Source organism: Aulonocara stuartgranti (genome assembly GCF_965226115.1).
Source record: "Aulonocara stuartgranti genome assembly, chromosome: 2".
NCBI classification, from domain to species: Eukaryota; Metazoa; Chordata; class Actinopteri; order Cichliformes; family Cichlidae; genus Aulonocara; species Aulonocara stuartgranti.
In genome coordinates, this window is record NC_138940.1 from 297,095 (window position 1) to 441,273 (window position 144,179).

Consider the following 144,179-nt stretch of genomic DNA (forward strand, 5'->3'; position numbering starts at 1 on the left):
GTGGTCCAGCTTCAGCCTGTGCTTTGCCTGGTCCGGCTTCAGCCTCAGCTCCTGCTTCGCCGTCGCCTGGTCCGGCCTCAGCCTCGGCTCCTGCTTCGCTGTCGCCTGGTCCGGCCTCAGCCTCGGCTCCTGCTTCGCCGTCGCCTGGTCCGGCCTCTGCTTCTGCCTCGCCTGGTCCGGCCTCTGCTTCAGCCTCGCCTGGTCCGGCTCCTGCTTCGTTGTCACCTGGTCCAGCCTCGGCTTCAGCCTCGCCTGGTCCGGCTCCTGCTTCGTTGTCACCTGGTCCAGCCTCGGCTTCAGTCTGTGTTTCGCCTGGTCCGGCTTCGGCCTCGACTCCTGTTTCGCTGTCGTCAGTTCCAGCCTCGGCTTTTGTTCCTGCTTCGCCTCCGCCTGGTCCGGCTTCGGCCTCAATTTCTGTGTCGGCCTCGCCTGGTTCTGCGGTTGTGTTGCTGTCGCCCAAGCCTCGTGTTGCCCCTCGGGATCGCCGGCCGCTTTCCGGGCCGTTTGTTGGACATCATTGCCGTCCGGGTCGGCCCCCTGAACTTTTGATCTCTGGCCTGCTGTGCTCTCGACCTCCGGGTCGGCCCCCGGAACTCATGGATTTTGGACTGCTGGACCGTTGGCCTCCTGGTCGGCCTCCCGAACTTTTGTACTCTGTTTTGCTTTTCTGTCGACCTCCGGGGCGGCCGCCTGAATTGCTTCGCCATTTGCTCCTGCTCTGCCGGGTTCCTGGTCGCCCTCCTGAAGCTGGGTCTCGGACTCTTGTGCCCTTGTTGTGTTTGCTCTGTGTGTTTTCGCTGCTTTGTTTTTTGTGGTTTTGTTTCTGGCCCTCCTTCCTGGTCCCCCTCCGCCCGCCCTGGGGGGGTTGTTTTTGGCTTTGTGTTGTGTTTTCTTGTTGTTTTTTCTTTTTCGGGCATCTGGAATCCGCCCTTGGGGGGGGGGGGGGGCTCTGTCTGACCCAGCGCTCTGAGCCTCTCTTTTGTATTTGTTTCATTTTTGATATGTTATTAGTTTTTGTGTCAGTTCCTATCTGTCTTTAGTTTGGGTTGTTATTGTTTATTGTTCCTTGGTTTTCTATGTTTTGGGGTTTTGGTATTTATCATTATGAATTTAGGTCTGTTAAGTTTGTGTTGCCATACTTAGTTTTAGTGTTCCTGTTTTATTTTGACAGTGTCTTGTGTTCCTTGTTCATTATAGTTAGCTTTCCTTTCTTGGTCCTGTCATTAGGGCTATGTCTGTCAGCTGTTCCCTCATGTGTCTCCACTTCCACTGATCACCTCATGTGGGTATTTAAGCCTTCTGTTTTCTGCTTGTCATTGTCGGTTCGTCTGTTTATTTGACCTCAGTCACAGTCATGGTTTTTGTCAGTTATTCTACGGTAGTTTAAGTCATAGTCTTTGCCTGTTATTTTCCACCACAGTTATAGTTTTTTGGTCTCAGTCCCTCTTAGTGTTTTAGTTTCTTAGTGTTTTTGTCAGTTTGCTTTGGTTTCCTGTGCCGTCATTAATAAAGGATCACTTTTTTGTTACAACTTACAACTCCTCGTCCATCATCTGCTTTTGGGTCCTGCTTCCTCACACATCGGCGCACCCCGCCATGACAGGTAAGCAGCTAGTGAGGAACGGCAGCATGGAGGCCCTCCAAGCGCTAGCCGGGTCCCGTCAAAGGCTGAGCTGCGCTTCCTCAGTGAGTCTGCTGGATCCATACTGGTCGTGTCGTTCTGTCATGAATCGCTGTGTGGCAGGCAAGCAGGAGTGGTGGACCCAAAATGCAGAACTCAGACACGGAAGTGAAACTTAAAGCGCAGCTTTATTGCTGGGAAAAACCTCCTACAAACTAAACTCACCAAAAGAAAACCAAAAGTCAGAACAGAGGAACCAAGGACTGAAACACTGGAAAGAAACACTAAACTGGAGCAGGAGACCAAACACTAGGAACATAGAAGCAGAACACACAGCTAGTTGAGGGTACGACGCGACACTGACACAGAGAAACACAGGGCTTAAATACACAGATGGCAGTAATCAAGGGATTAGAGACAGGAGGGGAACACACCTGGGAGAAATCACAGCTGACGAGACAGGGGAAACGTAAACTGAGCACACTCACATACGACACAGACCTTCACAATAAAACAGGAAACTCAGACACATGGAACCAGACAAGACATTGAACTAAACAGACAGATTCACAAACAGATGGGGTGACACCATAGACAGACAGAGAAACAGACTCCAAGGCAGACCAAATATGCCAGGCATCCTCTGCACACGGCCATTAACAACCAGAAGAGTCTGTTCAGTGACAGGTTGCTTCTCCCAAAGACAAGAACTAACAGACTTAAAAACTCCTTTGTCCCACACGCCATCAGACTGTTTAACTCCTCTCTGGAGGGGAGAGGGAGGAGAAACAGGAGGACAAAGGAGGGGGGAACAACTAAGCTGTAGTGCCTCTTCACCTCACTGTGCAATACCTTTTGTGCAATACTTTTGTAAATAGTCAACGGTGCAATAGACTCAATACTTGAAATGTGCAATTCACTTGTATTTTTATTTTTATTCCTATTTATTCTATTTATCCCCTTCGTATATTTTATTTATATTGTCTCTGTATTTATATATATGTGTGTGTGTATAACTCTGTAACTTCTGTCGGTGCTGTGCTTTTTTGGAAATCGAATTTCCCAGAGGAACCCACCCGAGGGATTAATAAAGTTCTATCTTATCTTATCTTATCTTATATAACACATAGAACTCAAACAATAATAATCATCATCATAAACTAGAAAATGATAACTAAAAGCGCTGGGTCACCGACCCAGGACCATGACACTTTCCTTCTGACAATTCTGTCTGTGTTGAGCGCTCAGTGGATCTACGCTTGACAGTGCAGCCTAGGCGGAGTAGTCGAAAGCAGATTCACTGAGCGCAGGACAAGCTAGCGAGACAGAAGTTAAGCTCTCCTTGCAACATGGCAAATTGAACCTCCCCCACCCTCATTCAGATCTGGCGTTTGGAACTATTTTGGTCATATGACATATGACCCTGAAGGTAAGCGCGTCATGGACTAAAGTAAAACAGTATGTCGGATGTGCCACGCAATGCTCAATTACATTGGTGGGAACTAGTGTGTTAGCGCAGTTAGCTCGTTAACATGTTGGCGGTCCAGCCCCACGCACGGGGCGATCCGCGGTAGCTTGTTAACGGAGATTTGCCGTGTTGTGGCTTTAACGTCATTTCAACGAGATTAACGCTGACAGCAGTAGTGGGAACACAACGAATATGACTGCACATTTACTCTGACAGCATCCTAGTGCAAAGACAAGTGGAAGCAGACAAAAACAACAAGCACGCATGCTGCAAACTTTACCCAAGTCATTTAAACGGCCGTTAGCACATGATTCTCCTTATGGGGACCTGATATGTTTAATATGCTGCTGAGAATATAGCCCAGAAGAAGCGGATAGTATAGCTTTTATTTTGGAAAGAGCCATTTCTCTGTAATAAACTCTCTTTTCCAAAGATGAGTGATTTCTCGATCAGATATATTTATTTGTTTTTTATTATTTTGTTGTTTCAGCAACATTAAATTTAAAAACTGTACTTTTGAGTTAAAATATATATTTATAATTTTAATAAATGACAAATTAAAAAAGCATGAACTTTTTTTTGTATCGAAAAAATATCGAACTGTGACACCAAAGTATCGAATCGAACCGAACCGTGAATTTTGTGTATTGCTGCACCCCTAATATATATATATATTAAATGTTTCCATTTTAATCTGATTGTGTGACATGTTTGTGTAGACTGCTGAAGGTGAAGTTGCTTTAGATACTGTTAAAGTCTTAAGTGGTTACGTTATAAGTTTACTTCACATGTTCTTTTGAAGAGCACCTTTGAACTGGATAGTATGTCATTAATAACAACAGCTCAGTGGCAAACAAGACTGGAAAATGCAATTCTAAATGCTGCTGCCTGGAAGTTGTAATTAATGTAAAACATTGTACAGTATTGTATCTCTTCATCACCATAAATATTATCTCAGATCTTCCCCATTCCCCAGTATAAACAAAACATACGGACGGAAGAAGTAACCATGAGGGAGGTGAAACGTAGGTCTGCCCAATCAGAAGCTACGCTACAGGAGGCATTCAATGACGTAGACTGGGACATGTTCAGAGCATGCGCAGTCGACATCAACGAGTTTATGGAAGTCGCAGTATGCTTCATCAATATGCTAGCGGAGGAGATTATCCCCACTGCGAGAGTCACCACATTCCCGAACCAGAAACCATGGGTGGACAGATCGATCCGCGCTGCAGTGAATGCCAGGACCGCCACCTGCAACGTGTGTTTCGCCACTGGCGATATGAGCGCCTACAAAGCAGCCTCATACGGCGTACAGCGCGCAGTGAGAGATGCCAAACACCGGTACACGTGGAGTCTCGCTTCCACCAGGGTGGCACACGGAGTATGTGGCACGGACTACGCACCATTACCGACTACAAAGCCAGGGACACTGTGCCGATCAACGCCGACTCTGCATTCACCAACGAGCTGAACCAGTTCTATGCCCGTTTCGAGGTTAGCCACGCGGCTAATGCTAACTACCGCCTGACTACCGAGGACAGTGACGTCACCAGTGAGAGACCGGTGATCAACATCGCGGAGCACGACGTCTGAGCGACACTGAGGAGAGTGAACACAAGGAAAGCAGCGGGGCCAGACGGCATCACCGGCCGTCTCACTGCAAAAACTCAAAATCTTACCAAGTATATTTGTCTTATTTCTAGTCAAAATTATCTCATTACACTTAAAATAAGACACAATCAGCTACAGGGCAACATTTCAGTAAGCTAAAGGAACTTGTTTCAAGACAGTGAATCTTGAAACTAGAGAAAAACTAGAGATTTTTCACTTGTTCCACTGGCAGATTTTTTCACTTAATACAAGATATTTTAGCTTAAAATAAGTGAAAAAATCTGCCAGTGGAACAAGTGAAAAATCTCTAGTTTTTCTCTAGTTTCAAGATTCACTGTCTTGAAACAAGTTCCTTTAGCTTACTGAAATGTTGCCCTGTAGCTGATTGTGTCTTATTTTAAGTGTAATGAGATAATTTTGACTAGAAATAAGACAAATATACTTGGTAAGATTTTGAGTTTTTGCAGTGCTGCTGTGCTGCTGTGCTGACCAGCTAGCAGGTGTGTTCACTTCCATCTTCAACGAGTCCCTGGCGAAGTCTGTGGTCCCCACATGCTTCAAAAGATCCACCGTCATCCCTGTGCCCAAGAACAGCAAACACCCATCCATGAACGATTACCGGCCAGTTGCACTGACCTCGGTAGTAATGAAGGTGTTCGAGAGGCTGCTGAAGAACATCATCTCCTCCGCCATCCCAGACACCACAGATCCGCTCCAGTTTGCCTACCGAGCCAACAGATCCACAGAGGACGCCATCGCCCACTTCCTGCACACCACCCTCAGCCACGTGGACAAGAAACAGGGTAACTATGTGAGAATGCTGTGTGTTGATTACAGTTCAGCATTTAACACTATAGTGCCCAGTAGACTGTTCACAAAGCCGAGGGATCAACAGCCATCTGTGTGCATGGGTGTTGGACTTCCTCACTGGCAGAACTCAGGTGGTGAGGGTGGGTAGATGCGTCTCTAACAGCATCACCATCAACACAGGAGCACCACAGGATTTGTCCTCTCGCCCTCTACTGCCTCTACACTTTAGATTGTGTGGCCACCCACAGCTCCAACACCATTGTGAAGTTTGCTGACAACACAGGGGTGTTGGGCACCATCTCCAACAACGATGAGGCGGCCTACATGGATTAAGTGAAGAATCTGGCATCATGGTGCCAGGACAACCACCTCCAGCTGAACGTTGACAAGACCAAGGAGCTGGTGGTGGACTTCAGAAGGGGTCAGCACAGAGACTACAAGCCCATTATCATCAATGGAGCTCCAGTGGAGAGGGTGCAGTCCTTCAAGTATCTCGATGTCCACATTTCCTCAGACCTGACATGGTCTGCCCACATTCAGGTCCAGACCAAAAAGGCTAGGCAGCGCCTGTATCACCTACGACAACTGAGGAAGTTCCGGGTCTCTCCAGAGATGCTCAGGATTTTCTATACAGGTGCTGTGGAGAGCATCCTCACACAGAACATCACATCCTGGAATGGAAACAGCTGTGTTAAGGACCAAAGAGCTCTCTAGAGAGTGATCTGTACAGCAGAACGCTGCTGCAGGATTGCTCTCCCCCCTCTTCAGGACACCTACACCAGGAGATGCCGGACTAGAGCAGCGCAGATACTGAAGGACCCGTCCCATCCTGGCAACAAACTGTTCTAACTTCTGCAATCCGGCAGAAGGTTCCGCATCATCCGGGCAAGGACAGAGAGACTCAAGAGGAGCTTCTATCCCCAAGCCATCTGGGCCCTGTTAAAAGGGAGTTTTTCCTTCCCACTGTCGCCAAAGTGCTTGCTCATAGTGGGTCATATGATTGTTGGGTTTTTCTCTCTATCTATTATTGTACGATCTACTGTACAATATAAAGCACCTTGAGGCGGCTGTTGTTGTGATTTAGCACTATATAAATAAAATTGAATTGAAATTCCTTTAATTTTAAATGTTCATACTGTCTATTTTGTAAAATAGTCAGATTGTCTATTCTTATTTAATTCGCTTAATGTACAGAATTCACCTGCTTGCTGCTTACATGCTACTACTGCACATCCACCTAATGTATATATTATGTTATGTTCTTCCTTCCCCCCCCCCCTCTTTTTTTGCAAGTCGAGGAGCATGTCAGGTTACATTTCACTGTGTGTTATACCTGTATAACTATGCATGTGACGAATAAAGAACCTTGAACCTTTAACCTTGATTTCCTTGAAACACAGTGATATATTCCAAGGCTGTATCACCCAACCCTGCGCAGAAATAGCTGTGACAAACTGGCGACGAGTGACAGGAGAGCTGGTTCATAAATACACACAGGTCTGCTGAATAATGAAGGACAGGTGTATCGGTCCAATAAAGACAGTTCACAGAACAATTAGTTCACAGAACTCAAAAAAACTATTTAAATTCATTGCCTCGAAAAAATTGAGTAAAGTTTTACTTAAGATGATTAAGCTAGGGCAACTTACCCATTTTGAGTACACTGTACAGCCTCATTAGTTCACAGAACTCAAAAAAACTATTTAAATTCATTGCCTCGAAAAAATTGAGTAAAGTTTTACTTAAGATGATTAAGCTAGGGCAACTTACCCATTTTGAGTACACTGTACAGCCTCATTAGTTCACAGAACTCAAAAAAATGAGTAAAGTTTACATAAGATGACTAAGTTAAGGCAACTTATTCATTTTGAGTATAGAGTAAAAGCCTATGTAGCTTCCAGAATTAAAAAAAAAAATGCAAACTCGTTGCCTCAAAAAAACGAAGTAAAGCTTACTTAAGATGACTGTTAGGACAACTTCTTCATTGCAAGTCTGCAGTATTGAGAATAACTTGATATTTCTGACTGTACAATACTAATTGTTTACCTACTGACAAACATTTCAAGTTCAACTAAATGAAAAAAAAATTGTGGTAACCTGAATATGACTAAAAATAATTAACAACACTTTTTGTAATGATGTTAAAATCAGCCCAACTTTTATTTTCAAACACAACAAAGTATAACAGCCAACATACTGGACACTGTTCTGCTGAACAACAAACAATTATATTGCCATCACTGTTATAATCTTACTGTCACGATCCTAGGTCTTTTGACCCAGCGTTTTGAGTTTTAGTTTATGTTTAAACCCTTCAGGTTTTCTAAGTTCATTTTTATCATGCGAGGAGGTCTTGTGTTCCTGTGTTCATCATGGTTAGTTTTACTCTTCCACTGTGACGTCGTTATGTTCATGTGTGTCAGCTGTTCCCCCATAAAGCATATAGTTAGGGCTGGACCAGGTGACCCCGAATCCTCCCTTAGTTATGCTGCAATAGACGTAGGCTATTCCCATGATGCATTGAGTTTTTCCTTTCCAGTCACCTTCCTCACTAACTATGTGTTAATAGTCCTCTCTGCATTGAATCATATCTGTTATTAACCTCTGTCTCTCTTCCACACAGAGACAGTTCAGGAGGGCCTTCGCCTGAGTGGCCGCCGCCGCCTTCCGCACGGCCGGCCCCCGGACCCTCTTCGCCTGAGTGGCCGCCGTCGCCTTCCGCACGGTCGGCCCCCGGACCAGCGCTGTCATCGCCGCCGTTGCCGTCCGCACGGTCGGCCCCCTGAACTGTCTCGTCTCGACCGCCGCAGCCGCCCACCAGACCGGCTCAGTGGTCACTGCTGCCTTCCACGTGGCCGCCCTCCTGAACTGTCTCTGTGTGGACTCCGTCCCTCCGTCCTGGGCCCCCTCCGCCCGCCCTGTTCTGGTTTTTCGTTCTTTTGGCCGTCGGGTGCCGGCCTTGGCGGGGGGGGGGGGGGGGGTACTGTCAGGGTTTCTGGGTCTTTGACCCAGTATTCTTAGTTCATGTTCGCTGTTTATCTACTGCCTGTTCCACTTCCTGTTTTATTGTGTTAGCCTTGGTCTGTGTGCATTATGTTCAGTCCTTTTCCCATTATCATTAGTTCATTATGTTCAGCTGTGTACTCACCGGTCTCTCATTATCATCATTATCACCAGTCCGTGTATTTAAGCCCTCTGTTCTACCCATTCAATGTCGGGTCATTAATGATGTATGTCTGATGTCAATGTCGTCTGTATGTCCAGTCAGTCAGTCAGTCAGTCAGTCAGTCAGTCAGTCAGTCAGTCAGTCCTTTGTTCGTTCAGTCAGCCAGCCATTTCCTCCCTCTGTACTGTTTGCTCACTCCTTCGGCAATAAACATCCACCTTCACCTACCTGCCTGTGAGTCCAGCGTTTGGGTCCTCCTTCTCTCATCCACGACACTGCCCTTGACACTACTGTGTCTGAATGTGTAGTATTGGCACTGTCAGTTTAGGCCTAAAGAGACATGTGTTTAAAAAAAGACCACCTAATTTAAATATAATCATTACATGCTTGTTGAAAGTTAACTTCCAATATATAAAGTTTCTAATAAGCAAAATGACCAGATCTAACATATGGTTTCTTATGATTCAACTGTGTAATTTAACTTAATTCTTTAGAAACACAACCTATATTACTTTATTCTCAAGTATAAAGCCAACCTAGACTTTAACCATTTAACAGGCCACTAATCTGGATTATAGCTTTCACAACAAAACTTGTTTTTAAACACATTTTTAACAAAATAAATACTATTATTATTATTATTATTATTGTTGTTATTTAAAATGTAATAAAACAGAAAAGTCGGTTAAATATAAAAGCAGTTTCCTTATGTTGTTAAACAAAGGCTAGATTTGACATTAATAGATGCCACAGATGTTCAAAAGCTGACACAAAGCATGAAAAAAATAGACTTCTCCGAAAACATTGGAGCATTTTTGCAAATATGTGATGTCTTGATAAATCGAGCAGATATTTGAACTTTACACAGCTACATTCTCGCCTGAAAATATCTTAAAAGTTTATTTTGTGACCCAGAAAAAGTAATACGTTTTTTAGCTGCTCTCCTCCACCATTGCCACGCTTACAAGTACGCACAGGCTCCGACAACCGGCCGATAAATGCAATCCTCCTTTTCCCCAGACTACCCTTTCTGGGTCACAAAATAACCTTTTAAGATATTTTCAGGCAAGAATGTAGGTGTGTAATGCTCAAATAAATACTTAATTTATCAAAATATCACATATTTGCAAAAGTGCTTCCACGTTTTCGGAGAGCTCTGTTATCCACCAGGGTGATAGCTGACCGGGAGCTCAAGGCTCGATAGAGCCGGCGAGCACAGCTGACTCCTGGCGTATTGTTTTCAACCCCCTTGCGGTCTTTTGCTACTCAGGTTAAACATGATATTTATAGTTAGTTAGTTATGGCTATGGATTGAAAATACACCCCGCCCCTAACGGCTGCACCTCCCGAAGAATTTTGTCTGGGCTCTCATCTCACTTTTTTATTTGAAACAATCAACAGAACATTTCCCAGACATATTTTCATTTAAGGTTTTTAAGGCTGTGGTGTTAATTTTTAGGTAACATGAGCCCAGCGGCAGCAGCAACGCTAGGCTAACACTAACTAGCTAGCAAGAATATAAACCAGGTGCTAAAGTAGGAGAAGCCACAGAAACAGACCTAGCAGAAAACACACAAACAACAACAACAAAAAGCCCCATAGGATCCAACAGAGTCCTGACAGACTGGAAAAACCACGGTAAAGGATGAGGATTCAAAAACACAAAGACAGAGAGGTTCAAAAAGTCTTTGGATACATCATTGACCTCAAAGACTCCTGTAGCAGTGGTTAGTCAGTGGTTAGACAGTGGTGTACTTAATGCAGTTTTTCATTCACCTCTGGACGATAAGCGTTTCTCAGATCCAGCTCTGTGAATAGAGCGGCTGCCTGCAGAAGCTCAAAAGCAGAGTTAATGAGTCGAAGTATATACTTCTTTAAATACTTGGGTAGTTACATGTTTTGATTAAAGCATCCTATAATCAGTACAAGCATGCAGGGTTATATCTTTCTTCTCCATGGAGGGGAAGGTGGGCAGATTACGCCTACTGTTTTCAAAGCTTCCTATATGAAACCTCTATATGAAACCTCTATATAACCTCTGACGAAGAGGTTATATAGGTGGCTAGGAGGAAGCGGGACGCAGAGTAGAAGATCTTTGGGCAAGTCAAAAGGAAGCTGGAATAGCAGAGACGAGGCTTGAGTGTTGCTCAAGACGTCCCCCACGTCATGACAGATTCCTGCTACAGCGCACTGATCTGGGGGAGGAGGTGTAAATTTATCGGCACTCAAAGGAACAGCAGACTGTGAGCAAGTAGATAAAGAAAAATTACTCCAACTGATAACACAACCATCAGACAAATCAATAGCAGGACTGTGCATCAGTAACCAAGGATGACCTAAAACAACGGAACTGTGGAAAAGAATACAAACAGGAGAGACTCACAATAACTGCCAAACACTGTTAGTTGGAAAAGAAGCAGTCAACACCATGGCTGAGTGTTTCTGGCTTTGAACTGCTGTGTATCAATGAGAGTCTCAAAAACACAGATTCAGACAGCCAGACACAAGGCAACGCTAAGAAACCAATACTATCAGCTTATAGCATGACTTAATAAGTCATTATCAGCTGTTTAATATGTCCATGCAGCAGGAGAACTGACCCACCTTCACTACGGAGTCAGAGAGTTTTGGAAATGAGTGTAGGGGTGTGTCTACACTGTAAAAAAAACAAAACTGTAGATTTTACGGTAAAACGCTGGCAGCTGTGGTTGCCAGAAATCTACCGTAAAATTACGGGTGAAACATTTTCTTCTTTAACGGTAACAAGGTATTGTTATTGTTGATTTTACGGTTAAAAACAGTGCTAGGGTCAATATTTTACCGTAGAAGAAAATGTTTTAACTTGAAGAAAAAATGTTTTTCCCTAGAATTAACATGAAAATAACATATAAAATAAAGTTTGTGCCAGAAAACATTTTTTCCCTGTAAAATTAACTATCAAAAAATAAAAAAATACAATTTTATTCTGTAACCGTTTTTAGACTAGAGTGCTCTTAAGTGTTCTACTCTGTGCCTGGGGCCTGGGGCTCGCTCGGGCCCCTTTGGAGGTGGGGTGCCCCTGGCCTCTCGGCCTAGGGCTCGGTCACTCAGGCGCAGCTGGGGGCCGGCGGAGCTCACGGGCGCGTCACTGCAACTCCCCCTGACTTCTGCTCCGCGGCTGCTGGGCGAGCCCTCATCTGGGACTCTCCTCAGCTCTTACTGGGACAGTGGCGCGGCTGCCCCTCTGTTGGTCTTCCATGGTCTCTTGTGTTCTGGGGGCCTCTGGAGGTCTGGAGTTTTGATCTCCTCCATACCCGCTTCACACCCTGGAGGACGGGGCTGTGGCCCCCCCACACTCCCTAGCAGATCATTACATGGAGAAACCTTTGGAATGCAAGCATGCTGATCCACACAGGTATGCACACATGGGTATTCACAGACGCGGACTAAAGCTTTCTTGGCTGCTGCCTCAAAGCACACTGTGCGCTGTCTATCTTGCGTGCTGCACAATATCGTTTATTACTTAGTAAATACTGATATCTATGACTAGCTAGTTTATCGTGATGGTGCTTTGTTTTCTCTATTATTATGTTGCTCTTTGTTGTTTGCTGTCTCCTCTGTTTGTTTTTGTTTGTTTGTTTTTTTTTTTTTCTCCATACAGGTGACCCAGGAGTTTTTTTTTTTTGTTTTTTTTTTGTCTCTCTTCCCCCCCCTTCTCACCGTCTCTTCTCCCCTTTGGTTTTCTTTCTTTCTCTCCCCCTCTCTCTCTCATTCATTCCCCCTGTCCTATTTATTAAAAAAAAAAAAAAAAAAAAAAATGACAAAGGATGAACTGAAGCTCTGCCATCACGTAATGTCGCATACTGCTGTTTCTGATGTCATTTAGAAAAAAAAAAAGAAAAAAAAAAAAAGTGTTCTACTCTGTAAGCTTAATACACAAATCATGATTTTATTCAAATTACTAAATGTAACACAAAAATGTCCACCTTAAATTTCCAAAAAAAGTATTTTATTTAACATCTTTGATGTTTTGAACATCAAACATTTACATTTGTACTCAACAAATCACGAATAGTTACTAGTTATCTCCATGACAGTAACAGTGAGGAATCACAGAATTCTTACAAGTTCTGTTCAAACTGTGCAAAACCAGTGCTGTAAGTTGAGCACACATTATACTTCACATTACCTTTAGCAGACAATTCAGACACCTTTAAGTGTTTTGGTGCTGTTCTCACTACATAAATGTCAGTACATGTAAAATCTTGACTTTTCAAATTGCCCAAATACAAATATAGAGAATTAAACATTTTTTCTATAATTGAAAGAAAATCTGAATTGAAGAAATTACAGGAACAAGTTTACACCCACATATTTTGCACACAGAACTGAGCAGTAAACCTGAAAATGTACATCTTAAAACTGCATCAGGTACAAACAAAAACTTTACACTTGTTTTGAGAATTTCAACTGCAATTTTTTGGGTAACTACAAAATGCCAGCAATGTACATGCAGCATACTTTTACACTATTGGAATACAAATATCTTTAAAACTGGGAAAATTAAAATCCAAGAAACAAAATCGCAGGTTTACCACATTTTTACCAGATAAATTTTTCAGATATAAAACAGTGAATCAAAAGTAGACCATGTACTTTTACAAATTGTGTCTAGTAAAACTTCACATTGTTAAACTTCCCACTCACAATCAGAAATGTAACAATTGTTTCAAAAACAGAACACCTGTAGAGTATGTAACATAGTATACCTTTATCACTTTGTCTCAAACAAGAGGGGTAGGACTAGATCCACTCATGGTCAGCAATGTCTGAGATGAGAGTGAGGACTCTGGGATTGACTGAGAACACTTTTTTCTTCTTGGATTCAACCTTGGTGCCTCTCTCAGGATTTATGGAAAAGAGACACCTTCATGAAAAAAGGGCGAGAGAGATTGAGGAAATTAACAACCTGAGGTGGGATATCAAATGGCCAAGTTTGAAAAGCACAAAAATAAATCCATAATAAAATAAATTTTACCGTTGAAGGAATTCCAGTGTTGATCGTAGTTCTACAGGGTAGTGTATGTTAAAGCAGTAGTAACTGCCAAACATTAGGCAGATAGCAGAGGTGAAGGTTCAGAGCGTTCTCACTCCCGAGGCGTAACATGTCGACGTTTTGTCTCGTCCCACGGCGTTCCTGAGGAACGTGAAAGGAGACCTTCGGCGTTCTTAGGGTACGCGGCGGGTTATGGCTGGAATCCAGTGCAATGACGCTCCCGCGGTAATAGACGTTCCAGCCCTGTATTCCAGCCCTAAACCTAACCTTATCCCTAGCCCTGACCATAACCTTATTCCTGACCTTAACCAGGACTTTAATTTAGTAAGTAGTAGTAGTATTTATTTATTGTCATTGTCAAGAACAATGAAATTGCGTTTGGGGCTTCCATACAACCCCAAAAAAGAAGAAAATAATAAATACCCCTTAAAACCCAAGTGTACATATTTAACCCAGTGTGACTCCAATGCAATAAGACAATCCTTAGCAATAATGTTCGTAGAAATTCAGACAAAGACCTGAGAAACATGACAAAATACAACAATGCACCCATTCAATATTATTGTACTGTGAGATATGATATCAGATATGATAGTTATCTATTTAAGAAAGAGGGGGGGGGCAGGAGGGGGAAGAGAATAAAGATATGATGCACCAATGCAGACCAGTTCATTGCTATTAAGAAGTTGGATATGGTTATTGTCCGTGAGAGGGGGGCAGAGAGTTCAGGAGCCTCACAGCCTGTGGATACAGGCTGTTGGCCAGTCTGGATGTTCTGGCCTGTATAGACCTGTACCTTCTCCCTGAGGGCAGCATATGGAAAAGGTGGCGCGCAGGGTGATGTTGGTCCCGCAGGATACTGTGCACCCTCCTCAGACAGCGAGTGGGGAAGATATTACTGATCTCTGGCAGACTTGTTCCAATAATTCTGCCAGCTTCTTTCACCATCCGCTGGAGTGCTTGCTGATCGGCCTTGGTGCAGCTGGGGAACCACACTAGAAAGCCATACGTCAGAACGCTGCTGATGGCACAGTTGTAGAAGTTCAACATCAGAGATCTGGGAATGTGTGCGCTCCGCAGTCTCCTCAGGTAGTAGAGGCGCTGTTGGGCCTTCCGTACAACTGAGGTGATATGGTTGCCCCAGGACAGGTCCTCGGTCACAGTTACCCCCAAGAATTTTAAACTGCTCACCCTCTCCACCGCCTCACTACCAATGAAGAGAGGCAGATGGTTGTTATGGCCCCTCTTCTGGAAATCTACAATGATCTCCTTGGTCTTTTTGGTGTTTAAGACCAAGTTATTGTCGTGGCACCATGACTCTAGTTGTTGCACCTCTGTCCTATAGTTTGTCTCATCATTGTTGGATATATGTTAAATGATGTTAAATAGCGTGTTTCTAAGCGATTTGAAGAAAAAGAGCGAACATGTGTAGATTCAGTCCAGAGGGTTCTCATATTTCCTCTGTTTTCCGAGGTCGTCATTTAGGAACGTGGTGGGTAGCCGAAAACGTAATATGGTGACGATTTGTCACCTAGCGTAAAATGTTACGCTTTGGGAGTGAGAACGGGTTGGAAGGTTGTGATGCGGTCGTTGACAGTCTTCTTATCAATGCTCAACATGAATGTTTCAGCAGCGAAGCAGGAAGAACCTGAGAATTAACACAACAACAACAACAAATTAAAAACTTTAATAACAAGAGCTTTAATGTCAGTCATATATACAAATGCAGAGATACTTGTTACATGGATCATAGGATGAGTTTTGTTACTAGTTGAACTTATATGGTTGTGTTATCCAGTGTATTAGTGAGGAAGCAACAGAACATGAAACTAAACAAGCCAAGAGTACAAAGAACGTGGCAGTTACAACAGAAAAAAAAAAAAGTTGAATTTTGCTCTTTCAGCTTACCGCAAACAATGATGAAGGGTGTTAGTGGGATGTTGAGTAGAGAGAAGTACACAGCCAAAACCTTGTGCTTCTTTTTGGCAGAACCAAGTGGGTTCACTACTTCAAATGCATCCTGGTATAGAACCAGCTTGAGGCAATGTGGATTTTCCTGAAAAAATTTGTTTGACACAAACACGTTACCATCACAACAGTCCCTGAGAATATCTGGTCTTGAAACATTATTAGGATTCACTGATATGAGACCTTGCCAAAAACTTGATTCCAGCATACCCTTCAAAATATTTAGCGGAGGAACATAATAGGCAAATCTCTCCATCCTGTTCTCGTCCCTGCCCAAAAACACTTTTCTGGGTTCAACATACTTGAACACATCTTTAAAGCACTGAACTCTTGAATAAGCAGTTCTCATGGGCCCTGTGTGACAAGCTGAGAACAAGTCAGATTGTTTTACTGTGTCACAGATTTTTATGTCTTCATCTGAAACTGACATATCTTTTAGAAGATGCTGGCAGAAGATGCTGTCCCTGTAGTTTAATGTAAAACATACATACATTTCTGAGATACAGGTCACTGAAATTAGACCCATCCATACCAGGGTCTTCTATATCTGATACACTGGCACCTTCCTGTATGGTGGCACTTGTAGATGGACTCTCTGAGTATCTTTGTTTAAACCACAAATCACATTTTCCTAACGTTTGTGTTTTCTAGACATATGGGAGGTAAATGTAGATTTTACAGAGAACTCACTTTGGCATCCTCTCACTGGACAAGTTACATGCCGTCCCTCTTCTATGTGTTCCTGTAAGTGAGCAATCAAAGCTTTAGTTCCCTCACACTGGCATTCACAAAACGTGAGACAGTGCAATTCAAATCCATTAAGGTAGCATTCTGAGAAACAGTTGCGGTACCAGTGTGGTGGCGGTATAAGTGAGACTTTAAAGCAGCATATCCAGAAAACACCTGCTTACAACTTACTTCAACACATAAATACACCGGGGTTCATTACGATGCAGTCTGCAATGCAAAACATAAGCTTTCACGGACTGAACCGATTCTCCACATATGCTGCAAAAATACATAATCAATATGACACAGCTGCGAGGCTAGCTAACTTAAAGCTTCAGCCGGATGTCAAACAAGGCGGGAAAATCCAGGCCGCATTTAGACAAAGCATTCAAATGTAGCTATACTAATTAGACGGTTTCCATTAATATATCCGTCTCAAAACGCGCACTGCTGGTTTTGCAAGGCTCTTTTCAGCCTGATGTAGCTAATGCTAGAAACGAGCTAAAGCTAACGTAAATTTATCATTTGCGCCTTCACTGCCTGCAACACAATGCTGTCGATAAATAAACCAAGTTGGATTATTTTCTTACCGTAGTGACTGAAGACGAGCTGTGGCAGACGTTAAATTTTAAAAAATGAGAAACAAGTCCACGAAAATGAAGATAGCGTGCTGCCGTAGTCCAAAGCAAAACTTGTGTGGAGCTGTACAGACGTTATCTGCGGTGGAGCCTGATGCAGTGCGCTGATTGGCCCGTTTGAAATCAGGCGCCTTGATGTGAAACGGTGCTCTAAACGCCTAGTTTTGGGAGGAGGTGCTTTTAAAATCTTTTTTCTTCATATGATAATTAACTATGAATAAATAGAACAGACAACAGATTATTGTTTTAACACTTTTGGGATTATATGAATTCACTCAATAATATAGTATGTCTATCATTAGCTGTAGGTCTCTCAAGTTGTTGTTAGCTTTTACATTTTAAACTCATGGTTTATTGAGTTCAACAGAATGTAGATTTAACAGCTACATCCCATATTCTTTACAAAAACTACATCCAAAAATTGCCCTAATACATTTCTAGCATAAAGATCTTGGGACATATGTACCTGTTATATGAATATGCTGTATTAAATGTGCTATGAATCAAGAATGGATTTAATGTAAAGTGCTTTGGGCTTCGTGAAAACTGCTATCTAATCCATTATTATTATTATGTGAAATTAATGCAAAAATCACAAAGTCATATTACAGCATGTATCCATTACCAGCACAACCATGCTTACATTCAGCAATTAAAACCTGTATTTTTTTCAATAAATAAATGTAAAAAAAATTGTGTTTGCCTGTTCTAAACTTTATTGGAATCTTCCGTTAAAAAAACTATGCAAGAGTGATTTACAGTAGGTTTATGTATTTTTTTCAGAGAAAAAATGTACATATTACAGTTTTTCTACATTTCTTTATTTACGGCAATTTCACATCAAATCAACAGTTTTAAACTGTTTTATAGTTAACAGGTTTTTCCTGTCGTGTTTTTACTGTCTTTCACTGTTAAATATACGGATCTTTTTAAGATAAGATAAGATAAGATAGAACTTTATTAATCCCTCGGGTGGGTTCCTCTGGGAAATTCGACTTCCAAAAAGCACAGCAACGACCGAAGTTACAGTTACAGAATTGTTATATATATATATATACACACACACACACACACACACACACATATAAATACAGAGACAAATATAAATAAAATATACAAAGGGGATAAATAGAATAAATAGGAATAAAAAATAAAAATACAAGTGAATTGCACATTTCAAGTATTGAGTCTATTGCACTGTTGACTATTTACAAAAGTATTGCACAAGGTATTGTACAGTGAGGTGAAGAGGCACTACAGCTTAGTTGTTCCCCCCTCCTTTGTCCTCCTGTTTCCCCTCCCTCTCCCCTCCAGAGAGGAGTTAAACAGTTTGATGGCGTGTGGGACAAAGGTGTTTTTAAGTCTGTTAGTTCTTGTCTTGTCTTATCTTGTCTTTTTTACAGTGTACTAAAGATAACAAAGGTGTTGAGCTATAGCTGTCATGGTGAAATGTAAGTAAAGGACTCAGGTGCGAGACTTCTTGCAGAGTGACAGTGAATTTATTCACAGTGAAAAGGTGAGTCAATAGTTCGAGTCTGTAATCCAGAAAGAGCAGTGCAGTAATTATCCAAAACCGCTCCTATGACTTCTCCCCTCAGTGACAGTGCTGTAATAATCCAAAACCGCTCCTTGTGCCGGCTCCTCCTCCGATCTCTGAATCCTGGGGGCAGATGAGAAAAACACACGCACGGTAACTCAACCGTTCTCTCTTTCACAAGCTGAGTATACTAGCCACGATTACGCTACCCGGTTTAGTTCAACGTTCCAGCGTTGGTTGTGACTCGACTGCACCGTTAAATAGGGCTGCTTCAGATCAGTTGTAGCCGGCGAAATAATTACGTACAGGTGCGACGCTTCCAGCTCCGGACCCTCCCCTCCGGTCAGCTGCCGTGCCGTGCCACGGCTTCCAGAGGTACATGTCTCTGCAGCAAAACACATGCACAAGATGGAGAGGAGAACACGACGCAGTACACACAAACACCCCCAAAAAATGGCAAGGTAATCGGTGAGGACCACCTATCCGTGACAGTACCCCCCCACTAACGGGAGCCTCCCGGCGACCGACCAAACTTGTCAGGGTGCCGGCGGCGGAACTCTCTCACCATGGCGTCATCGAGAATCGCAGACCGCGGCACCCAGGAACGTTCTTCCGGACCATACCCGGCCCAATCCACCAAGAACTGAAAGCCCCTACCGCGGCGCCGGGCATCCATAATGCGGGTGATGGAATACGCCGGGGTGCCGTCGATAACCCGGGCGGGCGGCGGGGGCCCGGAGGGCGGGCACAAAGGGCTGGTCCGGACCGGTCTCACCTGGGAAACATGAAACACATTATGAATCCTCATGGCACGAGGAAGGGCCAAGCGAACAGTCACTGGGTTCAGAACAGCCTGGATCGAAAAGGGCCCAATGAAACGCGGGGCCAACTTCCTGGATTCAGTCCGCAAAGGAACATACCTGGAAGAGAGCCACACCTGCTGCCCAACACAATAGGCAGGGGCAGGGGTGCGGCGACGATCAGCCAGCCTCTTATTCTGTTCCGCCGTCCTCAACAGAGCCGCCCGGGTGGCGCGCCACGCTTGCCTGCAGCGTCTCATATGATGCTGAACGGAGGGGACGGCCAGCTCGCCTTCAGTGATGGTGAGTAGAGGCGGCTGGTACCCCAGTGACGCCTCAAACGGAGACACCCCAGTGGCCGCTGACGTGCTGGAATTGTGAGCGTACTCGACCCAAGCTAATTGGCCACTCCAGGTGGATTGATTCGAGGAAACCACACAGCGCAACATAGACTCCAACTCCTGATTCGCCCGCTCCGCCTGACCATTCGTCTGAGGATGAAAACCTGAAGACAAACTCACTCCGGCCCCCAGTTCCGAACAAAACGCCCTCCACACCCGAGAAGTAAACTGGGGACCCCAATCAGAAACAATGTCCCGTGGCAGTCCATGTAATCGAAAAACATGATCAGTGAGGAGCCGAGCAGTCTCCAAGGCCGTCGGGAGCTTAGGCAATGCCACAAAGTGCGCAGCCTTGGAAAAACGGTCTATCACAGTGAGTATGGTCGTGTTACCTGACGACGGCGGTAGACCGGTGACAAAATCCAAAGCGATGTGCGACCAGGGGCGCTTGGGGACGGGCAGAGGGTGCAAGAGACCGGCCTGGGGAGCACTGGGGGTCTTATTCCGAGCACAGGTGGGACGGCCGCCACATAGTCCCGAACATCCCTGAGGAGAGAGGGCCACCAAAACAAACGTCGCAAAAAACTAATGGTGCGGTTCTTACCAGGGTGGCAGGAGAACTTTGCGGTGTGGGCCCAGTGTATAACTCTGCCCCGGACCGTTGTGGGGACGAACAACCGTCCATCAGGGCCCGTCCCTGGGTCTGGCTCCTGCTGCTGGGCCTCTCTGACCGTCCTCTCAATCTCCCATGTGATGGCCCCCACGATGCATGAGGCGGGCAGAACGGGTCTCTGCCTCTCTTCGTCATCCATGTGGGGTGAAAATTGGCGTGACAGAGCATCGGGCTTCGTGTTGCGTGATCCCGGTCTGTAGGTTATAGAGATATTGAAACGTGTAAAGAACAGGGCCCACCTGGCTTGACGAGCGTTGAGACGCTTAGCTGCCTGGATATATGCCAAGTTCTTATGGTCTGTCCAAGTCACCACGGGGTGTTCTCCTCCCTCCAACCAGTGCCGCCATTCCTCCAGGGCCAGTTTGATGGCGAGGAGCTCCCGATCGCCCACGTCATAGTTCCGTTCCGCTGGTGTCAGCCGTCGAGAGAAAAAGGCACATGGGTGCAGCCTGCCCTCCACCCGCTGGGAGAGAACGGCCCCCACCCCTGAGTCCGATGCGTCCACCTCCACCACGAATGGTTGGGTGAGGTCAGCCTGGATCAAAATGGGAGCAGAGGAAAACAGACGTTTCAAATGGGCAAACGCCCGCTGTGCTGAACTAGACCAGAGAAAAGGCTGCTTGGGAGAGGTGAGCCGTGTGAGAGGAGAGACCACCGCACTAAAGTTTCTGATGAACTTAGTATTTTAGTATTTTTTTAGTATTTATTTATTTATTGTCATTGTCAAGAACAATTAAATTGCGTTTGGGGCTTCCATACAACCCAAAAAAAAGAAGAAAATAATAAATACCCCTTAAAACCCAAGTGTACATATTTAACCCAGTGTGACTCCAATGCAATAAGACAATCCTTAGCAATAATGTTCGTAGAAATTCAGACAAAGACCTGAGAAACATGACAAAATACAACAATGCAACCCATTCAATATTATTGTACTGTGAGATATGATATCAGATATGATAGTTATCTATTTAAGAAAGGGGGGGGGGTCAGGAGGGGGAAGAGAATAAAGATATGATGCACCAATGCAGACCAGTTCATTGCTATTAAGAAGTTGGATATGGTTATTGTCCGTGAGAGGGGGGCAGAGAGTTCAGGAGCCTCACAGCCTGTGGATACAGGCTGTTGGCCAGTCTGGATGTTCTGGCCTGTATAGACCTGTACCTTCTCCCTGAGGGCAGCAGATGGAAAAGGTGGCGCGCAGGGTGATGTTGGTCCCGCAGGATACTGTGCACCCTCCTCAGACAGCGAGTGGGGAAGATATTACTGATCTCTGGCAGACTTGTTCCAATAATTCTGCCAGCTTCTTTCACCACCCGCTGGAGTGCTTGCTGATCGGCCTTGGTGCAGCTGGGGAACCACACTAGAAATCCATACGTCAGAACGCTGCTGATGGCACAGTTGTAGAAGTTCAACATCAGAGATCTGGGAATGTGTGCGCTCCGCAGTCTCCTCAGGTAGTAGAGGCGCTGTTGGGCCTTCCGTACAACTGAGGTGATATGGTTGCCCCAGGACAGGTCCTCAGTCACAGTTACCCCCAAGAATTTTAAACTGCTCACCCTCTCCACCGCCTCACTACCAATGAAGAGAGGCAGATGGTTGTTATGACCCCTCTTCCGGAAATCTACAATGATCTCCTTGGTCTTTTTTGTGTTTAAGACCAAGTTATTGTCGTGGCACCATGACTCTAGTTGTTGCACCTCTGTCCTATAGTTTGTCTCATCATTGTTGGATATAAGTCCGAGCACTGTAGTGTCATCTGCAAACTTAACAATGAGATTGGACGCGCAGGAGGAAATACAGTCATGGGTGAAGAGAGTGTATAGCAGAGGGCTCAGAACACACCCCTGAGGGGCACCGGTGTTGACCACAAGGGTGGAAGAGGTGTTCTTACCCACTCTGACACTCTGTCTACGGTTAGTGAGGAAGTCCACAATCCAGTTGCACAGAGAGGAGTTAAGTCCCAGTTGGTGGAGTTTGGGACGGAGTTTGTATGGCCGGATGGTATTAAAAGCCGAGCTGTAGTCTACAAAGAGGAGCCGTGCATAGGTGTTCCTGTGTTCCAAGTGCTTCAGTAATGTGTGCAGCACTGTGGCGATCGCATCCTCGGTTGACCGGTTCTCCCTGTATGCAAACTGTGCGAGTCCAGGGATGGTGGAAAAGCAGCTCTGATGTGTTTAATGACCAGTCTCTCCAGGCATTTGGCGGGAATGGGGGTGAGTGCCACAGGTCTGAAATCGTTCAGACATGTGACATTTGACTGTTTTGGGATGGGAACGATGGTTGCTGCTTTGAAACAGGATGGTACCAGTGAACAGGACAACGAGGTGTTATATATAGAGGTGAAGACGTCTGCCAGGTCCGCAGCACAGTCTTTTAGCACCCGGCCCAGCACTCCATCCGGCCCGGCCGCCTTCCTGGTGTTAATGCTCCGGAACACACGCCTCAGCTCATGAGTGCTCAGGACCAGAGCAGGGTCGGTTGAGGGGAGAGGGGACAGGTCAGGGTCGGTGTTCTCCCTGTCAAAACGGGCATAAAAGAGATTTAGATCCTCAGCCAGAGTAGAACTGTCGGCTGAGGGTGATGGTGTTCTTCTTTTGTAGTCCGTGATAGCCCTGATGCCCTCCCAGACCTGCCTTGGGTTTGTGTTGTTCTCAAACCTGGCCTCGATACGCCTCCTGTGCTGCTGCTTGGCAGTCTTGATGCCTCTTCTCAGGTTGGCCCTGGCAGCACTGTATGCCTCCTGGTCCCCGGATTTGAAAGCGTTGTTCCTTGTTCGAATAAGTTGTTGAACTCCGTGTGTCATCCAGGGTGGATTATTAGGGAACACACGGAATCGTTTCCAAGTTGTTACATTGTCCACACAGAAACAGATGTAGTCCAAGACAGTGGAGGTGTAACTGTCCAATGCGACACGATTGTCAGTGTCCTGCACCTTGAATACATCCCAGTCTGTGCAGTGGAAACAGTCCTGAAGCATCGGAATAGCGTCCTGCGGCCATGTTCTCACGGTTTTGGTTGTAATCCCAGTGCTCTTGATCTTTTGTGTGTATATTGGGTGTAGCAGAAGGGAGAGATAGTCTGACAGACCCAGGTGGGGATAAGCCTGGGCTCTGTACGCATTTGCCATGTTGGTGTACACCTGGTCCAACGTTCTATCTCCTCTGGTAGCACACTTCACATTACGGTGGAAATTGTGAAGTACAGATTTCAGGTCCGCGTGGTTAAAATCCCCAGCCGCAATAAAGACACTGTCCGGGTGTGCTACCAGGCTGTTATTGATGCTGCTGCTCAATTGTGCTAATGCTAGCTTAGCATTAGCATCTGGTGGAATGTAAACAGCGCAGATGTAAACGGCAGAAAATTCCCGAGGGAGATAGAATGGACGGCACTTTAACACCAACAGTTCTACCTCTGTACTGCACAGTTTTTCCGTTACCGTGACGTTCGTGCACCAAAGGTTGTTAATATAGATGCACAGCCCCCCGCCAGTCTTCTTACCCGAGTCCGCAGACCTGTCGGCTCGATAGGCGGTGCGGCCTGCTAGATCGATAGCCGCATCGGGAATGGCGCTGTCCAGCCAGGTTTCAGTGAAAATCATGCACGAACAGTTATTAAAAGTCCGTCGAGTGGCGATCTGCAGTCGTATTTCATCCAGTTTGTAACGGATTGAACGGGCGTTGGAGAGGAATATGATCGGGAGTGGTGGTTTAAACGGACTAGTCTTTAGCCGTGCCCACAGGCCTCCCCGCTTGCCTCTCTTCTGCCTCCGCTCGCAACGTCTCCTCCTGCGGCTTGCTGTTGCGGGTAGCCCCGGGGGTTGCTTAACGATCTCCGGGGGGATGAGATACTCGGATGTTAGTTGAAGATCTCCATGGCTTAGTTGTAGTAGATCATCTCTGTTGTATTGAAGTAACCCCAGACTGTGTGAAATAATACACAGTACCACCAAAAGTGCAAAAGTGTAGGAGCTCCGGGCCGCTGCGTCTGTGCGCGCCGCCATCTTAAATCTTTGTAGATGACTTTTTACTTCCTGTAAAAGTTGGCGAACCCGAGAAACCTTTGCAGTTCCCGACGTGTCTTGGGCTCGGGCCACTCTACCACTGCCCTCACTTTGGCAGGGTCGGCTCGCAACTGCCCCTTCTCCACAATAAACCCCAAAAACGGCACAGACTGAACATGAAACTGGCACTTCTCACCCTTGACGAAAAGCCGATTCTCCAGCAAACGCTGCAGCACCAGTCTCACCTGTTTCACGTGTTCGGCTCGGGTCCTGGAGAAAATTAGGATGTCGTCTAAATAGACAAACACAAAGTGGTTAATAAAGTCACGCAGCACATCATTAACCATAGCTTGAAAAACAGCGGGGGCGTTGGTGAGTCCGAAAGGCATAACCAAATATTCGAAGTGCCCCAGATGGGTGTTAAACGCCGTCTTCCATTCATCCCCTTTGCGAACACGAACCAGATGGTATGCATTACGGAGGTCGAGTTTGGAAAAGATGGTCGCCCCCTGGAGTAGTTCGAACGCTGAGGCCAGAAGAGGGAGGGGATATCTGTTCTTGACTGTAATCTTATTCAGGCCCCGGAAATCTATACAGGGGCGGAGAGACTTGTCTTTTTTCTGTACAAAGAAGAATCCAGCCCCCAGCGGGGACGTGGATGGGCGAATTAGACCGGCAGCAAGGGAGTCTGTGATGTAACGCTCCATCGTCTCACGTTCGGGTTTTGAGATGCTGTAAAGCCGGCTGGTGGGTAATGGGGCGCCGGGGTGCAGATCTATCCCGCAATCGTAAGGGCGATGAGGCGGGAGGGACACTGCCAGGTCTTTGCTGAATACCTGAGCCAAATCGTGGTACTCCGGAGGGACGGCTGAAAGATCAGGTGCCTTCACTTGAGCCGCTGGAGTTAGGGGCAATAAACTGGGCACCGCTGCACGTAAACAATGTTCATGGCACCACTCGTTCCATCCTGTCACGCGTCCCTGAGCCCAGTCGATCCGCGGGTTGTGTTGTGTGAGCCATGGGAACCCCAAGACCAATGGTGTGCCGGGGGCTCTAAACAGAAACAGGGAAACTCTCTCGACATGGTTACCAGAAAGAACTAAGGTCAGATCGGCTGTGCGATGAGTTATTTCCGCTAACGGGCTGCCGTTAAGAGCCAACACTTGAAGGGGCTCCTGGAGAGGGACTGCAGGAAAACCCAACCTCCTAGCGAGCGATTCATCCAGAAAACTCTGTTCGGCCCCAGAATCCACTAACGCACTACACAGATGGGTGTGAGATTGAAAAACCAACTTAGCAGGAAAACTCAGATGGGAGGCAGTGTTCATGGTCGCACCCGTCAGTATTCCCACAGCTACTGACGGGCTTGGTCGTTTCCCCGAGAGGGGCATGCGTCAGCAAAATGTCCCTTCTTCCCACATGCAAAACACTCACCCGTCTGGCGTCTCCTCCTCCAATCTGTGGAGCTCAATCGTGTTCTGCCTAGCTGCATAGGCTCCTCCGCCTCCGTAGGTCCGTCCCTCTCCATTCCAGAGCCGGCAATTCCGCCCGCCACCTAGCGCCTCCCGGTGTCCGCCTGCCGAACTCCCGCAGGTGGTCGTCCAACCTAATACATAAATCAATCAACGCACTCAAAGTGTTAGGCAAGTCTTTTGTAGCCAACTCACGCTTCAGTCCCTCATTCAGACTGTTCAAGAAGGCGCCCCGGAGCGCCGTTTCCTCCCAACCAGTCTCCTCAGCGAGGATCCAGAAGTCCACCGAGAAGTCAGCGACGCTCCTCCGGCCCTGCTTCAAGGTAAACGTCCTATGCGCAGCACTGTCAGGGTTAGTTCCTTTATCAAAAACGCCACGAAATTTGTTCAAAAACTCAGTGTAAGAAATCTGAGGCTGGGAGTTCAGGACCGCTTGCGCCCACTGCAAGGCTCGGCCCGTCAACAGCTCCACCATCAAGGCTATTTTAGAACCATCAGTGGCGTAGGCCTGAGCCTGCTGCCTAAAGATGAGGGCACACTGCGTCAAAAATCCCCTACTCTTGTCTAATTCCCCAGAAAACTTTTCCGGGACAGGCAATGAATGTTCCCGTGGCGGTGGAGGAGGGGAGGGAGGCAGTGGGCAAGCAGCAGCGACGCTGATCGGGGGTGGCGCTGGTGAAGGGCCCCCCGCAGCTCCAGACGGAGATAGCAGCATACCTTTTAGCTCCGTCACAACCTGGATTAGCGCAGATTGCTCCCTGGAGACATGGTGTAACATTTTCTCGTGGCGTTCTAATTGCCCCGCCTGGAGCGACAGCTCGCGCCGCCAGGATGACGAGTCCGCTGAGTCCGCTTGACTGGAACGTTCTGTCATGGAGAAATGGAAGTAAAGGACTCAGGTGCGAGACTTCTTGCAGAGTGACAGTGAATTTATTCACAGTGAAAAGGTGAGTCAATAGTTCGAGTCTGTAATCCAGAAAGAGCAGTGCTGTAATAATCCAAAACCGCTCCTTGTGCCGGCTCCTCCTCCGATCTCTGAATCCTGGGGGCAGATGAGAAAAACACCCGCACGGTAACTCAACCGTTCTCTCTTTCACAAGCTGAGTATACTAGCCACGATTACGCTACCCGGTTTAGTTCAACGTTCCAGCGTTGGTTGTGACTCGACTGCACCGTTAAATAGGGCTGCTTCAGATCAGTTGTAGCCGGCGAAATAATTACGTACAGGTGCGACGCTTCCAGCTCCGGACCCTCCCCTCCGGTCAGCTGCCGTGCCGTGCCACGGCTTCCGGAGGTACATGTCTCCGCAGCAAAACACATGCACAAGATGGAGAGGAGAACACGACGCAGTACACACAAACACCCCCAAAAAATGGCAAGGTAATCGGTGAGGACCACCTAGCCATGACAATAGCTATGCCATTTTACATTACAAAGATATTTTCTGTGGTTTGGCAGAGGAGGTGGGCGGCTGTTGAATGTTGACTGCAACTAATGAGTTTCCAGCATAATGATTTTTCTGATTAGTTTCTTAATCATTTAATTTTTGTTGCTTTTTAAAGAACACGATGAAAAAATGCTTTCAAGCCAATATTCCAATAATTAAAGAATAAAGGAAAAGAGCCAAGTCATAACCATAGTATGTATATTATGTTGGATAGTTTCATTAATGAGAGTGCATATTATGTATGTTTTATAATTAAATCTGGATGCCTCTAAAGCAGCTCCGTAAAATTATAAAGAAATGTAAAACAGACATACTTCAGATTCACATCATGTGTGTGTGTGTGTGTACACAATACAAGAGCAACTGTCCTCACTTACATGTCATCAATTGTGTGGCATCACCAACAGGACTAGCTGGATCCTTTTCCTACACTAACCATCATGTGTCCACAGAGCTGTGTCATTGCTCTCGTGTTGGACATTAACATGCATCCAGCCTCTTTTCTTCTGTTGACTCCATGTACTCCACAGATTGTGATATCTGATCAAATAAAGGACGAGGGAACACAGTAAAGATAAGAAAAGCTGAATCAAAGTTCTGTCCTGTTTTGAAGTTGTGCCAGACTTGTGATGCAGATAGTTGAAAGCAGTGGGTGACAGATGAAACAGAAACATCACTCCATATTCAACGTGCCTCTGATCTCAATTTGTGTAGTGCTGATTAACTTATGTACGTTTCCTGTGTTTGTGTATCCTTTTAATTTTTACTTGTATATGAATTATTTATCACAATATCACATTTATAATAATGTTGCCTTGTTTTTGTCACCATCACCACAGAAAATAAATTGATGTTTCAAACATGGTTTCGCTGTAGAGTTCTCATATACGTGCAGCCACGTGAAAAAGAAAGTTCTTACATGAATAATCAAATTCATTTGATCTTCAGGAAGTGTCACCACCTCTGTAGAAGCAGAGGTTTTCACACTTTGCTGATCTGAAGCATGTAGACCTGTGCTGATAAAATGTCACAATCTTCACAGGAGTGAAAGTCCCAGGAAATTCACCCCTAGGTCAAACTGTGTAATGTCAACTGCAATAAAAGAGTCCTTACAAAGGATGTTAAATGTTAAGGTTAATGGCTTGTTTGGAACAGGGTTAAAATGAAGGTTAAAAGGGTTAGGGTTGGGTCCTGATTATTTAAGACCTTGTATGTGAGGAGCAGAATTCTGGATTTAACAGGAAGCCAATGAAGGGAAGCCAAAACAGGAGAAATATGCTCTCTCTTTCTAGTCCCTGTCAGGACTCTTGCTGCAGCATTTTGGATTAACTGAAGGCTTTTCAGTGAGTTTTTTGGACATCCTGATAATAATGAATTACAGTCGTCCAGCCTGGAAGTAATAAATGCATGAACTAGTTTTTCAGCCTCGCTCTGAGACAGGATATTTCTAACTTTAGAGATGTTGCGCAAATGGAAGAACGCAGTCTTACATATTTGTTTAATATGTGCATTGAAGGAAATGTCCTGGTCAAAAATGACTCCAAGGTTCCTCACAGTGTTACTGGAGGCCAAGGTAATGCCATCCAGAGTAAGAATCTGGTTAGATACCATATTTCTAGGCTTTTCAGGGCCGAGTACAATAACCTCAGTTTTATCTGAATTAAGAAGCAGAAAGTTAGCGGCCATCCAGGTCTTTATGTCTTTAAGACATTCCTGCAGTTTAACTCATTGGTGTGTGTTATCTGGCTTCATGGACAGATAGAGCTGGGTGTCATCTGCATAGCAGTGTAAATGTATGCTATGTCTTCTAATGATGCTGCCTAAGGGAAGCATATATAATGTAAACAGAATTGGTCCTAGCACTGAACCCTGTGGAACTCCATAATTAACCTCAGTGTGTGAAGAGGACTCTCCATTTACATGAACAAACTGGAGTCTATTAGATAGATATGATACAAACCACTGCAGTGCAGTACCTGTAATACCTACAGCATGTTCTAATCGCTCTAATAGGATATTATGGTCGACAGTATCGAATGCTGCACTAAGGTCTAGCAGGACAAGCACAGAGATGAGTCCACTGTCAGAGGCCATAAGAAGATCATTTGTAACCTCAACTAAAGCTGTTTCTGTGCTGTGATGAGCTCTGAAACCTGACTGAAACTCTTCAAATAAACCATTCCTCTGCAGATGATCTGTTAGCTGTTTGACAACTACTCTTTCAAGGATTTTTGATATGAAAGGAAGGTTGGAGATTGGCCTATAATTAGCTAAGACTGCTGGGTCTAGAGATGGCTTTTTGAGTAAAGGTTTAACTACAGCCAGCTTGAAGGCCTGTGGTACATAGCCGATCATTAGAGATAGGTTGATCATATTTAAGATCGAAGAATTAATTAATGGCAGGACTTCTTTGAGCAGTTTTGTAGGAATGGGGTCTAAAAGACACGTTGATGGTTTGGAGGAAGTAATTATTGAAGTTAACTCAGAAAGATCAATTAGAGAAAAAGAGTCTAACTTAACATCAATGGTACTAAGAGTAGCTGTAGATAATATTACATCTGTGGGATGATTACTGGTAATTTTTTCTCTAATGATAAAAATTTTATTTGTGAAGAAGTTCATGAAGTCATTACTAGTTAACATTAAAGGGATTGTTGGCTCAAAAGAGCTCTGACTTTTTGTCAGCCTGGCTACAGTGCTGAAGAGAAACCTGGGGTTGTTCTTATTTTCTTCAATCAGTGATGAATAGTAAGATGTTCTGGCTTTGTGGAGGGCTTTCTTATAAAGCAGCAAACTATTTCTCCAGGCTAAATGATGATCCTCTAAATTTGTGACACGCCATTTCCTCTCCAGATTACGAGTCATCTGCTTTAGGGTACGTGTTTGAGAATTATACCACGGAGTCAGGTACTTCTGATTAGAAACCTTAGTTTTCACGGGAGCTACAGTATCCAGAGTCGTATGTAGTGAGGAGGTGAAATTATTAACAAGATAATCGACTTCTGTTGGGGTAGCGTTCAGATAGCTGCTCTGCTCTATGTTGGTACAGGGCATTGAAGATGATAACAGTGGGTGGATTATATTCTTAAACTTAGTTACAGCGCTTTCAGAAAGACATCTACTGTGATAAAGTCTACTCTCCACCGCTGTGTAATCAATAATTGTAAATGTAAATGTTATCAGGAAATGATCAGACAGGAGAGGGTTTTCAGGAAACACTGTTAAATGTTCAGTTTCTATGCCATATGTTAAAACAGCCAAAACGGGTTTTTCATAATGGTGTATTTATTTCAGGTCATTTAACAACTGAATTTCTTAGTCAGGCAATCAGGGTCAGTGGGTGGGACCTGAACGCTCATTGGCTGCTGCTTAAAAAGCTGCTTAAAATTCAAGTGTCTCAAAATGTTTCTATTATTACAAAAAAAAAAAAATCGAAGTGAAAGAAATATTTAATCAAATATTATAATGTAAAACAAAAATTCAATGACACATTTTTAACATTTTGGTGTTCCATAGTCTAGTTCATATTAAAAAGTTAAATATTGTATTAGCACTAGGTTAGGTTCCTGTATTCCTCCGTACAAACACCAATCCCACATATCACACGAAAGTCTGGGCTACGGCTATGAATTGTATTAATATGACTCAAAAGAGATGTTCATGTTAAGGCAACAAAAACAAAACAAATCCCACACCACCAACACGCCATCTTGTTTGGGAAAAAAGACCTGAAAGAAGTTCTTGGCGGGCAGAGTAGTAGGGGTCAATACCAAGTTTGAAGGGGTGGTTTATACCAAGTCTGCATTTAACTTGTAATGTAATGTAATTGTAAAGACGACTACCACAGTCATAGTAATTGATGGGTTATTTGTTAAAATTTGTTTTTCTAATGCCAGTTCATTATGTACGGAGCCCCGCAAGGGACATGGGATAAAAAAAAAATTAAGACAAACTTTTGCGAGTAACTTGGGATCTCGCAAAACTTATATATGTTTTTCTGTCCTCAGGTTCTGACAAAAGCTACACCAGAAAATCATGGAGGGTTTGGATGATTGCAACTTTTCGGTTCTAAATGGTAGGCCAAGCATATGCATATTTATGCAAATTAATGTCTAAGTGAATTTTGTGTTGCACACACTGACAGTGATCCTACATAGAATCAGTTTTATGTTGTCAAATCAATAAAATATTTGAAATTACATTTAAATGTATTTGACAAAATGACCATTTGGAATTGTTTCCTTTCTTGAACAGTGAAATGTATACATTTAAAGAGATGTACAACCTTTACATTTCTGAAAGTTACTGACTTTTATTTAAAGCTGCCAACATAGATGAGGTCTTGCTCCACACCCTCAGTAGGGACGATTTAAGGGACCTGCTTCCAGGGCCTGAAAATTTTATGAGGAGGAAACAGTTCGGCTCATGTTCACAAAGAGGCAAGTTTTGCCGCTTTTGATCTAAAAACACCTAGCACGACACATTGTGTTTAGGACTCCTGTAATATAACTATTTTCGTTTACTTATTTAGGATGAAACTAAAGAAAAGGCGTCTCATGGATATCTCACCATGTCACCAGGGAGAAGATTATGATGCAGAATCAAGTAGTGGATCAAACATGCTTTTGCCACCAAGTAGCAGTTCTGGTGACAACAGTTGTAAGTGAAAGATTACAATTATAGCAATAATATTGAACTGAAAGTTGATTTAGTTCTTTCTTTCCTGTTCTGTTTAAACATAGCCCTGTTCAGTACACTACCAACTCTCTTCCCATCACGAACTGCACCACCCAAGAAGATGGGACATGCCAGTGAAGCACTGATTCTTTTCCTTCAGGTCTGGGTTTCTTCATATTTGTTATCAAATAATACCCCTAAAGCTGAAAATAAATTGGAAATAATTATATATTTAACTATCACAGGTGCAGTGTGTCATTTCCTAAAGTGTGTAAAGACATAATCCTAACGGTGATGAGGCAGAATTTATTACATTTTTCAATGGCATGGATATTTGGGATTTTCTATACAGTATTTGTCAATCTAAAGAAAAATAACATTAATATGGTCTGTAGCGCATCTGATCTATGGTTGTCATCATTCATGTATCACCCTAAGGATGCAACCCAAAGGGATCAATGAAGTTAAGTCTAAGTCTAATACATACTTGTTGTTAAGTATTTGAACTACCATGATAGCTTTGGAGTTTCTCCGTACATTGTACAGGGTGGGCCATTTATATGGATACACCGTAATAACATGGGAATGGTTGGTGATGTTAAAGTCCTGTTTGTGGCACATTAGTATATGTGAGGGGGCAAACTCCTCAAGATGGGTGGTGACCATGGTGGCCATTTAGAAGTCGGCCATCTTGGATACAACTTTTGTTTTTTCAATAGGAAGAGGGCCATGTGACACATCAGACTTATTGGTAATGTCACAAGAAAAACAATGGTGTGCTTGGTTTCAACGTAACTTTATTCTTTCATCAGTTATTGTTACATCCTGTGAGGCTGTGGGAGTGTGTGGGCGTGGTGTTGTCTTCTCCCTCTCCTCCTCTTGCCCCTCCCCTTGTCTCTCTCTGCCCCTGCCTTCTCCTTTAGGACACACCTGCTGCTCATCTGCCCTCGTTACCACCAATTACCCTCAGAGGTGATAAGCTGGAGAAGAGCAGTGTGGTGGTGTGGGAGAGGCTGCTGGTGGATTTCCTCTGTGTTGGTCAGTGTGTGATACTGGTTTAGGTATGGAAAAGGCCTGCTGTGTGTGACCAGCCCCACTGTGCGTGGCTCTTTGTGAGTAGTGCTTAACTGAGCGGTGGTTTCCCTTAAGTGACGGCGGCCTCCATTATTTTGTTTGGCCTGCCTGGTTATTGTTAATAGCAGCGTTGCTGTCTTTTTCTGTTGTTGCTGTTGTTGCCTTGTTGTTGTTTTCTTTTGTCGAAGTGGTCACTATCTCTTTGGGTTGACCTGTCTGATTTATCATTAAAGCAGCGGTGCTGTCTCTTTTTGTTGTTACTATTTATATGATTATTGAGGTATTTGATTATAATAAAGATTTATTTTGTGTTAAATACCTCTTCCTGGCGTTCTTTTCATTTCACCCAGCTCCAACTGTTACTGTCCCCCACCCTCATCGCCTAGCTTTTATGTGGGGACGTAACAGTTATTTACGAGTTTCTGAACACTTATAAAATGTGTTCAATGTGCTGCCCATTGTGTTGGATTGTCAATGCAACCCTCTTCTCCCTCTCTTCACACACTGATAGCAACACCGCAGGAGAAATGCCAGCACAGGCATCCAGTATCCGTAGTTTCAGGTGCTGCACATCTCGTATCTTCACACCATAGACAATTGCCTTCAGATGACCCCAAAGATAAAAGTCTAAGGGGGTCAGATTGGGAGACCATGGGGGCCATTCAACTGGCCCACGATGACCAATCCACTTTCCAGGAAACTGTTCATCTAGGAATGCTCGGACCTGGCACCCATAATGTGGTGGTGCACCATGTTGCTGTAAAAACTCAGGGAACGTGCCAGCTTCAGTGCACAAAGAGGGAAACACATCATCATGTAGCAATTTCAAATATCCAGTGGCCTTGAGGTTTCCATTGATGAAGAATGGACCCACTATCGTTGTACCCCATATGCCACACCAAACCATCACTTTTGTTGGTCCAGCAGTCTTGGAGGGATCCATCCAATGTGGGTTAGTGTCAGACCAATAGCGGTGGTTTTGTTTGTTAACACCACTCACATAAAAGTTTGCCTCATCACTGAACAAAATCTTCTGTGTGAACTGAGGGTCCTGTTCCAATTTTTGTTTTGCCCATTCTGCAAATTCTGTGCGCCGATCTGGGTCATCCTCGTTGAGATGCTGCAGTAGCTGGAGTTTGTAAGGGTGCCATTTGTGAGTAGCTAATAACCGCCGAAGGGATGTTCGACTAATGCCACTCTCCAGTGACATGCGGCGAGTGCTACGCTGTGGGCTCTTGCTGAATGAAACTAGGACAGCCACTGGTGTTTCTTCATTAGTGACAGTTTTCTTGCGTCCACATTTTGCCAAATCCAACACTGAACCAGTTTCACGAAACTTAGCAAGCAGTTTGCGAACTGTAGCATGGGAGATGGGTGGTCTCATAGGGTGTCTTGCATTGAAATCTGCTGCAATGACCAGGTTACTGCGTTCACCAGCTATCAACACAATTTCGATCCGCTCCTCAGGTGTTAACCTCTTCAACATGTCAATGGCTGTGAACAAAGAGAAACTTGTAAATAACTCATGAAAGAATAAAGTTACGTTGAAACCAAGCACACCACTGTTTTTCTTGTGACATTACCAATAAGTTTGATGTGTCACATGGCCCTCTTCCTATTGAAAAAACAAAAGTTGTATCCAAGATGGCCAACTTCTAAATGGCCCCCATGGTCACCACCCACCTTGAGGAGTTTGCCCCCTCACATATACTAATGTGCCACAAACAGGACTTTAATCTCACCAACCATTCCCATGTTATTACGGTGTATCCATATAAATGGCCCACCCTGTACAATTTTGTCTTTGTTTTTCTTTTTGCCAACAGAAGATCCAGCGTCAGCCCCTTTCTGCTCTTTGAAGGGTCATTGCATTGCATTATTGCAGTTTGAACCACTCCCATCACTACATTTGCCACAGATGACCTTGGAGAAGGTTTGCTGTATCTTATGGCATACTACTACTCACCTATCCTAAATGTGTGGCAGCGCTTCTGTCTGTCATTCAGATTTAAGTGTTAAAGGACAATATCCATGACCAAGACACCACAGGCTCATACAAAACAGTCTTGGCAGGCTGTAGAAATTTTTATTGAAACGTAGAGCTGTTTGAGCAAGATGTAACTGAGGTCTGTGTTGGAAGGTTTGGATCTGATAGCGTTGAAGTTGCAATTTACACTTGAATTCTTTTTTTTAAATTCTTATTAATGTAATACAAAGTACTTTTTCCTTTAAACACATCTGTTCTGCAAATTCTGTTTGAAATTGCAAATGCTCTTTTTATTATGTTTTATATGTTGCGTAGCTAACTGGTTTAGCAGTTCGAAAAGGAACACAAAATAACAAAGTTACACTTACAATGTGTCTTTAAATTTTTGTGTACTATGATAGACTGAAGTTACTGTTTGTTACTGTTTGGACAGTTCTTTTCCAATAAAGGTCATGTACACAGTATACTGTGCCAGACTTTTTTGACTTAACAGAGTTTTTGGAATAGCTAATTCACAACTTGTTTTAAGATATCTGTTAGGTATTTTAGTACCATGGGAGCATTTACTGGATATTGTTTTATAGTGACATTATACAGGAAAACTCTGTCATTCAACAAGGTTGAAATACCACAGAGATCACTCCCTCAGCTACATTAGTTTCTTAATCTTTTAGACGCCTGTTGAAGGCCAAATGGTTTGTTTCAGATTTCACTAATGAAAGAACTCTTCGTTTTGTGCCTTGAAAATATGTCGCTGAGATAATCACAATTGTAGCTGAACTAATAAACTACACAAAGGATGCTTCTTCACCCAAGGGCAGGAAGACGCTCCCTTATCTTGGTCTGTACTGGTTTAAACTGATAAATCTGCTGTCTCATGAATTTTACCCTCTATATAAACTGTTGTACTTGTGAATAAAGTTGAGTCACTTTGGGAAGACAATCTAAAGCAGTCTCTGTTTTCTTGTTCTCCCAAGCTGCTCCCGAGCTGCTCGTACTAACACGCTGAATGGCATGCTTGAATATTACTTGAGAATATATTTGACTGTGTTACAGACTAAGGGACATTCTCTGCTGATAGGTGAAGGTACATTCTCTGCTGATAGACGTCCACGCCTCGGAGGAAGCCGATCCACGGATTAGGCCCTGGAAACCGTTTCCTTCAATTTTGGTGTCAGAAGTGGGATCCTGACGAAGGTAGGCACTCGTCTTTTATTTTATAAGACTGTGTTATGCCTTTCTCAGTGATCCACATAGAAACGGGATACGCTGACGAGGCCTTCTTCAGTGGCCCACATAGTAACAAGTGGGATACACTGAGGAGCCTTCTTTAGTGGCCCACATAGAAACACAGGAAGTTGCCTGTTGTTTTGTAAATAAAAGCAGAAAGGACACAGGAAGTTGCCTGCTGTCATAAACTAAGAAGTTGCTCACCAGCAGAAAGGACACAAGAAGTTGCCTGGGGTCATAAAACGAGAAGTTGCTCGTTAAAAAGTGAGAAGTTGCTCACTAAAAAGATAAAATTGCTAGCAAAAAAATCAAGTAACCTCAGGTGTGCCACAGCAAAAATAAAAACTAACTTAAATCCTTCAAAGCGTCTAAACCCCTCTGGAAATCACTGACCATGGGTCAGAATAATTCAAAGACCTTAGACGGGTCCGATAAAAAATCAAAATTAACTGTAAAACCGAAAAAAATAAAATATAAAATCACAAATAGCGGCTCAGTACGACTCCCACTTCCGGTTACGTTTAACCCACGCTCGCGAATCAATGAAGACTTCCATGATTACGTATCCAGAACATGCGGAAGTGCTTACGTGACTGATTTCGTCTCGAACTTAAGAACTATAACTTTAATGCATCCTAATGTATTTCCGGAGCCCTATCCCGAACGATTATCGCCAGAAAACAGGTCAGTAGAAATGTTAAATACTATTTGTGATAAGGAAAGTAGGCTGATTAAAAAGTCCTGTAAAAAATATATGATAGAATGTCGTGATGTGACCAATCGCATGCTACCACTATGGAAAAAAGGACCCGAGCCAGACGTAAAAGCTTTAAATCAAGCCAGTGTAGGCTCTAGTAAATCCACTGCAGAAAAAACTAGCCTTATATGCCCATCCGTTCAACCTACGGCTCCGCCGCCTTATGATGAAAAAACAGAATTAATAGCTGCTGCGGCGGCTGCACGTCACCAGCGCGTATATCCTGATATAACAGCAGAATCCCAAAGGAGTGAGGAAGGCACTGAAATGACACCTAAATCAGAAGAAGATGACTGGTTTAACCTAGATCAAAGACAGGAACGAGAATACACTGAACGAGAAAGAGAGTTACAGGAACATAAAAAGCAAACAAAACAGTTAATGACAGAGTGTGAGGAAATCATGAAAGATCCTTTAACTGAACGTACGGAAGCTGAACTGCAGGAAGCCGTTTCCGTCATAGATAATCATGTTCAGCGCCACACTAGAGTAGCGAATGGTTTAACTGTGCCAAAAGCAATAACTAACACCAGAAATTTAATAAGGAACTACTTAAAGCAGAAAAAAGAGGAAAAAACTCAAGAGGGCCCCCACAAAAACACCCGTTATAAAGAAAAGCAGGGATCACAATTTAATGACGTCAGCACCTCCCTCCCGTTCATGATAATAGGGGACATGTGTTGCATTCAACCCCCTAAAATTTCAGAGTTAGCAGCAACCATTAAAGAACTTCCCGATCCTCTACAAAATCCTACAGCCTTTGTTTCTGCATTACAGAGAAGTACCAGATACCACCACTTGGGTGGGCCTGACTATAGATATATATTATGCCAACGAATCCCAGGTGTGACTGAATCTCAGCTTATTGAAGAAGTAGAGGAACTAGACCCTAAAAATGACCAAGCAGCCAACACCACCTCGTTTTTGTGGATAAACGATGACAAAATCACAGCCTTTTTTCAAAATCTAAAGAAATTTCTGCTCACAATGTCTAGAGATAAAATTGATTTAAATGCAGTAACCATGTGTAAGCAAAAGCCAGATGAATCCATTCTAGTGTTTATGAAACGTTTCACACACTGCTGGACTAATGAGGCATGCATGCCTGAAGGAGGAAATGATCAGATTTTCATAACAACATTCTTAAACAATATTCATCCAGAATGTTCACAACTATTGAAGCTGACTGCCACTGATAATCTCTATGACATGAAAATAAAGAACTTTATCACACTTGTCAAAACAAAAGCTGGTGCAGATCTTTTCCCCAACAGCACGAAGGCTAAAACTGTTAAGATGATGTTGAATTTTGATGTTGAAGGCTCAGAGGAAAGTGAAAAAATGATGTATGCAGGGGCCCCGTCCCCTCAACAAGCGCAGCAGGGAGATTTCAGAAGGAAAGATAGGAGTGGAGACGTATGTTTTTATTGTGGAAAAATAGGACACTGGAGGAGGGAATGCAAATCAGCAGCACATAGGTCTCAACCACAAAACACAGGACCAGCTCCTGCCACTAGGCGTCAGCAGAGGTCTTACAGACAAGGTAACTGGCAACGCAGACAGGAATCACATCAAAATAATGGCCCCTTTGCACTTAGGCAGCAACCTTATAATCCACATTTTAATCCCCACCCATATGATAACGAAAGACTGGACCAACCATAGGGAGGCCCAGGTGATGATGAGGGACAGTGTGAAGCACTACACACGATGCTGCATTTGCAATTGTCCCGTAACACAGAAAGCTTGCCCATGTTAGATATAGAGATAGGTGAAAAGACGTATTCCTTTTTAGTTGACAGTGGAGCCACTAAAAGTTCACTGTCTGGAAAATTCTATAGTGGGCCTGTTTCCTCTGTGTGCATCAACACCATGGGAATAAACGGAACTCTAGTGCAATGCCCCAAAACTCATTCTCTAAAAACACGCTGGGGCCCAAAACCAGATGAAATTACATATCATCCATTCATAATTATTCCAAACTCGCCTGTGAATCTATTAGGCAGAGATTTAATGGCAAAAATGAACTTGTGTATTTCATTTAACACAAAGGGTGAAATGTTTGCAGATACTGATAACAGCTATGTTTTCTCTGCCCTATGCACCGACACCATGGAGAAGGAACAGCCTCTGTGTCAGCTGGACGCCTCAGCGGAGAATGAACTCAATATCCATCTGACTGGTATCCCACGTCACACTCTGTGTCAAAAACATGTGCAAACACCGTTACCAGGTAGCCCCATGCCTGGAAGCCACATATTTGTTTCTCTCACACTGTTCAACAACATGATAACTGCTCACACCAGTGAAGGCCAAACAGTGGTTTTGTCACATAACTCAGACATAGGCTATGACATCACTGCACCATGTCGACACATAGATCTAACCTACCCCATACACTGTACTATCTCTGCTGTCACATTGCCAGCTGAATATCAAAACATGACATTATGGTCAAGAGGTGAGAATGATGTAGGATTTATTGACTGTACACCTTATCATGCTCAGCTAAAAAAACAACAAGCCGGTATATGTCAAGCAATATCCCATTTCCGCTGAAAAAGCCGCAGCCTTAGACATCATCATAGGAGATTTATTGACAGCTGGAGTAATAAAGCCCACAGTATCTCCATATAACACTCCTGTCAATCCTGTGCCAAAGCCTAACAAACCTGGCGTATGGCGTTTCACACAAGACTTAAGGCAAGTTAATGCAGTCATTATGCCTCTGCCACCTATTGTCCCAGATGTTCCCAGCATACTGACATCTATTCCAGCAACAGCTACACATTTTACTGTGGTGGATTTGTGCTCCGCCTTTTTCTCAGTACCTGTGCATGAAGACACACAGCCGATATTTGCTTTTACACATAGAGATAAGCAGTACACATGGACTCGCTTACCCCAAGGCATGGTAGACAGCCCTGCGGCTTTCTCAATGGTGGTACGTGCTACCCTGGACGGCTTCACTCCTCCAGAGGGCTGTACTCTGATCCAGTATGTAGATGATCTCCTCCTCTGTGCTGAAAGTGAAAAACTATGTCAAACTGCCACACACATGCTACTCCAGCACCTCCAACAGACTGGCCACAAAGCATCAGCAAAGAAAATGCAGTACTGTCAGACTTCTGTTCAATATTTGGGATTTACACTGTCTCACGGACAACGTTCTATGACTACAGACAGGGTCAAAGCTGTGACCTCTGTCCCTAAGCCCACTACACAGAAGGAAATGCTGTCCTTCCTAGGCATGGTGAACTATTGCAGACAGTGGATACCAGACTGTTCTTTTCATGACCACATTCTGCGTGAATGCTGCAAAAAAGACAAGCCTCCTCGAATACTGTGGTCCACAGAAATGACTGCCTCTTTCAATGCATTACAGGGAGCGCTGACCTCCGCCCCTTGTTTGGGTCTGCCTGACTACCACTTACCGTTCCACCTGTACGTCACAGAGAACGGCACAACCTGTGCAGGTGTATTGGCCCAAGAGCATGGCTGTGGCTACCGTCCAGTAGCCTTCTACTCAAAGGTGCTGCCAGCAGTAGTTCAGGGGATGCCGGCCTGCCTGAGAGCAGTAGCAGCTTGCTCTATCATGATAAGGGACTGCGAGAAGCTCACACTCTCACATGACACTATTCTACACACCAATCACCAGGTCACGACCATTCTAGCAAACATAACTACACAACACATGACCGCACAACGTCGCTCAGGTTATGAAGCTACACTGACTTCAACAGCAAATCTCACTATAAAAGCAAGCAGCACACCCAATTCGCCAGCACACTTACTCATTCGTATGCTGTGTTCCTCTGACCGACAGGATGGTTCAGACGACCCTGACGATCATGATTGTATGACACGTATACAGGAATCCACAGCACCACGCCCAGACTTAGAGCAGACACCAATCCCAGACTCAGTCATTGTTTATGTGGACGGGTCCTGTTCAAAACCAAATGACAACTTATTTCTTTGTGGCTATTCGGTGGTGACATTGCCTGACATCATACTAGAGGCTCACTCATTACCATTTCACTCAGCACAAAAAGCAGAGCTCATGGCTTTAATACGCGCCTGTGAGTTACATGTGGATAAGCGGGTAACAATTTACACTGATAGCCGTTATGCATTCGGTGTGGTGCATGACTTTGGCACATTGTGGAGACAAAGAGGATTTAGATCTGCTGATGGAAAATCGATCGCTAATTCTGACCTTGTTCAAAGACTTTTGCAGGCTATACAGCTGCCATCGGCAATTGCAGTTGTTAAAACGAAGGGGCACAGCACGGCTGACACAGACGAGGCAGTGGGAAATGCTCTTGCAGACGTAACCGCGAAAGCAGCTGCTGCCTCACAGCAACCACCCAGAAGGGAAGTATTATCTTTGCCTTTACAGCTGCCACTTGTCACGCTCCCAGACTATTTAGAAACAAATGTTGACCTAAAATTCATACAAGAGCAGGCCTCTGCCTTAGATTACACTTACTGGGAAAGTAATGATTGTACCTTAGATAACAGAGACGGCTTATACAAAAACCTTGAGGGTTTAATTGCCCTCCCATCTTCAATACTGCCAATCCTTGTCCGCCATTTTCACGGTGTGAGTCATGTCGGACAAAGAGGGGTAATAGGAGCAATAAAATCAAGATTTGTAATCGAGAAAACATCACACGCAGTAAAACGCATATTAGCAACCTGTCTAACATGTGCACGAACTAATGTAGGAAAACCAAAAGCAAAACATCAGCATTTACCACAACCAGATTTCCCATTTCATACATTACAAATTGATTTTACACACATGCCAGCACAAGGAAGCATCAAGTACTTACTGGTAATAGTGGACCAATTTAGTAAATGGGTAGAAGCTTACCCAACATCAAAAGAAACTGCAGAAGTAGTCTGTCAAAAGTTGTGCAATGAAATAATACCCAGATTTGGAATACCTCACCAAATTAACAGTGATAGAGGACCTTCATTTACATCAGAAGTAATTCAAAAGTGTGCTAAAACTCTAGCAATAGACTGGAAATATCATGTGCCATACCATCCTCAGAGCTCAGGAGTTGTAGAAAGAATGAATAGGACCATAAAAAATCGCCTGACTAAAGCAATGATAGAAACAGGAATGACCTGGATCAAACTACTTCCTCAAATCCTCTGCGAGATTAGAATGACTCCATCCGCAGCAACCAAATTATCTCCATTTGAAATAATCATGGGAAGACCGTTTCCAACACCATGGTCAGCCTCCAGAGGGGCACCGCTATTGGAAGGGGACATAGACACTGCATTGTCTGACTATGTTCATAACCTGGTAGAAACACTGAATAATAACTATCAGAAAGTTTGTCTCTCTCAGCCTCTCCCTTCCATAGATCCAACCCATCCGTGGAAACCAGGAGATGCGGTATTGGTAAAGTTGCTAAAACCAAGGGCACTCGGGGAGGCCGCGTGTTCCAGCCCCCAGACTGTACTTGCAGTGACGAGAACCAGCATCCTAACAGACGGACAACCTCAGTGGATTCATGCCAGCAGGGTTAAGACCAGCCCCACCAAACCACCTAAGGCGTCGGATCAAGTAGATGACGTCTCCGGCGAGCCAGCGCCCGGATTCAATACACCTATAGATGACGACTCAGGCGAGCCAGCGCCCGGATCCAATCCACCTACACACACACAATCACTGATTAACACACAACGCCTGAAAGAGCCAAGACTCAGAAAGCCCTTTGATCCCCCGCCTGAACAACAACAAGGTACTCGAACATCCAGCAGGAACAGAAAGCCTAGAGTACCACACAATGTCTAACCTGATAAAGATAGACTCGTTTCATCCTGATAATGGAGAAAATGAAATGCCCATTGTCATCACACGACGCTTATACGGTGTCTCTCGAACCTGGGACCAGGCCAGGAGACGACTAAAGAACTGTCTTTTTTATATATTTAGGTTATTAATCATATCTACTGCATTAACCTTAGGATTTTTATTTACTATTTCGTATTGTAAAGTGCAACCCTGTTCACGTTTCTGCAAGCCACATTTTGCTGACAATACCTCATGCTCCACTTGGCAAGACACCCACCTAGTACACTCGTCACGTTCTCTAAAATCAGTAGAAAGCAACACAGACACCACCAATAAACCATCTTATGCACCCCCTAGAACAGGAACTAACGCCTGGTATGACAATGCCAGAATAGCCGCTCGTGACTTAGGAAACAGTAACTGTTATGTCTGTTCAAAGGGTAATCCAGAACAGGTCATAGTGGGATATCCAATTTCAGGTTTTCCCTTAACAAAGATGCTATTCAAAAATGATAAAAAGGGGCCCTTAACAGTAACCCTGATTGAAGCGGTGCGAGTAGAACTAAGTCCTTTAGATTGTTTATTCATATACACAGGACAAGTCTCTAGTAAGGATGTTAGCATGATTAATGATTCTACCCACCCCTGCAACCAAATGAAGCGCCCCGAAGACCGCACCGAACCTCTTTCGCCCCCAACACAGGTGCGCCATCACCCAAATATCTTGATGACATGCATACACCGACCAAAACTTGAAAACATAAATTATGACACACAAAACTATACGTTCTTTTCTGACTCTCCAGGAGCACGCTGTAACGAAACATGGCTAGCAGCGAGTGTTGACAGGACACAATATAAACATATGTTTTCTTATATATATGCATATATAAGTACGCATTCAGATAACTCAACAATCCTGCATTCGCCCAACACACTAAACGACTCGTACTGGGGAGGCATATTAAAAGGCTTTACAGCTTCGCGCCTGACCAGACCAATCCCACATGCTTATTGGATGTGCAATAATACTCTTAGATTAGCCTTACCTGTTAATTGGACCGGTACCTGCGGTCTAGTAACTTTAGCTCAAGAACTACTGATACAACAAACCTCGGATCTGCCTGTATCCAGCAGACGGACGGAACGCTCCGCTTATTCACATAACGTTTACATAGATGCTATAGGAGTTCCACGCGGGATACCAAATGAATTAAAGGCACAAGGAGAAATATCAGCAGGGTTTGTCTCAATACTACCGTGGATACAGGTAAACGAAAATGTAGGCTGGAGCAATTATGTTTATTACAATCAGCAAAGACATACCAATCTGACCAATACGGCCCTTAAAGCCCTAGGAGAACAGATGTCTGCTGCCTCCTTAATGACCATGCAAAATAGAATGGCCTTAGATATGCTGTTAGCTGAGAAAGGAGGTGTTTGTGCTATGTTTGAAGATGTTTGTTGTACTTTTATTCCCAATAATACCGCCCCTGACGGTTCATTTACACAAGCTATGAATAAACTTGAAGCATTGCAGATAGAACTAAGAGCCAATACAGGTCACGGTCAGTGGCTAGACAAGTGGATGCAGGACACGTTTGGAAAATGGAAGGAACTCATTGTAGCCTTTGTAACAGTTGTAGCATGTATTATTTTGTTTTTGATGATTATTGCCTGTTGTGTGATACCCTGTGTACGCTCAATGATAACCCGTATAGCTACTAGTACAGCTACTTCAATGTATTTGCAATTAGCACAAATTGATCCTGAGGATGTGCCAGATGTTACCAATGATGTTCCTGATGTGTATATTGAACATTAGGTTGTGAACTATTACATTTTATGATTTGCTTTTTATATTATGTTATTACATTTGTGATTTTTCCTTTCTATTTGAGTTATTATTTTTTAAAAAAAATAATAATAAAAAAAGAGTGGAACTGTTAGGTATTTTAGTACCATGGGAGCATTTACTGGATATTGTTTTATAGTGACATTATACAGGAAAACTCTGTCATTCAACAAGGTTGAAATACCACAGAGATCACTCCCTCAGCTACATTAGTTTCTTAATCTTTTAGACGCCTGTTGAAGGCCAAATGGTTTGTTTCAGATTTCACTAATGAAAGAACTCTTCGTTTTGTGCCTTGAAAATATGTCGCTGAGATAATCACAATTGTAGCTGAACTAATAAACTACACAAAGGATGCTTCTTCACCCAAGGGCAGGAAGACGCTCCCTTATCTTGGTCTGTACTGGTTTAAACTGATAAATCTGCTGTCTCATGAATTTTACCCTCTATATAAACTGTTGTACTTGTGAATAAAGTTGAGTCACTTTGGGAAGACAATCTAAAGCAGTCTCTGTTTTCTTGTTCTCCCAAGCTGCTCCCGAGCTGCTCGTACTAACACGCTGAATGGCATGCTTGAATATTACTTGAGAATATATTTGACTGTGTTACAGACTAAGGGACATTCTCTGCTGATAGGTGAAGGTACATTCTCTGCTGATAGACGTCCACGCCTCGGAGGAAGCCGATCCACGGATTAGGCCCTGGAAACCGTTTCCTTCAATATCTCTTACTTGTCTAAAGCCTAGATATTTTTTCTTAGTTTGAGAATTCTTATCAAGTGCAACTCTCTTACTGCACTGGCAGATTATTTCACCAAATTTAAGAAGATTTAGACTACAATCTATTTTTTTTAAACTTATTTCAAGATGGGTAATTTTTGCAGTGTATCTTTAAAATTATTTAATGTACTAGTTTTTAGATTATTTGCCTTGATTTGTTCCTTAGAATAAGTGTTTTATGCCTGTTTTTAGATTTAATTTCTTCAACATTTTGCTTAGAACAAGTGGCTAAAGCTTATTTTAGGTTTCAATTGCCGTGACTGGTTGCCTGGAATACGTGTGTAAGGCTTATTTTTAGCTTTATTTAAATCTAGATATTGTTCTTATTTCAAGAAATCTTAGTAAGAAAAAAACACTTACCCCACTGGCAGATAATTTCACTTGTTTTAAGCAAATCTTCACAAAAATAAGTGTATTTATCTAGTATTAAGGAGGTGGGTTTTTGCAGTGTACCGTGACATCACAATGACGCTGACTTCCTATAATGAGTAGCTTGATATTACTATTAAGTTCTCCTTAAATAAATTGAGAGATCATTGAATCTTTACATTTTATACAAATCCTGTGTGTCTAAAAAAACAGCAAACAGACTGCAGACTGGCCAGTGCAGTTGACTGAGATAAGCGTAATCCTGCTCCATGTAATCAGCTGCTTCCCATGCCTGGCAGCAGCAGCATTGGCAGCTTGCTCAGTGTGGCCTGTCAGAGCCATCATGTGATAGAAAGAGAAAGAGAGGGAGACAGTGGAGCACTCTGGGGCCCTGAAAGGATTTTGGTGTCTCAAGAGCCCTCAGTGAAACTCAGTGTAGCACACACACACACACACACACACACACACACACACACACACACACACACACACACACACGCACTAGAAAACAAACATGCACTCACACTAAGAGCAATGCTGGAGCTCAATCAGTGGCTAGAAGAAGGTCTCTAAAGCTGGAAAGACTTTAAACTAAATAACATTTAATATTTCAAAGCTTTTCAAATCTCGGGGTTACCATTGAGGGTAAAAAGCACATTTGGTTCTTTTTCAAGGTTTTACATTCTCTTGACTTTCCAATACTTTAGATAAACACCAGGCAGGCAAATGATCACAAAAGGAAATAAGCTGAACGGAGACACAAACATCTTATAGGGGATTCTAGATATTTGCTTGGTGCTGAGCTTGTAGTTCAGTGTAGCATAGCTACTGTAGATCGTCAGCAATGAGTACAATGTGGGTGCAAACCATAAACTGTATATCAAAGATGGGCTTGTATCAAATAGTCAAATTTCCATAGAAAGATTCCTCAGTGAGTGAAATGACCACAAGTATGGAATTCTTTAAATACAATGTTTCTCTTATGATCTCTATCAGCACAAGATATACTGGACCATCCTTCATGAAAGGATGGGAAACAGCAAGCACATCAGACAAACATGTATGACTGCCTTCATTCATCTGTGCAACATCTCCAAAGTTAGAAATATCCTGTCTCAGAGTGACGCTGAAAAACTAGTTCATTCATTTATTAGATCTTAGCTGGACGACTGTAATTCATTATTATCAGAGGTCCTAAAATCCCCTTAAAAAATCTTCAAACAAGAATACTGACAATGGACTAGAAAGAGAGGCTATTTTACCCACATTAACTTCTCTTCATTGGCTCACTGTTATATCCAGAGTCAACTTTTAATTTAAATGTAAGTAGGTATTCGCCACTCAGTGTGGTGGTCGATCATTCCTCTGTTCCTTCGCTACATGCGAATGACAAAGCATATTGTGGCAAACGAAATTACACATTTAAATTGTTGGTTCACTTTTCATTAGTAGAAGCTGTTGAAAATGAATATTCAAGCGCGTCTTTACTCCTGGTCCAAGTAATTACACAAGCTACAGTATTTTGTGTCTGACTCACCTTATCTTCACTTCTTAGTAGCAGATTTTGAGAAGTGGAATCATCACAAAAATCGTCAAGGTAACAGTACAGCAGGGGTGTCCAAACTTTTTTTCACTGAGGGCCACATACATAAAAATATAGGAGGGGCTGGGCCACTTACTAGAAATTAGGTATATAACCTTAACTTTAGTGTATTAAAGTTAGAAAAATCACTTAAAAGTAGCCGAATATGTTATATTGTTGAATATAATTAAAGACAAAACTGCCTTCATCACAGCTTTCCATAAATGGATCTTTATTTATTTATTCAGACAAAGCTTTGGTAGCTCATTCTCAGAACAGCTGCCTCAGATTTCTTCTTAGACAGAAGATTTACAGCACAGAGAAAAAACAATAAAGGGGAAAATGGGACGGGTACATTTCAAGTTTGTTATTTAAGTTATTAGACTTAGCAACACACCTATTAACGTTCGTTTGAAACCGTTATCAACATTAACAGACTGAACTGGACTTAATAACAGGAGTCCATATAATTTTAGTAAATTATTCTGGTGAGTATCAGCTGCACTGGGTATGTAAATCGGGCTGTCCAGCTGCGGTGCTGATCACCACTCGTGCCAAAAATCCGGACAAATGTCACTTGATCAAGGAGCAAATCTGCGTCAGATAAGATCAGCTGACTTTGCGTGTGCGTGCGCTGTGCACAGCGGTGTGTACTCTGTGTCTTAACAAGAAAAACGCATATAAGAAAGTGGTGCACAAAAGCAGGGTGGTGACAGAATCGATGCGCATTATTGATATTTGAAGCATGTGTACCTGCACATTAACACACGGGTACTGTGGAATATATTTTTTACTCACCTAAAGCGCTCGTGCTCTCGTCCACTCCCCGCAAAAAATAGCAGCTGTGCGGTGTCTGTGGCGTTGGTGCTCTCATCGCCTGCGATGGAGTAAAAATCAAAAGCATAGCTTTATCAGACAGTTGCAGTTTAATGTTGGCCGACGAGTCTTCAATGCGTCGCACGACTGTATTTCTGGACATGCTGACGTTGTTGAAGTCCTGCAATTTTTCCGGGCACATTATTTCGGTGACTTTAACGAGGCCATGTTTTATGAGGTCTCCATCTGAAAAAGGCACGCCATGTCTTGTGATGAGTTGGGCGACCTCATAGTTGGCTATTGGAGCCTTTTCCTGGACCTTTTGAGCACGAAATAAATACTGTTGCTGACCCTGCAGGAGAGCTACCCTTTGCTTTAATTTCTGCCCGATGTTTGGTTTCTTAATGATGTCGTACATTATACTCTTTCATAACTGCCACAGTTTCAGTGCAGATCAAACAGACACACTTCTTGAATTCTTTGAAGAAATATTCACTCTCCCATCGTGTCTGAAATTTTCTGCACTCACTCTTTCGTTTCTTTGGTTCTGCCATGTTTAGTAACTTGGGGTAAATTTCTTCTGTGATTGTCCTTTTTGGTGGAGCAACTGCCTTGATCAACAGCAGCTCCACCTGGTGTTAAAACTAAGAAGTGCAATACACTCAAGCAAAAGTTGAAGTGCGGCCATATTCTATTCTATTTATAAAATTACTTGCGGGCCAATTAAAAATGGGCCCGCGGGCCGGAGTTTGGACACCCCTGCAGTACAGTCATTAGTTTCAAACTGGTTTTTGAACAACAACCATTATCTGTTTCTGAGGAAAAGGGCAACAATAATGCCAAAATCTATGAATCTAAAGCACCTGAGAATGTTTACAGGCGTCTTCTGGTCACTACCCACCAATGAGACAAATCCTCTAGATACGTATGGTCTATAACTAGGGTCAATGGACTGGATTTCAAGTGAGTTTTTCTGAATAATCCCAGGAGTACTAGTGGACATGGTGTGAAACTGAACAGCAGCTATAACCTTAGCTAGGGGACAGCAAAGCCTGCAGGGGCAATAGGTTTCACTGAACGACTTCCTTGATTAGATGTAGCAGCTACTCGACACTGATTTTTCCAGTGACCTTTCTCTAAACAGTACGTGCATGTCATACTATCATCTTGCTTCACACTGGTGAAGTTTTGTTTAGTAATTGCATTCTGTGGTTCTGTTATTCCTTCCCCATGACTGAAAGGCAAGTCTCTATACTTCCAACAACTACTTCGTTTGACTAAACTCATCTGCCAAAACCGCAGCATCAGAAGCATTGTTCACTTTCTGCTCATTCAAATATGTAGCTACTGGTTAAACTTAAACTTAAACGACTTAAACTACTCAAGAAAAATAAGTTCCCTCAGCTGTTCAATATATATGTTCAATATACTTACTCCAGAGACAACCTGCTGAGGGTCTAACAAGGTTGTTAGCTCCTGAACAAACTCCACATAAGCTTGGCTCTCCTGTTTCTGGGAAGCTCTAAACTTTTGTCTATAAGCCTCAGGAACCAGTTTGCAAGCTTTTAAAACAGCCTGTTTAACTTTTTCACAGTGTTCACCGTCAGCCATTGATAAAGCTGGAAAGGCTTCCTGAGCTTTTCCAGTGAAAACACACTGCAGTAACCATATTTGTTGAGCATCAGACCACTGTCGTATTTTAGCCAAACTCTCGAAAAGCAAAAAAAAACGTGTCAGGGTCTCTCAGAAAATATTAGCATGAGTTGAGAAACATCAAAGGTTTCCTGAAATCTGGTGAGTTGGCCTGACCCTAATCCTTCATGCAGACGAGTTTTTCTTTGCAACAGAAAAACTGCATCCTTTCTGGACCCGTGTTAATTCCACGTAATTCAGCGTTTGAAGACTGCCTCCTACCTGTCTGTTTGCAGGAGAATTCCTTCTCTTCTATCCTTCTCCGTCTCTGCCTCCTCGGATTTTCTCTCACAGACACCCTCCCCTCCGAGTCCCACGGTCTGACTCTGATTGTGAGCCTCAGTATTCTAATCCTTGCCTAGTTATGACTCTCCGCTCCCCTGCACACTGGGGCTATGTCTACACTAACCTGGACAAACTTGAAAAAGACGTTTTCGTCTAAAAATGCTCCGCGTCCACACTGTCGTTTTCATCCACACTGAAAATGCTACGTTCCTGTACTGTGCATGCGTGAAACATAGGACAATTTGACCTGCATCATTTCCGTCTGCTGTTTCTTTACTTTCCGGCTCTTTGAAACGTTGCGGCAAAATGCCGAGTAAAAGTAAAAGTTTCATCTGGAGCTATCTGGAGCATGTACAAACTGATATTAATCTTTAATAGGGCTTTCAAAATTGAGAGCAATCAAAACAACTGCTGTAAAATGCCGTCTGCCATCATAGTTGAATTTGCATCATATGACTAAAATGCATCATATTTTTCAATTACGGCAGGATCAGCCTGATATTATTTGTATCCCACTGTAACTTTACTGTATAAAGAGCTAACATCTCCAACATGTCAGGAGTAGTTAGTCATTACAACAAGTGTTTGTGAACTAAAAATCAAGAATGTGGGATACTGTTTGTCCGTGATTTGGAGAGCCCAGCGCTGCTCCCGACGCAGGGAAAACCAATTCTGCAGGGGAGACCTACCTTGGCACTTGTGCAGGTGACGCCAAAGGCAAGATATGCTTCATCATATTTTCTAGTCTTTGGCTTGGAAGGAAGTTGATTTGGAAAGATTTGGCGATGCTTCATCTCCTGCCTTTGTGTGGGAGCCCTGTCAAAAACCTCTCCATTATGCTAGCAGTTTCCAAGCCTTCTTTTGTTTTTTTTGTTATTCATGCCGCGACCCCCTGCAATGGGTACAGGAACGCCTTTAGCCGATGCACGGGAAACATCTCAACACATAGAAAACCTCATTTCCGCTTCTTTTTCTTGTAACCGCAGCACGGTGGTCGACAGATAAAAGCCTGGTAGCAGTCTCCTTTGTTTTTATGCTCGATGTTCATGTCTTTCATGATGACATGAACACCATGGCATTTGTAGATGGTAGAAAGTACGGGGATAGCGAGTGCAAAAAAGGCGACTGCCCATGGACCTTTATCCATCGTGATTTTGTTGCAGGAAAAAGAAATGGAAATGACACTGTGCTGTTGTTGATGTCAATTGTTTTGACTACTTTTATATTATGTAGAAATATACATAATGTGTGAGGCAATGTAAACAGAGTGATGCAAATAAAAAACATCGACCCACAAATTACTATGCAACCCTATCATTAGTTCGGGTTACTGGGGACGGTTGTTGCCAATAAAAAGCTGTTGCTATGTTTAGGCTCCAATTAGTTCCTTACTTTTCTCCGGCCGTGTACGCACCACTTTGATTTATTTTGTCACAGAGAAAGACCTCATATTAACTTTGATATGTGTGTATAAATATATATACGTATAATGTCCCGCTGGGCAGCAACTTAAAAAACTTTTTTTTGAAGTGTTGTGAACACAGCGCGATGGGACGAATGTCCGTGTGTGCCCAATAGGAACGAGTCAGCCAGCCAGGCAAGCCCGGTCGATGTCCCCCCCCAAGATTCAAATCCCACCGTGATTGGTAGGTTCGTTCAGCTCTGCACACAACACTGTTAAGTGCCGTACATATCAAACTCACACTAACATTACATTTTCATATTAAGGCGGGGGCCAAAAACTATCGTCCTATGGGACACAAGTGGCCCGAGTGCTGTGTAGTCTTCATTTACTTAGTGCTGATATAAATTACCAACAAAATATTTACATATTTATTTATTTAACAGAAAACAATCAAGGAACTAAGAAAGCACCATTGCCTTCCCAAAACGATTCAGAGCTACAAACAAGCTCAAAATGATTTGTTGCAACGACAATTCGACATACAGAGTGTAATATAGTGGGGGTAAAACAACCAAATAGGTCTTCTACTGCACAATTAGAAATAGCAATTCTCTCGTAAGACCTTATTCTCCATTGACCAAGTTAAAAAAGAAAATCCAACAATTTCCCTTTTAGACCGCTGACTAAAAACAAATAGGTCTTTCTATAAGGCTTCTCCACAGTGTTAGTGTAAAGCAGTGGTTCCCAAACTTTTTTTGCTGGGCCCCCCTTTGTTTTACAAGAAAAATGTTCGCGCCCCCCGCGCGCACACAAAAATGCCTCTCTGTGCAAAATAGGTTTAAAAACATAAACAGCTGTGGGATCCTGTTTGTCTGTGATTTGAACCGGGGGAACAAATCGTGGCAGGATCAGCCTGATATTATTTGTATCTCGCTGTAACTTAACTGTATAAAGTATAGTATAGTATGTATATCTCCAAAATGTCAGCAGTAGTTAGTCATTACAACAAGTGTTTGTGAACTAAAAATCAAGAATGTGGGATCCTGTTTGTCCGTGATTTGGAGAGCCCAGCGCTGCTCCCAACGCAGGGAAAACCAATCCTGCAGGGAGACCTACCTCGGCACTTGTGTAGGTGAAACCAAAGGGAAGATTTGCTTCACCATATTTTCTAGTCTTCGGCTTAGAATGAAGTTGGTTTGGAAACATATTCAGCGATGCTTCATCTCCTGCTTTGTGTTTCTGTAGGCGCCCGTGCTAGCAGTGTCCAAGCGTTTTGTTTTTTTCCCCCCCTTTTCATCCCGTGCCCCCCCTGCCATACCTCTGCGCCCCCCTAGGGGGCGGGCCCCACACTTTGGGAAAGTCTAGTATAAAGCAACATTAAATAATTGGATCTTCCATCCTGTTTGTATAAATTCTGAAACTGAAACACACTCTTCATAAAACATTAAAACCTGATTAAAAGACAGCCACTGGGAGGAGACAGGTGCGGGGGTAGGTGAGCGAGCAAAGCAGTCAGTGCACATGATTATGTTTAGCTAGCAGGTTGTTAATGCTATCCATCAAGTCTAACAGTGTGCAGTCTATGAACTAGCTTCAGCTAACAATGTTCACTCAATGTTGAGTAGCCTTCAGCAATAGTAATAAATCACACAGCAATAGTACATTCATTTAGTTGTAAAAAGCATGATAATATATCAAGTAATCCAAAGTATTATATTGTCTGTTTTACCCTTTTATTATTTGTTATCTTATGTGCAGCACTTTGTGATTCTGTCTAGAAAGGTGCTACATAAATACAATTGTATTTATTTATTTATTCAGAATACATTACTCACATTGAGTAAGTTAATGTAATACGTTGCAAACTACATTTGCGGCATGTATTCTGTAATCGGTAGTGGAATACATGTTAAAACTAACCTTCCCAACACTGCTAGTCACTTATATTCTTCTGTTGTTCTTGCCTTGCATTATCCTACATGTGAACCAAGAAGAGACATTAAGTCTGATATTGTCAGCATCCAGAAGCTCAGTGTTCCTCCTGTTGCCCATCAGTTTGCCCTCTGAGCACATCTGCTGGCTTTGTACATCTGCTCAGACTGCATTCACACCTCTTCCTCCTCTCTGCAGGGTTTGTTAAGGACTGAGGAAGCTCAAACAAATAAAAGCGGGGGGGGGGGGGGGGGGGGGCTATGCCTTTCTAACTGTCTGATTCCACTTCTGAGACTAATTATCAAGGACCAAGCAGCCGAGAACATACAGGTACAGATGGAATTCCCAGAATATATCTTTTATTATAACCCCAAAAAGACAAAAATGTAATCTCAAAGCCTAATCAACGAAATACGCTATTTTAAGAAAAGAGGTTAACTAAAGCAAATTCTACTCAAAAACAAACGATTTCTGGAGAAGCCTGTCTCCAGTAGCAGCAAGCCTCCAGAAGAGGGAGCAGGGAGCGCAGTGCTGGCAGGCTCATCATCTTTAGCCCACATCTTAACCAACAAAGAAGCTGGACAGGAGTAGACTGGGACACTAGGCTGTTGGATGGGGGGGCTCAGTTTCTAGAGACTCAGGTGGAGAGTCAGGTTTAAGCTGTTGATCTGCCACCAGAGACCACGATTCCTCCTGCTAGGAGTAAGATGTGACGGTTGAGATGAATTGTTGGTCTGAGATGGTGATGGAGAACTGCCTGGCTGAAGGAGTGGAGAAGAAGCATGTTACTCTTCCTTGCAGAATATGCTAGAAAGTCAAACTCCAAAAATGCCATGATTTGGGGCTTGGAAAAGACACATTTTTTGAGAAAGGCCAAATGCACCAGCCTTTTATACAGTAGAAGTCCTTGACATATATCAAGCATATTCCGAAGTTTCTTTAGCTTGGCTTCTACTTTCGCTAACTCGTCAGGAACAGAACTCGAGTCTGTGGGGTCCAGATCCTGCATCCTGCCTGCCACATAGCTCCAAAAATGCCAGGATTTGGTGCTTGGAAAAGCAGGATTTGTGAGATGAGGAATAAACTCAAAGCCACAGGTTTATTGCTGTGAATCCAGAAAAAAGATCTGAATAAACAAAACAAACATGAAGGAGGGCAGGCTTGGTATTTAGTGTTGGCAAAGTAGCTGCTTAAAGTTATTATTCAGTTGCTGTTGATTCTTACACCTACTCTGGTGGTGCAGGAAGAAACTCATCTAACACTAGACTCCTTACAGTAGACTGTAGTTATTGTGGCAGCATATAAAAAGTAATGTGAATAAGAGTGAAATTGCCAGAATATAAGAGAGAAGTCCACCATGCTGTGCTGCAGGTGTGTGAGGTCATGCTGATTCTTGTTCAGGCTGTATCAGTGCAGATGTCTCTGTGTTCCCACGGGACTCTGGGCTCTTCTGGTATTGCTTTCTGATTTCCATCTTTGCATCATCTGACATTGTGCACCCTTCTCAGACACTGGGATCAGCTCAGTCCTCCACAGACACAGGCACTGCTGTGTGTGTGTGTGTGTGTGAACCTCACTGCACACACATACAGTGCGATGAAAAAAGATTTACACTTCCTGATGTCTCAGGTTTTTGCATAGTTGTTACAGCTCATTAAACAAGTGTTGATATTATACACCAGAATAAATAAAAAAAATGCAATATTTTAATGTTGCCTTTGTTCATTAAAGGAAAAAAAATATCCAGACATATCTGGCCTTATATGGAAAAGTCATTCTGGCCTACCAGGGACAGATATATAAATATAGATTCCAACAAGTACACAACAGTATGTATGAATATTTACATTTGTGGCAATTTGTGAGGCAAAATTATGGAATAATTGGAAATATTATGAACAAATTGTTGTAGTTGTACATGTAACATGCTTTTGGCCTCCTGAGACACCAGTTGTCAAACTCATCTGCCTCCATTCCCTGGATCCCTTACACGTTGCCATGTTCCCGTTCATTCACACATTCAGTCTTCTATTGACTTTCATTGCTCTTCTCTCCAGTGCATACTTCTACATCTCCACGCTCTCACTGTCCTGATACATGTCCTGCACCACCCTCACATACGTCTCATTCATTCATGCTGTATTATCATCCGCTTTCTCTACATCCACAAAGACACAACGAAACTTCATCAGACCTTCTCTATACTTCTCCATCAACAGTCTCAAAGCAAACATCACATCTTTAATGCTCTTTCTCATCATGAAGCCATACTGCTGCTTACTTATTAATAATCTGCAGGGGAAAGAGTCGCTGCTTAACCTAGTTTCAGCAACTCTTTCCCTGTCTTCATGGAATAACTAAAAAATGTAATCATCCCTTTGGTGCTAAAGCTCTGCTCATCACTCTTTGTCTTCAAAAATGATGCCAGTATACTTCTCCATTGGTCAGGCATCCTCTTTTCTCCATTTATTGTCAAAACGTTTACTGCTCTCGCTCCAAGACATTTCCACTGGTAATTTACCAATTTGTTGAGTGTTGAACGACAGTGCTGAGGATAAAAGCTAAGCTGTAGAAAGTATGTTCCTACCCTCACCTATAGTCATGATCTCTGGGTAGTGACCGAAAGAACGAAGTCGCTGATACAAGAGGCAGAACATCTCAGTGTCCCCCGGATGAGCTGGAAGACGTGGTTCTGGCTCTTTGAGTTAATACCTCGTCTCCCCGTCCTGTAGTTGGGTCCTACTCTGCCTGCCACACAGCCAAACCTGACAGGATCCACAGATGGAGCCATAACTTACAGTCACAACTGTGAGAAGCCGAAGGTCTTTTAATAGATATCATAATTCCCTAATATTCTCTGTAATATAGCTTTAATATGCAATGCATTGCAATAATGACCCTTTGAATTATCCTTGCTGTGATTAAAGATTGCTGAAAGGGGTGCATATGTTAAAGAGAAAACAGTACACCCCCAGATCAGCAGTGTGTCATGTGTTCTCATTGTCCCTAGTGGAAGGGTAGGGGGGCAGAACATATGCAGCACTGATCAGTCCATCTGTTGAACAGCTCCAGACACACAAACACAAGTTACATCCCCAGGTTATTATAGGTGTAACACACACACAGAGTCGTGTTTTCATATCATTGTGGGGACATCTAATTGACATAATGCCTTCCCTTACCCTTACCATCAAAAATGAATGCCTAGACTTAACCATAATCTAATTGTAACCCTGACACTACAACCACATTTTGAGTCTCAAAAATGTCTTCAAACTCGTGCGGACGGAGATTTTGACCTCAAGGGCTGCTGCTCCCGCTGGGTTCCTTATGGTTCCTGGAGTATTTTATACTACAGGGTGGGCCATTTATATGGATACACCGTAATAACATGGGAATGGTTGGTGATATTAAAGTCCTGTTTGTGGCACATTAGTATATGTGAGGGGGCAAACTCCTCAAGATGGGTGGTGACCATGGTGGCCATTTAGAAGTCGGCCATCTTGGATACAACTTTTGTTTTTTCAATAGGAAGAGGGCCATGTGACACATCAAACTTATTGGTAATGTCACAAGAAAGACAATGGTGTGCTGTGGCACGCGTGCCTATGGTTGCCGACCCCTGCTGTATACTATACCAGCCACTTGGTTATGGAGCTCCATGTATATCCTGCCTGGTAACATCTTGCACCTTGCTGTTATGTTCTGGATTGTCTCAGGGGCATCTTTGTGTAACCTGCACCTGGTGTTGTGTCTGGTGTGGTAAACCCCTCTATCAATTTTGTGCTAAGATAAGTTCCTCACTCGATTCACAGGAATAAGCTTTAAGTCAACAAATACTTAAAACGAACCTTGGGGTTTTTTTGTACTGATATATGGCTTTCCTTTTCTGTATACAACTACATTAGCATGTGGATGCATCAGATTAAAAAGAAAGAAAGAGGTTGCACTGTGCATAATGTAGATTATTTATGGTCTACAATGGGTTAAGCAGAAATAGAGTATAACGAGTTGAGCACACCTTAACAGGGACAGAATGAGTTCGCATCAAATCATAACTTCCAGGATATTTGGAGACTGTTTCTTACTGATGGTTGTGCAGGAAATAGAGAATTGAGATGCCTCCTCAGATGTGGTGACAGCACTGCCAATAGGAACTCAAGCTGTCCCAATGACATCTTCAAATATGTATGAAAGTGGGCGTGATATAGCTCCAACTCCTGGAATAAACCATGAAATTCTCTGCAGCTGGATTCTCCTGAGAATAGGGTGAACCCATAAGCTCCATGTCTTCCTTTTCTCATTTAGAAACATCCTACCAGCTCATCATTACTTTAGGTCAATGGTCATTACCAGTGTTGGGACTAACGCGTTATTAAGTAACGCGTTACAGTAACTACGTTATTATTGTGGTAACGAGCACTGTTTTGAAGGAAGGAAGGTTCAGGGCTGAAGCAATCAGCATCATGGGCTCATCCGGTTAGAATAAGAAAAAGCAGTCATCTAATTCAGAATTATTCACAGGGTTCGCCTTTTATTCTTAAATCAATAAGGCAAAGAAGGAAGGGTAGAAAGACACACATGGACTGCCAATGCTGAAAGAAAACAGAGATTTAAGTTACTCATTACCTTAAACAATACATAAAATAAAAACCCAAACAGAACCTCACCTCAGCTGCCGCCCCGTGTGGAAGTGAGGAAAGAGTGAGCCAAAAGTGAATGCAGTCCTTATATACTGTGTGACATATAATGTGTGACAGGTGAGTGCAATCAAGGACAAGCACCACACCCAATCAAAGGTGAGAGAACTAAACAAGGTGCATCTGGTGAAGTGAGTGGGTGTGCTGGGATGTGCTAAAAGGTGGGTCTCTACAACAGCCGCCCCCATATTTCTAGTGAGAAATATGTTGATATGATCAGGATCAGTCTTCGTCAGGAAGCGGGGGCAGGGGGATCAGACAGGAGACAGGGCGGATATAGGTTTTATCCTGTACCAGGACCTCCACAGTTCTGATGCGGTCATCTGGGCTTTTCAGCAAGCGTGTAACTCTTCCTACAGGCCAAAGGGCACGTGGAAGGTGTGAATCCATAATCATGACAACAGAGTTCAATGTGAGATCTGGGTACTCCTTCTGCCATTTGGGTCTTCTTTGGAGGGATGGTAGATAGTCCTTTATGAAGTGCCGCCAGAAGTGATCTGCCAATATTTGTGTATGTCGCCATCGTCGTCGACCTAGGAGGTCAGAATCAGAATAGGATACTAAGGGAAGTGACGAATCATGTCGGCCCATAATGAGAAGGTTTGGGGTTATGGGGTCAATATCCGCAATGTCTGAGGATACATAGCCTAGGGGTTTTGAGTTAAGAATGCCTTCAATCTCAATTAGGACTGTTCTTAGGACCTCTTCAGTGACCATTTGGGCCCCAATGGTCCTCTTCAGAGCATTCTTCACAGAACGTATCTCCCTCTCCCAGGCTCCACCGAAATGGGGTGCATGCGGGGGATTGAATTTGAAATGGATTCTTTTAGTCATCAGGACCGGCTGTAGAGTCGGAGCAAGGTTGTTAAAGGCTGCCCGTAGTTCCTTATCTCCTCCTTTGAAGTTAGTTCCTTGATCACATAGAATTTCCAGGGGTGTTCCTCGTCGAGAAATGAATCGTTGGAGGGCCATGAGGAAGGAGTCGGTATCCATGCTGTTCAGGAGGTCAAGATGTATACACCGAGTGGTGAGACATTTGAATATTATTCCCCACCTTTTCTCCGATCTGCGGCCGGTCTTGACCTTGTATGGTCCAAAGCAGTCTATTCCTGTGGAGTAGAAAGGTGGTTTGAATAACCTAAGACGAGCAGCAGGCAAGTCTGACATTTTTGGAATGATGGGCTGTGCTCTCCATTTCTGACATGCAGCGCAGCTATACTGATGCCTGCGTACTGCTTCCCTTCCTCTGAGAATCCAGAATTTCCGACGTAGTTCAGCAAAAAGTCTTTCTGAACCAGCATGATTAGATTAGATTAGATAGATTAGATAGAACTTTATTAATCCCTCGGGTGGGTTCCTCTGGGAAATTCGATTTCCAAAAAAGCACAGTTTGTCATCATAATTTTGTATGATCAGTTTGGTCACTGGATGAGCAGGATCAAGTACTATTGGGTGAATGACGTTCAATTCCAAGTCTGGGCTTTGCCGTAATCGGCCTCCTACATGGATAAGTCCAGAATTCCTGCACAACACTGGTGACAAACACAATAGACGGCTGTCGGATGAAAGAGGTTTGTCTGACTGTAAACGGGCCAAATCTTCACCGAAACTGTCCAGTTGTGCCTGACGAAGGATTTCTTGTTCTGCTGTTTGATACTCAACTGCAGAAGGAATGTTACCCTTTTGGTTGGAGAGTGAACGAGCCGTGAAATCCAATAGCTCTTGATAGGTTCTGAAGCTGGGTGTGTATGTATGGGAGGGTATACTGACAATACCAAAGAAGTAAGATTTCTTTAACTCAGTCTGATCATCATCAGGATGGAGATCTGTAACTGTGGGCCAGTTATTTGGAGGTTCATGCAGAAACGAGGGACCCTCGGTCCACCTGTTTGAGCTAAGGAACTCTTTCAGGGATTTACCTCTCGTAACATCATCAGCAGGATTTGTGGCTGAATTGATGTATCTCCAGTCTTGACTGTTTGTGAGGTTTTGAATTTCTGAGACTCTGGCTCCTACGAATACCTTGAAACGGCAGGAATCTGACTGAAGCCAGTGAAGTACAGTTGTCGAGTCGGTCCAAAGGGTGTTTCTGCAGTGCATAGATTGCACAACAAGGGCTGCAGGTCGTACCAAAGGGGAGTACCTGCCACTCATACACTGAAGGGGGAGCTGCTTTGTTCATGTCACGCCACAGGAATCGGAGGAGTGGTTTATCAGGAGGCAGAAGACGGACTTGGTAAAACATGCCTTTGATGTCGCCACTTATTGCCACTGAATGTTGCCTAAAACGCAACAAAACACCGAGAAGTGTTGGGCCTAGGATTGGTCCTGGCAATAGGTACTTATTGAGACACTGACCTTGAAATGTGAAAGAGCAGTCAAAGGCTATGCGATCTTTATTGTTGTGACTTGTCATATGATGAGGAATATACCAGGTTTCTTTGCTATTGTGCATCTCCTCCGGGCTAAGTTTGACTATATAGCCTGCTTGCTCCAATTTCAAAATCTGATCCTTGTAAGACATGGCTTTGTCAGGATCTTTAGCTAACCGAGCCTCAGTGTTGCGGAGTCTAGACATGACTACAGTTGGAGGGACATTCAAAGGAGGAAAGTTTGCCATCCGAAGAAGAGGAGTGGCGTAGCGATTAACACCATTGATCTCAACCCTTTTTGTGGCCTGTTCAAGGAGTTCCAGTGCCAGTTGATCTTGCTTTGATCCGATCACAGATTTCTCACTGTATTCAGGTAAAGTGTCTAGTTGCCATAGCTTCTCAACATGATAACGCAGTACATCTGCAGATGAACTGAGAGATGTGAACAAACACTGCACATGCTCTGTACTGCTCTGGGGCTGAAAATCTGTGATCGGACCTTGAAGTGTCCATCCTAATTGGGTTTTAACTCCTGCAGGAGACCCATATGGTCCCTGTCTCAATGGAGCAGTGGGCGTGATGAGGTGAGTATGATCTGAGCCTATGAGCAGGAGTGGCGCTGCTTTATTAATAATGGGTAATGGGATACCTTGAAGATGCTTGTATCTCCGTTGGAGAGATGATACAGGGTAGGTGTGGTCTGAAAGTGCTAGGTGACTTGCAGTGAAGGCATTATTAATTGTGTAGGTTTTCTCTGGGTGTGCGATGGGTGAGATTTTGAAACTTACGGATGAACCTTGAATAGTTTCAACTTCTTGACGGACCGTTCTAAGTGATAATCTCTCTGCTTCCCCTGTTAGGTTGAGATGCTGTGCAGCCGATGTTAGAAGAATGGTACGCTGGGAGCCATCGTCAAGTACTGCATATGTTTCAAGGGTTCTTTTGCCGTTTCGCAGGAGCACTTTCACAACCTTTAAAAGGACACTAGGACAGTCACTAGGTCTATCAAAGTACAGTGTCCTCACTACAGGATTAGTTTCAGTTTTAGATCTCTTATTTACATCACATAGGATCTGTAGATGTAGTCCCATACAGGTGGCACATGCTTTCCTCAGGTCACACTTTGCGGCCTGATGAGTCCTAGCACAACGCCAATACCGTTTGTTTGCTTTTATCCAGTTTATTTTCTCATCCTTTGTCTTCTGAATAAACTCGGGACACTTACTAATGTGATGTTCAGGTGAGCAGCAATATGCACATGTAGCCTTAGTGGTTATGATCGGCTGTGCTGCATGTACAGGATCATCAGATGTATTTGCCCCATGTAATATTGTTGTAAGTGGAGAGGTGTACTTACGGGCAGGTCGTGGCTGGTTGAAGGATGAAACAGGACTGGCCTTCCTTGGTTGACACTTGCATTCCATTTGCAACCAGGATGAGAACAAAGGTAAGGTATACGTCATTTCTCCCTGTTCCCTGTAAACATGCCGTTTGAAGCGACTGAAATGCTCTGCAGGCAACTTCCCTAACAAGCGGTCGACATGGGAGCCACAATCTAGTTCTGCACGTCCTGGTTCTCCCATAGTGCTAAGCAACCCAACTAAAGCCTGTACTCGAAGAGCAAAATTATCAAGGCTCTGACCATCACCTGCTCTGATAGGAGGCAGTTCCAGTATATTCTTTAGCCCTTTCAATGCCAGCTGTCTTGGTTGCCCATAACGCTCATCAAGGGCTTTGATGGCTAGACTGTATGGGTCAGGAGCGTAGGAAAAGGCAAGAGCTAATCGTTTAGCTTGGTCTACTTTGAGGTGATCAAGAAGGACATGATATTTGAAGTGCTCTGTCTCATGAGGATCAAGAAGGTTTGTAAGGGCCATTCGTAACATCCTGTATTGCATTTCATCTTCTCTACTAAGGTCTGGAAACGAAGGACCTTCAAGCTTATATACATGTGTTCTCGTACTAGAGGAGTGACCCGAGCTAGCAGTACCAGGTATCAAAGGTTTCTGGTCATATGAGGCATTGGATGTAGCTGGTTGCTGCTCTAGAGGAGGGCAATGCTTGTGGTCAGATATGCGAATGAGAGGTTGAACAGGGTCTTCAGCTAAAGGAACAGCAGGTTGAACACATGAGATCTGGTCTGGATCCTGCCGTGATAAGGCCAGGAAATCAAAGGGAGTCTCATCTTCTGTAGCAAGGACTGGTCTAGGCAAACCAGTTGAAGGGATAGCAGCATCTAGTATTGTTGAATTAGGTAAAGGATGGCTGGCAGCTGTAACTAAGCCAGACTGACGGCTAATCTGCGGGGGCTGGAAGGGTGATTGACAGGTTACTGTATCAATCACTGGGAGCTGCTCATGTTGTTGATGTGTTTGAGGACTGGCTCGTAAACTGCATACAGATTTGATTCCATCAGATGAGACTGTGCGAATGGAAGATCTGGAGCTACGAGAATGGGAAGGAGATGATTGAATCATAAATTGCCTAATCTCCCTCATTGTTGTCAGGAGTTCCCTCATGACCTCATCTTGGTTGGTGGGTAAAGGAGCAGGGGATGTTTCTGGTTGTCTTTCTGACTCTCCGATAGGATCCTGCGGCCCATGTGTGTCTTTGTCACTATGCTGGCATTCGGTTTGGCTCTCTGTCTCACATGTAGCTCTTCTAGCTCCAGGATACTGAACATCATACTGCTGCAGGTAGGCAGGAGGTCGACTATCACGACTGGATCTTCTCAAACCTTCAGTCAATGGCTGCTTTGAATCCATGACGCTAATACCACTCCGGCTCGGAGGACCATGTTTTGAAGGAAGGAAGGTTCAGGGCTGAAGCAATCAGCATCATGGGCTCATCCGGTTAGAATAAGAAAAAGCAGTCATCTAATTCAGAATTATTCACAGGGTTCGCCTTTTATTCTTAAATCAATAAGGCAAAGAAGGAAGGGTAGAAAGACACACATGGACTGCCAATGCTGAAAGAAAACAGAGATTTAAGTTACTCATTACCTTAAACAATACATAAAATAAAAACCCAAACAGAACCTCACCTCAGCTGCCGCCCCGTGTGGAAGTGAGGAAAGAGTGAGCCAAAAGTGAATGCAGTCCTTATATACTGTGTGACATATAATGTGTGACAGGTGAGTGCAATCAAGGACAAGCACCACACCCAATCAAAGGTGAGAGAACTAAACAAGGTGCATCTGGTGAAGTGAGTGGGTGTGCTGGGATGTGCTAAAAGGTGGGTCTCTAGAACAAGCACGGTAACTAGTTATTATGCCAAAATCAGGAACGCGTTACTCGTTACTGGGATTTAGATAGGCTCGTTATTCGTTACTTCGTGTGGTGGCTATCGCGGAGCTTCCACAGATTCAGTAACATTAGCAAGTGGTGGAGGCCAGCAGGTGGATGAGGGAAAGGGGAGGCAGGAGGAGAGACCCGAAGCGGCCGCCGGTCCGAGTGTCAGGTGAACTGAACTTCAGGTAAGAAGTTATGACCTGCAGTCTCTCTGGGTCAGATATGAACCAAGTTTAGTTGGAGTTTATTTTCGTTGTGCTGACTTTTTCGTACTGCATGCTAGCTAGCATGACGGGGTTTCTATACAGCTGGGTGGTGCTATGTTACTGATGTTTAACTTTATTTTGTTCATACGGTTAATTATTAGAGTTGCCAACCGTCCCGTAAAAAACGGAATCGTCTCAAATTCAGAGAAATTATTACGCGTTTCGTATTGAGGTGAAAAGGAACAGTTTGTCCTTTGTCTCAGCTGCACAGCTGCCTCTTCTTCTCTCATTCTCTCCCCTCCCTCTCCTGTTGCTACTTTAATCATGAAACTGATCAATGATCAGCTGATCGGCTTTTCCCTCTTGTTTATTTATCGTCCGCTTTGCGCCAGAAAGAGGAAACCACCGGATGTCACGTTAAACAACAGCAGCACGTTTGATCAGCTGTTGTTAGAATTTATTTAATATTAATTTCTAGTATCAGCTGATGTTTGCTGGAGCCACAGCTGTAAAGCTGCTGGTCATGATGTCGGTTTGGATATGTGGTGAGAGGGAAACATGAAGATGAAACCAGGAGATGTCCTTACTGAATCATCAGAGCTGAACAGGTGATGGAGAAACAGGTTTACCTTTTAGGTGTCATGAATGAGTTGATGGGAAGTTATGAACTGTTTCTGAGAGACAAATAACACCAGGATCCTTTTCTAAGTAGCTGACAGCTGGTAACTGTGCAGGGGCGGGTCTAGCAAAGTGTTGCCAGGGGGGCAGGTAGGGCATTAACAGGGAGAGGGGGCACAAAGAAATACTTTCTTATTCTCATTTAAAATGTTAAGCTTTTAATAAATAATTATCTGAATCTTACAACAAACGATTGATAGATTGATGCATATATACCATCACTGTCACAACAGTGTTTATTTTCATTCAAAGGCTTTATGATTTTTGCTATAATGGCGGCCGGTCTCTAGTCAAAATGCCCAGGCCAATTTTCTGTCCCAGTCCAGCCCTGTATGCAGCTCATCTGCAGTCTGGTGTTACCTACATCTTCCTATTCGGAAGGCAGAATTTCTGAGTGCAATCAAAGCACTACGACTGCAGTTTTTGTGTTGGATGTAAAAAGCGCACATGACGCTGTAACGTAGGCTAGAATCATGGCGGCGGTCAACGACGGTCCAGGCGTGGGATTTCTCTCGTGGAAATATGCACATTATTTTTTCCTTTGGTAGGTGGCACAGTGCACTGTGGCAAGTAAGCAAGCTAGAAGACTGGCAGTCTGGCTGGGTATCCAGTTACAGAAGCAACACATTAACAAGAGAAGTCTGAGTAAAACCAAAGTTACTTTCCCTAGTAACTAATTACTTTGAAAGTAACGAGTAACTTGAAGTAACTGAGTTACTTTTGATGGAAGTAACTAGCAATGTAACTAAGTTACTCATTTAAAGTAACTTACCCAACACTGGTCATTACACAACAAATTTGGAAAATTCTAAATTTTATGTCTGCAGCAACCTACCTAAGTAACACATGAACAGCCTACACAACACTGAAAACCCTGGGTTAAACCACAAATTAAATATAATCCTGGTTGTAGTATAATAATCTGACATGGACTGGATGAACAGGAGGGGACGGCGCAGCTCAAAGGAACAAAGTGAAAACACAAAGTAAAAAAGCGACCACATATGAACTGCAGACTACAGTGAAACACACAGGAACACTGTTAGAAAAAACATCTTAAAAAAACGGTAATATTCCGGCAGCTGGGGCGCCAAAATACGACCGTAAAATAACAGAAAATAACTCCCACATAAAAATACGGTTATTTCCAGTAATGAAAATACAATTAGTTGTGCTAATTTGACATGGGATCTTGCCTTTTCATGTGCTTTTAGACATTAAATTAGGAACATTTTAACGTGATCAAACAATGAAATTACCTATAGATAGGGAAAAAAACATCTTAAAAAAACGGTAATATTCTGGCAGCTGGGGCGCCAAAATACTACCGTAAAATAACAGAAAATAACTTTCTCATGAAAATATGGTTATTTTCAGTAATGAAAATAGAGTTTTTTGCGCTACTTTCACGTGGGTTTCTGCCTTTTCCAAGTGCTTTTAGACATTAAAATAGGAACATTTGAACCTGATCAAACGATGAAATTACCCATAAACAAGGTCAATGAATGCGGCAATATGAATCATAATATGTAAATGTACAGAAATATACAGTTAACAGTTGGTTTAAATAATAATATTGCATGCCCTGGGACAGACTGACAGAGGCGAGGCTGCCATATCGCACCATCGGCTCCTCTGGCCATCACCAGCAGGTGAAGAGTCTTGACCATGGACACAATACCGAGACTGTCCGAGCCGGGGCTCGAACTGGCAACCTTCTGATAACAAGGCGATGCTGCCATCTCTTGAGCCACGATCGCCCCGGATAGTAATGATATTAATACTTATGTGATGTAACACAAGCTTATAAGAATCATGTTATATACTTTTCCATAGCATTACATTTGAATTCATGTACAGACAGTGAAGAAAATATAATCTGATCACACATTATTCAGCTTTAAATATTGTTCAGCTTTAAAGTTACTGTGCAACTGTGTAATAAAAATGTGTGCTCACGACTTTGGCCTTGAGAGCGATAAGAAGCGATCGCCTCATCCTGCAGGCGAAAGATATCTGCAAGCGAAGAACACCCAAGGCCGCTTTCCTTTTATGGAGTTGTTTTTCTGCTAATGCAGCACTTTCCTCACAACCCCCTCCTGTAAGTTTTAGAGAATATATACCCATCCTCACAGAAAATATTAGGAATCTCTTGATGTGAGCTGTTTTTGAGAGGTTGTCTCTGCCTCAATAAAAGTTCACTGATTCCCCCATCTGCTGCAGGTGTCCGGTTGTCTTCATTCTCCGCCAGCCTGGTTAAGTCAATTCCTCCTTAACATCTAAAAGAACCTATTTAATGAAGGAAGACGGGTTCACTTTGTGTTTAATATTATTCTATTGCTGTTGTTTTTTTTATATCCTTCAATTGGCGTCACGGAACAGGATCCGCTCCAGGCCAAACTGGAACGGGGGGGGAGGACATCAGCCGTGGTCTGAGTGAACGGAGTTTGGACAAAAGCTGTGTGCACACAAAAACAAGGTAAGCAGACCTTTTATTTCTGCTATATTGAACATTATAAAAATACTTAGTGTCCAAACTCCTAGTAATTCATAACCAAAATTGTCTGGCTTACTTAAGGCTTGCTGAGAATCAGACAAGTGAATAAGAAATAAGTGAATAAGTGAATAAAGATAAGAGTGAACTGAGGTCTGACCACGGTTGCGGCCGACGGGTCGCTCTCCGGTGTCGGATAAATACCTCAGCAGGTCTGGGACCTTGAAAGGGTTTATTAGTAACGCCTTTCTAAACAAATTAAAAGGTTAAAGGCCTTGAGAATATTTTTTAGTAATATTCTCTAAACTACAGAAGGGTTAGGAAGGCCCAGAGGACTTTATTAGAAAAGATCCTCTAAAACTTAAAAAGGAGAAGTACTGGTTGGAGTCCAAAGGAGGGGTCCCTTTGATCAATAGGAGAAAACGGATCTCTTCTTAAAACCCCGATGATTTTAGTGTTTTAAATGTTTTGATGTTCTGTTTGATATTGGACACACATAAATACACGCTGAATGCTTGCTGTGGAACACTGGGCAGGACAGTTTGGTTCTCCGTGTTCACAGATTACACAATTAAAGGAACTAGGTTCCTCTTTTGGTTAAAATAATACACCACACATAGAATTTTTTTTACACATTTATTACATACATAAGGAGGGTAATGAGTGACTGCAGGTAATGTATGAAGTGTGAATGAGACGTGTGAACAAGGTGACAACCAACTAGCACCCCTATCAGGAAGCTCTAGGCAAGGTTACCCGCCAGACTCCGGTTTGGTAGAAGCTTGGTAACACCTGAAGGGATATTTCAGTGCTGACTCACCTTTAAAGCAGCGCCCCAGCTGATTAGTGCCTAACAGAGGCAGAAACCCAGCTGGTCCAAATTCTCCTTTAAAATCAATAAAAGAACACTCCTCCATTGACAGTAAAATGGATGGAGAATTAGATCGACAAACTAATGATGATGGTTGGGGTCCCGGTGTTATTCTTAGCACATTGGGAGAACAATTAACATGTGTTGAGACAGTCATCAACTCCACACACCAGCCTAAAGAAGCAAAAAAGCAGAAAGAGTCATTGAGGAAAACAGCTGAAAGGTTAATGAAAGAAAAGGGAAAGAATGAGGGGAGTAGTGGTAATTGGGGAATAATTTGGCAGAATAAGGCTATGCAGGCAAAAGAGAAAGAGGAAGAAGCCAACTCAGCAGCAGCAGGTGCAGGTGTGATAAGCGGGGTGAGACACAGAAAGGAAGCAGATAAGCACGCAGGCCGCAAAGCTAAATTTAATCACTGGGTGTGTTTATGGGAAACTGCAAAACCACACATGAAGAAAAATAGGTCTCAGCCACCTCCCTATTCTGCCTCAGTCCAGACTCCTCCCTCAGCAGGCATATATCCGGTACTTAATATCTCTGGTGGAATAATGACTATTGGAGAAGAACCGCCCGTAGCTCCAACTCCCATAGATACCAAGCATTTTTGCCCAGGAAGCTCCTCTCTGTCGGCGACACCCTCAGCTAGTAGTAGAGCCCCCTCTTCCATGTCCCATTGTTCTGGAACCGGATCTGAGGGCCTAACTGACCCATTTGCGAGCGCACCATTTGCGGTTCGAATGAACAGACAGGAACCCACTGAACAACAATTAACTGATCTAGAAGCAGCATTACGCAGCTGCTTAAATGAACATAGGTCAGTGGTCCAGGTGAATAATCGTGTTGCGTCAGCCCCTCTTTCCCGGTCCAACCCCTTTGCCAGCACTCCTGTCGCTGTTAAGGGAGATCTGACCGCTACTGCAAAAACTGAGCCTGGCACTTCACCAAATGTCACAGTTACCATGTCTTTGGTGGGCCGTCAGGATCCGGAAACACAGATGAGTTTAGCCCACGTTTTTGCTGACACTGCTACCCCACCAGGCGGGGGAGAAACTGAGGATACTGATGATGAACTCAGTGACCTTAACAATACACCCCCCTCTACCCCTCACAGTTTAGGATATCAGACTAGATCTAAGGGCCCTGTGCCTCAGCCTCCAGGCATGTTTCCCCTGGTCCAGACTAAAGCGCAACGTAGACCAGTGTATCAACCTTATTCATTCGGAGATGTCCAGGCCCTAGTGGACAAACTCCCTGACATAATGGAGGGAGGGAATGCCTGGTTAGCTGGTTTGGATAAATACACAGCTGGACAGGACCTCGCACTGGGAGATTTTAGAGCTATTATAACTAGGTGCACATCCCGATCTCAGGCAGCGGATCTGGAACAAAATGCGGGTACTACCACGCATGAGAACGAGGTGCCACTAATGCAGGCCTTGAGGTTTATTGGACCGGCCCTGCGTAAACAATTCCCACCCAAAAATCAAGGCACCTTACAGAAATTTAAATGGGAGGAAAAGCAAAATCCCACCCATTATCTAAATCAGGCTGTTGAAGACTGGGTGAACCATACAGGTCATCACCCCAGTAGGACTTGTTCACAGAGCATGTGGTTTAGAAGGGCGGTGCTGAGGGGCATTCCGGAGTCAGTAAGCCAGAAAATGGAGGATAATCCTGATTTGCAGGACTGTGACTTTGCAATCTGGAAGAAACATTTGATTTTTAATCTTAACAAAGTGCAGATTAAGTCTGATGATAAAGCGGAGAGCGTCGAAGATTTACAGTTGCAACTGTTGAAGGTTCAGCTGCAGAAAGCGAAAAACGACCTGGGTGGAAAAGGTGACAAGCCTAAAAAGCAGCTTGTGGCCGCCGCGGCTCCCCCTCCTGGTCCAGTTGCCCCTGATTTGTATCCGAACCCGTGGCCAGCTGATCCACAGCCCCCCCAGTATGGTGCTTATCACGCCCCGGCCCCTTATGGGCAGAGAGGTTCCCCATTTGGAGGAAACAGAGGTGGTTTCAGGGGAAGAGGTCAGATGGGAGGTGGTAGGGGAGGCCAGATGTATGTTTGTTTCCGGTGTGGACAACCTGGACACTGGGCTAAAGCGTGCCCTTTGAACCCGGCTGCTGGAAGAGGCAGGGGAGCCCGTGGTGGGCCCTATCAGCATCCTGGCCACAGAGGTGGACCTCGTGGTGCTTTAGTTGAAGTGCCCCCGGCCCCACAGATGCCTGTGATGGGGTGGGAGTACTACGAGGGTGGTCCCCAGCTATAGGACACCCCACAGACTGCCCAGGACAGTGAAGGGACAACGGCGGACCCTATGCTGTCCATAACTGTAGATAAAAGAAGAAGCAGCTTTTTAGTGGACACTGGAGCTACGTACTCCACCATTAAGGATGTTGCTCGTGAAAGACTTACTGACACAGTGATTACAGTGGTGGGCATATCTGGGGAACCTAAAACTCTGCCTTACACCGTGCCCCTCCCCACAACGGTTGGAGATCAGACTTTGTTACACAGCTATGTTTGTTCAAAACAGGCGCCTGTGAATTTACTGGGAAGAGACTTGTTGATTAAATTAGGAGCCACAATACTCTGCTCTTCGCAAGGCCTAACTGTAACTCTCCCTACTGGGGTTGTGCTTCCCTGTTCTGATGGGCCAGAGGGAGGTGGTCAGTTTCTGCTGCAACCCTCCTCCTGTTTAGCGGACTCTGCTGACATCTACTGGGCATTATTGGAAGTTGAAACACCTGCTGAACCAGGAGTTTGGACTGCTTTTCAGCAATGGCGGCCGTGGCTCTCACTCCTGCATCCTTATGTCCCTCCCCCTGACCCACCTCATGTTACACTGTTTTATGACAGGCATGACACCACCTGGTACCAGCACATGTTCCAAGAGCAGTGTGAGGGGCGGGCTTGGTCTCTGAACATGTCGTGCATTTTTGCGGCACCGGAGGGAGTGGCAGCAGCGGTTACTTTTACAACAGATCAATTACAGTGGTACATGATGTCTGATGAGGCAGCTCCCCATGTGTCACTGGCCTTACATCCTGGACACCAGGCTAAGGAGCTGGGTGGAATGGTTAAACGTTCCCTTGCGGCCACTGACTGGACACCTACAAAACTCCCACAGGTTTTGTTTTCTCCATCTACCAAGACATACCAAATTTTAAATGATTGCTTTAATTCCGCAACACTGCAACATGGAGTAGTCAGCGGGTCACATGGCAGAGAACACACAGACCACTGTGATGCTGCGCCTTTACTCGACTCTCTTCCAGATTGTTTGTGGTCCCTTGGACCCACAGATGTAGGTTTAGTTGATGTGGAGCCAGTCTCTTTTCAACTGTCATCTGCTACCCCTTTGTGGCAGCCTCAGTACCCACACAAACCGGAGGCTGAGGCTGGGATTGCAGAAACAATTTCTGGTTTGGTCACTGCCGGTGTCCTGGAGCCCTCCTGCTCTAAGTGGAACACGCCCATCCTACCCGTTGAGAAAAAAGGCACGGGGAAGTTCAGAATGGCACATGATTTGAGAAGGATTAATGCCTTACTTGGCACTCCTACTTTGCCTGTGCCTAATCCTTATGTTGCCTTGACCAACCTCCCACCATCTCATGCCTGGTTCACCTGCATTGACTTGGCTAATGCCTTTTTCTGCCTCCCACTTCGTGAGTCACTGCGTGACATTTTCTCATTTACATTTAGAGGCCGACAATGGCGTTACACTCGCTTACCACAGGGATTTGCCCTCTCCCCAGGACTGTTTAATCAGTGTTTGAAAGAACTTTTACAAACCTGCCCACTACCATCTGACTGTATGTTAATACAATATGTGGATGACCTTTTACTGTCTGCTCCCACGGCTGACATCTGTTTGGAGGCCACCAGAGTGGTACTTCAACACCTGGCCAACACAGGTTTTAAAGTGAGCAAAACCAAACTACAGATTGCAAGAAAACAGGTTTCTTTTCTAGGCCGCATGGTCTCACAGTCCGGTATTTCCTTGTCCCCAGAACACAGGAACTCCATTTTGCACCATCCAAAACCTCTAACTGTAAAAGACATGTTGTCATTTTTGGGCCTAACTGGTTACAGCAGGACCTATGTCCCAGACTATGTTGGCCTTACTTCCCCTTTGCGCGCTTTGGTAAATGAACAAGGCATGAGAAACCTCTCCGCTCCCCTCTCATGGACTACAGAAACAGAACAGGCGTTTATAAAGTTAAAACAACAGCTTTCTGTCGCCTCTGACCTTGCTGTGCCAGATTATGCTTTGCCTTTTCATCTTGATGTTTCTGGAACTGGAACCCATATCAATGGTATCCTGTTCCAGAAAAAAGGGGGAGAGAGAAAAGTGTTGACATATGTAAGCGTAATGCTTGACAACACTGAAAAACGCCACCCACCGTGCACACAACACGTTTCTGGACTTGCAAAAATCATTCAGAAAACAGCACACATAGTGATGAACCACCCACTAAAAATTTTGACATCACACAGTGTGGTGGCCTACGTCTCCTCACAGGCCTTCACACTCACTTCACTCAGGCAGAGACGCCTCAGTACCATTTTGGAAGCACCACACATCACCTACTCACATGAAGGCATAAACATGGCTGATCACATGGGATCTGGGGAACCACATATGTGTGAAGAGGTTGTGCAGGTACAGGAGAAAATCAGGCCAGATTTGCAGGCAGAACCTCTAATGGATGCAGAAAAAGATTGGTTCACAGATGGATGTTGTTTCAGAACTGAAAGTGGAATGTTGAAGGCTGCATGGGCAATAGTGGAACAGACAGACATGAGATGGAAAACAGTGAAGGCAGAGCAGTTGACAGGACAACAGTCTGCACAGAGAGCTGAACTGAGAGCGGTGATTGAAGCCTTAAGGATGGGAAAGGGACAGAAAGTGAATATATACAGTGATTCAGCTTATGCTGTGGGAGCAGTGCATGTGGAGCTCAAGCAGTGGCTAAGAGCTGGTTTTTTGACAGCCAGCGGAAAGCCTATTAAACATGAGATAGAAATGAGGGAATTAGCGGAAGCACTGTTGTTACCTGTTAAGGTGGCAGTGGTAAAATGCAAAGGACACAGTGCCGGATTGGATTTAGTGGCATTAGGTAACAAACAGGCCGACTTAGTAGCTAAGCAGACAGCTGGTTACTTACCCTCCCTGATTATGGTAATGGACCCAGAAGCCACACCCCCTCCAGAAAGACCACCCATACAACTAGGCCTAGCCACAATCAGAGAGTTACAGGACAAAGCCAGCCCCCAGGAAAAATCATTATGGGTAACAAGAGGGGCCACAAACACAGATGTCTGGCGTGGCCCAGATGGAAGGCCCATTCTACCGCCAGGGGTCAGACAGACAGCAATGGAAGAGGCACATGGAGTAGGGCATGTGGGACCTGCACAAATGATGAGAAATTTAGCCGTCTGGTGGCACCCTTATCTAAAAGACATGACAAAATACATGGTTAAAACCTGTAAGGAGTGCAACCAATTTGGAATCAAGCCCGCCTTCAAGCCAATAGCAGGGTACTTCCCCATCCCACTTTGCCCAGGGAAAGAAATAATCATTGATTACACAGACATGGTGGACAGAGTAGGTAGTTACAGGTACCTGCTGGTGGCTGTGGATGCATTTTCAGGTTGGCCAGAAGCCTGGCCGACAGCAAGTGAAAACAGTAGAACTGTGGTGAAGTGTCTGATTAATCATTATATACCACAGCATGGGTTTCCCGAGGTCATAAGGTCGGACAATGGTTCACATTTCAGGAACCACGATCTGCAGAGGGTTGAAGCCGCATTAGGTTTGAAACATAAGTTTGGCTCAGTTTACCACCCCCAGTCCCAGGGGAAAGTGGAAAGGATGAATCAAACTCTAAAAACTAAATTGGCTAAAATCTGTGCACAGACCAAATTAGATTGGGTTAAGGCATTGCCTCTTGCATTAATGTCCATAAGATGCTCAGTAAATCAAACCTCTGGTTACACTCCATTTGAGTTGGAGCATGGCAGGCCTTTTCCTGGCCCCTCCTCTCGCCTGGTAATGTCGGATGAAGCTGATTCAGACCTCGATCCGAGGACATATTATAACATGCTCCGCAGTTTTGTTGCCCAGTATTCCTCACAGGTCGCTGAAAGAAACCAGCAAGAGCTGAGAGAGGCGGCTACACCTGGAATGGACTACGTCCTCCTGAAAGTCACAAAGAGAAAGTGGGCTGAGCCTCGCTGGACAGGCCCTTACCGCATAACAGAGCGGACCTCCCACGCTGTCAGGCTCGAAGGTAAAGGTGACACCTGGTTTCATTACACACAGTGCGCTGCTGCCACCGAACCAGGAAGAACCTTGAGAGAGGTGCAGAAGGACCTGTCAGAAGGAGCTGCAACAGCATCACCAACCACTTGAGGGAGCCAAAGCTCAACCTACAAGCCGGCTGGTTACAAAAGGGGGTGTTCTTCATACTTAACTAAACATTTTTTATTTTTAACATCTTTTATGACTTTGCTTTTATATTGGCTTGAGTTTTTAAGATTTACATTTTACATTGCAATAGTTTTAACCGCTGAAAGCTCATTTAAAGTTGTGTCACTGATACTTTTTGTTGCTCTTTAACTCCTAGAACACGCCCTTGGCGAGGTGGGGGGAACTGGACCACCTTTCTGTGCCCGATCATCCTCTATTAGACGACATCCAAGCTAAGTAAACATGTCTTGGCCCTTCCCCCCTGAAATGACAGGCAGGCAAAGATGTTGCGTCTTTGTTTGCTTCCTGGCCCTGGGTCTCATTCCCATTGGCATAATCCTGATCTGTGAAGGGCCCCCGACACTTCTGACACCTTCAAGTTCAAAAGCTTCGCCCCCTTCTGACAGTCCCAATCTGACAAATGTAGCCCCTAGGGTCTTGCCCACCACTTCCTCTCCAGTTTTGCCCACGCCCGATCCATTTAGAAAGAAACGACACACGGTTACCTCCTGCACCCCAAGTACGACTAGAATGATTACTCTCTGTGTCCCCAACAATAAAAGTTGGGTAGTCGAAATAGATTTCGCTAGCTTCCCAGTCACTCCCGTCACCAAAGACCAAGGGGGGGATCTTTTTAACCTTGCAGTACATCTCTCCTCCTCAGTGTGGTATATAACCCTGGGAGGTTGGCATCAGTGGAAGTGGTCCAGTTTAGTGTCAGAAACGGACCTCGATTGGTCCAAGCACTCTAAGGGTCAGGCTTTGCACTGGAGAAACCAAAATATGCTCAGAATAGCAAAAAAACCGGATCTTTCAGGCTTAATTTTTACCCTAAAGGATCTGGCCTTGACCTCCTGTCAACAATTTATACTTGCCCCTTGGACTGATCGCACCGCCCTGTATTGGCAAATGGAAATATGCCCTAGCGTTGGTGCAGTTCCAAGCTCTGTAGTTAAAGATGATAATCCCACCTTTAATGGCCCTCCGGTGACATATACAAACGGGGGGAGAAACGGCAGAATACGCATTCTAGACACAAATAAAATGTCTAAAGATGACCTCTTCCAAATTCTAACCGGTATTTCTGGAGCAACAAACAACTGGTTACTACTAGCTGAACAAGCTGCTGACACGACGGCTTCCGACTGCATAGTTTGTATGGGAGCACGCCCCACTTTAAGAGTTGTACCGGCGCCAGTCAATAGTGCATGCCTCCTGCATCTTATGAACAACACAAAACGAGGTCATTGCTCATATCTGGAAAACCACTTTCCTAAAACTCAACGCTCGGTCTCTAATAAACCACCTTTCTTTTCTTCAGATGTAGCTGTGAACAATTTCACTTGTATTAACCTGACTGGCAATGCAGTAAAACTAGGTAGCTTGAACTCTTCTTGGTGCACTGAGATGACGGTTATGAAACCAAACTTCCGACCTACGGCTAGGGCTGATTTGTGGTGGTGGTGTGGCAATAACAAGTTATATGATGGTTTCCCTCGGGATGCGTCAGGTCTTTGCGCTCTCATAACTCTTATTTTACCTGTTTCAGTCACTCCAGTAGATCTCTCTATAGAAGTACACGAAGTTGGCCTCCCATCCTCCTCTGAACGCCGCTCTAAACGTTCTCTAATCCCAGGTTCAGCTCATAATCCAACCTATATTGATGCTGTAGGTATACCCCGTGGGGTCCCCGATGAATATAAACTGCGAGACCAGGTTAAAGCAGGATGGGCCTCGATACTTTGGATGGTTGAAATAAATGCGAATGTAGACAGAATTAACTACATTCACTTTAATGTGCAACTGTTGGCTAATTACACTCGAGATGGTTTTGAAGCTGTGCATGCACAGTTATCTGCCACTTCCTTAATGGCTTTCCAAAACAGGGTCGCAACGGATTTTCTCCTCGCAGAAAAAGGCGGAGTCTGCAGCCTTTTTGGTCAGGAGTGCTGTACCTATATCCCCAATAACACAGCTCCTGATGGTTCCCTCACTAAAGCTATTACTGGTCTCACAGCTCTTACTGTTAAAATGAAGGAACACTCGGGCGTTGATACTGCCATGTGGGACTCTTGGCTTAACATGTTTGGCAAATATAAGGCCCTTGTAGCTTCCATCCTAGTTTCCATCTCAGTTTTTGTTGCTGTCCTAGTCACCTGCGGTTGCTGTTGTATTCCATGCATTCGATCCCTCTTCCAGAGACTGATTGTTACAGCTTTCACTCCTGAGGATAAGGATCTCGCCCGGCAGATGCCTTTATTGGCTAGTCAACTTCCCACCTCCTCGCCAACGGATGATGAAAACTCTGATCGTGAGGGTGACGAACATTATCGTCTTTCTCTTGTTTAAATGCTTCTAGAATGGTTGTTTCTCTGTGGTGTTTTGTATTAGACTTGTTATTAATTGTTTCCCTCACCCACTTCCTCTTGAAGGATATATCTGGTTGAACTGTGTCTGGTCGGGTTGTGAGGGTTAAGCGATGTTCTCAGGGTCTCCGGACTTAAGCCTGAGCGAATGTGCACTCCCACCACTGGATATAAATTGTTTTTTTTTTTTACCACACCCCTTCCTCACGTTTTACCATATTCACTTTTGAATGTCCTTAGCAGTTACCGTTCTGAGTTTATTTTACGGTTGATTTATTATTTCACATGTTCACGTTTATATCTCTCATTATTATAGTATACTCTGTACTCTCCACATTTTTATCATTACTTATGTTTTTTGGTTGCTGAGTTACAGGAACTGTTAATTTTGTGTCACTACCCTGGTTGCACTAACTCGTTGTATCCGTGTGTGCAGGACAGCTGTTACTGCTTTCATCGGGAACCGAGACTGCTTGCAGCCGACCCCTGGGCAGGGTGGTGCCTGGACTCTTTTCTCCTCATCTGCAATGACAGATAAAGACAAATGATAAGACCCGAGGAGTTTTTCGAGCCAGGCTTCGACACGTCTCTGTGTTCCTTTGAATGTTACTTATTTTTGTGTGTTGACCCATTTAAGATGGGTCAAAAGGGGGATTTGAAGAAAATATAATCTGATCACACATTATTCAGCTTTAAATATTGTTCAGCTTTAAAGTTACTGTGCAACTGTGTAATAAAAATGTGTGCTCACGACTTTGGCCTTGAGAGCGATAAGAAGCGATCGCCTCATCCTGCAGGCGAAAGATATCTGCAAGCGAAGAACACCCAAGGCCGCTTTCCTTTTATGGAGTTGTTTTTCTGCTAATGCAGCACTTTCCTCACAACCCCCTCCTGTAAGTTTTAGAGAATATATACCCATCCTCACAGAAAATATTAGGAATCTCTTGATGTGAGCTGTTTTTGAGAGGTTGTCTCTGCCTCAATAAAAGTTCACTGATTCCCCCATCTGCTGCAGGTGTCCGGTTGTCTTCATTCTCCGCCAGCCTGGTTAAGTCAATTCCTCCTTAACATCTAAAAGAACCTATTTAATGAAGGAAGACGGGTTCACTTTGTGTTTAATATTATTCTATTGCTGTTGTTTTTTTTATATCCTTCAACAGATACATTTAATAACCATGAAAATTATGTTTTATTACATTACAGTGATTTAACGTTAATTTACATTTGAAATGTGAAATCACAGTCTATTTACGTAACTTTAATGATACTCTAGAAGAACAGAACAAAACTGTGAAATGCAGTAAAATACTTTTATATTAGGATGTTTTCCTACAGTGCAGCCATACCCGCGACCTTGTGGTTGTTAGTTCACATTCATTGGGCGTTGCTTAGCGTTATGTTATTATGTGTCCCAACATCCAATGGCATGTCACATTGTTTTCATGGCCACACCCTCCCCCCAGGTGCAGAGGCCTATTTCTGTTCAGGAATGTTGTGAATACTTTGAGATTTATATTAATTGCAATTCCTACCTCTACTTTTATATTTTTTAAATATATAATTAGCACAGCGTGGCCGTGCAATGTTTTATTTATTTTTTTTGTTTTAGTTACCTCTGAATTATTGAATCAGACCTGGATGACATGAAATTTTCAGCAAAATTATAATTCAAATACTCCTTTAATTATTGATTATTCTCATTAATTTTCAATCGTTTTATATATTTTCCATAGTATTACATTTGAATTTAACAGATCATTCTCTCACATAACAGACAAATATTTGTGAAATTATGATACATTTCTGAATGTATTTTTACAATCTAAATATGCATATGTACAAAAAATATATTTAAAAAACAAGTAAATTGTGTTTTACTATATTTACAGTGATGTTATGTTATTTTACCTTTGACATGTAAAATCACAGTCTACTTATGTAAATTTAATGATATTCTAGAAAGACAGTACAAAACAGTAAAATATACAGTAAGATACTTTGACATTACTATTTTTTGGAACAGTGAAGAAGGAAAACACTACCATTAAAAAGTCATTATTCCAGAGGAAAAAAATGGATAATGACAGAAGCCACAGAATAACATTTGATATTTTCCTTTATAACATATTTAACTTGCATATCCATTCTGTATGGGTGCTGGGTTGTTGCTATTTATGTATGTGGGAAGACTTTGTTTGGCTGCTTAAGGGTAGATAACAGATTTAGCTAAACTCAAAAAAATGTGCTCAGTTCCAGAGTCACAGCAGTGTGAAGCTAAAGTTGAATTCTTTTCCTCCTCCGAGAACCATGTAATTGCCATAATGGCTGACTTTAGTTCACATAATATGGTCTTAACTTAATTTTTCTTGGTAATGCAGTGGAGAACATTTTGGTTCAAACACCATTACTGTCAAATTTCATTAATTTTATCACTGCAAAGATATGGATTTTTCCATTCTAGATGTTTGTGTGGACTTCTAAAGATGGAATCCACATAAAGACTCAGGCAGAGGTTAAAAAGGGTTGAGTCTGAGGGTGGTTGTTAAGATTTGAAGCAGTAAAAATACCAGAAGCTACCATTATAAGTGTGGAAATACAAATCTGTGACTGTCATATCCAACACACGCACACACAGACACACAAAGAGCCCCAGTCAATCCACTGCCATCAATTAGAGGCTCAGAGCCTCGGGGGTGACACTCCAAGACTTCAGTTCAAATCTCCACCTCCACTCCTTCCTCACCTGCCTCCATTCCCCTCCAACTAAAACCTTTCTACCTTTGGTTCCTCCACTGAGCACTGTGACAGCTGCTGGAGCAGGGACTTTCATCCACAGTGTCACCTGTCACCGCCATCTACTTGGTTTCAGTTGTTTTACCCAGAATGAGCAAGCGAAGGAAGTGGCAGGCAGAATGGCAGGCGGTAGGGCAAGGTGGAGGAGAGCTGACATGTCGGGTAATGATAAAGGACGTGAAGTGCAGAGTGGTGTCACAAAGTAAAAGACTGTTTGATTTGGAGTCACATTTACATTTTACACTGTCGACATTCAGCTGGCGCTTCTACTTTGCTGAATGACATGCAAAGAGTAAGGCAGATAAATGAGCTTCAGCTGCTGACTCTACATGCGCTATATCAGGGGTGGGCAATCTAAAATTCAAAATTCTAATTTTATTTGTCACGTACACAGTCATACACAGTACGATATGCAGTGAAATGCTTAGACAACTGCTCGTGACCTAAAGAAAAAAAAAGAAAAGGCTATGAATAAGATAGGAAATAAATATGAAAAATTAAAAAGGGTAAATTTAACTAGGAAGGAATAAAATATAAAAAAATTAGGTTAAAAATGAAATAACTGTACAACACAAATTAGAATGAAGGGTAAATTTAACTGGGAAAGAATAAGATAGAATATATAAATTAAAGTTGAAAATAAAATAATGGTACAACAAAATACACAATACACAGTAGGCTATAGAACTATATAGGAATGTATGAAGAAATATAAATATATATATATATATAAAACACCCAGCACGCCCCTGCGGGCGGTTTATCCTTCAAGCTCGGGTCCTCTACCAGAGGCCTGGGAGCTTGAGGGTCCTGCGCAGTATCTTAGCTGTTCCCAGGACTGCGCTCTTCTGGACAGAGATCTCCGATGTTATTCCCGGGATCTGCTGGAGCCACTCGCCTAGCTTGGGAGTCACCGCACCTAGTGCTCCGATTACCACGGGGACCACTGTTACCTTCACCCTCCACATCCTCTCGAGCTCTTCTCTGAGCCCTTGGTATTTCTCCAGCTTCTCGTGTTCCTTCTTCCTGATATTGCTGTCATTCGGAACCGCTACATCGATCACTACGGCCGTCTTCTTCTGTTTGTCTACCACCACTATGTCCGGTTGGTTAGCCACCACCATTTTGTCCGTCTGTATCTGGAAGTCCCACAGGATCTTAGCTCGGTCATTCTCCACCACCCTTGGGGGCATCTCCCATTTTGACCTCGGGACTTCTAGGTTATACTCGGCACAGATGTTCCTGTACACTATGCCGGCCACTTGGTTATGGCGTTCCATGTATGCCTTGCCTGCTAGCATCTTGCACCCTGCTGTTATGTGCTGGATTGTCTCTGGGGCATCTTTACACAGCCTGCACCTGGGGTCTTGCCTGGTGTGATAGACCCCAGCCTCTATGGATCTTGTACTCAGAGCTTGTTCTTGTGCTGCCATGATTAGTGCCTCTGTGCTGTCTTTCAGTCCAGCTTTGTCCAGCCACTGGTAGGATTTCTGGATATCAGCCACCTCCTCTATCTGCCGGTGGTACATACCGTGCAGGGGCCTGTCCTTCCATGATGGTTCCTCGTCTCCCTCCTCTTTCTTGGGTTTCTGCTGCCTGAGGTATTCACTGAGCACTCGGTCAGTTGGGGCCATCTTCCCAATGTATTCTTGGATGTTCCTTGTCTCATCCTGGACTGTGGTGCTGACACTCACCAGTCCCCGGCCCCCTTCCTTCCGCTTAGCGTACAGCCTCAGGGTGCTGGACTTGGGGTGAAACCCTCCATGCATGGTCAGGAGCTTTCTTGTCTTTATGTCAGTGGCTTCTATCTCCTCCTTTGACCCGGCGGAAGGGGCTACATGAATAGGATGAGGGACCTATGGATTCTTCGATATATATATATATATATATATATATATATATATATATATATATATATATACACAATAACAGCAGCTGTACAAGTATTAACTGGAAATGAAGAATGTAGTGACCAGTGTTGTGCAATCCACATTATGTCTTGTGCAGTGCAAATATGCTTAAAGTGATTTAAGTGATGAAGTGAAAACAATGTCCAGAAGGTCCAGTGTGTGTGTAAGAACCATATGTGTGGGTCAGTACTGTGTGGTGGTGTGATTGAGAGACCGTATCGCCTGCGGGAAGAAGCTCCTCCTCAGTCTCTCTGTGTTGGTCTTCAGGGAGCGGAATCGCTTTCCTGACCTCAACAGAGAGAACAGTCTGTTGTTGGGATGGCTGAGGTCCTTCACGATCTTCCTGGCCTTGGTCCAGCACCGCCTGCTGTAGATTGAGTGCAGGTCAGGGAGCTCGGAGCAGATGGTGCGGTCAGCTGACCGCACAACCCTCTGTAGAGCTCGTCTGTCCTGCATGGTGCTGTTCCCGAACCAGGTTAAGATGTTTCCCGTCGGTAGTGAAGAAATGATGAAGTCTCTGACCAGGCGTTCAAAGCACTTCATCCCTACTGAGGTGAGGGCTACAGGGCGATAGTCATTGAGAGAAGCAGGGTGGGGTTTCTTCGGGACAGGAACAATGATGGACTCTTTGAAGCATGTGGGGATCACCGACTGAGATAAAGAGATGTTGAATATCTCAGTGAACACAGGAGCTAGCTGGTATGCGCAGACTCTGAGGATACGACCTGGGATGCCGTCTGGTCCTGCTGCTTTCCTGGTGTTCACTCTCTTGAAGGCTCTCCTTACTTCATGCTCAGAGATGACGAGCACGTTTCCGGTGCTGGCAGTATCTTCCTGTCTGCAGCCGTTAGCGCCGCTAGCACTAGCATCATTGGAGTCCTTAGCTGCAGCCTCGAAGCGAGCATAATAGGTGTTCAGCTCGTCTGCCAGAGTCACGGCCGCGTTCGTCATACCGGTTGTTGGTGTTTTATAGTCTGTTATTGTCCTTAGTCCCCGCCACAGGCTCCTAGAGTCACTCTGTTAGAGTTGTGACTCTAGTTTCCTCCCATAGCGCTGCTTCGCCTCTTTCACCGCCTTCCACACGTTATATGACGCGGCTTTGTATGGGTCCATGTCCCCCGTCGTGAGTCCCGTGTTGTAGGCAGCGGTGCGGGATCTCAGAGCGTCGCGGATGGTTTTATCCACCCACGGCTTCTGGTTGGGAAACGTTGTGATAGTCTTTGTCTCCACGGTATCATCCGCTAGTTTCCCGATGAATCCCACAATCGCTTCCGTAAACACGTTGACATCATCATCGGAGCTGTTTCTGAACATGTCCCAGTCTGCGTCATCGAGTGCGTCCTGTAACGCGGCCACCGATTGATCCGTCCAGCGCGCAACCTTCCTCTGAACCGGAACTTCCTGTTTCAGCCTTTGTTTGTATTTTGGCATGAGGAAGATGGCGGCGTGATCGGATTTGCCAAACGGAGGGCGAGATTGTGCCCTGTAGCCGTCCTTGACCGTAGTGTAGCAGTGGTCCAGTGTCCTTTCACCTCTGGTGGTGCAGGTGATGTGTTGATAAAAGTTTGGCGCTGCGCGTTTGAGGTTGGCACTATTAAAGTCCCCCGTCACAATAAGTGCAGCGTCCCGGTGTTGTGTCTGGTGCTGTGTGAGTGCCTCATGCAGCTCGCATAAGGCGATGACCGTGTCCGCTTGTGGTGGAATATAAACAGCACTTACAATGACCGATGTAAACTCTCGAGGTAGATAAAAAGGTCGACACATGATGGACAGTAGTTCCAGATTTGGTGTGCAGGAGCGTGTGAGAGGAACAACGTTCGCACTGTTGCACCAATTCTTGTTCACCATTAAACACACGCCGCCTCCCCTTGACTTCCCCGAGTCCCGTCTCCTGTCCATGCGGTGAACCGAGAAGAACGTGGCGTGGTCCGGCACCGCTGGGTTCAGCCATGTCTCGGTGAAGCAGAGGAGATTGCAGTCCCGAATGTCTCTCTGGAACTTTATCCTGGCCCTGAGGTCATCAAGCTTGTTCTCCAGTGACTGGACGTTGGCGAGCAGGATGCTAGGCAGAGGTGTGCGGTGTACACGAGCTCTCAGCCTGTTCCTGACGCCGGCTCGCTTCCCTCTAGGCCGCCGCCGCTTCCCTTTGTTCTCCCTCAAGATCTCACTCGGCCAGCTCGGATCCGGAGTTAAAACCTTCGAATTGTATACCAATAGAAACAAGAGTGTCACTGTCATACCTAATGTACCCAATGGTGATGATTTTGCCGATTTAGAGACGCTGAAAACGAACTTAAAAAACAAAGACAAAGAAAAAGTGGTCGGAGCAGTCGTGACGGCAGCCGACCTCACCGGCGCCATCTTTCCTCCAATCTAAGTCCACGAGGGCCGGTGTCCCTGCAGGTTTTAGATCTCACCTTGGGTCAACACACCTGAATCACATGATTAGTTCGTTACCAGGTCTCTGGAGAACTTCAGGAGATGTTGAGGAGCTAATTTAGCCATTTAAATCAGCTGTGTTGTTTCGAGGACACATCTAAAACCTGCAGGGACACCGGCCCTCGTGCACTGAGATTGCCCACCCCTGCGCTATATTCTACCATGTGGTCATGCAAGGAGAGGGATTTAGGTATATTTTCAGAGCTCCACTCCTAACTGGTAATAATATGTGAATACTTTTCCCAATTTTTGAGTCTTACGAAGACCTGCAAAGGATTTACAGATGACCCCCTCATGACTGTAGACAGAGATAAATAGTGGCCACCTGCAGGAAACTCATTTTCTCAGTAACATAGTTATACTCAGCGGTTAGATTGCTCGGTTAAAATGAACTAAACCAGAACAGTTAGTAGAACGGACCCAAGCTGTGGAAGCTGCAACACATAAAACCCAGATGTGCTGTCCTGGTGTCAGACAACACAAGACACAAAGAAACTTTCTGTGTTGCTGCCCCTACAGATCAAACCTGTTCAGGTGGCAAAGGGAGAACTAAGCTCAGGGTTTTGTAGTCAGCTGTGAGATCAGGGTTATAATGTCAACAATCAGCTGTTCCATCTGTTTCACTGTGACCCTTTTATATAAGGGTGCAACGATACTCGTATCGATATTGAACCGTTCGATACAATGCTTTCGGTTTGGTACGCATATGTATCGAACAATACAAACTTTTTAATTTATTTTATCAACTTTCCTTCTGACGATGCTTCCTGTGTTGATCGCTCAGTGGATCTGCGCTCAACAGTGCAGCCTAGGCGGAGAAGTCGAACGCAGATTCACTGAGCGCAGGGCAAGCTAGCGAGACAGAAGTTAAGCTTGTTGTAACATGACAAATTGAACCTCCCCCACCCTCATTCAGATCTGGCCTTTGGAACTATTTTGGTTTTCATATGACGTATGACCCTGAAGGTAAGCGCGTCATGGACAAAAGTAAAACAGTATGTCGGATGTGCCATGCAATGCTCAATTACATTGGTGGGAATTAGTGCGTTAGCGCAGTTAGCTCGTTAACGTGTTGACGCCGTCCAGTCCCACACACGCGGCGATCCGCGGTAGCACGTTAACGGAGATTTGCCGTGTTGTGGCGTTAACGTCATTTCAGATTAACGCTGACAGCACTAGTGGGAACACAACGAATATGACTGCACATTTACTCAGACATCATCCTAGTGCAAAGACAAGTGGAAGCAGACAAAAACAACAAGCACGAATGCTACAAACTTTACCCGAGTCATTTAGACAGCTGTTAGCACATGATTCTCCTTATGGGGACCTGATATGTTTAATATGCTGCTGAGAATATAGCCCAGAAGAAGCATATAGTATAGCTTTTATTTTGAAAGAGCCATTTCTCTGTAATAAAGTCTCTTTTCCAAAGATGAGTGATTTCTCCATCAGATAGATGTATTATTTTATTACTTTGTTGTTTCAGCAACATTAAATTTAAAAACTGTACTTTTGAATTAAAATATATATTTATATTTTCAATAAATGACAAATTTAAAAGGCATGAACGGTTTTTTTTGTATCAAAAAAATATCGAACCGTGACACCAAAGTATCGAACCAAACCGTGAATTTTGTGTATTGTTGCACCCCTACTTTTATACCGTCTTTATTTTAGCACACATGCTACATGCTACACGTTAAAATGCTAAAACACAGTTACACAAAGATATTCAGGGACACTGAAAATTACTCTAAAGTTCAAGTGCATAAAAATGCAAAAGGCCTGTACTCATCTGGACCCAAGTGCAGAACCAAGTGCTGAGACGACAGAAGTAGTTTTAACAGGTTTAACAGTTACACAGCGTAAGACTTGGCAAAGAAATCAAAAATCAAATCATTTTTTAAACAAGCAGAGAACTGAGAATTGGATCCATTTGTCATGTTCAAATTTTTTGAAGGAATTCAGGAGAAATGTCTGTCATTTAATAAGATTTCATTTCAAGTTTTACAGCGCTGGATCTTTGTGTGAACCAGCCAACTGCTTCAACAAAAAGATGACACTGAATCAGGCTGTACAGGTCTGATAATGCAACAATAACAAAGATTATTATGGCTGTCTTCTCCCAACACGAACATGGCGGTCTGCTGTAAATCCTCCCCGTTCAGTTCAACCTCGCCTCGTATCTGTTCCTCTCTCTGGATAGGTCTCCTGTGCTCCACTGCTGGTTTAACTCTTCATGTCCATGACTGCGATAATAACTGTGTGTCACAGCCACCTCTGTTTTGTTGATGGCTGTTATTGCTGTAATGTTTTGACCCACTTCTTCTCCCAAATCTGATTCAGAATGTGGATCAAAACATGGATTACCTGAGTTTAACTCCTTCATCAGCTCCAAGACTTATGTAAGTGTATACTGTTTTATTGGCACCAGCATTTTCTGTACTTCGTAGGGCTCATGCTAATTACTGTGCTATGTGTAACAGCACTCTGTTTTCTCCCCATGCATGGTGCACCTGCTTCTGTGCTTATTTTCCAATGTAGAACTGTTGAAACCACAGACCGTGGGATTTCTCAGGGGAGCACTTGGTGCAATTCACAGAAGTTTTCATCATTGGTGAAGATAGTGTTGACAATACTGCTGTCAAAACTATCTGAAAACAATGGCTAACTATCTCTTTTGTGGCATGACCACTTGAAACATCAGTACCTTCTTTGCATGTCTTTTTAGGTATTTTGGAGCTGTCGGTCTCTAGATGTACTCTGATGGATCTCCACAGCCATCTTTGCTTTTTGTTTGAAAAGGACGTGCTATTTGTTTTTCTCATTAGCTCATGTATGCAGAGGTTGTTCTCATTAGCATGACAATCGCAGCTGCAGCTGATAGGTTTGTAGCTTGAACCTATTCGCTGGAACGTTGAAGGCAATATAATTACACAGCAAGCAAGACACGAAGTAGGCAAAGTTCTTCATGTTTCTCGTGCACGGGAGAGAACCGGACAAACGCCGTTCCTTCGCTTGACCCCAGTTGCTCTCGTCCGTTCTCCCGTAACACTGCTCTTTTATTGAGGTTACATGAATATGCATAGGTTCATTAACATATGACGTCTACATACACACAAAGAGTACCTTGGCTTTGTGTGTGTGTGTGTGATTTGTGTGAGGTCAAGATGTGACCCTGTGAAGACTCCCCAAAGCTGGGGCCAGGAGTCTAGCGGGTCCATCTGAACAAAAGGCTCTTATACTTAAAGAGATATACGTGTGTTTGCTATACCATATATCAGCAAGAGAAGATACGACCTCTCCTAGGAGGTGTGTGATCTATGCCAGAACACTCTGTAGAGGAGTGAACGCACTCCCCTCTTCATGCTACACAGAGTTGTTACAGACCTCCTAGGATGAGACATTCTTTCAATCTACAAATGATTATACACCTCTAAGCATATATGGTTAAATATTTCTAAGCATAAATGACAGTCAACAATACAAAACCTAACATCAGCGATCATATTACTCCCTCTTTTTATGTATTTTGTGTATTTTCCGTGTTGTGTCTTGGTTTTCTCTCCTTTTTTCTCCTGGTTTCTCCGTGTGAGCTTCCGGATGTTTTGGTTCGCTGAGGAGACTGCAAACCCGGAAGTGTTTCTGCACTAGAGACAGCCACACCTGCCGCTCGTCCTCCTCTGCCAGTCAAGGGAGCGGTATTTAAGACTGCAGCTGAGCTGAGGCCGACGCTGGATGCTTGAGTCAGAACTCGAATCTGGAGCGGAGTGTGTTTTGAAGTCACGGTGTGGGAATAGGAGTTTTTTTGGAGTCGCCACTTTTCCCCTTTCACAGACATCTGCACTGTCTGGGATTCAGTAAGAATCGCCACAGGACCACAGTGCCTGGATTTTGTATATACACTCAACAAAAATATAAACGCACCACCTTTGTTACTGCTCCCATTCCCCATGGGATGGACGTAGAGACCTAAAATTCATTCCAGATACACAATATAACCATCCCTCCCAAACAGTGGTCACAAATCAGTCCAAATGTGTGGTAGTGGGCACATCTGTTATTTTGAGATAATCCATCCCACCTCACAGGTGTGCCACATCAGGATGCTGATCTGACATCATGAGTAGTGCACAGGTGGCAGTGAGGATGTTGTGTTTCTGCTATTTGGGCAGTGGGGTTTGCCATCGACTCCTCAGAAGGTTGTGTATTTAGGCTTGACTGTGGTTGCAGTTTTCTGCTAGATCGTCTCCTTTCCCAGAGTGTGCCATGACTGGAGGTTCAATTCAATTCAATTCAATTCAATTTTATTTATATAGCGCCAAATCACAACAAAAGTCGCCTCATAGATACAGAGAAAAACCCAACAATCATATGACCCCCTATGAGCAAGCACTTTGGCGACAGTGGGAAGGAAAAACTCCCTTTTAACAGGAAGAAACCTCCGGCAGAACCAGGCTCAGGGAGGGGCGGCCATCTGCTGCGACAGGTTGGGGTGAGAGAAGGAAGACAGGATAAAAGACATGCTGTGGAAGAGAGACAGAGGTTAATAACAGATATGATTCAATGCAGAGAGGTCTGTTAATACATAGTGAGTGAGAAAGGTGACTGGAAAGGAAAAACTCAATGCATCATGGGAATCCCCCGGCAGCCTACATCTATTGCTGCATAACTAAGGGAGGATTCAGGGTCACCTGGTCCAGCCCTAACTATATGCTTTAGCAAAAAGGAAAGTTTTAAGCCTAATCTTAAAAGTAGAGATAGTGTCTGTCTCCCGAATCCAAACTGGAAGCTGGTTCCACAGAAGAGGGGCCTGAAAACTGAAGGCTCTCCCTCCCATTCTATTTTTAAATACTCTAGGAACAACAAGTAGGCCTGCAGAGTGAGAGCGAAGTGCTCTAATAGGGTGATATGGTACTACAAGGTCATTAAGATAAGATGGGGCCTGATTATTTAAGACCTTGTATGTGAGGAGCAGGATTTTGAATTCAATTCTGGATTTAACAGGAAGCCAATTCAGGGAAGCCAAAACAGGAGAAATATGCTCTCTCTTTCTAGTCCCTGTCAGGACTCTTGCTGCAGCATTTTGGATTCGTTGAAGGCTTTTCAGCGAGTTTTTTGGACATTCTTTGGACATCCTGATAATAATGAATTACAGTCGTCCAGCCTGGAAGTAATAAATGCATGAACTAGTTTTTCAGTGTCACTCTGAGACAGGATATTTCTAACTTTAGAGATGTTGCACAAATGGAAGAAAGCAGTCTTACATATTTGTTTAATATGTGCATTGAAGGACATGTCCTGGTCAAAAATGACTCCAAGGTTCCTCACAGTGTTACTGGAGGCCAAGGTAATTCCATCATCACGACTCGGCACCAACCTGTGACTCTCTCTGGTTTGGCTGTAAGGAGAAACACTACAAGGCCGAATAGCTACCCTTCAGTCTCTCCATCTGGATCCTGCTGCCCACTCTCCACCACTTCTAACGTTGCCCACCGACCCACAGCTAGTCCACTGGCAAACCCTTCCTCCGTCTCCCCAAAGCTTCTCCGGATCACAAGCAAGACCTCCTTTTCCTCTCAGGTGCATATGCACAGCCTAGCCAAGTCCTGCACTAACTCTTATTTCCTCCTCTTGCAGACTCACCATGGTGTCCAATACCCATTTAACCCCCCACCGCCGCTCAGTGCCTTTGGTCACTTCCCAAATATTTCCCCGTGTGCATAAACATTTCTCTTTTTTTTTTTTTTGCCTGTCCCGTTTGGCTCTTTTGCCATCAGAATTGCTGTCTAAAGGCAAAAAAAGATGCCCAACGGATTTACTTTACCAAATTGACCATCCCAGCCTTGCCGTAATGGTCCATTTGATTCACCTTTTATTGTTTATTTTATTTTCACTTACTGAATACGGGACAGACTTGACTGGGGGAAAGAAGGGGAGAAAGAAAGAGGGAAAGAGAAACAGCTGAGAAGAGGGACGGGGGAGAAGGGCAAAAAACAAAAACCAACAGAACGGGCAGAAAAAAAAAAGGAGACATTTCTCAATGTCTCCTTCTTGGGTCAGACGCACCAGTAATGACGACAAACAAATGTGTATAGGCTACTGTACAAAATATCATATACAATATAAACCTTCCCAACAGGTGGAGTGATCCAGTCAAACCATGAAACGTGCAATCCAAGTCTAAACCCCAGGCCCTGGCCCGGGTGACAGGGTCTTTGCTGTATATGCACAACATGTCACAGCGATGTAGCCACTCTCCTGCCACTGTGTCACAAAGCCACATCTGTGTCCTGCACAGCTTAGACAGATGTAGCTGATGACAGCGAAGCCTCCCTTTCTGCTTTGATGAACTGAAATCCATTGCCTTAAGCTTTCATAGTCGCTACAAAGCATGTACATCGTTGTCACTTTACTACTGCATTCACACTATGATGTCAGCATCACTGAGGACCTGAAAATCGCAACAGGTGACATACAGTGCTTTAGGTGGCCGGTCATTTTCAGAGTGAGAGCTCATATGTCTGTTTGACGCTTGATCAAAGTTACAAAACATGGTGCAGGATTTGTTTGCATCATCGCCCACAGTTCTCATCAAGATAAGGCCAGCGTGTTTTAATGCTAAAGATGCGGAAGATTTCAGGGGAATTACCTGTCATTCAAATGGCCCGCTGGGATATATTGGCTTTATATATGATGTGTGGCCTATTTAAACTTTAATCATATAATACTAATAAAAGGGACATTGTGCTTTATCCTGCTTACAAAATGCTACGTTGTCATCATAGTTTCTTTCACTGGACCTGTAGTAGCATCAAGTAACAGTAATATAGCATTATCAAATGATACCATCCTTTATAAAAATAAGAGACTTTTTAGACTGGTCTGTTCTGGAGTAAACCCATCAACCCAGCCATGATTACATCAAACTGAATCAATCTTTATATTTTCTCTTTCTCTGTGTTCTCTGTCAGTATGATGCAGGCGTGGATGTCACTCTTGGATCTTGCTGCATGGTGGCCATGGTCTCAGGATGTCTTCAGCAGGCACACCTGTTCTCCACCACCGCTATTCCCCAAACTGTTGTTTTACACATGTGGGAGTATAGCTCAGGCTTGTTGATTTGTATTCACTCAGGTTGTTTTTGTCTAATAATACAATTTGTTTGGAAGTGTGACAAATATGCAAACAAAGAAGAATTTGAGAAAGGGCCAATACATTTTCCCTTTGGCCACACCAGTGCTCCCAGACTGCTCTCCCTTCAGTTTCCCCCTAAATTAATTTAAAATCATCTCATCTGCAGTACGTGGCCATTTCTAGCCTACCTCACTCTGTCATTCATAAATTCACCTCATAATCATTCAGTCATTCAGCATCCACCTCGGCTCAGACTGGGGGTCATTTGTTAGCAGAGAGCACACTGAGTCTCACTGGGCATGTGCAATGAGCCAGGGTCAAAGGTGGGGGAACCTTAAGATCGGCTGAAGCACTGTGGAGCAAAGGATTACGTAACAAGTCCAACATGGCAGACTGTAACTGAACTGAACTTGACCACACTGCTTGATGCTTGCACCCTTTGCATGAAAATACAGCAAACTTGAAATTGTTTTACAAAATGTTTCACAAAAGTGGAAGTCAGGAAATTATCATTTATAGATTCATGATTTAAAAACTCTAAAATGAATGAATACATTACAATAATAATAATATCATACAGTGGGGCAAAAAAGTATTTAGTCAGCCACTGATTGTGCAAGTTCCCCCACTTAAAATGATGACAGAGGTCAGTAATTTGCACCAGAGGTACACTTCAACTGTGAGAGACAGAATGTGAAAAAAAAAATCCATGAATTCACATGGTAGGATTTGTAAAGAATTTATTCGTAAATCAGGGTGGAAAATAAGTATTTGGTCACCTCAAACAAGGAAAATCTCTGGCTCTCACAGACCTGTAACGTCTTCTGTAAGAAGCTTTTCTGTCCCCCACTCGTTACCTGTATGAATGGCACCTGTTTGAACTCATCATCTGTATAAAAGACACCTGTCCACAGCCTCAAACAGACAGACTCCAAACTCCGCCATGGCCAAGACCAAAGAGCTTTCGAAGGACACCAGGAAAAGTATTGTAGACCTGCACCAGACTGGGAAGAGTGAATCTACAATAGGCAAGCAGCTTGGTGTGAAAAAATCAACTGTGGGAGCAATCATCAGAAAATGGAAGACATACAAGACCACTGATAATCTCCCTCGATCTGGGGCTCCACGCAAGATCTCATCCCGTGGGGTCAAAATGATCATGAGAATGGTGAGCAAAGATCCCAGAACCACACGGGGGGACCTGGTGAATGACCTGCAGAGAGCTGGGACCAAAGTAACAAAGGTCACCATCAGTAACACACTACAACGGCAGGGAATCAAATCCCGCAGTGCCAGACGTGTTCCGCTGCTGAAGCCAGTGCATGTCCAGGCCCGTCTGAAGTTTGCCAGAGAGCACATGGATGATACAGCAGAGGATTGGGAGAATGTCATGTGGTCAGATGAAACCAAAGTAGAACTTTTTGGTATAAACTCAAATCGTCGTGTTTGGAGGAAGAAGAATACTGACTTGCATCCCAAGAACACCATACCTACTGTGAAGCATGGGGGTGGAAACATCATGCTATGGGGCTGTTTTTCTGCCAAGGGGACAGGACGACTGATCCGTGTTAAGGACAGAATGAATGGGGCCATGTATTGTGAGATTTTGAGCCAAAACCTCCTTCCATCAGTGAGAACTTTGAAGATGAAACGAGGCTGGGTCTTCCAACATGACAATGATCCAAAACACACCGCCCGGGCAACAAAGGAGTGGCTCCGTAAGAAGCATTTGAAAGTCCTGGAGTGGCCTAGCCAGTCTCCAGACCTCAACCCCATAGAAAATCTGTGGCGGGAGTTGAAAGTCCGTGTTGCTTGGCAACAGCCCCAAAACATCACTGCTCTCGAGAAGATCTGCATGGAGGAATGGGCCAAGATACCAGCTACTGTGTGTGCAAACCTGGTAAAGACCTATAGTAAACGTTTGACCTCTGTTATTGCCAACAAAGGTTATGTTACAAAGTATTGAATTGTATTTTTGTTATTGACCAAATACTTATTTTCCACCCTAATTTACGAATAAATTCTTTACAAATCCTACCATGTGGATTCATGGATTTTTTTTTCACATTCTGTCTCTCACAGTTGAAGTGTACCTCTGGTGCAAATTACTGACCTCTGTCATCATTTTAGGTGGGGGAACTTGCACAATCGGTGGCTGACTAAATACTTTTTTGCCCCACTGTACATTAAATTTGCAGTTTATAAAATTTCACTTGCTCAGTGGTCCTAGCTTCCTCACAGACCTATTTTATGACACATTATGTTTTTACTGATATTTGTTGAGCCGTTAGAAAAGCTGCATCTGAGATTCAATTGTTACTCTGTTTATGTTCGCCCCTCTTCTGGAGCTAGCAAAATGTTTAGGTACTGCAACTGCAACTTTACGTCAATATCGTGAACATATCACAGGGAACAGGGATGCGTCGAAGGTCGTGAGATGTCTTCTGACCAAACACCTCCATCCTCTCTGAAAGCAAAGCCAGGTGGCAGCACGTGAAATATGAACTCATTCAATAGTAATATACATTATTCTGCCTCTCTGATTTGATAACACATTAACTGAAGGCACAGGAACGCTGTTCCAGGTTGTTCCAGTTCATTTAAGCCATGTCATTGAGGAAAACACTTCCAGGTTGCATAACATAAGAAGTCAGCTCACTACACAGAAAAAAAACATCTAATTAAATATTCTCACACAGAACCACAGAAGGTCCTGCATCAAACCCCTGTTTAATATAATATAATATAATATAATATAATATAATATAATATAATATAATATAATATAATGTTTATTACAAATGTCATTTTTTCCTATACTGTAATATAAAAAAAAAACATTAAAAGTTGGAACTGACAAAACCTTGCAAGATACAGAAAATACAGAAACACTCTGACTTCATTCTGTAAATAATAATCAAGTTTAATATTTTCAAGAAAAATGTAGAGAAGTGAACAAAAAGCTGAAATAACTCAGTTTGTGACTCCTGTGGAAATGTTTGTGTATTCCCATAGAATATAACAAGTATTATTGCAGGGTCTTTCCCTTACTTTAAATCCTCCTTGGGACAACAGTTCTTGTTATTTGGTGTTATACAAACAAATCTGAATTGAACTCAGTTTCCTAAATCTGTTTGTGTTCAGGTTGTACGGCCTCCTATTGGACGTCAATACCCCCCTCCCCCGTAAATCCAAGCTATCTAGTGTGTGTGTTTAATAAAGAACATTGAACTCAGTGCTCCCTCTCTCCTGCCATCTCTCTTAGCCGTTCATAACAAATTCACAAAATATTGAACAACTTAATCTGTAAGTGGTTTGACTTCACTGTTTTATTGTTGAGTTATTATCCCCCTGGATCCATGCCCCCACCTTCACCCACTCAGTGCCTTTAATGTCTTTACCATTTTACATTTTTGTCCCAGGCCATGTGTGGATGGACAGATGTTTGTGGATGGGGATGAGGTGAGGGGGTGGTTATGGATCTAGCATTCATCTAGCATTGTTCACACACACATACACCCTTCTGTTCTCTCTGATGGGGAAACACTAAGCTCCTTATCACCCCCCCAGGAGCCATTGGGGTAAGGGTACCTGAGAGCTAAAATATTGATTTCCCAACCTCTTTCTCCATCTAACTTTGCATCAATGTGGTGGCAGGCCATCATTCAGACTGTAGGGCTCACAGCTCACTGCAGTTCAATTATCAACAAGCACACCTGCAGCCTGCAGAGGCGATCTGAACTACAAACCAACATCATTGTCTCCATCCTGTGTTCTCTTATTTTGACATTTATTCATGCTTACTCTATCTTCACGTTACTGCCACCAACTGTGAGTCTCTTGGTAGGTGTTGCAATACATCACGTTCCCTTCTTTAATCTAAGTAACAGTCTGTAATATTGAAAACGTGTGATTAAAGCAGGGGAATTGTGTATGTTGACAGCTATCTCCTCATGCACAAGTATCAAGAAGAAAAGCAGACATGAGTCTGGGATGATAATGGCTGCACAACTGCAATAAAAACCTTTCAACCGTTCAAGTCAGTGAAAGATTTTGATTACAATACTTTGTATTTTTTTTTTTGCAGCCCTCCTTCATCCTCTGACTTTGTGTCAAATGCAACCAGCGTGATGACACATTGCTCTTAATTTGGTAAATGGACTGATTCTTATATAACGCTTTCCTACTCTCCCAGAGCGCTCTACACAACATCCACTGTCTTCTATGCTTTTCAGTACTTACTAAGTACCATTCACACACATTTGTCCTCCCATGGACGCTTCAGAGAGCAACTTGGAGTTAGTATCTTGCACAAGGATATTTGGCATGCAGACCGGGGGAGCCAGGAACCAAACCACCAACCTTTGAATCAGCTCATGATCTGCTCTGCCTCCTGAGCTACAGCTGTTCCAGTTTAAACACAGCTTGGGTTTGGATGTGTCCAAAAAGGATACACTTTAAAAACACTCATTTTTCATCTTTTTTCAGTATGACAGGGACAAACATTGATAAATCACTGCAGATGGTTACTCTTCTTTCTATACATTTGGCAGCACACATTTCCATAACCCTGCAGTAAATGTTCATGCTCTATAATTATGCCTTTCATTTGCTTCTGTGTGTGTTTTACCATGCTGCTCTGGTTCTTTGTTTATTGCTCACTTTATACTTCCTGTTTCCTTTCAGAGTTTGCTCTAGAAAGCCTTTTTCACCAGAGAAATCAATAATGTCTTGTTCTTACTTTAAAAATTCTAAATTCTTTTCTGTTGAGAAAATAAGAAAGCAGGTGAAGTCTTGAATCGTCTGCCTATAATGGGAATGTGTCTAATACATTTTCTCTATTCTTCACTTTATATCCTCTTTAATCTTCATCGTTCCCTCTGCCTTTTCCTTCTTTCATTCCCTGCCTGCCTAATGACTACAATAATGAGGTATTGTCATCAACTTCAACAACAGATGCTCAGAATATTCGGTCTCTAAATTGCTCCCTCCGTCTGTGTTTCTCGCTTCTTAATCTCCACTTTCTCCTTCTTGCTCATTGTTCTGATTTCTTTTTTCTTATCACTCGAGCCATTCTTCAGCAAACTGAAACCTCATTACTCCCCATAAGCATCTTTTTCAATCTGTCTGCTCTGACTTTAACAAGTTTTTCAAAGTCCATTTGTCTGATTTTTAGACTATAAAAAAAATACTGTGCATTTAAAAATCATTGGTCAAAATCATGTAGCACCAGATCACTTTTACAGTTTGGACTGGTTCTGAGTGCCCATAGTTCTAACACCAAATGCAGAGAGTCCCAGATTTTTAAGCCCTAGTGGGAGTTGTGCCGTAAGAGGGTCATTGATCAACTATTGATCATGTGCCTGATCACATGAGCCAAGGTGTAAAAAAGGGTGTCATTGTCAGCAGAGATTTCGAGTGAAACCGCTGTATCATGTGACCTATTAAGATCAACTGAAACAAAATGCGAGTGGGCATTAAGGCGTCTGGGAAGGGATTTGACAACTGGATTATACATGGCAGACATTTGGTGAGTAAGCCCCGCCCTCTGTTCAAAGATGGTCGTTCACAGTGGACATAGATGCTTCTTTCACTCCTCTTTCAAATCATCTGTCTTCTCTGTTGAAAATCCTCAGAGAGTGACCTTTGACCTTTAGACGCACTTGTAGAGATGAGGCTTGCAGTGACTCCTCTATGTTGTGCCATGCATTTATGACGTGGCTGTTTGGTTTCTCCAGTGTAGGTCAGAGCACTCCTCAGCATACACTACATTATTTAGTTTGCATTTGGGACTTCTGTCTTTAGGATGAACCAGTTTGTATCTGAGTGTGTGGCTGTGTCTGAAGTACACTGGGATGTTTGGAGAAAACTCCTGAGTTTCTCTGATAAACCTGCTACATGTACTGGATGACTGAGAACCTACAGAGATATTTAGGATCATGTTTGTCAGACACAGAATGGATGCACATGGACATCCCATTATACCCACTCCACGCCACACTACTGAGGCAGCAGACCTCCTTCTCTCTTAGACTGATTCCACCTCGCTGCCACAAAGAACACATGAGGAAAGCACTCCTGCCATTCTCAGTAAAACTGTATGATCACTCTGCTCTCTGCGACAGGCACGGGATCCCACACAGACTTCCATTAGACCTTCATGAAGACATTTTTAAAACAACAAACACAACAAAACATTTTATTAATGCAATGTGCACAATTCATACACAATGTCAGTCTTGTTATTACTGTTGTTACTTTTCTTTGTTTTTCATCACAGTTTTTGCACTCTCTGCATCTGTGGCACTATTATCTATCTGACCATGTAATTACCAAAATAATCCTTTTTTATGAGCAACAAATAAAGAGAGGTGTATGTAACAGGGTTTTATGAAATCAGAAATAACATAAAATAATGGTGAACCATTTAAAGCTTCCATGAAGCAAAACCATTTAGTAATAATACAGTAATAAATTATAATATATTCATTTGCTATTAATGGTAATACCTTTGCAAGTAATGGAGTCCAATGCTAATTTGGTGACCCGATCAAAGGCAATAAGCAGCTTATAATGAGGTAATATAACTTTATAGTTTCATATTTTCGATTCCTATCAGGCTTATATCTCCAAAATCACATGGAACTACTTCAGAGAGAACATTTTTAATTATGAATAATTACATTATTTGAAGTGTAATACGTACACTACCGGGCAAAAGGTGGAGCACGCTGTGGTACCATACCCTCGTGAGCACCAGCTGAATAGTACTGTACTGCAGAAAGTAGTGTTGGTACAGAAATGCTGAGAAAAAGGCAATTAACAATGGAAGAGAGACAGCTTTGATTTCAGAGTGCTATCAGACGTTAAACTGCAGAATTTTCAATAAAAAACTGGAAAAACTGGGGCGTTCTAAAACTTCTGACTGGTAGTGTAAATATATTTGCGTCATGGTCAGCTGTGTCAGTTGGACCCAGAATGCAGGACTCAGAAGATGAGAATTACATTTAAAAGCAGCTTTGTTGTTGAGAACATGCAGAATTAGGAGGAAACAAAACATCAGGAGTAAATAATCCAAAACTCTTCACAGGAAGGATACATGAAGAGGGACACAGCTATTGTTGTATCCTTGCGTGTTTGTTTGCCCTGCGAGTTTTTCCTTCGACTCAAGTTCTTCTCCTTTGGAATACCAACAACGCTGCTCATTCTTAATCCGGAGCCTTTGGGTCCTGCCACATGACATAAACATACATATTCACAATTAACTTTTTTTTTAATTTCTGAAGAAAAACACAGTAAAACTTCATATATGGAAAAAATAATTTAATTAGCTAAATTAATGTAAACATAAGCAGCAGCAAATCATAATCATTTTAACTGTTTGCCTCTCGTTATTTGAGTTGAATTTAAAAACAAACAAACTTGTAATAATAATAATAATAATAATAATAATAATAATAATAACAAGCTACTGTTTGCAAAGAGTGTTAGAAAATGAATGGCCAGTACCTCGAGTATATGAATTTGTGCTGTCACACATACATAATGAACATCCCTTGGCAGTATCAGCCCATGAAATGCTCTCAGCTGCTGTAAATGAGCAGAGTAAACCCAACTAATCAGGACTGTGAGGTGATGGCCCATTAATCCGTAAAATCTGAAGAAAAAAAAGCTGAGATGATGAAAACCTGTCACTAAATCTTGCACACTTGGCCTCCTCTCTTTCATCTCGTCTCCCGGTTTCATTTCACCACACTTCCATTCATCCTTTCATCTTTCAGCCCGTCTGTTGCTGCCAGGAGAAGGAGCATGCCTAAGGAGATTTTATCCAGAATCAACAATCACCTCAGTAACCAGGGAGTGCCAGCATGTCTGTGTGCACACCTGCTTTTTTTCTGGTATTAAGAATCCCTTTTTCTATTTTGTCCTCATTTTTCATCACAGGGTTTTGCTCTGTAATCATTCTGCAGCCTGATAAGGCTGTGATAAGCTCAGTAGAAAAATCACATAATAGATCTGATTTTTTTTGGCCGGTTTGCAGGTAATTACCAGATCTTACCTTTTAATTCTGCTGGCAGTTCCTGTGATGTGTGGAAATGAGGAGGAATGTAGCGTGAACCTGTTTTAATTGGTTTTTAGATGACTTTCACATGAACTGTGAAATTGTGCTAATCAACAGAAAGGACAGCATCTGGATGGCACTGAGCCAGCGGAGCTCATTCTGTGAAATCCAAGACGAACCCTTCATGTTTGTGCACGCATGTAATCGAACAGTGTCTGTATGTCCACACCAGTGCTGACTGATGCTTCCCATGGAAAGGTTTTCACTGATACTGATGAAGCATAATCATATACTGACTATTTGGAATGCTTCATATTTCTACTTTCAGAGTACTGCTTACATTTCCATTATAGTCAGGATAGTATAGCTGCCTGCTGGTCTGAGCAGGCAGGGCGACCATGGCTCAGGGGGTTGGGAATCGCATCTCTAACCGGAAGGTTGCCGGTTCGATCCCTGGGCTCTCTATCCTGGTCGTTGTGTCCTTGGGCAAGACACTTTACCCTACTTGCCTACTGGTGTTGGCCAGAGGGGCCGATGGCGCGATATGGCAGCCTCGCTTCTGTCAGTCTGCCCCAGGGCAGCTGTGGCTACAACTGTAGCTTGCCTCCACCAGTGTATGAATGTGAGAGTGAATGAATAGTGGTATTGTAAAGCGCTTTGGGTGCCTTGAAAAGCGCTATATAAATCCAATCCATTATTATTATTTTATATTTTTATATTTTTCACCAGAAAAGTGCCTCGAGTGCTCAGCTTGAGGAGAAAGGTGCCATGTAAGTTCATGGTAAATTGACTGGAACTTCTATACTGGTCACAACTCTCTGTGAAGAGTACTAATGGCCATTGTTTTTAATAGACAGTGTAATACAGTGGGGCAAAAAAGTATTTAGTCAGCCACCGATTGTGCAAGTTCCCCCACTTAAAATGATGACAGAGGTCAGTAATTTGCACCAGAGGTACACTTCAACTGTGAGAGACAGAATGTGAAAAAAAAATCCATGAATCCACATGGTAGGATTTGTAAAGAATTTATTCGTAAATCAGGGTGGAAAATAAGTATTTGGTCACCTCAAACAAGGAAAATCTCTGGCTCTCACAGACCTGTAACGTCTTCTGTAAGAAGCTTTTCTGTCCCCCACTCGTTACCTGTATGAATGGCACCTGTTTGAACTCATCATCTGTATAAAAGACACCTGTCCACAGCCTCAAACAGTCAGACTCCAAACTCCGCCATGGCCAAGACCAAAGAGCTTTCGAAGGACACCAGGAAAAGTATTGTAGACCTGCACCAGACTGGGAAGAGTGAATCTACAATAGGCAAGCAGCTTGGTGTGAAAAAATCAACTGTGGGAGCAATCATCAGAAAATGGAAGACATACAAGACCACTGATAATCTCCCTCGATCTGGGGCTCCACGCAAGATCTCATCCCGTGGGGTCAAAATGATCATGAGATGAGCAAAGTGAGCAAAGATCCCAGAACCACACGGGGGGACCTGGTGAATGACCTGCAGAGAGCTGGGACCAAAGTAACAAAGGTCACCATCAGTAACACACTACAACGGCAGGGAATCAAATCCCGCAGTGCCAGACGTGTTCCGCTGCTGAAGCCAGTGCATGTCCAGGCCCGTCTGAAGTTTGCCAGAGAGCACATGGATGATACAGCAGAGGATTGGGAGAATGTCATGTGGTCAGATGAAACCAAAGTAGAACTTTTTGGTATAAACTCAACTCGTCGTGTTTGGAGGAAGAAGAATACTGAGTTGCATCCCAAGAACACCATACCTACTGTGAAGCATGGGGGTGGAAACATCATGCTATGGGGCTGTTTTTCTGCCAAGGGGACAGGACGACTGATCCGTGTTAAGGACAGAATGAATGGGGCCATGTATCGTGAGATTTTGAGCCAAAACCTCCTTCCATCAGTGAGAACTTTGAAGATGAAACGAGGCTGGGTCTTCCAACATGACAATGATCCAAAACACACCGCCCGGGCAACAAAGGAGTGGCTCCGTAAGAAGCATTTGAAAGTCCTGGAGTGGCCTAGCCAGTCTCCAGACCTCAACCCCATAGAAAATCTGTGGCGGGAGTTGAAAGTCCGTGTTGCTCGGCGACAGCCCCAAAACATCACTGCTCTCGAGAAGATCTGCATGGAGGAATGGGCCAAAATACCAGCTACTGTGTGTGCAAACCTGGTAAAGACCTATAGTAAACGTTTGACCTCTGTTATTGCCAACAAAGGTTATGTTACAAAGTATTGAGTTGTATTTTTGTTATTGACCAAATACTTATTTTCCACCCTGATTTATGAATGAATTCTTTACAAATCCTACCATGTGAATTGATGGATTTTTTTTTCACATTCTGTCTCTCGAAGTTGAAGTGTACCTCTGGTGCAAATTACTGACCTCTGTCATCATTTTAAGTGGGGGAACTTGCACAATCAGTGGCTGACTAAATACTTTTTTGCCCCACTGTATGTATGGCTCATTGATAGATAGTGGTACTGATTTTGAACTTTACTGTGCTGGTACTGAATACTTTTTGCCATAGCCAATCAATTAAATAAACACACTTCAACATTTGACTCACTGATAACAATATATATTAAATAAATTGATTTTTAAAAGCCTGTGGCAACAGTGACTAAAAACGCAGTTTTTTGATCTTGATTAGTGGTGTATAGTAACTGATGAAATGAGAGATGCACTGGGCGAACCCATTATTACCATTCAATACTGGGATATTATATTCAAATTTCACAAATGAGCTGAAGTCATATTGATAATCAGGATAAGTCTTGATATCAATGCATGGACCAATTTCTCTTTTTTAGATGATAGAAAACAGCACTAATAGCCTCAGTGAAATGATTATCAAACAGATATCATTGTCTAAAATAATGCCAAGGTTCCTGATTTGCTCATTGTGTTTGAGAAAATGGGCTAATTAGGGACAAGAATTGAGAACCAGTTCTTGTAGAGATCTGGTTCCCTACAAGGAACTAGTGTGAACCCAATCAGAATCGATAAGGAATTTAATTGGTAAGTGATACCAACACCATCCAACCCGCACTACTGAGAGGGAAGCTGGAGAGAGCCGGAGTAGGCAAACAGCTGACTGCATGGACCATCAACTACCTTACCAACAGACCACAGTATGTGAGGCTCCATGACTGTGTGTCCGAAGTGGTAATCTGCAGCACGGAGGCACCACAGGGCACGGTTCTCTCACCTTTCCTGTTCAGCCTTTACACTTCAGACTTCTGTTATAATTCAGACGATTGCCATATACAGAAGTTCTCTGATGATACAGCCATCATTGGATGCGTATCAGACGAGAATGATCAGGAATACAGGGGGGTCATCAGTGACTTTGTTGGCTGGTGTGAGACCAACGTACTCCAAATCAACGCCGGCAAGACAAAGGAGATGATCATAGACTTCAGGAGGTGAACATCCAAGGGAAAGACATTGAGATAGTGGACTCTTATAAGTACCTGGGTGTTCACCTCAACAATAAACTGGACTGGACTACAAATACAGACGTCCTGTATAAGAAGGGCCAGAGTCGACTCCACCTGCTGAGGAGACTGAGGTCCTTCGGATCTGCAGGACTCTGTTAAGTACATTCTATGACACTGTGGTAGCATCTGCCCTTTTCTATGCAGTGGCCTGCTGGGGGAGTGGATGCACGGACAGGGACAGGAGCAGGATTGACAAACTGGTGCGGAGGTCTAGCTCCGTGCTGGGATGCCCCCTGGAGTCTGTGGAGGTGGTTGGTGAGGGGAGTATGTTAGTAAAACTGACATCCATCATGAACAACCCACATCACCCACTGCATGAGTCTGTGAGTGGGCTGAGCAGCTCCTTTAGTCAGAGACTGAAACACCCTCGCTGCAGGAAGGAGCGCTTTCACAGATCATTCATCCCAACAGCAGTTAGACTCTAACTCCTCAATCACGATGTCATAAGTCACTGGACACTGTGAACATCCACGGTCACCACTTCATGCATAATGGACCTTCTATGTGCATGGACATGTGCAGGTATATATGTATGTATATGTATACATATGTATATTTAGTGTGTACATGTGTGTGTGTACATGTCTATAAACAGGAATAGTAGTGGTACAATAGCTATATCAAGCTATATAGTTTTTGTCTTCCATATTTCCAACTATATCCATAATCACATACTGTGTATGCTACCATTGTATATAGTGTATTATCTTACTTTTTTTCATTGATTGTACTTATTTGTATTTTTGTATTTCCTTCTGATATCTGTACCTGAGCTGAGGTGACGCAAAAGTTTCCCCGTTGTGGGATCAATAAAGTCTTATCTTATCTTATCTTATCTTATCTTATCTTATCTTAATGGAATCGGAATTGCTCAATTCTTATCAATTTCCATCCCCAGGGGTGAGAAATATGAACACACTTTTTGCCTCTGAATTTTTTTGATCATCAACAAACACCACACCAAATTCCTCATGTGGCACGGTGGTTAGCACTGTTGTTGCACGGCAAGAAAGTCCTGAGTTCAATTCCACCATCAGGCCGGGGTCTTTCTGTCTGGGATAGGTTAATTGAAAATTGTCCATAGGTGTGAATGTGAGTATGAATGGTTGTCTATCCCTGTGTGTTAGCCCTTTGACAGACTGGCGACCTGCCCAGGGTGTACCCCGCCTCTCACAGCTGGGATAGGCTCCAGCACCCCCTGCGACCCTGAAAAGGATAAGTGGAACCGAATGAATGGATGGATGGATCAACAGACATGTCTGCGTGTGTCTGAACCATCGTGTGATGGTTTATGATGTATGTCAGTGAGGGTATCTGCCATAAAATGTTTGCTGAATCAAACATGTGGATCATCAAGAAAGAGATAAAAGTGAAAATTGCCCATATCCAGTTCATCTTTGCAATAGACCGGTTCCTTTCTAGTGCTTTTCTACTCTACCGAGCGCTCAAAGCGCTATTATCTCACTCTTATTGCCAGTTCTTGTCCTTATCTTCAACGTTCATTTCATTTCATTCATTTATTTGTTCATTTTCAGGCACAACAATACCTATATTGAATATAAAATGCACAAAACAAAAAACAAAAATTGCCTGAAAAAGGAGTGGGACGAAGAAAACGTATTAAATCCCACCCCTATACTCACTCATCAACAAAAAAAACAATAAACTTCCCGCAGCTACGCCCATCATTGCATACAGACCCATCAACAGCCCCGGGCACATACAAGCATCTAAACGGCAGCTCGCAAACAACAATTAGAGCCTTCATAACTGAATACAGAATATATAAATTATAAATTGCATTACCACAGGTAACAGGCAGTAATAATTACAAGTAACAAACACACATACATATACATACATACATACATATATATCTACACACACATGCACGTATATATACATACATACGCACACTCTTCTTTATTTATTATTATTATTTTTTTCTCTCTTGGAATCCATACCAGCAATGGTAAGAGAACAGACATTACAGAGCACACTAAAAACCATCATTGAGTATACTGTGACCAGACCAACTCTTTGTAGAGAAATTTAAATCTATGAATATTTTTGCATTGTTTCAATTGTAAACTCAGACTGTTCCAGATTTTCACACCACATACAGACACGCAAAAGCCTTTACGGGTTGTTCGAGTTCTGGGTAATTTGAATTCTCCAAAGCCTCTCACATTATAAACCTTTTCTCGAATTTCAAATCTAGTTTGTAAATTTGCCGGTAAAAGTTTAGTAAAAGCTTTATACAAAATTATGGATGTATTGTAATTAACCAGATCCTGGAATTTAAGTAACTTTGCCTGAAGAAAGAATTTGTGAGTATGATCTAGATAACCAGCCTTGTGAATAATACGCAGTGCTCGTTTCTGTACTGTGACTAATGGATTAGTTGTATTTTTATATGTATTTCCCCACACTTCCACACAATATGGAAGATATGGAAGAACCAGGGTACAGTACAGAGTACGAAGTGCATCTTTATCAAGGAATTGTTTCACTTTGTTCAAAACTGCGAGGCTTCTGGAAATTTTGGTTTTTGTCACGACGTACAAGGTGGACTCACGCGCAGGACTCCGGGGATGATGTACACAAGAGAATTTATTACAGAACAATGTCCAAGGAGTGTATATACACAGATACGGGGCAGTGCTATTTACAAGGGTGCGGGGCAGTGCTATGTACAAAAGGTGAGGGGGGCAGGGGTCCGGGGAAAATCCAGGGGAACACGCTCGTTTCTCTCCACACAATCCAGACACGAATCCACTCGCACACCAGGAAAACAGTCCAGGGAATCTGTACACAAAGAGACGCTTGTTAAATGCTAAACACACACTGCATGGGAAAATACTTGCTGGGGCGTTCGACTTTCACTGACGCGATGCTCACAACGATCCAGCGAAGAACAGCCGTTGCTTCCCGTCTTAAATACCACACTGATGAGGCACAGGTGTTTCTTCCTCCGAGGGCTTGGGCCAAGGGCGTGAACCCATAATGAGTTCAGCCCTGGCGAGAGAGAGGAGAAGAGAGAAAGTGGGGGAAACAGCTGATCAGCGACCAGCTGAACCCCCTGGCCGTGACAGTTTTTATGTGTCTGACGTGGGGTTTCCATGAAATTTTATTATCAATTACGACTCCCAAAAATTTGTTTTCACTTACATTATCAATTGGTACACCTTCAATGATAATTGGTAATTCTATATTATATTTTAAATTACCAAAAAACATTGCTTTAGTTTTATTTATATTTAACGATAATTTATTTATGTCCATCCATTTTTTTATTAATTTTAGCTCCCTGTTTACGGTTATTACAAGATCAGTATAATCATCGCTACTGAAAAATATGTTGGTGTCATCTGCGAACAGTATGAGTTTAAGTACTTGAGAAACATCAAAAATATCATTTATGTATACATTGAAAAGTTTTGGTCCCAACACTGACCCTTGGGGAACACCACATGTAATACCAAGTTTCTCTGAATGGTAATGCCCTATGCTAACATATTGTTCCCGACCTGTTAGGTAACTTTTTAACCAGTTACCAGCTTTCCCTCGAATACCATATCTTTCCAATTTATCCAATAAAATTGAGTGATTGATTGTGTCGAAGGCCTTTTTGAGATCAACAAAAATACCAACTGCATATTTATTTTTATCCAGTGTATCAGTAATTTCTTCTACTGCCTCAATTATCGCCATTGAAGTGGTTCTTTGCGTTCTGAAACCATACTGACCAACATTTATTATTTGATGTTTTTCAAGGAATTTTTCTAATCTTTTTTTTTCTTTTTTTTTCTTTTTTTCTTTCTTTTTTTTTTCTTTTTCTAATCTTGAATTAAAAGGTTTTTCTAGAATTTTTGAGAATTAGGCCTATAAAAAGATAAGATGGTAAAACTGTGTTTGTCATTTCTTTTATATAGTGGTATTACTTTCGCAATTTTCATTTTTTTTGGAAAACAACCGGACTGAAATGATAAATTACAGATATATGTTAAGGGACTAGCAATATTCAGAATAACCTGTTTAACTACAGACATATTTATGTCATGATAATCCATTGAAGACTTACTTTTACATTTTAATGTGATATTTATTACTTCTTGCTCATTTGTAGCTGAGAGGAACAGTGAAAAGGGATTTGATTTTATATTACTGATATTTTCATTTTTATGACACGGGATGTCCGCTGCTAGTTCAGGGCCAACATTTATGAAGAATTTATTGAACCCATCGACAATATTACTCATGTTGTGATTTTCACCATTTGCATCAGTAAAATATTGAGGATATGATGTTCCAGAAGATCCTTGTTTAATTAAGTTGTTTAACACATCCCAAGTTCCTTTTATATTGTTTTCATTTTCATATAATCTTCTTCTATAATAAAGTTGTTTGCTCGTTCTTATAATATCAGTCAATTTATTTCTATATGCTTTATATCTTTGTTCCACTTCTTTTGTTTTTACTTTGATAAACTGTTTATACAGATTGTTTTTCTTTTTGCAAGCATTGATAATTCCTTTTGTGAGCCAAGGACTTTTTATCTTTTTTTTCTTTGTCATGTGTTCGTTTACAGGACAATGTTTATTGTACCACATAGTAAAAATATCTAGAAAATTATCATAAGCCTTGTCCACATCTGACTCTTCATACACCGAACTCCAATCTTGTTGTGCTAAATCGAAATTGAAGGCATGAATTGCTTCTTCATTTATTGTTTGCTTTGCTATCATGATCTTGGTATCTATTTTTTTTAAATCACAGTCACACAAAGTAAAAACTGGTAAGTGGTCAGTTATATCACAGACAAGCAGACCACTATTAATTTGGAAATCCATGACATTAGTAAAAATGTTGTCAATAATAGTGGCGCTATGTGAAGTTATTCTGCTTGGCTTTGTTATTGTTGGATATAGTGATAAGCTGTACATTGTGTCAGTAAAGTCATCAATGGCTTTTAACCTTGTTGGATTTAGCAAATCAATGTTAAAATCACCACAGATAAATAGTAATTTTTGGTTCACCGAAGCAAACGTTTTTTCTATCCATTCATTAAAAGTGTCAATACTTGAACTGGGTGTCCGATATATGCAACTTATTATAACTTTTTGTTTTTTCATCGTCTTTCTTTAATCCAAAAAAAAGTTATATACAAACATTTACAAAACTGAAAAAACGATAATAAAAAATAGGAACGTATCTATTTCAGACACAGGATCTATTCTCCAACACGTTTCATCAATAAATAAATAAATGCATTCTGAAAAATATTTTTTTTGCACAGGTTAGATCCACAAAGTCAGCCTGTAATGTGAGCCACACCACCAGTTGACAGTCTCCCTCTCTCTCGCACACACACAAAAACGAGAAAAATAAAAAACAAAAAAACGGAGACTTCAATAATGCACGTTGACCTCCACAGAAATAAAGCCCAAAGGCATGCATTTAAAAAAGGCGATATTTTAAACATTCGTCAGCACGAAAACACACCAGAATTGGGGTGTATGGAGCTAACATACATGGCTGTGAGTCCCTTTCTGTCACAGACAAGGATGCGGTGGACTCAAAAGCAGACTCAATTGCTCGAACTATGTATAATTTATTAGAAGGAACAAAAACGTGAACAGAACTGGGTTTAACAGAAACCATTCGCAGAAACTAAGGGAAATCCGTGGGCGGGGAAACAGGTGTAGAGCACAGGGAGAACTCGAACGGGAACTTTTTGGAGACCCTGGTTATTAAGCGGGGAAAAGGCTGCCATGGGAGCATTCCAGAGAGGATCGAGAGTGTGGAGAGTCCGGTCCAGATTCCAAGGAGGTGGAGAGTATGGACTGAAGGGCAGGCTGAGGAGAAGTTGTGTATGTGGTCCTTGGGTTCCGAGCAGACGGAAAAACAGGATGGAGACGGAACCAGCACTACTGGTGAGTGCGACGGGTGATGAATCTGAAGAATGCAGGAGACAGAAAACACATTAAACCATGATCCAGGTATACAGAGTCTGAGCACAGAGGAGGCCAAGTTTACCACAGATGGTAGCAGGACGAACTGGCGAGGAGTGGCAGGCAGTGCTGGCTTAAAAACCCTCTAGGTGGAGCCCCGGAGATTGAAAACAGGTGATGAGCTGGCCAACTCCACCCCAAAGGACGGATGACAGGAACCTGGACCATGCCCGACCAGACACTCCAACAGCATATGACACTTTCGGGCCTCTGCACAAAACTTCTGATGTCATTAGGCGATCCCATGTATCCAGCATTGGACTCCAGATTGTCCCGTTTCAGAATGTGAGTAGTAGATTCAGCAGTCACCATTTTGGGCATGATTTCTGGACATGGACATGGACCAAGCGTGGCTCTCGTGAGCCACATAACTGCAGCTTGACATTTTGGAGTCCACCTCGTCACTCTGCAGCACCTAACAGAGGAAGTCGATGTATATGGCTGCAAGTTTTAGGGTCTGTATTTTGCTGAGTTTGTCCGAAGGTAAAGTGGGGATAATTTTCCGCAGAGCCGCGAAAGCCTCGTTCAGAGAATGGGTCCTCTGTCGCTCCGGGACGTTGGCCATGACCCACTGCAATTGGAGCTCCTCGAAAGACTGGGGGCTGCAGCTGCTGGACTTCTTCCCTCTTTTCCCAGGGGTCGGGCTATCTGAGTCCTCCCCATTTTTCCTGCTCGGTCTCCTCTTCCTCCCACATTTCTTCGGCTGTCTGTCCAACTCCCCCTCACTTTTGCTCAGGCTGTCCACAGGAGAGACTGGGGAGCTGCCCGATTCTTCCCCCAGATTTTCCTCAGACATCTCCACCTGGGTCGATGGCGGCCAGAAAGTGTCCCCCCAAAATTATTTCCCTCTCATGGAGTCAAAGAGTTAGTTCACCTGTGGCTCTACCAGGCTTTGAAGGCACCAACGAATCCATAAATGGGTTACGGGAAAGACAAGTCTTTATGCTGCTCTGTTGTATGTTAATTGCCCCTTGGGGATAAATAAAGTCTTTCTGATTCTGATTCTGAAAGAGCTTTATACAACTTGGCTCATTCACCCATTGATACAAGCACTGTTTTGTATTCTTACGTGGTTTCTTTCTTCTTCTTCTTTGCCTGTCCCGTTTGGCTTTTTTGCCATCAGAATTATTGTCTAAAGGCAAAGAAAGGTGCCCAACGGATTTACCAAATGGACCATCCCAGCCTTGCCGTATTGGTCTATTTGAGTCACCTTTTATTGTTTATTTTATTTTCACTTACAGGACAGACTTGACTGGGGAAAAGAAAGGGGAGAAAGAAAGAGGAAAACAGCGGAAAAGAGGGATGGGGAAAAAGGGCAAAAAAACCCCAAAATAAGCAGACAAAAAATGCATATATCAATCACCTGGATCACCTGTTGAGAAAGAAAAAAGAGAAAACAAGCAGAAGAAAAAAAAGGGCAACATAATAAACAACATCACGATGATATATGGGAATATAACAGTAAATACTAAATATTAAACATTATTTTGCAGCACGTAAGATCGACAGCGCACAGTGTGCTTTGAGGTAGGAGCCAAAAAGGGTGTAGTGTGTGATCACCCGTGTGTACACCTGTAAGCATGGACACGCTTGTATTTAAAAGGTTCCTTCATGTAATGATCTGCTAGAGGGTGTGGGGGGGCCACAGCCCCGTCCTCCAGGGCATGAAGCAGGTATGGAGGAGATCAGAACTCCAGACATCCAGAGGCCCCCAGAACACAAGAGACCAAGGAAGACCAACAGAGGGGCAGCCGCGCCACTGTCCCAGAAAGAGCTGAGGAGAGTCCCAGATGAGGGCTCACTCAGCAGCCGCAGAGCAGAAGCCAGGGGGGGTTGCAGTGACGCGCCCGTGAGCTCCGCCAGCAGCCCGCTGTGCCTGAGTGACCAAGCCCCATGCCGAGAGGCCGGGGGCACCCTACCCCCAAGGTGGCCCAAGCGAGCCCCAGGCTCCAGGCCCCGACAAGCAGCCACCAAGGAGTGAGCCGGTGTGTACCTGGACGCCCACCCCCGGACACAAAGAACCACCAATGCACCGATGTCTGAGGGCATCAGCCACTGGCAGGGGGAGTGGTGGTGGGGGGAGATAGGCCTCCAAACCTTGGAGGGCCTGAGATGTCCCCAGAGAGGTGGCGTCTGATACCCAACCTGACATATAGACACAGACATACAGGCACACACAGACACAAACATCCATTCCCACCCTCATGCTCTCATATGCACTTACTCCACACTCAACCAACGTGGAGACAGACATAAAGAGACGTTGTACACACGATCACACTCCCCAAGCGTACTCTAAGAACTGGGTCTAGGTACCCTTGCCCCTGGAGGGGGAACTGCACCCAGACCCAGGTGGTGTTACCCTTTTCCCTGCGGTGGGGGGAGGCAGACCGCCCCGACTCCGCAGCAGCTGGGAGGCCACACATTCCAGACCGCAGTCGGACGGCCAACTCCTCCTAGCCCCCCCGCTCCAGCAGGCCGCAGAGAATGGGGGTGAGAGAAGACTCCAAACCTCCCTCCACCCGCTCATTGTAGTGTTGATGCATGTGTGTTCTAAGGTGCATTTAAAACCCAGGAGGGCATGGAGCTACCTGCCAGAGAGCAGCAGGTAAGCGCATGGTCCCTCCTGCTAGCCCTCAATGTCTACGTGTATTTAAAATTGAGAGGTGGGCAACGACGCCAGGGGTGAGGTGTACACCCTGATGGTCTTTTGGAGTCCGTGTAGCGTGCCCACCCCCACGATCCTATATGTATGTGTTATGAGAGTAATGAGAGTAATGTGAATGTCTAAGTTGTGAGATAAAATTGAGGCACAGGCAGCCAGAAGGGGACAGAGGGGGAATGCCTCCCCTGCACCCTGGTGACACACCTTTATCCCAAGGCCCTGCATGTGTGGGTGATTGTGGTGGAGCGGGAAGAGGGAGGCAGCTGGAGATGGGGAGGGAAGGAAGGGAGGGGCAAGTGACCCCTCGCTGAGGCCAGTTCCCTCGCTGACCCCAGTAGGCACCCCCATACTCTGCAACCTACCAGGGAAAGGGGGCCCAGGCCCATCCGGACTGGGGCCCAGTTCAGCAGCGCCGCCTGGCCCCACAGAGCCCGGGACAGCCCACCCGACCCCACCACAGAGAAAACTGCACCCACGCCGTGGTTTCGATTGATCTGATATTCAATGGCGTGTCCAGCGGGGTGGCCTGGGGGGGCACAGGCCACCCCCCCAACCAGACTGGCCACCCCAGGTGCCACCCCAAATGTAAAACAATAAAATTCAATCAAATGTACGATTATGTTTTCACGGTGAAGCTCAGATATCCGAGTGTAAGTGAATGCAGCATCGACTTCTGTGCTATGTGCATCACGTTAGCAAAGGTAGGAGAGCCAAGCACGAAAGACGGCACTGCAGGAAACAATTTTTCGGTGAAAGAAAATGAGGACAGAATAAATGTCCCGGTAAGTAATATTAAGTTTGTTGAGTTTAGTAAACTTCGGTGAAATTAGAATACCAAGGAGAAAATAACACTTAAAGAATTATTGCAGCCGTCGAATATTTCAGACAGTATGCTACTGAGGGGAGCTAACATAAGAGTTATGAGTTATAAGATATAATCTAAGTCGTAACATTGCTGTATGGAGCTGCAGATTTGGTTGCAGGTTAACATAGCTGGACTGGCCATCGGGCATACCGGGCATATGCCCGGTGACTTATTTTTTTTATTTTTTTTGTAATGGCATGAACAATGACAGGTGGTGGGCTGGCCAGATGTTGGCAGATGTGTAAAAATAACTCCGTTGTTTGGTGGTGGCTATGGCGGGGCTTCCACAGAGGCCAGCAGGTGGATGAGGGAAGGGGAGGCAGGAGGAGAGCCCCGAGGCAGCCGCCAGTCCGAGTGTCAGGTGAACTGAACTTCAGGTAAGAAGTTATGACCTGCAGTCTATCTGGGTCAGATATAAACTAAGTTTAGGTGCAGTTTATTTTCGTTGTGCTGACTTTTTACCGTCAGTTGCAATAACTCGTACTGCGTTCTAGCCAGCTTGATGGAGTATTTAGGTGGGTGATGTTACTGATAGTGAACTTTATTTTATTCATAAGGTTAGTTAGTAGAGTTGCCAACGGCTCCTTAAAAAAATGGAATGGTCCCTAATTCAGAGAAAATATTACACGTTTCGTATTGAGCTGAGAAGAGACGCAGTTTGTCCCGAACTTTAGCTAGAATGGAAAAAGACACAAAGCTGGAGTTATTCTGTCGTTACGCTGCACAGCTGCCTCTTCTTCTCTCATTCTCTCCCCCCTCCCTCTCCTGTTTCTACTTCAATCATGAAACTGATCAATGATCAGCTGATCGGCTTTTCTCTCTTGTTTGTTTATCGCCCACTTTGCGCCAGAAAGAGGAAACCAGCAGATGTCGCGCTAAACAACAGCAGCACGTTTAAGCTTGATCAGCTGTTGTTAGAATTTATTTAATATTAATTTCTAGTATCAGCTGATGTTTGCTGGAGCCACAGCTGTAAAGCTGCTGGTCATGATATCGGTGATGATATGTGGTGAGAGGGAAACATGAAGATGAAACCAGGAGATGTCCTTACTAAATCATCAGAGCTGAACAGGTGATGGAGAAACAGGTTTACCTTTTAGGTGACATGAATGAGTTGAAGTTATGAACTGTTTCTGAGAGACAAATAACACCAGGATCCTTTTCTAAGCAGCTGACAGCTGGTAACTGTGCAGGGGTGGATCTAGCAAATTTTTGCCAGGGAGCCAGGTAGGGCATTAACAGGGAAAGGGGGCACAAAGAAATACTTTTCTTTCTTATTCTCATTTAAAATATCTAGCTTTTATTAAATAATTATCTAAATCTTTTTTTTTTTGGAAAAAAAAAAAAGGGAAAAAAAAGGGAAAAAAAGAGAAAAAAAAGGGAAAAAAGAGGAAAAAAAAGAAGGAAAAAAAAGGGGAAAAAAAGGAAAAAAAGGGGGGGAAAGGGGAAAAAAGAGAAAAACAAAAGGGGAAAAAAAGGGAAAAAAGAGAAAAAAAAGAAGGAAAAAAAAGGGGGGAAAAAAGGAAAAAAAAAAGGGAAAAAAAATTATCTAAATCTTACAACCAAAGTTTTTATCTGACGTAAAATGTATAGAAATCATACATATACCAACAAGACTGTACATCACTGTCACAACAGCATTTGTTTTCATTCAAAGTCTTTATGGCTTTAATACCTGGTGGGCCGGTCTGTAGTCAAAATGCCAGATTTTCTGTCCCAGTCCAGCCCTGCAGGTTAATACTGGCAGTGTCACCATGCCAGCTGACTGTATTTCATCATCAGCCAGTGTTGTTCTTTATCAATATTACCAAAGTTTACCATAAGGCAGCATAGAAAGTATTTACTTGCTTTCAGGTTTTATTCAAATGTTAGTCTTTTCAGTTGTTTCTCCACTTTTTTCCTGTTTCAAAATCACCAGTTTGTGAGAAGATTATCTTCTTTTTTTAACAAGCAGATAAAGTTTTACATTGGAACTGGCTAATTTGTCAATTGTTTGTTACAAATGTTCGTATTTTAATATTCAAAAATGTTTTTGCCCAAAACATATGTGCACTATATGTCAGTAAAAATACTATGCAAATATTGCTGTCCTTGAATGCTGAGTAAACACTGACAAAGCACTGATTGTATCTCTTGTACTTTATCAACGCAGTATCTAAAAACTTTGCACCGTAGTGGTTAAAATCTCATTCTAATAAGAGTTAAAAGTGCATTCGGTTATTAGGTTTATAGGATTATTGAATTATGGTTAACGGTTGGTAGAATTGTTTTTAACATTATCTGCCAATTACATCTGCCACCCTTCTCCAAATCTGTGCCCCTACCTGGCCCCCCCAACAAAAATTTTCTAGACACGCCACTGCTGATGTTCACACACATTCATACATTTTAACTTGGGGTTAGTTTAGATATTTGACATCCAGACTGTAGATGATCTGCTCTACCTCCTGAGTTACGGCCGCCTCAGTGGTGATGGAGAGGTTGACAGATGAGGTCAGACAGGACTCTCTGTGGACTGTGATATTTGCAAATGACATTGTGATCTGTAGTGAGTGTAGGGAGCAGGTGGAGAAGAGAAATGAAAATCAGAAAGCAAGACAGAACACGTGTGTGGATTAGAGGGAGATAGATGCAAGGAACAGAGAGTGAACATGAGTCTGAATACCTTGTTTCAACCATCCAAAGCAACAACCAGTGCACAAGTGAGGTGAAGAAGAGAGTGCAGGCAGGACATCACTGTGATTTGTGACAGAAGTTTAAAAGATAGCCGATTACAATTCATGGTTTGTGATCTATTCTAGTTCATTATGAAAATCTTAACCAACTCTGCCCCCTGCCTTTTGTTAGTACCACTATCTACAAAGTTGTTTCATCATGCTAAGTGCATTTGGAAGTGACTGACTTTGAAGCCCAATACTGCACTGCCATGACTGTATTTGTAAGAAGTGCCAGTGGCACTGAGTGTCCTTAAACATAACCGTGGAATTTTCTACTACATATTCTATCAAAATGCATTTTCCAGTTGTTCACTGACCAGTCCAGAAAAATGACCACTAAAATGATCACAGTTGTTGTGATGTATTTCATTACAAAGGATTGATGTAATAGAGTAACACTGGTTCCTATCTACAGTTTTTCAGTTTTAGGCTAATGCAGCACCCCCTCATTGTAAACATTTTTCTCATTGTGCATTTGCACAGAGCCAATCACTAAGCATCTCCATAAAATCTTAGTGTGAGCCGAGTTGTTTTGTCAATATCAGATGGTTGGTGGGCCTTAGGCTTGGCATCATATTTTACCCTGAGAGAGAGAAGTGGGAGTGTATGGGGTTGACGGTGTGGGTGTTTGATGCCCTCCATCTTTCTCTGTCAGCGTGGCTTCTCCTCTGTATCTAATCCTGTCAATGCACCAGCTGCACACAGAATAGCATCTCCTAAGGCATAAAACACTTCTCTCAGATGCTCCCCCAAAACTCTCCTCTGTCACCCACCCATCGACTCACCCTGCTCTCTAGCAGGTACCTCAATGTCCAGGCTGTAGTCGGCAAATTTGACTTCACACTACTAGAAATATTGCAGTGACAGCTGTGTTTTTCCTATTCTCTTCAGGAATTCTGGCTTTATTTGGTCTGCTTCACCAAGCCAACACCAAATGATAAGCTGACAGTCAAACACGCTCATTGACAGTGAAAGTGACATTTGAGTGAAATTTCAACAGGCCCAGAGTCCAGCGTACCTGTGTCTGCACAGGCTATCTGAAGCTGGGTTCATAGGAGTCTGTTGTTCCTTTATATGTCCTTCATATTTGGCTGTGTTGTAAGTTTATGCTCAAATGCACAGCATACAGAATTCTGCTACTATATGTTAAATAGTCTCAGAGGCACCTTTGCATAGTCTGCAATATGGTCCTCTTAGCGGTTCTAGACCTATGACCTTTTCTTGTGCTACCAAAACCTGAGTCTCTGTGCTGTCCTATGATGACTTTTTCTAGCTACATGTAGGATTTTCTGATGTCAGCCATTTCCTCCATCTGTTGACGGTGCACCCATGCAGGGGCTTGGTTTGTTTCCTCCTCCTGTTCTTCATTTCTTGTCATTTATGTTGTCCCTGTTAGCCTGTGGGACGCACACCTCTGTTCTGTATATTCACTATTCTGTTTTCTGGCAACTCCAACTCGTTAGTCTAAATCATCATCCCTGTCTTTGCAACCATTCAGCTACACTTATTCAGTCCACATGACATCCCAAATGAAATGTCTTCACTGTAGATACTGGTGAGATGGATCAGTGAGCCAAAGTCCTGCTCTCTCCTGGGATACACTTTGATGCAAATAATAATAATAATGGATTGGATTTATATAGCGCTTTTCAAGGCACCCAAAGCGCTTTGCAATACCACTATTCATTCACTCTCACATTCATACACTGGTCTGTGTACATGAAGTGGTGGAGGGTCACCCCACTCCTGAATCTATATCTGAAGTTAAGTAATGGCTGTTAGGGGTTTGAGGCCTGTGTAGAACAACAGTGGGGACAGTGCATGACCTTCATATATTTCTTCATATATTTCACACTTGATGGAGACTTGTTTGGTTGGCTTTGAGTTAGTGCATTATTGTACAGTGCCAAACACAGTAGTATTGATGTGTGGGACATTGAGTCATAAGCTTTCGTGTCAATCCAGGTAGTCCTCGGGTTGGTCTCACTAGTCTTTGACTTCTGGTGTTCTGCTCTATCAACCAGAAGTTGGTACTTAGGCATTGTGGTGTTTTTTTCCCCAATGTCTTCCCAAATGCCTACTCAGATGCAGGTTATCAACCAGTATTTTGATGGTGTTTTAGTTTGTGGGGATCCTTCTTTATCAGGATTGTTCTGCCCAGTGTTAGCCATTTCAGATGAGTGCTTGCAGTTTGCAGCCTCCTTATTTGTGCTGCCGCCAGGTGATCATAAAGGGCCGCTAGCTACTTCTTGTAGTCCCTCTTTTGTCCCTCTTTTGGGGGGAAACTCCCACTGGGTTTAAATCTGGGACTCTCCGCCTTAGAACTGAAGAAGCTTCTCAGATGAGAGGTGAAACGTCTTCAAGCAACTTAAAGACGTCCTTTTCTTTCCAAGCTCCTTAGACAACGATGACCTGGATGACAGAACCTTCACAGACACACATATATATAGCAGTATTTGGAGGAGATAGGATTAACTACTTATACGGCTGTGTTATACATTAAAAATGTATAATTGTATAAAAAGGAAATATTTAAAATGCAATACTTTCAGACATCTGTAGTTAAATAATAATAGATCAATTCATAAAGATGTACAGTTGTTACTTATATGTTTGAAATAAAGATTGGTTGATTGTATTTACATTTATTTATTTGCTTCCTTTTATTTCTGGGTTTTTAATTAAAAGGTCTTAATTAACCTAAGTAACCTAAGACTGAATACTTCAATGACTGTATAATGTCAGAAGAAGCAACCTGAACAAATGGGCTCATCTAAGTCTATTGTGGAATTAAATGGCTGTTGATTAAAGAATAAGGGAAAGGAAAAAATGCCTGGTCATTGAATGGAATCCAGTTAAACACATTCAGAGAGAAACATCAATATTTGTCATGTAGGGACTACTACACGTATAATTCCAGCAAAAGGGGTTATATGAGGAGAATGAAGATCCTATAAATTCTTCAACACTGTACATCTAGACCAATATGGAAACAACTAGAGGCTCATTGGTCTTGTATCTGGAAGAAACAACTGCTATGACAACTGGAGACTGACAAGGTACAACATAACTGCTATAGCAACGGGAACCAGGATGTTAAGTCAGGAGGGCGAAATCATCGATCCCACCCTCGAGATTGGGTACCAAGCCCCAAGAACAACTGGTGCACTGACACCATTGAAAGTGACAGCAGCTGAACTGAAAGAGAGTATCATGGCTAGGGTGGAAACCTGGACCATCTGTGATCAATTGCCATATTATCTGAAGTACCCTTTGTGATATGTGAAGGCAGCTTTACGGATGATCACTACAGTGACCCTCATTGAAACGGAGCAGGTGATCTACACCAGTGATCCTTAAGATGCTTGACTACAAGATGAAAAGCCACTAGGACCAGAACAACTCTATAGAGAAAGTGACTGTATGCCAAGAACAAGATAGCATGGAGGGAAGTTAGTCAACTTTTAAAATTGCAAAAAGGTATGATGAAGAAAGGGGTGCCTAAGAACAGATTGTCCATAACTGCACTCTTAGAAACTGTCAAGCAAAGGCTCACAGCCTTGGCAAACTGCTTGAAGAGGTATACCAAGAAGATAGAAACCAGAAAAACAAACCATATGTTCCCCACTTAATCAACCAAGGTGTACTCTCAGTGGCAGTGGAACAATATGAGAACAGCTCCAATGTGAAGCGTTGGACAGTACCAGGCCCTGACTTGATTCACTCCTGCTAGCTAATAAAAGCTTAGTACACTCATTGAACTCACTCAAGACTGGTTACAGAGACCAACTAGAGAATGAAGCAATTGTTGACCACTTCCTCTACATGGATGACATAAAACTGAATACCAGGAGTGAATGAGACATTGATTCACTGATCCACACCACTAGGATCTACAGCAATCAGAATGTCAACAGGACAGGAAAAATGTTGTTGTATTGTAACAAAGAGAGGAAAGTTAGAACTGAGGAGACAGCACTACCAGAAGGCCACATTGCAGACATAGAGGTAGCTATAAGTACTTTGGAATCCCACAGGCAAATGGGAACCATTAATGTGCCGCTAGGAAAGCACCAACCAGCAAATACCTGCAGAGAGTAAGACAAGTCCTGAGAAGGACTAGTGAATGTCAGAACTACTCTCCAGGATGAAACAAGAAAGATCCATTAGTACATCAGAAAGATGGGTTTAGTAAATACCTGCATAGAATGAGGAGGAAGAAGAAGAGAAACTAACATGAAAGGACAGGCCCTTGCATGCATATACCTCTAGCAGATAGAAGACGTGGCTAGTATCAAGAAATCCTACCAATGGCTGGACAAAGGTGGACTGACAGCACAGAGGCTCTAATCAGGGCAGCACACGACCAAGCTCTAAGTACAAGACTGATAGAGGCTGGGTTCTACCATACCAAGCAAGACCCCAGGTGCAGGCTGTGCAATGATGGCCATGAGAGAATTCGGCACATAACAGGAGGATGCAACATGCTAGCAGGCAGGGCATCCATGGAACGCCATAACCAAGTGGCCGGTATAGTACAACAGAATGTTTGTGCCTAGTATGGTCTGGAAGTCTCAAAGTCAAAATGGGATATACCCACCAAGGTGATCGAGTATGACCAAACTAAGGACTTTTGGGACTTCCAGATGCAAATGAACAAAACTCATGATTGTTACCCAAACAGATATAGTAGCGGTGGACAAGCCTTTGCCACTCACTTCACCAATACCACGTCCAGAGCCTCCAGAGAGAGCTCACCAAGCCTCTATGAGGATTCTCTAGTCAGTTGGAAAAGAGTTTCTGTTTGAACCAAGCTCTAAGTACAAGACTGATAGAGGCTGGGCTCTATCATAATTTCAAGAGAAAATTAGCAGGGAAAGAATTACCAGAAGCGGTAGACTCTTTAATTTTGTGTGTACCTGTCGTGGTGGAAAGTCTGCGACCTAGGTGTTTGAGTTTTGGGGATTTTTGTCTCTTTTCAGGTATCATGTTCCATGTTTCATTTCCACGTGTTCTGTGTTCAGTATTTAGTATTTAGTTATAGTTTGCCCAGTCTAGTTTTATTAGTTAAACCTGTTTCACCTCTTTTTTGTATTTTCGTTCAGCCTTTAAACTGCCGACCTCTCGCCTTCAAGTGTCTGCATTTAGCTCCTCATCATCTTTCTACACAGCAGACCCATGACAGTATCAATTCAATTCAATTTTATTTATATAGCGCCAAATCACAACAAAAGTCGCCTCAAGGCGCTTCACAGCTTCATAGGTATCAGGAGGAAACATCACAGTCAGGAATATAGCCAGCCCGAAATGATCCTGACTTTTGGTGGGACATCTATGGAAGTTGGAACATGCCTCTTAGAGCTATTAGATTGAATGGATCTGGTGCTTCCGGAGGGTTCAGCCCATTTACTTTCTTTTTGATCAGGATTCAGGATGGAAAGCACGAGAAAGGAAGCGGTCCAAACTGACAATGGCAGATGGCGGCCAACACCCAGCATTAGTTATTTCTCCCCTCCTTCAGAGTGTGCAGATAAAACTAATGACATGACAGGAAATATACTGGAGGAGACATTTTAATGCAGAAATGTGAAACACCACCTTTACACAAGTCACAATCAAATTTTTGTGCACTTAAATTCTGCAAAAAGGGAATGTTATGTGTAGTCAGTAGTGTGTATGCTGCTGGCTTCTGATAGTGAAAGCACAGAAAGTCATAACCGTGGCATCATATCTGCCTGCCCTCTGACATTGCTTCCCCTTCTCTTCCGATGCCTATTGTGTCTTCTTTGAGAGCCAGCTGTTTCTTAACTTTGGAGTTTACTATTAGCATCAATAGGCTGCTCCTCAGGGAACCATAGCTGCAGAGGGTGAAGTGATAGAGAGGAAAGAGAGGAGGATGTGTTGTTGGGGTTTTTGTGTGGAAAACAACAGTTTTCTTCCAACATTGTCACAGTATAATAAAAGCTAAATGCCTGCAAGTCAGTCTCAGGAAGAATACTTTCTCTCAGAAGGCATGTGTGCTGTGTGTCATCAGTGCATTTGCACTGTGTGTGTGTCCTGTCTGAGGGTGGATGCTCATACATTTGGCTGTTTCTCCAGGAGCACTTTAAAACTGTATTTTTCTCCCTTTGTTGTTCTCTTGTTTTGGCTCGTCTTTTCTTCCTTTTGTCATTTTTGCTCTTTGCTGTTGGCTTATCCCCCCACCTCCCCCCACAACTTCCCTCCATCCCCTTCTTTTAACACTCAGATTAAAGGAATGATGCAAACTCCTCTTCTGTTTCTCATGCTTGATCCTTTCTGAGCAAGTCAACTTGCCAGCGGCCCCTGGAAGTCAAGAAAGCATCTTTTTATAGCTGATGTAAAAACAAGCAGCAGCACATATGCTTTTATTATCCCTGTGAAAAAGAAAATAAGGGATTAAGCTATGCATACATTCCTTCCTGCAATTTCAGGTCACTGTGTGTCATTAAAGATGTTCCTCCAGAGTTTTTAAAACACACACAGTGTGTATGTGTGTTGTGCAGAATGCAAACAAGTGAAATAGTGCTTTTAATAACCCCCTCAACCCAAACACTGTGTTCCTATCATAAACACCTGGCTTTTATGCTTTAGCAACAGTTGGCAAACATGCACATGGAGCTCAGAATTTGAGTGGCAACCTGGAAAGCTTTTTTTGTGTATTCCCTCTTATTGTCAGACAGATGCACAGTTACACTTGTGTGTGTGTTTGTGTGGGATTTGGAGAGTATGTGTGAGGACAGATGCTACAGACCAATTAGAGCACACGGACATTCAGCCATGGGACTTAGCTTCACTTGACACATGGAACGATGGAGGAAAAGCAGGCTTCGAAGGAGACGAGGGGTTTGGTCAGATGAAGAAAATCTAGGTCAGCCACACAGTACCTACGCTTCAGCTAATCAAGAGGTCACAGAGAAAAAAATGTGATGCTATCTGAAGCCACAACAAATGCACTCTTCTAAGAACCTAAAGAGACTCTGAATCCACATAAAAACAAAATATTTGAACAGTTACTGAAATTGTTACAGAGTTGACACATTTAGAGGCAAGCCTCAAATTACAGGCTGTCATTGGTTGTTGAACATGTATCCATCCACCCCTCCAAATCACTAATGTCTGGTCCTGTGGAGCACTGAGAGACATAATCACGTGAAAATAACCAAAAACACCTCACCTAGGACACCTGATGTGGCTGTACTGAGCTTAAGACTTAAGACTCCTCAAGTCTTCTGTGTTATGAGGTGATTTAAGATTCAATTGGAGAGCCTTCAGATCACCTTTGGTATGCCTTTTTGACAGGGTTGGAAGAGAGATGACAGCAATGAGATGGAGAGAACTTTCTCTCTCCTTCAGACTTGGAAAATCAGACAAAGCAGGTTCAAGGTTCAAGGTTCTTTATTTGTCACATGCATAGTTATACAAGTATAACACACAGTGAAATGTAGCCTGACATGCTCCTCGACATGTGCAAAAATTGTGGGGGGGGGGGGGGGGAGAACATTATATATATATATATAGTATATACATTGGGTGAATATGCAGTAGTAGAAGCAAGCAGGTGAATTCTGTACATGGTTAATAATAATAATAATAATAATAATAATAATAATAATACATTTTATTTAAATAGCGCCTTTCAAAGCACCCAAGGACACTGTACAACAGATAAAAACTGGAAATATACACAATGATAAAAATAGAAGATAAAAGTTAAAACATACAGAAATTTAAGAATAGGCAATTTTAAACAGATGAGTTTTGAGGGTGGACTTAAAAAGAGAGAATGAACTAATATTTCTGAGGTCCGGGGGTAGGGAATTCCAAAGTCGAGGGGCAGAGCAGCTAAAGGCCCTCCCTCCCATTGTGATCAGACGAGCAGAGGGAACAGAGAGAGAAAGAGAAGATGAAGATCTGAGGCAGCGGGATGGGAGCTTCATCTGTAATAAGTCAGAGAGGTACGGTGGAGAGAGAGAATGAATAGCCTTGAATGTATACAGAATTATTTTAAAATGGATGCGAAATTTGACCGGGAGCCAGTGAAGTTGCTTCAGGATTGGGGAGATGTGGTGGGTAGAAGAAGTCCTAGTAATAATACGGGCAGCAGAGTTCTGGACACGTTGGAGCTTGTTGATAGATTTTTGTGTAAGGCCAAATAATAATGAGTTGCAGTAGTCAATTCTAGAGATAACAAGATTATGGATGAGAATGGCAGTGGCGTGAGGTGTGAGGAAGGGGCGGAGGCGATTAATGTTACGGAGTTGGAAATATGCTGCACGTGTAATATTATTGATATGTGAGTTAAAGGATAATGTGCTATCGAGAATGACACCCAAGCTTTTCACAGAGGGAGAGATAGGGACCAGCGAGTTATTGATGGTGAGAGAGAAATTGTTAATTCTGGATAGCAGTCGTTTAGTGCCAACCAGAAGAAGTTCCGATTTATTGCTGTTGAGTTTAAGAAAGTTGGAGGAGAACCAAGAATTAAGTTCAGCTAGACAGAGGATGAGGGAGGGTGGAGGAAGAGTAGAGTCAGGTTTGGTAGAGAGATAGAGCTGGGTGTCATCGGCGTAGCAGTGGAACTGAATATTATATTTACGAAAAATATGTCCGAGTGGAAGAAGGTAGATGATGAAAAGAAGGGGCCCGAGGACAGATCCCTGGGGCACCCCAGTGGATAAGGGAGAAAGCTGAGAAGTGAAGGATTTTAATTGAATGAACTGAGTGCGGTCAGATAGGTATGATTTAAACCAGGCTAGTGGAGTGTGAGAGAGACCAATAGAAGCTAATCTGCTAAGGAGAATGGGATGAGAGATGGTGTCAAAAGCTGCACTCAGATCAAGAAGGATAAGGATGGAGAGGAGACCAGAATCAGCTGCTATAAGAAGGTCGTTTGTTATTTTTATAAGAGCAGTTTCAGTGCTATGTAGAGGACGAAAGCCAGACTGGAACTGTTCGTAAAGGTTATTATCAGTTAGGTGAAGATGGACTTGTGAAGCAACTATTCTTTCAAGGATTTTTGAGAGAAATGGTAGATTGGAGATAGGACGAAAATTATTAAAGTTGTTGGGTTCTAGACCAGTTTTTTTCAGAATTGGGGTAATAGCAGCAACTTTGAAGGAAGCAGGAACAGTTCCAGTGGTGAGTGAAGAGTGAATAATAGCAGATATGAGGGGAAGGAGAGGGAGTAAGCAGGCTTTGACGAGGACAGTGGGGATAGGATCGAGCTGGCAGGTAGAAGGCTTTGATTTATGGATGAGATCAGCAATATCAGCTAAGGATGGAAGTTGAAAAAAAGAGAGGAAGTGAGAAGGGGGAGAAGTTAAGACAGAGAAGCTACATTGAGCATTAGGGTCCAGGTCTAAGTGTATTTTATGAATTTTATCAATAAAGAATAGCATTAGAGCATCACAGAAGTTAGATGAATAGAGATGAGCAGGCAGAGAATCAGGTGGCCTGTTAAAAGAGTTGAATAGTGAGAAAAGGGTCTTGGTAGAGTTCTCACTTGAGCAGACAATAGCAGAGTAATAAGCAGATTTGGTTTGACTAATACATTCCTGGTAAAACAGAACGTGGTTATTAAACATATCCTTATGAATAGTAAGGCCAGTTTTCTTATAGAGACGTTCAAGCTGTCGGCCTTTAGCTTTCAGTAGCCGGAGTTCAGGGGTGTACCAGGGTGCAGAGCGAGAAAAAAGTACAGTTCTGGTTTTTTGTGGAGCCAGGGAATTTAAAATACTACTAAGGCTATGATTATAAAAAAGTACCAGGTCCTCTTGAATAGCTAAGTTGTTAGAAGACAAGCAGCTAGAAAAAGCAGAGGAAAGGATATCAAGATTTATATTCTTGATATTCCGGAAAGAGATAATACGGGGATTGTTAATTACAGAGAGGGTCATGTGAACATTAAAGGAGAGAAGTAGATGGTCCGAAATTAGCAGTTCGTCAGCTCTACAGATGGAGAGGGTAAGTCCAGAACAGCAGACTAGGTCCAAAGTGTGGCCCTTAATGTGGGTAGGGAAGTTTATGTATTGTTTAAGGCTGAAGCTATCAAGGCAGGATAGAAGGTCCTTGGTAAGGGGATGGTCGCAGTTATCCACGTGAACGTTAAAGTCACCCAGCAATATTATATTAGGGGAGACAGTAGCTAGATTGGTCAGCAGATCGGCAAAGTCACTGATAAAAACAGAATTAAATTTTGGGGGGCGGTAGATGACAGCTATTACAGTTGGGGTAGGTCCTGAAAGTTGACAGACAACAGATTCAAAGGAGCTGTACGTAGGGGCGGACAGCGGCGAGACTTTCCAGTTCTCGCGATAGATTATCGCGAGGCCACCACCACGGCCGGACTCGCGAGGTTGGCAGGTGTAAACAAACCCCGGGGGGGTGGAGTCGTTGAGTTGCGAGTTGAGTTGTGGAACATCCCACAGAGGACAACCAATAAGAACAAGAGACAACAACAAGGCAGAACCCGACAGAGAGGAGGACACAGAGACAGGTGATCGAGGGTGTTGGCATACTGTGTGAAGACATGGTTAGGGAGTTGTGACATCTTGGTAGAGCAGATATTTCAAAGCCCACAGAGCTCTTTGTCACTTTATCGGCGTGAGAGACTGTTAATAAAGTGGAACTCTGAGTATTTGCCTTTAAAATGTCCTGCGACCCTTTTATTGGGCCCGTTGCTGTATTTGTTGATGACTGATGCACATGACGTTAGTGTTTAGAATAAAAATCCCAGGGAAAATTCTTGCCCACATAAATACCTTTACCTCTACCTTTCAAATGCATCTGTAGCTACACCATTGTGGCAGTCTGTCTCCCTTCCTGGGGTATCACTTAATTACAGTAGTGCAGTGGCTCGGTGATTAGCTGGACTTTAAGGGCCTTGCTGTGCAGAGTTTGTTCTCCAGGAGCTCCAGTTTCTCCAGGACAGTGCAACTTATCCTGTCCATATAGACACAAAGACTACGAGACACATTTATCCATGGATTCATGCAGTGCTTTATTCTATGCATGGAAATGCACACACCACATCTTTATGCACACCACATACAGTGGGGCAAAAAAGTATTTAGTCAGCCACTGATTGTGCAAGTTCCCCCACTTAAAATGATGACAGAGGTCAGTAATTTGCACCAGAGGTACACTTCAACTGTGAGAGACAGAATGTGAAAAAAAAATCCATGAATCCACATGGTAGGATTTGTAAAGAATTTATTTGTAAATCAGGGTGGAAAATAAGTATTTGGTCAATAACAAAAATACAACTCAATATTTTGTAACATAACCTTTGTTGGCAATAACAGAGGTCAAACGTTTACTATAGGTCTTTACCAGGTTTGCACACACAGTAGCTGGTATCTTGGCCCATTCCTCCATGCAGATCTTCTCGAGAGCAGTGATGTTTTGGGGCTGTCGCCGAGCAACACGGACTTTCAACTCCCGCCACAGATTTTCTATGGGGTTGAGGTCTGGAGACTGGCTAGGCCACTCCAGGACTTTCAAATGCTTCTTACGGAGCCCCTCCTTTGTTGCCCGGGCGGTGTGTTTTGGATCATTGTCATGTTGGAAGACCCAGCCTCGTTTCATCTTCAAAGTTCTCACTGATGGAAGGAGGTTTTGGCTCAAAATCTCACGATACATGGCCCCATTCATTCTGTCCTTAACACGGATCAGTCGTCCTGTCCCCTTGGCAGAAAAACAGCCCCATAGCATGATGTTTCCACCCCCATGCTTCACAGTAGGTATGGTGTTCTTGGGATGCAACTCAGTATTCTTCTTCCTCCAAACACGACGAGTTGAGTTTATACCAAAAAGTTCTACTTTGGTTTCATCTGACCACATGACATTCTCCCAATCCTCTGCTGTATCATCCATGTGCTCTCTGGCAAACTTCAGACGGGCCTGGACATGCACTGGCTTCAGCAGCGGAACACGTCTGGCACTGCGGGATTTGATTCCCTGCCGTTGTAGTGTGTTACTGATGGTGACCTTTGTTACTTTGGTCCCAGCTCTCTGCAGGTCATTCACCAGGTCCCCCCGTGTGGTTCTGGGATCTTTGCTCACCGTTCTCATGATCATTTTGACCCCACGGGATGAGATCTTGCGTGGAGCCCCAGATCGAGGGAGACTATCAGTGGTCTTGTATGTCTTCCATTTTCTGATGATTGCTCCCACAGTTGATTTTTTCACACCAAGCTGCTTGCCTATTGTAGATTCACTCTTCCCAGTCTGGTGCAGGTCTACAATACTTTTCCTGGTGTCCTTCGAAAGCTCTTTGGTCTTGGCTATGGCGGAGTTTGGAGTCTGACTGTTTGAGGCTGTGGACAGGTGTCTTTTATACAGATGATGAGTTCAAACAGGTGCCATTCATACAGGTAACGAGTGGGGGACAGAAAAGCTTCTTACAGAAGACGTTACAGGTCTGTGAGAGCCAGAGATTTTCCTTGTTTGAGGTGACCAAATACTTATTTTCCACCCTGATTTACCAATAAATTCTTTACAAATCCTACCATGTGAATTCATGGATTTTTTTTTCACATTCTGTCTCTCACAGTTGACGTGTACCTCTGGTGCAAATTACTGACCTCTGTCATCATTTTAAGTGGGGGAACTTGCACAATCGGTGGCTGACTAAATACTTTTTTGCACCACTGTATAGAGTTAATTTAGAATCATCAATGAACCTAAAAAAAATGCATCTTTATATTTTTATACTGTGGGAGGAAGGCCACACACACTGGGTACAGGGCACTGCGTCACTGGGCACTGCGTCACTGGGCACTGTGTCACTGGGATTAGACCTTCTGATGGGAATGTGCGTGTACGTGCATGTGTGTATGTGCGCGTGTGTGTGTACGTGTGCGTGCATGTGTGTGTGTGGTATCCCGAGGTTCTTTGACAGTCTGTTCAACTTGTGGGAGGGACTTCTCCCTAACACCACAGGGCTTTTCATCACAGCACAGCTCACTGCCTGAAGGTCACATCGTCTCTTACTCATTCTCCTGTCATCTCTTAGTTTTTCTTCCTTTTTATCCATCTTTCAATCACTTCTTCCTTCGTGTCTCACCTCAGCCTCTGTTCTCCTCCATTTTCTTCCCTTCTCTCTCTCTAATGAGGTACTGTGGAGGGAAAGCATATGCTCAGTTAGCAGCTGAAGTTTGGCAGGAGGGAATGAGCTGCCACCAATTTCCTGTTTCCTCTGTTTTCTCTGCACAACATAATCACAGCCATGGCTCTGACTGAATACTGCCATCTTTGCATGAGATTATGAGTGAGCTATTTTGAAACCTCCAACATTAACAGCTGATGTAAAAATATGCAGGTGTGTCTCTGTAAATATACATGTGGACAGAAATATAGATGCAAATTTCAGTTTCTGCATTAGAGTTACTGGTGCCATCTCATATATCCACTGCTGCCTGAAAATGAAATGGTAGAAGGCAAAAGAAAGGAGGAAAGATTATTGTGAATTTGTAAAGCGAGCTGGAATTTGGTCTGTTTGTCTTTGTTTCATAAGGTAGTTTCTTAAATAATCAGGTCCCATCTTATCTTAATGACCTTGTAGTACCATATCACCCTATTAGAGCACTTCGCTCTCGCTCTGCAGGCCTACTTGTTGTTCCTAGAGTATTTAAAAGTAGAATGGGAGGCAGAGCCTTCAGTTTTCAGGCCCCTCTTCTGTGGAACCAGCTGATTGTTGCTGATTGTTGGGGTTTTCTCTGTATTATTGTGGGGTCTTTTGCTCACAATATAAAGTCAAGTGGGTTTATTGTCATTTCAGCCATGTGCAGTGGTACACAGTGAAGTGAGACAACGTTCCTCCAAGTCCATGGTGCTACAAATGACAGACAATCAACACAGTCAGTAGCGGTTTTTGATACGGGCGACATGGGCCATTGGGCATCGTGTAGTCCGTGCTGCAGGTTGAATGGACTGCCATACCTGTGATGTGTCAGTGAGCGAGGAGGGAGAAAAAGGAAAAGTACGAGCTGTCACCGAGCAGAAAGCTGGAAGCATGTAAATATAATAATAACCACTGCAGCCAAAAAGAGAGCCTGACGAGCCCAGTTGTAAGTAAGCTGTTAAGACTCGACTGTACACCGTGTTCGTGTTTTCCCCTGAAACAATAAGTTCAGTTGGAGCAGCCTTTCAACGCCTCTCTCTGTCTCTCGCTAGCAAAGTTGACCCACACAACAAAGTAAAGCTATTTTTCGGCTACGAGCCGACATGAACCCGACGTATTAGCCAGAGGTCCCTTTACTACGGTTCGGAGCTGCGGACCTTCAGTAATAGTAATAAATCACACAGCAATAGTACATTCATGTAGTTGTAAAAAGCATGATAATTAAGCAATCCAAAGTATTCAGAATAGTTACTCTCACTGAGTAACGTAACGGAATACGTTACAAAATACATTTTGGGGCATGTAATCTGTAGTGGAATACATTTTAACAGTAACCTTCCCAACACTGCTGACGGCTTGGGGGAAGAAAGTGTTCCACAGTCTGGTAGTGAGTGCTCGAATACTCTGGTACCTCTTTCCAGAAGACAGCAGGGTGAAGAGTGTGTGTGTGAGGGGTGTATGGGGTCTAGGCTGGGTATCGTCACAGATTTCTAGAATCAATTCAATTTAATTCGATCCACGATTGGATTTGATCGATTCGCTTTGAATCGGGGAAAGTCTGAAATATTATAATTCTGATCATTTGTCATTACATATTTATACAGTGGGGCAAAAAAGTATTTAGTCAGCCACCGATTGTGCAAGTTCCCCCACTTAAAATGATGACAGAGGTCAGTAATTTGCACCAGAGGTACACTTCAACTGTGAGAGACAGAATGTGAAAAAAAAATCCATGAATCCACATGGTAGGATTTGTAAAGAATTTATTGGTAAATCAGGGTGGAAAATAAGTATTTGGTCACCTCAAACAAGGAAAATCTCTGGCTCTCACAGACCTGTAACGTCTTCTGTAAGAAGCTTTTCTGTCCCCCACTCGTTACCTGTATGAATGGCACCTGTTTGAACTCATCATCTGTATAAAAGACACCTGTCCACAACCTCAAACAGTCAGACTCCAAACTCCGCCATGGCCAAGACCAAAGAGCTTTCGAAGGACACCAGGAAAAGTATTGTAGACCTGCACCAGACTGGGAAGAGTGAATCTACAATAGGCAAGCAGCTTGGTGTGAAAAAATCAACTGTGGGAGCAATCATCAGAAAATGGAAGACATACAAGACCACTGATAGTCTCCCTCGATCTGGGGCTCCACGCAAGACCTCATCCCGTGGGGTCAAAATGATCATGAGAACGGTGAGCAAAGATCCCAGAACCACACGGGGGGACCTGGTGAATGACCTGCAGAGAGCTGGGACCAAAGTAACAAAGGTCACCATCAGTAACACACTACAACGGCAGGGAATCAAATCCCGCAGTGCCAGACGTGTTCCGCTGCTGAAGCCAGTGCATGTCCAGGCCCGTCTGAAGTTTGCCAGAGAGCACATGGATGATACAGCAGAGGATTGGGAGAATGTCATGTGGTCAGATGAAACCAAAGTAGAACTTTTTGGTATAAACTCAACTCGTCGTGTTTGGAGGAAGAAGAATACTGAGTTGCATCCCAAGAACACCATACTTACTGTGAAGCATGGGGGTGGAAACATCATGCTATGGGGCTGTTTTTCTGCCAAGGGGACAGGACGACTGATCCGTGTTAAGGACAGAATGAATGGGGCCATGTATCGTGAGATTTTGAGCCAAAACCTCCTTCCATCAGTGAGAACTTTGAAGATGAAACGAGGCTGGGTCTTCCAACATGACAATGATCCAAAACACACCGCCCGGGCAACAAAGGAGTGGCTCCGTAAGAAGCATTTGAAAGTCCTGGAGTGGCCTAGCCAGTCTCCAGACCTCAACCCCATAGAAAATCTGTGGCGGGAGTTGAAAGTCCGTGTTGCTCGGCGACAGCCCCAAAACATCACTGCTCTCGAGAAGATCTGCATGGAGGAATGGGCCAAAATACCAGCTACTGTGTGTGCAAACCTGGTAAAGACCTATAGTAAACGTATGACCTCTGTTATTGCCAACAAAGGTTATGTTACAAAGTATTGAGTTGTATTTTTGTTATTGACCAAATACTTATTTTCCACCCTGATTTACCAATAAATTCTTTACAAATCCTACCATGTGGATTCATGGATTTTTTTTTCACATTCTGTCTCTCACAGTTGAAGTGTACCTCTGGTGCAAATTACTGACCTCTGTCATCATTTTAAGTGGGGGAACTTGCACAATCAGTGGCTGACTAAATACTTTTTTGCCCCACTGTATTTTTCTATCTATAAAAAGAAAGCTGACACTTGTGAGACTTCATCAGAGGTGTGAGCATCACAGCAGATGCCTTTGTGTCAAAGTAACTGAGGATAAAACAGAAAAACACGAAGGAGATTTTCCTGGGGTCCGTTCTTCGTACCTCGCTAAGTAAGTTAGCTGGATTTGATTGTTGACGATTTCGCGTGATCTTGGATCGTTCGGTTCTCCGAAGCTCATCCAGGACTTGCTGTCATAGCAACAGATCCGTAAGCGTAAACCTGCTCGGGAGCAGGCTTACGTTATGTAAACAAGATTAGATCGCGGCCACTCAGGTATGTCCGCTTCATTTATACGAAAGCAACAGCGATATTTTACCACTGTTTTACCATAAATAAATATTATCAATGTAACTAAAGTTAATGCAGTACTTGATTCTGTTATTGATTTCACACAGATACATACAGGTCATTTCCTAAAAAAAGGGAAATGTACTATTAATCATTCTATTTCCTGTATTTGATTATTACAGATGTAATTCATATTTCAGAGTAGTAATTGTAAATCACTTCGTGTAATCAAGATGAGAGACCACGGCTATAAAAGCGAAGGTGGATTTGGGAAGTCTGTGGCAGCCATGTCCTGTCCGTATACGCGAGCCACCCATTGCGGAAGGTGCAAGATTGATAAGGAGAGTTTTCAGAATTCAGCGTATATTGCGGGATAGACAGGATCCTTTAGCTCAGCGCGACAGTGTGCTCATTGAGAGATATCGATATTCCCATGAGGGTATTATTTACTTAACCAACTTGTTGACGAGGGGGTGCAGGACCACCACCTGTCTTTTTTTGCTCTGCCCTTTTCTTGGTTGCTGTTATAAACAAACAAACAGATTATTTCAGGGTCCCTTTCCAAGAGACGAAAAGCAATATAAGTGATAAATATTACCATTCTGTAGAATATTCTTATATTTCACTTTTACTTGTTCCCATGTTCTAGTGGGTCCTGTTGTGGCTCTAATGTGAAAGAGGATATAATGTAATATAATATAATAAATTTACTCTACCGCCTACTGGTGTTGGCCAGAGGGGCCGATGGCGCGATATGGCAGCCTGGCTTCTGTCAGTCTGCCCCAGGGCAGCTGTGGCTACAACCGTAGCTGCCTCCACCAGTGTGTGAATGTGAGAGTGAATGAATAGTGGCATTGTAAAGCGCTTTGGGTGCCTTGAAAAGCGCTATATAAATCCAATCCATTATTATTATTATTATTATTATTATTATTATTATTATTATTATTATTATTAAATTACTTACTAGTTTAATTTGTCAGCAACTTTCTGTCAGCCCTCTCTCCTTGCTTTTGCAGCCTTTGCAGTGTTCCCTTGCGTTTTAATTAAACTCTGAAACTCCTGAAATCCCTCACTCAAGAGTTCTTGCTCTGCTGCCGAAAAATACTGAGCGCGCTCCTTCGACATTTTCGCCGACCAATCAAAGGGTTGCCGATCAATGTTTCTACTATCGATGCGTAGCCCCTGTTAAGCCACCCAGTGATCTCACATTACTTCATCCAGCTGTACTAATCGTCAACAACAGGTGTGTTCAGAGAACCGGAATAGCGAGCTCAAAGTTAGCGCGATGATTTGATCTTGGATGTGTCATTTGATCTTGGATGTAGTAAGCGAGGTACGAAGAACGGACCCCTGGCCTGGGTTTTTATAGCAGATACCCTTAAAAATATTCTGCAGTAGAACAAAAACAGAAGAAAACCATGAATCAACATGTGAAGATTTCCTGATGCTGCTGAAGTGAAGCAGAGCAAAGTTACAGAGGTTTGATTAGAAACACAGCTGAGAGTTTTGTAATTTTGCATAATTATAAAAAGTTTACATTTGTTCAGTATTGATCAGCAGAAATGAGACTTTCTTGTCGGAAGTCAGTTAAATAAAAAAAAATGGGCCGACAGCGCTGTACACAACAGTACACTTGTACATAACAAGCAAGCGAATAATGCAGAAAACTGATTTTTAGATGGGAAACTGTTCTTGAAGTACAGAGAGAGAGAGAGCTGTGCAGGAAGTGTGATTTTATCGTGGTGGAAGCAAAACAGCAAAAGTCAGAGGGAGTTCATGTGAAGTCAAATGTGAACCAGAGTTTGGACCTTCTTTTGCTGCTGCTTCAGTCAGATTTGGTTGGAGAGACACAAAACCAACAGAATCTAGCACAAAAAAAAGACGTAAACACAAAGTGGTCAGACACAGAAACTTGTCGTTGTGAGGGGGGGTGGACTTCCTCGCCAACACAATGTTCTCAGCGTCAAACCGTGCATAGAAGTTTCTTCAGGGCATCAGGTCAGGAGGTGTCATTATCGTAGGCAGGTGTCATCTTTCTGTAGTTGGTGATGGCCTGGATGCCCTGTCACATGCGCTGTTGTTGTTGGAGCTAGATAATAGATGGAGTATCTTAAAGGACTGGTTAAAAATACAAACTAAATTATCTTTGGATGAAAAATATAAGTCAGTTAGGTTGGAAATATGTAGTAAAATGTAAATTCACAAACCTCCTGTATGCTGTTTTATAGCAGGCTTGAAAATTAGCTTAAAAAATAGCAATTTGTTAACTGCATTAACACACCATTTACTTTTACCTACATGAAATAAAAATAAAAGCGTGTCTTTCACCCATGATCTCCTCATGGAGGAGATACTTTGGGATCAGCTGCACTGAAGTTGATGGAGGTCAAAGGTCTGCTTCAAGCGTCAGTGTTTTGACTTTTCTTGTGGATTCATTGTTCTTTCCTTTGCATTAAGAAGATGATTTAAGTTTAAGCATTGTATAAATTACTTATTTAGTGTCTCTGAGTTAATCGTGTGTGTGTGTGTGTGTGTGTGTGTGTGTGTGTGTGTGTGTGTGTGTGTGTGTGTGTGTGTTGGCATTGGTAGCGTGGTAACCGCACCATAATTGTTAAGAGGCGGGGTTGCCTTGGTCTCCTTGGTTTCTGGCATACCTGCAACAATCAACCCCCAGTGCTCCTCATCTGCTGTTTAGTTGGCTCCCTTCAAATATGGAGGACATTGTTTCAGTCAGCCCTTGAGTGCAAACTAGTCGTGGTAGATGCTCGCCTGCCCTCTGTTTACCTGTTTCCATGTGTGCGCCACTCACCATTCTTCTGTCCAGGATCCTGCCCTGTTCTACTCGAGGAGGTTTTGTGAGTCTGTTTCACTATCGAGACTAAATACGGAGTGGAGTCTATCGGACGGTCGGCTTGGTTACTGTGTATGTTTTCCCTTTGTTGAATGACACGTACACTAAGCTGCAGTAGTTGCATCAGTAAACTGCAATATTGAAAATAAACACAGTATCTATATAATGCTTGCATGCATGCAAATTTGTGCAACGAGGCAGGGAATGGACATGGAGGACAGATGGAATGATGTGCTGCAGTAAATCTCACTTGAAAATAGCTAGGCTGTGTCCCCAGTTGAAGGGCCAAGGACCCATATGGTGGCTGAAGAGTTTGGGGAGGAGAACAGTTTCTTTGCCTTCTCTGTCAACACCCTGCAGCCATTCCAGGTGAATACATAAACCTAGTTTAAATAACAGTTTCAACAGGGCAGTTTATGGGTGCTGTCTTGCTTCTAGAGCCAGTCTTAAGTGGACAGGATTTTTCATTTAATGCTTTTTTGTGATGATGGGGCCCTTGAGGCCTAGAGTTGCCTACCCCTGGCCTAGACATTTCTCTATTCCACAGTATGTGAGGACTCAGGGCTGTGTGTCGGACAGGGTCGTCTGCAGTACGGGGGCCCCACAGGGAACGGTTCTGGCTCCGTTCCTCTTCACCATCTACACTGCAGACTTCTCCCACAATTCCACCCAGTGCTTCCTGCAGAAGTTCTCTGATGACTCTGCAATAGTCGGCCTCATCACTGATGGGGACGACAAGGAGTACAGAGGTCTGACCCAAGACTTTGTGGACTGGTGCCAGCAGAACTACCTCCAGATCAACGCCAGTAAAACCAAGGAACTGGTGGTAGACTTCCGCAGGCACAAGCATTCTCCACTGCAACCACTGAACATCCAAGGTATGGACATTGAGGCTGTGGACAGCTACAGGTACCTTGGTGTTCATCTGAACAATAGACTGGACTGGACTCATAACTCAGACGCCCTCTACAGGAAAGGGCAGAGCAGGCTGTACCTGCTGCGGAGACTCAGGTCGTTTGGAGTGGAGGGCCCACTCCTGAAGAAATTCTATGACTCTGTTGTGGCTTCTGCTATCTTTTATGGCGTGGTCTGCTGGGGCGGCAGCATCTCTGCTGGGGACAGGAAGAGACTGAACAGGGTGATCCGAAGGGCCAGCTCTGTTCTAGGATGCCCTCTGGGCCCAGTGGAGGTGGTGAGTGACAGGAGAACGGCGGCTAAGCTGTCATCCCTGATGGACAACATCTCCCACCCCATGCAGCAGACTGTGACAGCACTGAGCAGCTCCTTCAGTGGGAGACTGCGGCACCCACGGTGTGGGACGGAGAGATTTCGCAGGTCTTTCCTCCCCACTGCTGTCAGACTCCATAATAAAGACTTTAACTGATCAAGCACACACATCCATACATATGCAATAATACTAAGTGCAATAATCCTTTCTGTCATCGTTGTATTTTTACTCAGTTGTATATAGTATTTGTATTTGTATTCTATTTTTATCTTATTGTATATTTATTTTATTTTATTCTACTGTATATAGTATTTTATTCTATTCTGTACAGTTGTGTACTGTATTTATTCTTATTGTATTCTAATTTTTGCCTCATAACTTTTGCACTGTCCACTTCCTGCTGTGACAAAACAAATTTCCCACGTGTGGGACTAATAAAGGTTATCTTATCTTATCTTATCTTATCTTATTTGGCACATGATAATCTGCATTTGAGTGATTTCACTTTTTTGTTTTGAAAAGTTCTGAAAAATAAAAATCTACAATTGCAAATGTACACAAAAGTTGCCCACCTTACTTTTGTTTGAATTACGCTACAGTAAATGCAGTTCAACAGTTTCCACATGGTGACACTACCTCCCAGCACTGCACACAGGACTGTAATAAAAATCTAATGTTGTCCTTCCTCCTCCTCCTCCTCCTTCACTGACCGGTGGGATCATGTGTCTTCTGGAATGTGGAGTTTCTTTTTTCTGTTCTCCCCCTGGACTGAGAAAATAAACATATGAAACATGATGTCTAGGGCTAAGCAGATGGTTCCAATTTGTGTGTGTGTGTGTGTGTGTGTGTGTGTGTGTGTGTGTGTGTGTGTGTGTGTGTGTGTGTGTGTGCACTGAGGAGGTGGGTTGGCTGGAGTGCTTGGTGTGGCGGGGGTGGGGGGAGATTGAGAACAGCTGTGACCTATTTTTTTTCTTTTCTTTCAATCATTTTCCTCTCGTCTGAGTCTCCCAGAGTTCTCCGGGATCTTGGGACTTTAAGTGACACTCCAAGCTCCATGCGGCTTTACGGTGTCGCCACAGTCGGCAGAAAAACTCCTGGCAGACCTGCAAAACTAAAAATTGCACATTTTATGTTAGCATATGATTGTGATTGCTTTCTGAACAGGAAGAGTAAACCAACTTTGGGGTTAACGTTACGAGCAGTCTGAAGGTTGGAACCTATGTTCATAATAAGCACACAAAAGAACCAACTTATTGGATTTTTCACTGCAGTGTCCTTCAAAGCAAACGAGTAAGTTCCAGGAGAAATGACCCAACCACTACTTGCTGAAGTCTGGACCTGCTGCTAACTTTCCTCAGCTTTAGACTAAAGTCAATGTGTTTGTGAGAACTTGCATTTTGTCACAAGAGTCTTGAGAATTTGACTGACTAAGCTGTCCCCGCTGTACGAGCAGCAGACACAGGCTCCCTGACATATTCATGTGTAGCCTGCCTTTGTCTTGCAGTCACAAACACATCTGGATTTACTAGAGCTACACAGTGGAAGGAATGTGCTGCGTGCATGCTTATTTGGAGAGAACAGTATTATATTGGCATTTACGAAAACCATGTAGATATGTTTCTCTGCAGCCTGAGCTCAGTCATGTTCAAACCATTTCTTTAATTTGTCCATGATTATTGTGTAGATGTTTAGGGTCCACATTGTCCAGCAACTTCTAATGAATCTCATGGTGTCCCTGAAAGAAATGTGAACAAAAGATATATGAAATATTCATATTTCCTGCATTTGGGTCCACTTACAGAGGCAAGGACTGTGGAAGACCTCGAGAGTTGACCTGTGATAACACGGCCCATAACTTAATTACTACCTTAACTATCGTGTAAGCCTCTGAGGACCCATCATCATAGGTGATGACCAGAGCCTTGTTATGGGCCAGTGTGTTGCAGGTCTGGGTAAACACACAACTGAAATTGTGATCAACTTGATAGCTTCAAAGAAAGATGAACAGTGAGTTAGTGCAGTACCATCCTGAAAAATCAGGCACACATTGTTAAAACAAGCATGAAGTCCTGTAAAACACAAACTTTCAATTGAAGTTAAATGTTTCAGTTTCCAGTGCAGATGTCTCGACCTTACATGGTGAGTCTTAGGAACCCAACATCTGATCCTTAACAATAAGGAGTGTTTTCTGTTCAGTGATGACGTGCACATTTTTGATGATTTTCATACTCCATTCATTTTCATTTTGACTGAACATGTTTAATACATTGTGGTGGGGAGTGGTTTGTGGCACGGCTGCAGGGGAGGCTAACATGCCGGAGCTCCATCAGCTCATCACACCTCCCCCTGTATTAAACGTCCTGGGATCTTCTGTTGTGTGTAGGAAGCAGCAGAAAAGGTGCGGCTGTGTATGAAGGCAAGAGCAACTGGAAAAAAGAAAGTATGTAAAGTGCGAACTATGTGGTCGGGTTGGTCATTCCTGTCACATGCATCTTACTGTACTCATGATTAGAAATAAAGAGCGTGCTATACTTTAATGAATGTTTGGAGTGTTGCAATGCTAGCAATCTATTTCATATTTTAGCATATTCATTTTTTCTGAGCTCAATAAGTTTGTCTTGTTTTCTCTGTTAAGCCCACATTGAATGAATGAATGAACATGAATGAATGAAATATACCTCTAGAAAGGATCTTAATGCTAACCATAAGTGGACTGGCTGCATGATCCTGGGCCATGTTGGCCCAGCAGTCTTAGTATTCATGTCTTTTTGTATTTTGTTCCTTATTTGATTTCCCCTTGTGACTTTTATCCCCAGTGTGCCCCTCTATGTATCTGTGAGCCCTTGTCTCTCCTTGTGTTTTATTCCATGTTTTCCCCAGCCCGTTATGTCTGTGTTCTCCCCGTGCTCTCTCTCCTCCTGTCTGAACCTCTGTGTACTTCCAGTTTTACTTTGACAGTGTCTCGTCAGTATGCATCATGTTGTGTTCACTCCTGCTGCAGAGGTGGGACCAAGTCATTGTTTTGCAAGTCTCAAGTAAGTCTCAAGTCTTTATCCTCAAGTCTCAAGTCAAGTCTCAAGTAATGTCAGGCAAGTCAGAGTCGAGTCTCAAGTCACTGGTGTAAAAGTCCGAGTCAAGTCACAAGTCTGAAATTTTGAATTTCAAGTCCTTTCGAGTCTTTAAAAAAAAAAATGAAAAAAGCATGTTGCAGTTATGCTAAATGTAAATATTAGACCATATAATTTTTAAATCTGTGTTTTTCTCAACACATGACAAAATAGTGAACTTAGAAAATATACACAAATTGTGAAATTGCACCTCTTTAAAATGCAGCTCAATTAAACCTAGCTCCAAGAATAATTTTCACCGACAGTTCTGAGATAAGCTGCATGTTATTCTTGGATGCGGTTGTAGGACCGGCTTTAAAATCGCATGACAAAAATATCATACATATTAAAAAAAACTGCATCACCAACGTAGCCTGGACAACATTTGCTAGTTAGATGAAGTCAGCTATCTCATCGTAGCATATTTATATGCATATTTATAATTATATGGTTCTTGGAGTGAGTGCATACACTCATGAAAGTTTAGTAACTTCAGGTCACTGCAACAAGCCCAGGTACAGTTTACCGCCGGATGGGTACAGGGCCTTGAAATGCACCGTGTAGAACGAAAGACCATCGTACGTATCATAAGTTTACCAGTCTCACAAATCGTCCTCATAAATACACATTCGTTAACCGTTTATTAATAGGACCTTTGAGCTCAACGGTAATTAATTAGCAGTGGAAATAATTTCTGGTTCGCATCACAGAAATGTAGCAGTGACAATAATATTGTATGCTGTAATTGTACTGGGCAATTAGTGATACAAAACAACTGTTTTATCCTGTGAATAAAAGTATATGTTTTTGTCAATGTACCATAATAACAGAAGCGAAACGCAATATTGTGTCAGGACAATTCACTATTTATGCACAATAAATAAAGGAGCATAGCGCGACAATTTCTGTTCTTGCTTGTAACCTATATCACCAATTATGTTATGAAAATGACGTATTAACTAAAACAGAAGACTGACCTTTGTGGAAATGCTTGGAGCAGACTAACCTGTGAGCTGGAGTGTTCTGGGACGTTATATTTGCTCTTTGAATGGCTGCAATCCAGTCACCTCTTTGTTACTTCGGAAACATGGCTTGAACAATTTCTCTTCAACGACGTAATCCGATAACAACTGATCTCTTTACCCGTCGGCTTTCCGTGGCTGTCATGTGACCGGCTATTGCAGTTAATAATACAACAGCTTCTTGCCATTTTTGTGTTTCTTTTTATCGCTGTGTGACTGATTTCAATTGAAAGCCTGCGTACGCTAGTACCTCTTGCCACGAGTTCCCAGAATCCTTTGTGGTTCTACCCCTGAATGACGTCACATTTTCAATCTCTACATGCATGTTAAATTTTATATTTGGGGTGAAATATCAAGTCTTTTCAAGTAAACCGGTTCAAGTCCAATTCAAGTCCCAGGTCATTGGTGTAAAAGTCTAAGTCAAGTCACAAGTCTTAGAACATTTTTTCAAGTCAAGTCTAAAGTCATAAAATTAATGACTCGAGTCTGACTCGAGTCCACACCTCTGGTCAGCTGTGCTCCCCGTGTGCTCCCACTTCCCTCGTTAACCCTCTGTGTATTTATGTGCATGTCTCCCTCAGGTCAGTGTCGCGTTGTCAATGTCTCCTCCCTGAACCTGTGTGTCTTTCGGTGTTCCCTCGGTCTTCTGTTAGTATTCCCAGTTTAGTTCTGTTTCGTTTTTAGGCCTGCAATAAAGCAGTGATTTTGATTTCAGTTCCTGTCTCTGTGAGTTTTGCGTTTGGGTCCTCTTCTGCCTCCACACAGCCAGTTCATGACACTGGCCCGGTGGTGATTTTTCATTTTTGTGGGCCGATGTTTTTTTGTTTGGTTGGATTTTTTTGTAACGGTCAATGAGAGGTGGTGGATTGGCCAGATGCTGGCTGATGTGTAAAAAATAACTGGTGATGGCTATGGTGGAGCTTCCACAGAGGCCAGCAGGTGGATGAGAGAAAGGGGAGGCAGGAGGAGCAGAGACCCGAGGAGGGCGCCGGTCCGAGTGTCAGGTGAACTGAACTTCAGGTAAGAAGTTATGACCTGCAGTCTATCTGGGTCAGATATAAACCAAGTTTATATCTGGTGTTTATTGAGCCTTTCTGAATGTTGGACAGTTTGACCACTGGTCCTCAGAAGGGAACACCAAGGTCTTCAGCCGATGAATGTCTTAATTCGATCAGAATCAGTTGCGATTGTAAAGCACTTCACAAACTGAGATATCAGATGTTTAAAATCTGCTTTCTGAATTATATCAAAGTGACTTAGTGGCTTCAGTGGAAAGTCTGAAAAGTTTTGTTGAACAAAATTCCTTATTTGAAGATAACGAAAAAAATGTGATTGAGGTAACTGAAACTTTTGTTGAAGTTGGAGGAAAGACATAAATCTGTCATCTATATAAGTCCTCAATGCATTTCAATCCCTTTCCCCCCATTCTAAAAACACCCTATCCATTTTACCTGGTTTAAACACGTAGTTATGTATTATTGGCATTCTTACTGAGATGTCCGGTAGTTTAAGAGATTTCCTAATTTGACTTAATAACTTTAAGGAGTGTTTAACAACAAAATTACGACGGATTGAATCATTAGAAGAACCCGTGTTAGAAAACAATAAGACCGGTAATGAGGCTTCAGATACTGTTGCTGACTCTGCCAGCCAGATCGGAAGCTTATCGTAACAATAATCAGTAGGCGAACCTCACTGCCAGTGCAATAGAGCTCTTGAATTTACTGCCCAGTAATAATGTCTAAACACAGGGAGACCCAACCCCCCTGGAAGTATTTTTTGAAGATGAGCCTTGGATAGCCGAGGGTTTTCCTGCCCAAATGAAAGAAAGAATCAATGAATCAAGCTGCTTAAAAAATTTAAGTGGCAAATAAATAGGAAGGTTTTGAAAAAGATATAAAAATTGTGGCAAAGACACCAACTGCATTTATTCGACCAATCAGAGACAGACGAAGCAGTTTCCATTTTCTAATATCGTCTTTGAGCTTGTCCAGCATTTCCAAGAAATTCAATTTATAGAGGAGTTTGGGATTTTTAGAGATCTTAAGGCCAGGGTAGGTAAAAGATGTAGTCATTAACTTGAATGGGAGTCAACTGAGGAACTTTGGGCATAGATTATCTGTTATTGACATAAATTCAGATTTGTCCCAATTAATCATATATCCAGATAATTTCACAAAGTATTTAATGCAATTTAAAAGATTAGGGGATGAAATTTCTGGTTCAGAAAGGCAGATCAGTAAATCATCTGCATACATATTAACAAGACTTTCAACATTCCCAAATTTAACTCCCTGTATACCAGGGTGGTTTCTTATGTTAATGGAAAAGGGCTCCAGAGCTATATCAAAAAGAAGCAGTGAGAGGGGATCCCCCTGTCTCACTACGGATCGTAGTTGAAAGGGGGAGGATTTATCTGCATTAGTGAGAATGCAGGACACAGATAAATCATTTTAATCGAATCTCTAAAATATTCCCCAAAACCAAATTGTTGTAGAGTCTCAAATTTATAAGACCATAATGCTTTTTGGGCATCCAGAGAAAGTACTGCTGTTTTAGCTTCTTTTCCATAACCTGAGTAAATTGTATTTAATAATAAACGGACATTATTAAATGACCATCTACCAGGAATAAATCCTGTTTGATTAGGATGTATAATTGTTGAAATATGTTTGCTCAATCTAGTAGCTAAGGCTTTGGATATGATTTTATGATCACAATTTAAAAGAGCAATGGCTCTATAATTTGCTGGGTCACCTTCCTCCTTTCCAGTTTTGTGAAGCAAACAAATATTTGCATCGTAAAGTGAAGTTGGTAACCTTTTATTTTTAACGGAGTCATTTATCATCCTAAGCATGAGAGGAGTAATTTTATTCTGGAAGGCTTTATAGAATTTTTTACCGAATCCAGCGGGGCCAGCTGTCTTTCCCAGTGGTAAGGCTTGGATTGTTCTTAAAAGATGGTTTTTCGGAGACAGGGGAATCAATTTCATCTCTCGGGGCTTCATCTAATTGGGGAATAGATAATTGATCGAAGAAGTTGCTAAAATCGCTTTTACAGGGTTTAATTTTTTCTAGAATACAGATCTTTACAGAATTTGGTAAAACAAGTATTAATTTCCTTTGGATTGGTACTTACCTTACCGGATTTCATTATCACTTTTTGAATTGCTCGTTTTGCTTGTTCCCCTCTAAGTTGATTTGCCAGCAGTTCCTCTGGATTATCTCCAAATTCAAAATGTCTCTGGTTGAGCTTCAAGAGAAGATTGCTAATGCGTTTATTTAAAATTGTGTTATATTCACACCTTAATTTCAGATTTTCATTTAAATCAGTTTGCAACAAAGATGATCTATATACTTCTTCCAGTTCAGGAAGCTTATTTTCTATTTCTTTAAGCCTTTTTCCCAATATTTTTTTTGTTGGAAGATTCAAAAGGAAATAACATGACCTCTCATCACGACTTTAAAGGTCTCCCATAAAGTAGAATCCGAAACTTCTCCGTTATCATTGGTAGCAAGAAACATATCCATATTCGCATTGAGATATTTAATAAATTCTTGATCATTCAGAAGGGAAGGGTTAAAACGCCAATTATAATTTTTGGTCAAAATGTTTACACTTCATCAGCTGTTGTTAGAATTTAATATTAATTTCTAGTATCAGCTGATGTTTGCTGGAGCCACAGCTGTAAAGCTGCTGGTCATGATGTCGGTTTGGATATGTGGTGAGAGGGAAACATGAAGATGAAACCAGGAGATGTCCTTACTGAATCATCAGAGCTGAACAGGTAATGGAGAAACAGGTTTACCTTTCAGGTGACATGAATGAGTTGAAGGGAAGTTATGAACTGTTTCTGAGAGACAAATAACACCAGGATCCATTTTTTACGTAGCTGACAGCTGGTAACTGTGCAGGGGCGGGTCTAGCAAAGTTTTGCCAAGGGGCCATGTAGGGCATTAACCCTTTAAAGCCGGTCAGAGCGGGCACGCTCCGTTTTGGGTAACTATTTTTAAATCCCGGTTGCACTGCAACCACGTAAGCTAGCGCAATAATTTTTGTTTTTTGCATATGAAACCAGAGGAGTTGCACTTACATCTTATGCCATTAGCTTGTCCTAGGTCACAGTTTCC

The 144,179-nt window shown here is 43.2% G+C and overlaps 1 protein-coding gene and 4 long non-coding RNA genes across 6 annotated transcripts; 2 read left to right on the forward strand and 3 right to left on the reverse strand.

Annotated features, from left to right (window-relative positions):
* Positions 1-14,930: 14,930 nt before the first annotated feature.
* LOC309718155 lies at positions 14,931-17,692 on the reverse strand. The gene is made up of 4 exons (XR_014279887.1): positions 17,002-17,692; positions 16,373-16,424; positions 15,623-15,770; positions 14,931-15,362 (listed from the first exon to the last, which is right to left on the reverse strand). It is a non-coding gene; the product is annotated as an uncharacterized lncRNA (long non-coding RNA).
* A 2,984-nt stretch (positions 17,693-20,676) lies between these two features.
* LOC309718092 (uncharacterized protein) lies at positions 20,677-52,807 on the reverse strand. The gene is made up of 4 exons (XM_082553089.1): positions 52,765-52,807; positions 48,249-48,327; positions 25,838-26,009; positions 20,677-20,935 (listed from the first exon to the last, which is right to left on the reverse strand). Exons 2-4 carry the CDS (start codon positions 48,322-48,324, stop codon positions 20,815-20,817), a joined length of 369 nt encoding a protein of 122 aa, XP_082409215.1. The 5' UTR covers positions 48,325-48,327; positions 52,765-52,807; the 3' UTR covers positions 20,677-20,814.
* On the forward strand, positions 36,525-45,218 carry LOC309718125. 2 transcript variants are annotated; one of them, XR_014279869.1, is made up of 2 exons: positions 36,525-36,974; positions 39,166-45,218. It is a non-coding gene; the product is annotated as an uncharacterized lncRNA (long non-coding RNA). The 2 variants fall into 2 exon arrangements; XR_014279870.1 differs by having other exon boundaries at positions 39,169-45,218.
* An 11,105-nt stretch (positions 52,808-63,912) lies between the features above and the next one.
* Positions 63,913-91,239, forward strand: LOC309718167. Its single transcript, XR_014279898.1, has 3 exons — positions 63,913-64,127; positions 86,525-86,583; positions 91,153-91,239. It is a non-coding gene; the product is annotated as an uncharacterized lncRNA (long non-coding RNA).
* Positions 70,610-78,173, reverse strand: LOC309716617. The gene is made up of 2 exons (XR_014279481.1): positions 76,947-78,173; positions 70,610-75,173 (listed from the first exon to the last, which is right to left on the reverse strand). It is a non-coding gene; the product is annotated as an uncharacterized lncRNA (long non-coding RNA).
* Positions 91,240-144,179: the final 52,940 nt, after the last annotated feature.

What these genes read in the sequence shown, in the direction of transcription:
- LOC309718092 (XM_082553089.1), bottom strand. Translation starts at nt 48,324, where the DNA reads ATGAGAGCACCAACGCCACAGACACCGCACAGCTGCTATTTTTTGCGG. An exon ending in CGAGAGCACGAGCGCTTTAG is followed by an intron (nt 26,010 to 48,248) that starts GTGAGTAAAAAA and finishes TTTATGTATTAG; the next exon opens with GTTGGACGACCACCTGCGGG. An exon ending in GAGGAGGAGACGCCAGACGG is followed by an intron (nt 20,936 to 25,837) that starts GTGAGTGTTTTG and finishes ATTTTGATCCAG; the next exon opens with GCTGACCTCACCCAACCATT.